This window comes from Artemia franciscana, chromosome 20 (genome assembly GCF_032884065.1).
Source record: "Artemia franciscana chromosome 20, ASM3288406v1, whole genome shotgun sequence".
Taxonomy (NCBI): Eukaryota; Metazoa; Arthropoda; class Branchiopoda; order Anostraca; family Artemiidae; genus Artemia; species Artemia franciscana.
In genome coordinates, this window is record NC_088882.1 from 13,867,682 (window position 1) to 14,009,693 (window position 142,012).

At 35.0% G+C, this 142,012-nt stretch overlaps 5 protein-coding genes across 12 annotated transcripts in view; 3 read left to right on the forward strand and 2 right to left on the reverse strand.

The window, feature by feature from the left end:
* LOC136039776 (exportin-6-like) overlaps window positions 1–42,309 on the reverse strand; it is a 125,726-nt gene extending 83,417 nt beyond the window's left edge. For 2 of the 4 annotated variants that reach the window (XM_065723639.1, XM_065723643.1), the window contains exons 1-8: window positions 42,209–42,292; window positions 36,914–37,111; window positions 30,122–30,310; window positions 26,349–26,508; window positions 22,170–22,354; window positions 17,581–17,777; window positions 9,127–9,363; window positions 4,655–4,856 (exon numbers count right to left, since the gene is read on the reverse strand). In XM_065723639.1, coding sequence (XP_065579711.1) covers window positions 4,655–4,856; window positions 9,127–9,363; window positions 17,581–17,777; window positions 22,170–22,354; window positions 26,349–26,508; window positions 30,122–30,310; window positions 36,914–37,108 — 1,365 coding nt within the window. In that variant the 5' untranslated portion in view covers window positions 37,109–37,111; window positions 42,209–42,292. Of the gene's footprint in view, window positions 1–4,654; window positions 4,857–9,126; window positions 9,364–17,580; window positions 17,778–22,169; window positions 22,355–26,348; window positions 26,509–30,121; window positions 30,311–36,913; window positions 37,112–38,297; window positions 38,525–42,183 lie in introns of all 4 variants that reach the window. The other 2 variants (XM_065723640.1, XM_065723642.1) reach the window with 2 other exon arrangements.
* A 3,828-nt stretch (window positions 42,310–46,137) lies between these two features.
* On the forward strand, window positions 46,138–82,379 carry LOC136039778 (serine/threonine-protein phosphatase 4 catalytic subunit). 3 transcript variants are annotated; one of them, XM_065723647.1, is made up of 7 exons: window positions 46,138–46,234; window positions 59,173–59,329; window positions 61,718–61,870; window positions 66,835–67,008; window positions 69,101–69,227; window positions 71,094–71,286; window positions 81,419–82,379. In XM_065723647.1, the coding sequence occupies exons 2-7, from the start codon at window positions 59,180–59,182 to the stop codon at window positions 81,546–81,548; spliced, it is 927 nt and encodes a 308-aa protein (XP_065579719.1). In that variant the 5' UTR covers window positions 46,138–46,234; window positions 59,173–59,179; the 3' UTR covers window positions 81,549–82,379. The 3 variants fall into 3 exon arrangements, with proteins under 3 accessions (XP_065579719.1, XP_065579721.1, XP_065579720.1); XM_065723649.1 differs by lacking the exon at window positions 81,419–82,379 and adding an exon at window positions 81,036–81,178; XM_065723648.1 differs by lacking the exon at window positions 46,138–46,234 and adding an exon at window positions 46,330–46,348.
* Window positions 82,380–83,419: 1,040 nt separating this feature from the next.
* Window positions 83,420–87,765, reverse strand: LOC136039779 (NAD-dependent protein deacylase Sirt4-like). The gene is made up of 3 exons (XM_065723650.1): window positions 87,549–87,765; window positions 85,869–86,215; window positions 83,420–84,577 (listed from the first exon to the last, which is right to left on the reverse strand). The coding sequence occupies exons 1-3, from the start codon at window positions 87,763–87,765 to the stop codon at window positions 84,263–84,265; spliced, it is 879 nt and encodes a 292-aa protein (XP_065579722.1). The 3' UTR covers window positions 83,420–84,262.
* Window positions 87,766–87,900: 135 nt separating this feature from the next.
* LOC136039777 (cyclin-D-binding Myb-like transcription factor 1) lies at window positions 87,901–114,065 on the forward strand. Of its 3 annotated transcripts, none has more exons than XM_065723644.1 (4): window positions 87,917–88,038; window positions 90,479–90,541; window positions 100,951–101,170; window positions 112,809–114,065. In XM_065723644.1, the coding sequence occupies exons 1-4, from the start codon at window positions 87,974–87,976 to the stop codon at window positions 113,973–113,975; spliced, it is 1,515 nt and encodes a 504-aa protein (XP_065579716.1). In that variant the 5' UTR covers window positions 87,917–87,973; the 3' UTR covers window positions 113,976–114,065. The 3 variants fall into 3 exon arrangements, with proteins under 3 accessions (XP_065579718.1, XP_065579716.1, XP_065579717.1); XM_065723645.1 differs by having other exon boundaries at window positions 87,962–88,038; window positions 90,488–90,541; XM_065723646.1 differs by lacking the exon at window positions 90,479–90,541 and having other exon boundaries at window positions 87,901–88,038.
* A 1,972-nt stretch (window positions 114,066–116,037) lies between these two features.
* On the forward strand, window positions 116,038–116,388 carry LOC136039987 (uncharacterized). Its single transcript, XM_065724052.1, has one exon. The coding sequence runs from the start codon at window positions 116,038–116,040 to the stop codon at window positions 116,386–116,388; it is 351 nt and encodes a 116-aa protein (XP_065580124.1).
* Window positions 116,389–142,012: the final 25,624 nt, after the last annotated feature.

Here is a 142,012-nt window from a genome sequence, read left to right on the forward strand (position 1 = left end):
TGACGACCGGGACACAGGGAATATAAATGACGACCAGGACACAGGGACAAAACTACAACGGGGACGCCGGGGGCACAGGGGGATATATAAATGACGACGGGGACACAGGAAATGTTCGATTAGCAATCACCATCAACAAAGCTCAAGGGCAATCGATACAAAAATGCGGTATAGACCTGAATACGGATTGTTTTCCCATGGACAATTATTATGTTGCATGTTCAAGAGTTGGTAAACCTGACAATCTATTTATATGGACAGACAATGGGACAGCAAAGAATGTTGTATATTTGCATGTTTTACGTAGTATATATATATATATATATATATATATATATATATATATATATATATAAATAAGTTGTCTGTGTGTGTGTGTGTCGAGTGACGTCATGTTTGTGTGTCGACTGACGTCATGTTTGTTGATTGACAAAATTACACACCGGGACATCGGGACACAAATAACGACCGGGACACCGAGGCATCTATACATATAAAAATAAGTTGTCTGTGTGTCGAGTGACGTCATGTTTGTGTGTCGACTGACGTCATGTTTGTTGATTTACGAAATTACACACCGGGACACAAATGACGACCGGAACATAGGAAATATAAATGACGACCGGGACACTCAAAGAGAAAGCGACCGGGACACAAGGAATATTCGATTTGCAATCACCATCAACAAAGCACCGGGACACAAATGACGACCGGGACACAGGGAATATAAATGACGACCAGGACACTCAAAGAGAAATTACAGACCGGGACACGAAGACACAAATGACGACCGGGACAAAAATGACGACCCGGACACGGGGACACAGGGAATATAAATGACAAACGCGAAACTCAAAGAGAAATTACAGACTGGGACACCGGGACACAAATGACAACCGGGACACAGGGAAACAACAACAACGGGGACGCCGGGGGGCACAGGGGGATATATAAATGACGACAGGGACACAGGGAATGTTCGATTAGCAATCACCATCAACAAAGCTCAAGGGCAATCATTAGAATAATGAGGTATAGATCTGAATACAGATTGTTTTCCCATGGACAATTTGCATGTTCAAGAGTCGGTAAACCTGACAATCTGTGTGTATGCACAGACAATGGGACAGCCAAGAATGCTGTACATTCGCGCGAAGCGCCCCCACGGTACAGATCTGAATACAGATTGTTTTTCCAATGGATAATTTGCATATTCAAGAGTCGGTAAACCTGACAATCTATTTATATGCACAGACAATGGGACAGCCAAGAATGTTGTACATTAGCAAGTTTTACGTAGTTAAAAATATATATATACATATATATATATATATATATATATATATATATATATATATATATATATATATATATATATATATATATATATATATATATATATATATATATATATATATATATATATATATATATATATATATATATATATATATATATATATAACTATCTATATCCACAGGTGGGACACAGGGACACAACTACAATGGAGCTTAACTAATATGACGCGTAACGACTTGCACGCGCGGGAGGGCTTGGGGGGGGGGGGGCACGAAGCGCCCCCACCAACTAGGTGTTGGGGTGGCGCGAAGCGCCACCCCAACAGCTAGTATATATATATATATATATATATATATATATATATATATATATATATATATATATATATATATATATATATATATATATATATATATATATATATTCACAGGTGGGACACAGGGACACAACTACAATGGCGCGTAACTAATATGGCGCGTAATGACTTACGCGCGTGGGGGGGATTGGGGGGGCGCGAAGCGCCCCCACCAACTAGGTGTTACCAACAGCTAGTAATAATATATTTGTTTGCTCTACAACTCAAGTCTAAGTCTAAGTGAAGACTTAGTTAAGTCTACTAGTTAACTTTGTTGCGTCGCCCAGCAAGGTTTGGTCTTAGGTGGAGACCGAGCTTCGTTCAGTACCAGACACTCGTTCAGTATACTATTATCCTTTTGTTTTAAGTAATGAGGTGGGAAATTAGTAATTTCCATTGAATTAAGAAGTCCTGGCGTGAACTCCAATCTTCTTTCTTGTTTATCTTTCACATAATTATAACATCTATAGAATTTGTATTCTGCCGCCAGTCTCAGCATTAATTTTGCTTGTCCTGTGGTGGCGCAGTGGATTAGACCTTAGCTTGGTAATACGGGACCCAGAAATCGAATCACTGCAGGAATGCACAGCAGGACCGATGCAGGGACCATAGTAGACAAGAAGCGTCGTTAATTCTTAAATAAATTAATTTTGCTTACTTCTTTTTTGAGCGCCGCTAAAACAACAGTTTCCTCATTCCACTGTAATTTGATTGTTTGGCGAATTGTATGTCTTCTAACCGTAGATTTCGTTGTCTATCATTTCCATTTACGATTCGTTGTGAGTCTAGCTGTCACTTGTTTCCAGCCACACATTTCGCTGTGCATTGTTTTCTTCTGCAATTCGTTGTGATGCTCTTTATCATAAGTTTTCCATGTATATAGTGTCAGTGTACAGTGCTTTCGTAAGCCCTTTGAGTTTCAGATACCAGTTTGTGTAAAACCACTAGCAAGCGACTGAAGTCGTAGAAAAAGCTAAACCAATTAATTTGGAAACTATGGAGGATGCAATACTATCCAACAGTAGGGCGTCGTTAAAAAAAAATAAAAAAAAATCATTAAGATCCGATCACCCGTCCGTAAGTTGAAATACCTCATTTTTTCTAATTTTACTACCAAAGAGAGTGGATCCGGTCCAGTTATGTCAATAACGTATCTAAAAAAGTGCTTATCCTTCCCACAAAGTTTCATCCCGATCTCTCCACTCTAAGCGTTTTCCAATATTTCTAGTTTCGCCTCCAACTCCCCGCAATGTTACCAGATCCAGTCAGAATTTAAAATAAAATTTCTGAGACACGAGGCCCTTCTAAATATCAAATTTCATTAAGATCTGATCACCCGTTCGTAAGTTGAAAATACCTCATTTTTTCTAATTTTTTCGAATTACCCCCCCCCCCCCACAACTCCCCTAAGGAACGTATATCTGGTCTGGTAATGTCAATTACGTATCTAGGACTTGTGCTTATCCTTCCCACTAAGTATCATCATGATCTCTCTGATCTCATCACCAGTCCGTAAGTTAACCCCCCCCCCCCAAACTACCCCAAAGAGAGTAAATCCAGTCTGGTTATGTCAATCACGTATCTAGGACTTGTGCTTATTCTTCCCACCAAGTATCATCATGATCTCTCCACTCTTTGCATTTTCCAAGATTTCCAGTTTCCTCTTCCAGCTCCCCCCAATGTCTCCAGATTTTGTCAGGATTTAATATAAGAGCTCAGAGGCATGCGGCACTTCTAAATATCAAATTTCATTAAGATCCAATTACCCGTTAGCAATTTAAAAATAGCCTACCTCATTTTTTCTATTTTTCCGAATTAACGAATTATGCCTCTCCCCACCCCCACCCCCCAAAGACAGCAGATCCAATCTAGTTATGTCAATCACGTACCTAGGACTTGTGCTTATTATTCCAACCAAGTTTCATCCCAGTCTGTCGACTCTAAGCGTTTTCCAAGATTTCCGGTTCCCTCCTCCGACTCCTCCTAATATCACGAGATCTAGTCAGAATTTAAAATAAGAGGTTGGAGTTAGGAGTTCCTTCAAATTTCATGAAGATCCGATAACCCGTTCGTAAGTTAAAATACCTCATTTTTCAAATTTTTCAAATTAACCGTCCTTTCACTCCCCCCCCCCCCAGATGGTCAAATCAGGGAAACGACTATTTCAAATTTAATCTGGTTGGGTCCCTGATACGCCGGCCAACTTTCAGCGATCCCTAGATTGATCACGTATCTAGGACTTACATTGATCAGAACTCCCCCCAGATGGTCGAATCAGGGAAGACAATTTTTTAATTTATTCTCTTCTGGTCCCTGATACGCCTGCCCAATTCCATCGTCTTATCTCATCTAGAAGTGCCCAAACTAGCAAAACCGGGACAGACAGACAGACAGACCGACAAAAATTGAGATCGCTACATGTCACTTGGAAAATACCAAGTGCCATAAAAATGGGAGTGGTGGACCCAGTAAACTGAGGAGAAAAAGAATAAGGCAAATTTAATGCGCTAAAAAAGTCATCTATGGAAACAAAAGGCTGCGAAACCTGAATTTTCCATTACCGTTCATAATACGAACAGACAGTTCAGACTACAGACTAGTCTAGTACTATTTCAACAGTACAATGACGGAGAACACCCAATCAAATATGCGTCAAAAAATAAAGTTTAGTATAATCTAAAAAGAATGCTTAGTATACGGGGTTACAAAATTAGATTATTATATTTATAAGATACAAATTTAAGATAATCATGGATCATAGCCCTTTGCGTTGCCTAATGATAATGGAACCAGATAACCAGCGATTTGCCAGATGGGCCCTTTGTCTCCAGGAACGTTACTTCGAAATGCAAATTAAACCCAGTAGGGAGAATGGGAATCCCTCCTTTTGTTAATTCGTGGTACATTTTCAAAATCAAGGAGTTCAACTAGACATGGCAAGAGAGAGGAGAGAGGAGAGAGGAGAGAGGAGAGAGGAGAGAGAGAGAGTTTTCTACTTACCACTATAGGGATAACTTTTGAGTAATATAGTACTGCGATATCATAAAGAATTTCGATGATTGTTTTCAAGTAAATCTGCCAAACATTTTCTGAGTCATTGTCAACCGCAACATCAAAAATCGCATCAATCTGTTCACTGTTGTAATCATACTGTATTTTCTTCAGTAGCATGTCAGAAACAGCAAGGAATACTGGCTCAAACCTAAAGAGACAAAGTGTGCAAATCATCATATTTCCGTTTAGAACCTTATGTAACTGGCCTATAATATTTATAAGGGAATCTCATTTTATATTAAACAAGACATTTAGGCCTGTGCGTTTAAGAATTTTGAAAAAAAAATGCATATATAATCAAAATTGAAAAATTCAGTTTGGAATCATGGCGAAAGTGAACTTAAAGGTTTTCTAGAACATTTAAATACTTACGATAGAAACCTGCAATTCACTCTAGAGACCAAAAAAGATGGAAAATACCTTTTTTAGATGTATTGATAATACGCAGTGTGAATAAACTTGAACTTACGGTTTACAGAAAACCTACGCATAATAATAGATACATTCACTTCAAATCTAGCCATCCTCCACAGGTTAAAAGAGGTGTGGTAATATCTCTTGTGGATAGAGTACTTAATATCTGTTCAGAGCCGTATGTTAAAAAAGAATTAAATTTTATTACAGACATACTTTTTGGCAACGGGTACCCAATTTCTCTCATAAATACTGTTATTGCTCAAAGATTAAAGATACATTCTTCTGAAGCCTTAAATCCCACACCAGTAAATGATTCGAATAAACCCACAAGCACGATTTACCTACCTTATATTCCGAAAGTTATTTCAAAACTGAAAAAAGTTTGTTTAAAGAACAATTTACGTGTTGTATTCACAAGCAATTTAAGTATAATGAATTGTCAATTCTGGTAAGGATAAAACCCCAATTACTCGTCTACAAGGGGTGTATCAAATACCATGTAGTTGTGGAAATTATTACATTGGTCGAACCCACCAAAATTTAGGAACAAGATTGCAGCAACACAAAGAAAGTATTGAAAAAGCATTAAAATATAAAAATAACTCCATATCTTTCGATTCAGCTCTAAGTAATCATATTTTTGAAAATCCAGACCATTATGTTCTATTTGACGAAACAATTCTAATTAGCAATGACCTAGGAATTAAACAAACTGTCCGTGAGGCAATCGAAATCAAACGAAACTTAAATAATAACACATACCTAAATAGAGACTTGGGTGAATACACACTCAACCCGATGTACACAAAATTAATTATAGAAAATAATCTAATTCAAAATAAAACAAAAATAGGAACGAACAAAAACAAGCCCAATATCAAAAGAACTATCAGATTAGCTGCAGAGTTAGTGAAGTTAGTGAAATGAATGAACCTTTTTATCTTGCAAAATGTTAGCTTTTATCAGACAGTCTTGGCTGAACTTTTCGTTAAGAAGTAATGATGCCAAGGCTATTTTAAAAAAATGGATTTTTAACTGAGAATTTTTATTGTAAGTGTTTTATTGTTTTTTATTTTTTCTTTGCTGAAGACGGCCCTTAGATATAGGGTCGAAATATTCAAATAGGTTTTGTTGATTCACTGTCTTGGGAAAAAAGTCCTCATTATTCTCGCTTTTGTTGTTATAGTTTCATAATGACCACTCTAGCTGTAATAACGTCCGGCAAAATTAGTTTCGGTTCTCCGGTACCTGGTCTGGCGATTTTGGACTTAAAAATGAAGCAACAGCATTCTAATTTCAGTAACCAATAAATTTTAAGGGATGTGAACAGATGGAAACCGATTATAAATTTCGGTGCATAGGAAAATCATTAGAGCAATATAGATGGCAGTGATGATACTCAATGTTTACAGGGTAAAAAAAAGGAACATTACCTGCTAAACCGTAACGCTAGGACAACAGAGCTCGACAACCTTTATAGAAAGAATGAAGAAATAAATTTCTATTGATGTGTTAACTCCACATCTCGAATACTGACACATGTTACTCCGTACTCCTTTCATTCTGGCTTCTCTAAAAACTCTTAAGAACCAAAGAGTTGATGTAATATAGATTATTTTTATGTTCGTTTCTATAATCCTTTTTTGCTTGTTATACTAAACTTAGCTTCTGCAACGGGCAATAAATTGATTAATACCAATACGAATACGATTTTGAAATAATACTTTTATGACATATTTACAAGGAAAGAGGAAAAGGGACTGAGAAAAAAATCATATGAGAAAATTTAGGCTTGTAAAAAAAACATATAAAAAAAAATCTCAATAAATGTTTGGGAATGGCTTTTATGGTACTTGTGTATTATTCAGAACACACTCAATAAGTAAAGTTAGGCTCTTTCGTGAATTAAATATTTTGTATATAGAGGTGGTTAGGTTAGGTTAAGTTGGGTATTTGATATAATGCACCCCCCCTCCCTAATGTGCAAATATATAGCCCAAACTTTTGATAAAGCTAATGGAGTAAAACAAAACGATGGAAATATAATACTTTATTAGGAAAATGGTACAATTACAACTTACAATAATGTACCCAGAGCACAGAAATGTCGTTAAGAATCCTAACCACGTGTTTACACGTAAATTGACTTTTTTCAAACATGGCCTATTGTTACACTTCCAAAAATGTTCCTACTCGTAAGAGTATAAAGTCATGTTGTGTCAATTGACGCACTGATCCTGGAAAAATATAATAGCCTCTTTTTCAGTCTTTGGCCAATCACAAATCTTCATTTCAAAATCCATGTTCAGACACTATCACTATGCGTAGCAAACTAATTGAGTTTTGTGTTTGTGGCTATGAAACCGAATTTTCTCAGCAAAATTCTTGAATGTGTTCTGAATTGAATCAATTAAATAATGAAAAGTACCAAATATTTGATTAAAATGTACCTCCATCGTAGTTTGTTTTACGAAAGAACCTAACTTACCTTGTTGAGTGTTTTCTGAATAATACACAAGTACCGATTTTTTTATGTATGGACTACGAAAATTTTGATATAAAAAAATAATTAAAATTGCTAAATTTTCAGTACATCAAATATTTTTCGGGAAAATCAGCACGCAAAATTCACGCGTTTTGTCCAGTTGGCAAGCGTATACTTGGCCATTCATGCGTCATTGTTCAACAAGCAGCTGCTGCTTCTATTTTCTAAGAGTAGTACTAAAGAAGAATCCAGTTTGTTTCTACCCCTCCCACAAGAAAACAACCTGATTTGTTTCGGCAACCAAAGGTCAAAAGTGATTGGAGGGCAACAATCCCCTCCCACACCCATCGAATCCCGAACATATCTCATCAAAATTTTGAGACAGCTATTTTGTTCAGTTTAGTTGAAAAGTCTAGAAATTATGTCTTTGACAACCCTCATACCTTCACAAGACCAAAATACAATTTGGACTTTACTGAAAAAAATGGCTGTGGATTGTCAGTTTAGTATAAATGTACTGATATACATTCCTTAAAAATTTTGTAATTTTTATTTTATTAAATTTCAAAAAGTTGAAACATTTTAAACGTATTTTGTTTATTTAAATCACATAATAAATAACCAAGTCAAACTCAAACGAGCAAAAATTAACATGAGTAGGGCTTACTACCCCCATAGCCTCTCAAGACCAGAACATAATTTGCACTTTACTGAAAACAAAATAAATTTAAAATGTTTTCACTTTGTTTTTACTTGTTTAAAATTTTTAACCTGTTTTGTTACGCATGGGGGATCGAGCTAGAACCTTTCGGAAAATGTTTTCTTAGAAAGTGAGAACTTTTAATGTTGTATTCTGGTTAAAAGGGTAGTATTTTTTTTTTCGGGTCTTAGAAAAAAGTATACACTACAGTTTGTATTTTCTTTTTTATTCCTGTGTTCCGACAGGTTCTTATGCTAGTAATACTATAAACTCGTCAGAGCGTATGAGCACTAGAGATCGAAAAAAATATCGAACACCTCTCTTTTATCTCAATTTAATCAACAGTTCTGCATTGACCAACTCTTAAGAATCCCTCAAAGACTTGAAGCCGTAGTTCGTATTGTTGTTCAATAAATATGATGGGTCAAGTCTTTCTTTTCTAACGGGCGATTAAGCAGATATTTTATGGATACGTTCTTAATCCGTTTTTAGGACGTCACTGCACGTCCAATATGCACGTCCGTTACTCTTTACCAATATGCATACTGGTTTGGAATCAAGCCCAATATTTTACAAAAAGTTAAAGTTGGTATTCCATAGCCCAAGTTCAAAACTAAAATTTTCTTAAAAAAACTGTGATGAACATATTCAATCAGTAGGCCTTCTTACCTATCAAGTAGGCCTTCTTACCTATCAAGTAGGCCTTCTTACCTATCAAGTAGGCCTTCTTACCTATCAAGTAGGCCTTCTTACCTATCAAGTAGGCCTTCTTACCTATCAAGTAGGCCTTCTTACCTATCAAGTAGGCCTTCTTACCTATCAAGTAGGCCTTCCTTATTCATTTTGGCTTCTTGAAGCTTTAACGAAAAGATTTCTAAAATAATTTGCCAAATGTCTAAACATGCTATAAAGGCATCAGTAGCAGTTTGTTCATCCGTAAGTCTGAATAGGAGAAAAAAAAAGCTTTCAACATTAAATCCGGGTGAATACAAACATCTTGTAAGATGACTTTGGACGAAGTTCTGTACAAAATCGATGAATCTTGACAAATAGCTGAAAAAGAAACGTATGTTAAAATGGGAAATAACAAAAAACAAAATCTTGAGAAAATAATCTATCTATGGTCAGTAGGAAGATAAAATAAAAAAAAAGACGTCTGCATGACTTGCTTGTATTAAACTAGGCGTCTCCAGTAGTCCAGTGTTGATTAAACTAGCCGTCTACCTAAGTGGTTAACATGCTATGCTCAAAATCCTTCGTCTGTGATGACAGAAGTTCGAGTCCTGATGCCAATGGTTATTTGGCATGGAAAGGTGTCAGTAAAGTGACTCTGTATGTTCAGCCGGAGTGGACCAGCCCTAAATGGGTACTTAGAGATTCCTGAGGAAAATAAACAGGAAGAGTTTTCGAAAACACTAGGCCAGTTCAACAGTAGATCTTCTATATGCTAAAAAGTATAATGGTGAGCCCAGATATGTTGGTAAAATATTAATTTAACATGCCTCCTTTTATACCTCTAGCGTACGCAAAAATCTTGACTGCCACAAAAATTTAGGGATAACCTTTTAAGGAAGAACGTAGAAAACAGTTTTTTGGCACTTTTTTTTGCGGCATTTCGGGGGTACACAATATTTTTTCGGCTTCTGCATTGGGATCATTTAGCCCAAGGTTCTATATAAGTTTTGGGTAAATTCAAAAATTTGGCCCTTTTTTTAGCCCTCTTTGTGAGAGGAGGGACAAATTTCAAATGGACCAATCATTTGAATCCTTTGAATATTTTTTGTGCATTGGTCCCCTTGGCCCACGGACTTCGGCTGTAAGTTTTAAACTGATAAGCAAAAAGGTTCCACAGCTCATTTCCAGGTCATTAGCCCCTCCCCTTCCCTCCATAAAATGTTGATGATCTTTTTGAACCAATAAAATAAACCCTAAAAGTTTCACACCACTGGACTTCCACGATTAAACATGCTCCCCTCCCTTTTCTTTCACCGTAAAATGTATCTGTAAGAAACCGACAATTCATATAATTTACAGCCCTTACCCCAAGGACACTGGGGGCTGTGTCATCTTTTGGTGAATATTTATTGATATTTACACCTATTCCCAACAATATAGCGACCTAATGTTGATCAGATGTCCTCAGACGTTAACAAAGACTGGATATAAAAAAAAAAGTTCTTTGACAATGGTCGGCTGCTCTCCAATCACTTCTGACTTTCAAAAAAGCAACTAGAAGTCTTAACTTCCGATTAAATGAGCATACTCTGGGGGTTAGAAAGGGGTAAACTCCTAAGAAGAACAAATTCTGCTAATTTTAGGGTTTAATGTTGCTCTTTACTTTTATCTGATAATACTTCTTACTGTTTAGCAGAAAAATATTTGGTCTTGGTTGTCTTGTCAGCTAAGAACGTCTAGGGAAGTTCCGCTGGGCAGAGATATCAGAATTTCCCTAAAGGTATTCTCTGGAAACGAAACACGTAGCTGAGTAAATCAAAAGACAACTGAGTAAATCAAAAACGTCTGACGGCCGGGGTTCTTGGAACAGGGGAGACAATGGTGGACACTATCTCAAAACACCATAACTGAAAGGCTGTCAATAATAAAATGCTGTTGGTGTTATATTTTTTTGGGTTTGGAGGCAATAGGCTTTTGTCATTTTATATAACAAAAATTTGGATTTACTATTTCATAAGGACCGTTATTTTCGTCACTGATTTTTTATTTTCAGTGCCATTCAGTTTACAGGATATCTAAATTAAACTATTAAAAGCACCAAATGGCAATTTTTTAATGAGCTTATTTAGTTTCCAAACAAGAAAAAATGCCACTTTAGACAATAGGGAAGTTGCTTTTTTTTAAGGTTATTTTTCGTTCACTTTACTTCACGCTCTTTAATTAATCTTTATGCTAACTTAACTTTACGCACACTCTATTAATTTTTAGTTCCGATTTATAAATTCTTTGCGATATTTTCAGATTGCCTTCTTAAATTAGTAAAATTAAGCACGTAGCTGACACTCCACGTGTTGCTGGGGCGCAAAGTGCCACAGCAACGCGTGGCAAGAGCCTATATATATATATATATATATATATATATATATATATATATATATATATATATATATATATATATATATATATATATATATATATATATATATATCCCCAGAGAAAATTCATCTCCCGAAAAATGTCTGTTTACTTCCCAATAGCAAATGCTCTGTGGCAATAGGCAATGGGCTATTTCTTTTTCGAATTAAATAAAAAACAAAACAAGTTCAAAATAGGGATGAAGTTATCTACCTCTACTTTTTAAAACAATAAAAACTTTAGCGTAAAGAGTGAGGCGTTGAGAAGGGGACAATACGGGATAACTTCTGTTCGTTTGAAGCTTTAACGTTGCTCCTTACTTTCACTTAATTTTTTTTTTTTTTTATTTCGGAAAGTTTTTCAACTAATACTGGTTCGAATTTGGCTCAATACAAATGAAAAATAAAAATTACAGATTAACTTTATAAGATCTATTCCTTATATGGATGGTTGTCCCCTTCTCAGTAACATACTGTTTACGCTAAAGTTGTTTACTTAAACTTGTTTATTAAAGCACTTTAAGAAAAAAACTTCCTATTCTAATTTTGAAAACCCATGTTTCAGTAAAAGCTCTTAAAAAATTGAACAAACAGTCAAACTTTAGCGTAAAGGACAGGGTATTAGGAAGGGGACATCCTTCATAAATGGTGGGGGCAACACTCCCCCTCATGGAAATCTCCCTTAAGTGAAACTTCATCCAACGTAAAGTAAACCTTCCCCCGTCAAATTCCCTCCAGACAGTTCCATCCCCGGTGAGAATCACCCCTCCTAGTCAAATAGCTTGCGGAAGATATTCTCCTTAGTTTTCCTTCATTTGAATAAGACTAATCTCTAATCGATTTCTCGATCACTCCAGAAATGCCCCCTTCCGTGGAAATTATTTCCCAAAAATCAAAACACGCGGAAAATAGTCCCCGGATAATTCCGCCGGAACATCTCCCCGTGAAAAATTGGCAGAAACCGCAATACTTCTGGGCCGGCCATTGAAGTTTTTAATAATTTGGTATTTCTTATCAAAATATTTATAATATTCATTGCTACTACTACTACTACTACTAACAACTCACCGCGGCCCCAAACCGCCAGAGGTCAACACAGCTACCCACGCTCCTCCTCCATCCCAATCTATTCAAAGCCTCCCTCTGTACACCCTCCCAGGAAACTCCAATTTGCTTTAGATCTTTGTTTATGACATCCTCCCACGTCAACCGCGGATGATCTGCTTTCTCTTTATCCCCAGACGGTTTTCAAGCCAGTCTCCCTGCCGGGGATGTTGTGTGAATAGTTTTAAATATGTGTAGTCAAAGAATAAAAAAAAGAACTTGGCCGAAAAGAATAACCTTCTTAATCCGCAGATCGTACCCTAGCCATCTCAACCTTTCTCTCATTATAGCCCAAAAGAGCGGGACTGACCCAAACTTTTCGTACAGCCTACTGTTTGAAATAAGATCAGTCAGCCGGGTGCCCAGAACAATCCGTATGCAATCTCTCAGGAAAACATCTAGTAAATCTTCATCTGGTTTTCGGAGCATCCATGCTCCCGAGCCATATTTGACCACTGTCATCAGTGTAGCTTATTTGACCAATGTCATCACTATAGCTTCCAATATTCTAATGGTTTGCAAACGTACCCTCCTATTCTTACAAATTTTGTTTAATTGAAAAAAAAACACCCTGAGCCTTTGCTATTCTACTTTTAACATCTTCCTGCTCCCACCGTCTTTACTAATAATACTACCAAAGTAAGTGAAGCTTTTCATCTGATCAATCTTTTCGTTACCAAATGTAACCTTTTCCTTGTCAGTCATTCCTAGCCTTAGCCACTTAGTTTGCTTAACATTTATTTTCAAACCAATTCTAGCACCCTGAATTCGCAAAATCTCTAAAAGTTTATTCATTTTGCTCATATTTTGATCTAGGATTCTTCAATCATCAGCATAATCTAAATCCAGGAGATTTGCCCTACCCATTTGATACCATGGTCTACCATTGCCTTTTCTGTGCTTCTTAAGACAAATGCATCAAAATCATCCATATAAAGGGGGATACAACACAACCCTGCTTAACTGATTTAATACAAAACCAGTTGCTAACCCCATTTCCTACATAAGTGCAGTAGTATTAACGCTAGTAACTACATAATCGCAGTAACCGCAGCAGCAGTGTTTTTGTCTGGTATAAAACAAGGATAAAACCTTTACTAAAGCCTTTCTATCAACAGAATCGGACGCTTGCTCATAATCCATAAAACTGAGGACTAAAGTTGAATGATAACTCAGGTACTTCTCAATTATTAACCTAAGAGTGAAAATTTGGCCGACAAATCCTCTACCTTTTCTGAAACCTCTTTTCTACCTTTTCTCTTAAAGCTTTGTCTACAGCATATCCCAGTCTAAAAAGTATCTTATTACTAAGTAATTTGCTACCTACAGAGACAAGACTAATGCCTCGATAATTACCACACTCACTTTTATCACAATTCCTACATAGTGGTTTAATTAAGGTTTTCCCAAAATGGCTAGGTAATTCCCCTTTTTCAAAAATCATATTCATAATCTTCAGTAACTTATTTGTAATCTCAGAGCCGCCATATTAATAACACACATTTACCACACTATCAGCACCTGGAGCCTTATTATTTTTTAATCCTTTTAGTACTGTCGCTAATTCTTCCACAAAAATCATATCTTTCTTCCGATCCAAAAAGAATAGCGAAAATATCGGGGTGTCAAATAATCAGGTGTTTCATCATATTGTTTTTTTCTTTTTGGCTGTCTTTTACGCATATCTTTTGAATATTCTTTCGACACACTTAATTCCATTACTTTTTGTTCAAAACACTCAAAATTTTCTCGCTGAGATACGGAAAACTTGTAAAAATTCGTAAATATTAACAACCGTGATCAAGTCTATTGTAGAAGCTTGAATTTCTTTACTCACTTTGTTAATTCTCTCCAAAACTACATCCCATATTACAGCCATAACCGCTGTCTCAAGTTTTTCTAGATTTCTTTTTTCACTTTCAATTTCTTTACTCACTTGGTTGATCCTCTCCAAAACTCCATTCCACATTACAACCATAACCGCTGTCTCAAGTTTTTCTAGATTTCTTTTTTCACTTTCAATTTCTTTACTCACTTTATTAATTCTCTCCAAAACTCCATTCCACATTACAACCATAACCACTGTCTCAAGTTTTTCTAGATTTCTTTTTTTACTTTCAATTTCTTTACTCACTTTGTTAATCCTCTCCAAAACTCCATTCCAAATTACAACCATGACCGCTGTCTCAAGTTTTTCTAGATTTATTTTTTCACTTTCAATTTCTTTACTCACTTTGTTAATCCTCTCCAAAACTACATTCCACATTACAACCATAACCGCTGTCTTAAGTTTTTCTAGGCCCAGAAGTATTCCAGTTGCTTTGTTTTGCATTACAGGCTTTTCACAAAAGTCATCTTTGATTGATTCTAGTCTTAATGACTTCGGACCAAGAATTTCTTAAACTCTTACAATCGTCTTCTCTAGTTGACCAAAGAGTCAAATTTATTCCTTCTAATGGTATTTCTTTCATAATTTCAGACATTTATTTTTTTCAGCGTTGCGTAGAACTTATGAAAAAAAAATGTAGACGTCTTGAAGCAATATAAAGAAGCGACAAACTTCTGTGGAAGATTCAGCAGCCACAGTTGCAACCAAATTCAATGAGTGGACACGCAAAAGGTGCTTGTTTTTTAATTTTAGCCTTTAAGCCATTGTATATATCAGCCATATTCAGAGCATTATCATGGCTGTCCACGACAATCTTCAATATTCATATCTAGTGTTTTAAATTCGGAAACAATACAAGAAAACATTTCTTCAGCTTTATGTCCTACTGAGGGCAAAAACTTTACAAATCTTTCACACGATTAACCTGTTTTTCAAAACGTATGTAATGACCAGAGTAAGTTGGTCCACATGCTCTATGTCTGGTGTAGTATCTAGGAAAAAAAAAATATCATGACTGTCCACGACAACCTTCAATATTTATGTCGATGTTTTAAATTCGGAAATAATGCAGGAAAATATTTCTTCAGCTTTATGTCCTACTGAGGGCAAAAACTTTACAAATCTTTCACACGATTCACCGGTTTTTCAAAACGTATGTAATGAGCAGAGTAAGTTGGTCCACATGTGCTATGTCTGGTGTAGTATCTACGATAAAAAAAAATTGTCCGCTTTTGTATCTCGTCTTTAATTTTTTTTTTTGTATACTTTATGACTCATCAAAAGAATAAACTCATCGTAAATGGTTTTAGACAAGTAACTGGTACGTCCAGATCCTTGATTTCCAAAACGTTTAATCGTTTAATATGACAATCTAAAAAAGTGTCGAATTCAGCTAACAGTTCCAAAATCATACAATAATTTCCGTTGTGTGGATCACCGAACTTTTTATTTTTTTTTCCCTGAAAGCGGACCTCTTGAACATAATAGTTTCACCACGGCAACAATTTTCTTTAGAACGTTTCGACAATACGTAATTTCTTCATCAATCTGGACATGCAGCAAATGATCAAGATTTGGAGATTTGGAGATCTTTACTTTTGGAATTAATTGATGATTCCACCACCGCTTCTTCTTCAAAGAGAATATCTACTTTTTCAAAAGTGGATGTAGATGGTAAAGCTAAAGCCATTGATGGTTGTTCTTCAACTGCAGCAACATTTCCTTTTTTTTTAAACTTTCGATTTTCATCGTTTTACAGATGATTTCTGTTTGTTCTTCTTTTTTCATTTTGGCCTTCCTTTTATACTCAGCTCCACTAAGTCGCTTTAATCTATCGCTCATTTTAATAATTTTTATCCAAAACTTAAATGGAAAAGATAATAGATTTATTTCTTGTTTACAGTAGTTAAAAATTTAATAATGTCTAAGTAATTATGAGTGATTTATTTCTCAGTAAAATAATACTATTATCATATATACTACTTACCTATTATAAATGAGTGACTGCGTTAATGTAATTTACAAAAAACTTGTAAACAAAATTACAGCAAACATTCAGAACAAATTTTATTATATTCTCAAAAAAACTTAAACTGTTATAATTCAAAAGATAGCACACCCATAGTTAATTTTTATATAGTCAATTCTATATATATATAGACTAATGCTTCATAAACTTATAACTATAAAATTTGTTGTTTTTTTTTTTGTATGAGCCGACAAAATACTACCGACAACGTCAGTAAAATTTGCCAACAAAATACAGTGTACACATCAAATAAATTTGATAGTCTATTCAGGGATTTTAAGAATTTGAAACATAAACAACGCCAATAAAGTGATCGCGCCGAAGAATCAGTGTATTAGAATAACAAAGACATATCTCAATATTTGTTCCTTTAAGTTATATTTATTATTGTTAATTTTTTGGATTACCCCAAATTTAAGCCGCCCCCAAATTTTGTCACCCATGTGCGCTGCTTGCACACCGCCTAGATACAGACCCGGTACATTCAATACGTAGGACGCTAGCGCTATCGTTTCAGCTTCGGTCTATTTGAACATTTTCTTCGGAATTTTTATTAAAATCCACCACCCCCAAAAATTTGCCGCCTTTGGTTTCAGCCTACTGGTAAATCCACCACTGCTTGTTAGTAAAATAGGCTCTGGCCATAACTGAGCTCAGAAATTTTGTTTATCTATCTATAGTGTCTATAAGAAAAAGAGCTACAAAATACTGATATCAGTAAACCCTAGCCTTAAGATTCGTTAAAAAGCAATGTCCGATGGATCTTCCTTTTTTTTTCTTTTCTTTTTTTTAATGTTGACGGTACAAGTGAGCTATTACAATAATGAAAGCGTATGCTCAACTGAGAGTTATTTGGTTCTTGTAGTTCGGCTAAGATTTTTTTTTGTGTGTAAAAAAAAACAACAATATATCTGAGAGGGAACCTGACAGAAAAATCTATTAAGAAAGATACAATGTAATTTTTTTTTTTTAATGTTGACGGGACAAGTGAGCTACTACAAAAATGAGAGCGTATGTTCAAATGAAAGTAATTTGGTTCTTGTAGTTCGACTAAGATTTTTTTTGTGCAAAAAAAAAACAAAAAAAAACAAGAGATTTGAGAGGGAACCTCATAGAAAAATCTATTAAGAAAGATACAACGAAAAAAAGGAAATCCTCACCCTTCGTCAATCTCGCTCAGAGCCAGCTCACCCAATTTATTAGGATGTAGCATTTCTTCAAGTATACTGAAACCAGAAATGATGACATGTGCTACCAACGAGCTAGCGTTATCAGCATATGGTTTTGCAATAATTTCATTTATTACTGACATGGCTTCAAATGCAACCGCATACCTTCCACATGTGGCTTCTAGATCCTGAGTTGAAAAAAGAACTGTTTAGGATGTACCGTTAAACCGTAATAAAAGATGGTGAATTTTGTCCTTTAAAAATGACACCTGAAAGACGGCTGGAATATTAGTCCAATCCCAAATACAAGCAAATCCAAAAGAATAACTATTTTAGATTTCGCAAAAAATCGTCTATTATAATTGAAAGAAAATAGCAGAGACGGGGGAAAAACACTTCCAGGAAACTGCTGAGTCATCAAGTCCTGAGAAACTCTAATAATTTCATTCAAATAGATCAATCTCTAAATAATCTAGTTTGTGCAAAAAGGGATTGTCTATAATATCCGCTCCGCTACGAATATTATTCGATTGAGCAATATGAGAACTAGTGCTAACCTCATCAAAACAAAGCTTAAAAGCCTTTGGATTATTTCAATTTTGATTTGCTTAATTGAAAAAACGAAGAAAATACTCGAAAAACATTGATCTTATTATCTTATTCACTATGCAGTCATCATCTGCTACAATTAAAAAAAATATATAAAGTCTCTTTTTTCCATTGTCGGTCTAACAAGGCTTAAAAGACCATTACATAGCTCCCAAACGTAGCTTCTAAATACTTCAATTTCTCTTTTTCTTCCACCTATACATCTTATTTGAAAAATCCTTATAAACTGACAAGATCTCTGGTTTATTAAAGTAATTACTTTAAGGTGACAAAATACCTGAAAGATCACCCTTTATAAACTTTTTCAGTTTGTTGACAATTAGTAGGGAGGCTTGCCAAAACTTGCCATAGCATTTAACTTCTCGGGTTTTGTGCTGGAGATAGAGATATTTAGTTTCAATGGAACTTAGGTCATCAGTTTAATGGGAGTTAGGATTCTGCTTTTTCGATTAATTGGATTAGAATTTTCTTTTTAACGTTCAGGAAAGTGCAGTCCCTAAAATCTTCTATTATATCTGCTAGGGAAACACTAAAAACCAGCTCTAAGGAATTATCGTTCGAGCAATTCAGCGGCTTTGAAAGATCCCTATGGTGTCAACCAAAGTGATTCACCAGCCAAAGATCACCAACAAAAGGGGCATAAATTTTCACTGTCTTCTTAGTCAAACCACAAATTCTCGACAACCATTTGCTAATTGGCCCCTTTGTCTTTGTAATGGTCAGCAATGATTTTTAAGGTACTGTCTCAACTTGTAAAAAAAACATTTTATTAAAGTTTGAACATTTGCCGAAAGAAAGGCAGGTTTGTGAAATATTCAGCCTAAAATACTGTTATTACAGACCAAGCACAGACAGACCACCTCAGAGTCTTGAAAATGTGATCAAAATTAAATAAGATAAATCTAAAAAGTAAACATGTTTCTGTGAGTTTTAAATAATGAAACAGGTCGTTTTATAGAAAACTAGGTCCTTCATGTAATAAAATAAAAAAAAAGTTTTTTTAACTGAAAGTGAGAAGCGACATTAAAACTTAAAACGAACAGAAATTACTCCGTACATGAAAGGGGCTTCTCCCTCCTCAGTGCCCTGCTCTTTACACTAAAGTTTGACTCTTTCTCTCAACTCTACTTTTAAAAACAGTAAAAACTTTAGCGTGAAGAGCAGGGCGCTGAGGAGGGAGTAGCCCCTTTCATGTACGAAGTAATTTCTGATCGTTTTAAGTTTTCATGTCACTCCTTACTTTTAGTTAAAAAAAAAACTTGTTTTTTCTATTTAATTTCTGAACGTTTTTGAATTAATGCATGTTTTCGTTTTGGCTCTCCGCACAAGAATAATTCAAACGAAATTAGCATATTATTTTTATTTTTTTTGGCTAAAAAGCTTTCTCATAGTTTTGACCGGACGATTTTGAGAAAAAAATGAGCGGGGGAGGAGGCCTAGTTGCCCTCCAATTTTTGGGTTACTAAGGCAACTCGTTCTGTGACTACGTATACTATTTATTTTTTGTAGCAAATACCATTGGTTTAAAGCCTAGTTTTTTGTTTTTGTTTTTAATATGTAAAAATCTTGTTTTTAATGCGGGCAAAGAGGGGAACTTGGCATTTTTCACTCCTTATTTAAGTCCTTTATTGGAGAAGGATCCCAGAAGCAGTTGCGAAAATCTAAATTTCAAATATGTTTTACTTCCCTGTCTTAATAAAGTACTGTCCACTTTCGAATTTATTTTCTATAACTAAATAGATCGCAACGTGTTTCAAAATTGAAGTTTTCAACAATCATTGATTCTTTTTTTATAATTGATCCTGATTTCAACATTCCTTGGTGAGACTGTGGTTAGTCCTGAAAATCATATATCAAACAATTCGTGGTAACGAACTGTAGTAAGGAGCGACCCGGCTCAATAGTAAACGAAACTCTAAAAAACGGAATTTTGATGCTAATAGATACGCCAAAAGAATCAGATTTTTATGCTGATTTTAAATATATAAGTTTCATTAGATTTAGTCTTACTCATCGAATGTTACGAGCCTGAGAAAATTTGCCTTATTTTCAAAAATAGGAGGAAACACCCCTAAAAGTTACAGGATCAGAGAACCCTACTGTAGAAGTTTCAAGCTCCTATCTACAAAAATGGGGAACTTGCCAGAAATATTTTTTGCCAGAAGACCGATCACGGTGCGTGTTTATTTGTGTGTTTGTTTATTTTTTTTTCCCCAGGGGTGATCGTATCGACCAAGTAGTCCTAGAATGTCGCCGAAGGGTTCATTCTAACAGAAATTAAAAGTTCTAGTGCCCTTTTTACGTGAACAAAAAAATTGGAGGACACCTAGGCCCCATCCCACGCTCATTTTTTCCCAAAGTCAATGGATCAAAATTTTGAGATAGCCATTTTGTTCAGCATTATCGAAAAACATAACAAATATGTCTTTGGGGCTGACTTAATCCCCCACAGTCCCCGGGGGAGGGGCTGCAATTTACAAAATTTGACCAGCATTTACAAACAGTAGTGGTTATTTGGAAGTGTACAGACCTTTTCAGGGGGATTTTTTGGTTGGGGAGGGGGGGGGGGTTGAGGGGAGGGGCTATGCAGGAGGATCTTCCCTTGGAGGAATTTGTCATGGGAGAAGAGAAATTCCATGAAGGGGGCGCAGGATTTTCTAGCACTATTTAAAAAAAAACAATGAAAAAATAAACATGAAAAAGTTTTTTCCACTGAAAGTAAGGACCAGCATTGAAAATTAAAACGAGCAGAGATTATTACGCATATGAGGGGTTCATGTCTTCCTAAATACCTCACTCTTTACGCTAAAGTATTATTAGTAATTTCAACTATTTATTCTACAGCCTTTGTGATTCAGGGGTCCAATTAAGGCTTAAGTGTAAATGCGAGGTATTAACGAGGGGGCAAACCCCCTCATATACATAATAAAAATATACGAATATAGAAGTTCGTTACGTAAGGTAATTTGTAAGTTATGTATATTTTTTACTAATAAAAACGTTCGATAAAAATTCTAGTTGCCTTTTTAAGTAACCGAAAAATTGGAGGGCAACTAGGCCTCCTCCCCCACCCCTTTTCTCTAAATCGTCCGATCAAAACTAAGAGAAAGCCATTTAGCAAAAAAAATAATACGCAAAATTCGTTTTAATTAATCATTTGCAGAGCCAAAATCAAACATGCATTAATTCAAAAACGTTCAAAAATTAAATAAAAAAAAAGTTTTTTTAACTGAAAGCAAGGAGCAACATTAAAACTTAAAACGAACAAAAATTACTCCGTGTATAAAAGGGGCTGTTTCTTCTCAACGTCCCACTCTTTACGTTAAAGTTATTTACTGTTTTATAAAGTAGAATTGAGAGAAAGAGTGAAACTTCGGCGTAAAGAGCGGGACGTTGAGAAGGGGACAGCCCCTTTTATACACGGAGTAATTTCTGTTCGTTTTAAGTTTTAATGTCGCTCCTTACTTTCAGTTAAAAAACTTGTTTTTTTTTTTTTTTATTTAATCCAAGACTAGGATTTTAAACCAGATTTTACTCAGAAACACTGCAAGTGATTTTATTTTTTACCCTTTTTTACTGAATACTATAGGACATCACCTATTCTAGTATTAAATAAAAAAGACATAAAAATAGACGATTTGATAAGCAAATTCTTTTTATTCCATTTTCAAAATTCGATCTCTTTTTCTAGAGCACTATAGTCTATTACTTATGATTTTTTCTTATGCCGATAAATAAATTCAACAGTAGCCCGAGAACAAATGAGTATCCTCCAGGTTCTGCTTTAAATCATATCATGAGTGATGATTTATCACCAGGAAGGTGGTAGTAACAATGTTTGAGAGTAGAATGGGAGAGATGGAGGAAAGGAGAGAAAGAAAGAAAAGAACGGAGAAAGACAGAGATACAGAGAGAAAGAAAGACATAACGATAGGGGGAAAGAAAGAGAGAGAACAAAATGGTTATGGTACCTTATTCTCTTTAACACGAACAAAACGAAAAACAAGGTCAACAAGATCTTGATCTATCCACAACAAAGATGAGTTCCAAATGACCAACTGATTGAGACATCGAAAAACAAGTGTCAAAATTTGCTTCGTCAGTGGGTCAAAAATAGGTGGAAAATGGGGATTCTTCGAGCCAGTCTCCAAGATTCCTAAATTCAAAACAAAAGAAATGTTTATACAAAGAAGGTAGACAAATCTTGAGATTGTATGTTACCTCTAAGTAGATCCGTCCCTAGGGTTGGTGATCCCCCAAGAAAAATGATTACAGCGCCCCTCCTGACACAAATATAAGCAAACAAGCCAAATCAAAGTTAAAATTTTGATCAAATAGGTCAATCCCCAAGCGGTAAGGCCCTCCCCTCCAAGCTGCGGCACCCGGGGCAGCTGGCCCAGTTGCCCCTCCGTTTGAACGGCTCTGCCTCTGAGCTACATTACTAGTATAAGATACTAGCTGTTGGGGTGGCACTTCGCGCCACCCCAACACCTAGTTGGTGGGGCGCTTTGCGCCCCCCAAGCGCCCCCGCGTGCGTAAGTCGTTACGCGCCATATTAGTTACGTGCCATTGTAGTTGTGTCCCTGTGTCCCACCTGTGAACCTGTGTCTCGGTGTCCCGGTCGTCATTTGTGTCCCGGTCTGTAATTTCTATTCGAACAATCCCTGTGTCCCGGTCGTCATTTATATATCCCGCCTGTGCCCCCGGCGTCCCCGTTGTAGTTGTGTCCCTATGTCCCGGTCGTCATTTATATTCCCTGTGTCCCGGTCGTGATTTGTGTCCGGGTGTCCCAGTCTGTAATTTCTCTTTGAGGTTCCCGGTCGTCATTTATATTCCCTGTGTCCCGGTCGTCATTTGTGTCCCGGTGTCCCGGTATGTAATTTCATCAGTTGACAAACATGACGTCAGTCGACAAACAACTTCATGACGCATACAGCTCAATCCTTATAATGACGTCAGTCGACAAACATGACGTCAGTCGACACACAAACATGACGTCACTCGACACACACACACACACACACACACAGACAACTTATTTTTATATATATAGATTGATTGCTGGAATAAGGAATTGTTCCAAAAACAATCACTAAACTACATATTATTTCGGGCATATTTGTTTGCCCGAAATTCACGAACTCAAATATCTGCAGGTTAAAACCCGAAAAACAAGAAACTGCATACCCGTTTTATTAAGCCATATTTTCTTCCTAGGACTTATTTAACAAATTTTAATGCCAACAATTGTCACGGGATTTCATAAAAATGTGTATTTCTTTGGAAAGGAATAGGACATGTGAAGAATTGATCAATGTATGGCAAATGCACGTAAATATGACAGACACCGTAAAAGTAATAGGATTTGGGACTTCAGGATTCTTGGCTCCGAATGGCCCCTCCTCTGCAGCGCAAGAGCTTTTTGAATGCAGGACCTGCCAAAAGAAGTAGATCGTCGATATAGACTTTTTTTTAGCATATTTTGCCACGAAAATCAAATCATAGGAAGTCTTACCAAGGCTGAGCTAGTTTTTAGATTTTGCTAATAGGATTTAAAATTTTAAGCCAATTTAAAACTAGGCCCTAATCGGTAAAAGTTACCACGAACTGTTTGACCTAGACGAGTGGGAGCCCTGATCCATAAAGCTAGAGTAAAATCATTTTTTTTCTAAGCCAAGCCTCGAAAGCTTGAATTATTAAGAGAACTTGAAGCATTTTGCAAAATATTGAATTGTGAATCCGATTCAACTGCGTTTTCGGTAACCAGAATACTAAAGAATACCCGGAATTTCCCTTGAACACATTTGTCATCGTCGCCAATGTTACTTGTCATCGTTAAAGGGATAATAACAGTCCAAAATACGTTAAGGCACCTCCTCCCATAGCCCCGGCTATAAGTGCTAGGAAGGACAAGTTTACTTTTTTATAAGTGCATCAAAGGCCATCTTTATAAATTTTGTAGCTCTAGTGAATCAGCTTGAGAAGGCTTTGGGGAGAAGGTGGTGCATTAGTTAAGACAGAGCTGTCACAGAATCAAGGAGTCAAAAAATAGAGACTTTAGGGAATTTTTTTGCCTAAAAAGTGACCTTTAGGGACATTCATGACACCGAAAAAGGAACCAACAGGGACCTTGTCTTGTTGTTCTTCACCGTATAAACGACACAATCAACCTCATACTCGATATTCACATCGATCTCTCAAAAATGGGATGGTCAGCAACAATCACCGGTAATGTTGTCACCTTCTGGAAAGAAGCGGGTAATATCAAGTTGATCCGACCGCTTCCATCTTCTTGATTATTTTTGCATTTTTAATTGTCAACTATGAAGGCAAAAAAAATGGAAAAAAAACAAACAACCACTTCAATTAATGACCAACAAATAATGAAAAGCCTGTGACATCTCAAAATCACTTGTCTATTTTTTTTTTCCTGTAGACTTTTTCAAAAATGCAGTTAACAGCAACAGCTTTTTTTTCTGTTCTGAAAGAACGATTTCAAATTACAATTCTTACAGTTGAGTTACAAGTCAATAACATTTACCATTTCTGGATTTCTTTTATTTGAGTATTTTCTAAAATAGTTTTCTAATTTTTGATCACTATGGGCCCAGGGTCGTTCTTTGCGAGGTTGCAACTACCGCTACAATGATGGTATAAGAATATGTACGGAAGGGCTCCACATCAATGATGACACTGGTGAATTAATAGTCCATTAAGAGCGAGCTAAGAGAAAATGTCGAATCTCTGGTAACACATATATAAACAACGAAAACAAAAAAGCTCGGTAACTTAAATGACTCCAAAGGCAAAGGACGTCAAAACTTTGCATCCATCCTTATCACAAAGACTTTGACACTGTAGCCTTGAAATTATTCTGCAGCCTTCAGGATGCTAAAGGTCACTAACACTTTAGCGTAAAAGACTAGGCGTAAAAATTTTAGGAGCTTTAGGGGCCAATTTAGGATCTTTAGGGTCCAAACACCAGTTCGGACCTTGAGGGTCTAGTACCGTTATACATACATACATACATACGGATCTAATGTGCACTTCAATCGGCTGTTTAAAGAACGTTGGATGGATTGTACTTTAATCTTTTTCATTAAGAATCATCCAGAGAGGAAACCCCGCCAGAACATATCGCAATACAAAGATGCAATAAACCTTTGCTAGGGCAAGACGATTGTTAAACCGTTTACAAAAAGCAGTAGATCGTGCCCTTTGCGGACTCTCACAGGGAAATGCAAGATCATTAATTTACGTGCAGACTCTATATCCGAAACAACAGGCAGGTTAAGATATGTCAGCTACTATACAGAAACTCTGTATCACCAAAACAAGCGGTTATCGAACCAGAAACTTTGGCTTTATAATTTCTGATAGACAAGAGATTTTCACTATTTAAATGGTAAGACTAATGTTCGAAAATATGGTAAGTAAAATCCCTCGTTCATAAAATACAACTGTAAGTTCCCAATTCCATTTGAATGGTGGCCCTTCTTCCAAAACTTTACAATAGTGTAGCTCTAAAACAAATTATGTATTTAGTGCCACTCTACTGAAACTTTTAGAGAATATAACCGTCTTGTTAGAAGGAAGTATATGTTTTTTTTTAGATGCATCAAATTTTTGTGGACTCATACCTTAGGCGCTGGAATCGTTCTTTACCAGTTTACAACACATGCCGCTTCCATGACAATATAGCCTACCGGATCTACGTACCAGACGTCTTAAGCTCAATTCTCTCTGTAAGCAAACCTAGCCATGAAGGCAAAATTCCAGTTTAATGTTTCATATATGTTGCTGTTTTTGAAGTCTTGATTTATTTCCTTTTTTTTATATACTCACTTTCCCCCTTCTTTGTATCACGGGTTAAATAAATACAAACACACACGTTTAATTTAACTTCAGTCTTAAATCTATGCTGTATAGACAAAGACATTTATGCAGAAAGAAAATTGTTCCTGGAATGAGAGGGGGGAGAATTAAAAAACACACAAAAAAGGTGTATTATAAGGAATTACACGCAAATATATGAAACTATAGAAAAACAGAAAACATAAATATTTTGAAGGGAGGGGGATACTAAAGCCTCTCTTTCATATGTCCCTTGCTCTAAGTGTCAATATAATCTTAAATACCCTCCAACTTACCTTTAAAAAGAGTTAGAATACGTGGAAGGTAGCCTGAGAAGTGTTTAATGAGGTCTCTCTTTCGTTCAAAAGTTATATTTTCTCTGTTGCTTGAAAATTCCTCGACTGTTGTTTGTAAGAAAATTAAACCAAGAAGCATAGATTGTGGATCCGATGTCATCTAGAAAAAAAATGTAGAATTACAAGTTTCTGTATATTAACAGTAAATTATCATTTATAAGAAAATAAAGCCAATGAAAATGGACGAGTCTCAGAACAACCCCAGTTGCACTACTGCCTGCAAGTCCTGTGGACATGGTCAGCCATAAATCTTTGAATCATTTTTTGGGGGATCTCCAATTACCTTCAAATGGCTCACAGAACTTGCAGACTATTTGAATTGTCCTTACTCGTTAATCAGACACGACGACTATTTCGTTGCTATTTCTTTTTTGTCAACTTCAACTTTTTTTTTCAAAACCAATAGGAGTTTGAGGTCGTGCTATGTAAAATAATAACAAATCCATTCCCAATCAATCTTTATTCCTGGTTAGTTGTAAAGCTAGTTTCATTTTGTTATAGAGCTAGCTGTGAGGAGTCAATTAGCTCTAAACGTCACCTAATCCAAACATTCATCCCCGGATTAGGGAATGGACACCACCTGCAAAAGAAACACAAAACCATGAATGAACATAAATTAAATCATGAATTTGGTTGAACGAATTGAAGGGATAATTTAAGACAATAAACAGCAAATAAGATTATGGCTCGTAATAAAACTGAAGAGAGAAGCATAGATAGTCCATATGACACAATCAAAAACATAAGAAATTTAAAACAAACGGTAAGTTATTCTAATATAGTTAAATAATAAAAACGATAATATTTTATTATAATCCAGCCTAGTGGCACAAGCTTCACATCACACAACATCCAGAAAATAAATGCATAAATGAAAGAAATAGTGTCAGACTAACCACGATAAAACAAACAAATTGTAAAATCAAACTGAAAAAGATTTCAGACCAGAGGAAGGAAATGAGGAAGGATAATGCGAACGATTTTCTTCGAACAATCAAAAATCTTTTTATTTTCTGTAAGTCAATGATTAAATCCGTTATTGTTTAGTTTGTCTGCCCAAAGTAAGAACTCTTTCAAACAGTTCGTGGTAACAAGCTGTAAACAAGGAGCGACCCTGCGCAATATTAACTGAAACTCTAAAAAACGAAATTTTGATATCAATAGAAACATGACAAGAATCAAATTTTTATGCTAACTTCATAAGTTTCATCAAGTTTAGTCTTACCCATCAAAAGTTACGAACCTGAAAATATTTGCCTTACTTTCGACAAAAGGGGCAAACACCCCCTAAAAGTTATAAAACCTTAATGAAAATCAGAACATCAGATTCAGCGTATCAGAGAACCATACTGTACAGGTTCCAAACTCCTATCTACACAAATGTAGAAATTCGTATTTTTTGACAGAAGAAAAATCACAGATGCACGTTTATTTGTTTTTTATTTGTTTGTTTTTCTTCGCATGGGAGATCATATTGACCCAATGGTCCTAGAATATAGCAAAAGGGCTCTTTCGAAGGAAAATTAAAAGTTCTAGTGCTCTTTTTTAAGTGACCAGAGAAATTGAAGGTCAACTAGGCCCCCTCCCAAGCTCATTTTTTCCCAAAGTCACCCGATCAAAAAAATTTTATAGCCATTTTGTTCAGCATAGTCGAAAAATCTAATAAATATTTGTTTAAGGATGACTTAATCCCCCCACAACCCACGAGGCAAAGGGCTGCAAGTTGTGAACTTTGGTCATTGTTTATATATAGTATTGGTCATTGGGAAGCATACAGACGTTTTCAGAGGGGGGGGGTCAAGAGGAGAAGATTATGTAGGAAGATCTTTCCATGGAGGAATTTTCCATGAAGGGGGCACCAGATTTTTCAGCATTATTTATAAAACGATCAGAAATTAATTAAAAAAGCTTTTAAGTACTTTCAAAAGAGCTATTTATTCTAATTAAACCCTGTGTGATTTAGGGGTCATTCTTAGAGAATTGGAACAAAATTCAAACTTTAGCGAAAAGAGCAAAGTACTGACAAGAGGGCGAACCCACTCACAGACGTAATAATTTCTGTTCGCTTTAAGACCATGCAGAAATGAATAGCCTACATGCGTAATCGAAGCATTTCCACCTTCACCAAACTAATTCTTGGTACGTAAGGAGGGATCGTTTCTAGACAGGGGCAAAATAATGAAAAAACCAAAATCATAGGAAAATTAGATGGATATATAAGAAACTACAACATAAAACCAGACAGCAGTTAGAGGCCCGTCTCCCTTCCCTCCTACGTGCCCATGGCTGTATGAATTTATGTCTCTGCATTGCTGTTTTTACAGTTTTTGTATGTTTTTTTTTCTGATTATTTGAAGTTTCAGACTCTTGTCAATTGTAATTATCTAGAGTTTTGGATAATTGGATTTTAGATAAAAGGTTTTCTCAGATTTCTAGACCTGCAGATATTTTTGAGTTGACCCAAATTTGCAGATCACCTGTTCAAAACCGGGATTGAACAAAAATTATACAATTTGATGAGAGTAATGGGAAATTGGAACTAAGGAAAATACTAAAGCTAAAACCTAGTTTAGGAACAAAATTACATTTGACCATTATGTTTATTGAGATCAGTTCAAACTATCCCAGAACAGTTCATATTCGAAAAACAAAATTATAACTATCAAACAGTTCGTGGTAACGAACTGTAGTAAGGAGCGACCCGGCTCAATAGTAAACGAAACTCTAAAAAACGGAATTTTGATGCTAAAATATGCACCTAAAGAATCAGATTTTCATGCTGATTTTAAATATATAAGTTTCATCAAATTTAGTCTTTGTCATCAAAAGTTACGAGCCTGAAAAAATTTGCCTTATTTTAGAAAATAGGGGAAAACACCCCCTAAAAGTCACATAATCTTAACGAAAATCACACCATCGCATTCGGCGTATCAGAGAACCCTGTAGCAAAATTTGCAAGCTCCTATCTACAAAAATGTGGAATTTCGTATTTTTTGCCAGAAGACAAATCACGGGTGCGTGTTTATTTGTTGTTTTTTTTCCCCCAGGGGTCATCGTATCGACCAAGTGGTCCTAGAATGTCGCAAGAGGGCTCATTCTAACGGAAAAGAAAAGTTCTAGTGCCCTTTTTAAGTGCCCAAAAAAATTGGAGGGCACCTCGGAGGATCTTTCCTTGGAGAAACATGTCATGGGGGAACAGAAATTCAATGAAAAGGGCGCAGGATTTTCTAAAATTTTTATAAAAAAAACAATGAAAAAATAAACACGAAAAGGTTTTTCGATTGAAAGTAAAGAGTAGCATTGAAAAATAAAGTTTGACTCTTTGCCACAATTCTGCTTTTTAAAACAATTAAAAGCTTTAGCGTAAAGAGCGAGGGATTGCGGAGGGGACAACCCATTTCATATACGGAATAATTTCTGTTCGTTTTAAGTTTTAATGTCCCTCCTTACTTTCAGTTAAAAAAAACTAGTTTTCTTTATGTAATTACAGACATGAACGTAGGAACTCATTTCCAAGGGAATTGGTATTTCCCTTTTTTGGACGGGAAGGAGGAGGATAAGCTAAAACAGTACGTACACTGCCCGGAAAATATAAGAAATTAAAGAAATAATTTAAAAAATGGATTTCAAGATTACAGGAATGGGACCACCTCATTTACAAGTGTCAATCGACGTCAATAGGAACATCAATAATAAAATTTAAGAAACCTTACATTTAGAATCGTATCCAGATAGTCTGGATCTTCGGCTGGCCAATCAAACTTAGCGAGGTCGACAATAAGTTTGATTACTTTATTCCGTAGATAAGCTGCAGATGTGGACTTTCTGGAAGCATCAGATAAAGCCCTTCGCACTTCTTCTTTGTCATTTCGATTCAACAACGCCCATCGTTTAATCAAGTCCTAAAAATAGAAGCAGGATTACTTTATAAAATAGAAGCTTGATTACTTTATTCCGTAGATAAGCTGCAGATGTGGACTTTCTGGAAGCATCAGATAAAGCCCTTCGCACTTCTTCTTTGTCAGGTCGATTCAACAACGCCCATCGTTTAATCAAGTCCTAAAAATAGAAGCAGGAAACATGCATCAGTTTTTAATAAAATAAATCCCGATGACCTTTTCAATATCCTAAAAATTAAATGACCTTAGTACATGAATGTTTCAGGAATAGATCTACATTCTAAATTATATCCCTAGAAGTTCCTTTCAAGCCCCATCTATACTTGCTCCTTATGTTTAAATCTCAGATGATAGCAGAGAAAATAGATGCATGCCACGAATTTGGAAAAAAATTTGTCCTCCATTTTCGGTTCAGTCTGTCTTTCTTGAAATAAAAACTTAATTCCTGTGATTGCAATAGAATTTCAAGCAATATTATGATTTTTTTCGAATTTAGTCCACACTTTTACAAAACCACTTAAATTTTGTAAATTAGGGTTTAACAAAGGCATGGGGCTCTTCATACTTCTTCTTCGTTATTGTAAATCAATAATATCCCACCTTTACAAAATCCTAAAAAACGGAAGTTAGAAACATGCATTGACCTTGGAATAAATAATTCATACTATAGATATAGCCTTATTATTAGTTATTGGTTCACGCCAGGTCACTTTGAAGCCCCCCCCCCCACCTGATAAACCATTGCGCATACCTAGAAAATCAATTGAAAAAAAAAATAAACAGGCTTTAATGCCAAATCGTCCAGGAAGAAACATATTAGCTTGTTTGTATTGGAAGAGGAACACTTAGGTTTTGTCAGTTTTACACCTGTGCCTCGATTTTGGTTTAATGGGAAACATAGTAAGGGTCAAACCCTTTTGTTTTTACAAACAGTGTGAAATCAGGGCGGATTGATGAATACGACGTTTTATTTATATGAGTATAACAAATGGCCTTGGAAAAAAAAGGGTATTTGTTGTTTTTCCTTTAGTCAAAGCCTAATCCCGTTTCTGTTTTCGGCTGGAAAGCTCAGTTAAAGAGGGTAAGGATACAAATAACAGTTTCAAACTGAAGTTGAACTAAAATATAACAAGTGACGTTTCCCAGGCTCAACGGCTAAAATATTACGAGAACACATAAATGATAAAAGACAATAGAAAAACAACAGAAAAACAAAAATGTTATGCTATTCTAACGTTTTACAATCTTTTCGAAGGACGAATATTCGCTGCAAGAAAGGTGGGGGGAAGAGATAGAGAAAACGGGAGAAGAGAGAAAAAAATAGAGAACAGTGGGCAGAGTAGAGGCAGAATGGCTCATGTCATTCTCAGCTTCCCTTTGAATTTTTGTAATATCTTAAATAATAAGCTAATAGTTTCATCACTTTGGCGGTTGCTTATGCCAATTGTACTAACGAATTTAAGTCTAAGTGACACTAAAATTTAAAACGTGCAGAAATTAGCCTATATATCAAAGAAGTGAAGTAAAGTGCAAGAGAAAAATGGGAGGCAGCCTACAAATATTCGCGAAATTGCGGAATGTTTTGAGTCTTAACGGTGTTCTTTTGATCAGAGGCAACGATATAACGTTGCCTATAGTAAGGGCCATACGGCTCCAATGTTTTATTATATATTTATCATTTATTATTTTTTCCCAAATGCACTTCATATGGAAGTTGTCGTCATAAATTTCAAAGAGGACTCTTTCGACATGAAATGGAAAGTTCTAGTTCCCTTTTTAAGAGTCAAAAGTGATCTACCTCAAAGATTTTGAGGTAGCCATTTGTTAGAAATAGTTAAAAGAACATACAACAAAAACTCAAGGGTCGACAAAGCCCCCAGCGCCCGAGGGCAGGCGTTATAATTTATGTCCTGAGGGCAAATATGGTTCTTATAGATGGGATGCTTGTATATACTTCAGAAAGGGCTCGTTTAATTGGAAATTAAAAGTTCTATTTTACTTTTTCAGAGTCAAAAGAGATCGGAGCGCAAATAACCCCCCCCCCCCCTCACCTCGCCTTTCTTCCCCCAATACATCAGATACAAATTTGAAATACGCATTTTTTCAAAATAGTTCAGAGATCAGATAACAAAACTCTGATGTCGACATGACCGCCCAGGGCCTGGGGAAGGGTTTGTAAGTGATGCCATGGGGGCATATAAGGTTCTTATGGAAGAGACAATTATATAAGCTTCAGAGAGGGCTCATTTGATTGGGTATTAGAAGTTCTAGTTCACTTTTTCAGAGTCAAAAAAGAGACCGAAGGGCAACTATCCCCTCCCCCCACGCCCTTTTTCCCCCAAATGCATCAGATAAAAATTTTGAGATAGCCATTCTGTTAAAATAGTTCAAAGGTCAAATAACAAAACTCCTATGACGACACAAACCCCCAGGGCCCGAGAAAAGAGGTTATTAAGTTATGCCTTGGGGGCATATAAGGTTCTTATAGAAGAGAAACTCATATAAACTTCAGAGAGGGCTCATTTGATTGAAATCTGAAAATTCTAGTTCCCGTTCAAAGAGTCAAAAGAGATCAAAGAGCAATCAGCCCAACTTCCCCCAAACCCTTCTGACAAAAATTTTGAGATAGCCATATTGTTAAAAATATTTCGAACATCAGATATAACAACTACAAGGTTGACACAAAGCCCCAGAGCCCGGGGGCAAGTGTGTTAAGTTATATCCCGGGGCATACAAGGTTTTTATGTAAGGAGAGGTAGTATAAATTTCAGAAGTGGCTAGTTTGATTGGAGACTGAAAGATCTATTAACCTTTTTATGAGTCAGAAGGTATCGAAGGTCATTTACCACCATCCCCCACCTCCAAACACGACCAGAAATTACTATTAAAGAATAAATGCAATACAAAACGAACAGAAATCAAATAAACATTCATAGCAAAAACCATACAACAAGCAATAATATATTAATAAATGAATCTTAAAGCGAGTAATGCTTAAATAGGGTATGCAAATCAAGCTCAAAACGAACAAAAATTACTACACACAAGAGTTTGGGTATCGCCTCCTACTCTCACTGTAAAAGTCTAAGACCTAATGCGTCGTTGGTGCTTTACTGAAAACCAATTTTATTACAAATATTCTCTTTTGTACTTAATATTGGAAATAAACATTAAAATTAAAGTAAAATTTTGAACTGATGATCTTTCAGCAATTAATATTATTATACATCAAATATTCAGTTTAATTTATTAGTTCTTTCTAGAATTGTTCAAGACAAATATAGTTTCACAACAAACAAGAGTTTAGATACTGCCCCCTTCCTTTAAGGTGAAAACCTAAAGCCTACTGCGTCATTGGCGCCTCACTGAAAACTAATTATATTACAAATATTTTTTTCCAGTTCTTACAGCATGGAAAATAAATATAAGATTACAGTGAAATAAAAATTTGAGCTGATGGTTTTTCAACAATTAATATCATTATATATCAAATATTCAATATGATTTTGTTTATGCTTTCCAAAACTGTTCAAGACACATAGTTTTCAGTAAAGCGCCAATGACGCAGTATGTTTTAGACTTTTACAGAGAGAGAAGGACATCACGCCCAAACTCTTGTTTGTAGTGATTTTTGTTCGTTTCAAGCTTGATTTGCATATTCAATTCAAGTTTCACTCGCTTTAAGATTTATTTACTCATTTATTTTAGTATTTATTGTATGTTTGTTTGCATTGATTGTGTATCTAATTTCTTTTCGTTTTGGGTTTCATTTATACTTTAATAGAAAAATATTGTTTTTCGTTTTAAGCTTGATATGCATATTCAATCTAAGTATTACTCACTTTAAGATTTATTTATTCATTTATATTATTACTTGTTGTACGTTTTTTGCTATAATTTTTATTTAATTTCTGTTCGTCTTGGGTTTCATTTATTCTTTAATAGTAATTTCTGATTGTTTTGAGTTCAAATTTTAACAGATATTTGTATCTGCTGATCTTAAGTTGAAAATGGCCTTTACTTTTCTTTGAAAAAATTCATTTTCGGAAAGTTTGTATTTATTAATTTCATGGGAAAAGCTAGATTTTTTCTAGAAAATATTTTTCTTTCTCCATTTGGGGATCTTCACCCCCCCCCCCCCAAGTCAAGCGGTCACCCCTCAAGATTAGCATAGAGGATCTACAACGCACCTTCGGGAAAAAAATCGAAGCCTCAGACCCTCTCCCACAGAATAACTAGGGCGAGTCTATTGTTCATTGATGTTGGACTATTTGACTTTTTATTCGTCACTCATAAACTTAGTAAATTTTACACCTTTTAAAATTCTATTTTTAGAGTGTCGGTTAATTTGGTAAAGATTGCTTATTATTTACCGACATGAACAGTTTGATTAAAGTACTTAAGAAATAAATGTGTATGGCATTATTTTTCCAGCGTTAAGAAAACACACATGCACAAGATAGGCTGGCTTTTTCACAGAGGGCGTACTATAGTTTGTGCAAATTCTTTTTAACTTGTGAGCCACAGAAATTCAACAAAGTAAAACTGCTTTGCCAAGCCATCAAGTAGCAAATTTGTGAAACCACATGAGCAAAACGAACAGAAACTAGATCTACGTTGCATGGGCGACGTGAGGTGATGAGGCAATCTTTGTTCGGCTTCGCCGAGTAAAGTGTTGCGAGAACAACACTTTGGTTTTGTTTCCTCGCTTCGATTAAATGCTGAAGTTGTTAATCTGTAAGGATCTTAAAATAATTTACTAGGTACACCAACTCGCAAAAGTTGCAAACCCCTCATCGCTAGATAATTGCAGCCTAACAGCTGATTATTACTTAAAAGTCCCCTACATGTCTACATGTACTGGACTCCAATTAATCTTACCATCAAATACACCGGAAACAAATAATAGGTACACCAACAAGCAAAAGTTGCAATCCCCTCATTGCCAAAGATGAACATGAGCTAACAGCCGACTGTTGCTTAAGACTCCCCTATACGTCTCACAATTGGTATCGGCCTATTTTTGTTTCAGTGTGTGTACCTTACTACTGAAGTTGTCAACCCCTTTAAACTTTCAAACTGATATATCTCATGAAGAAATTTTTCTACCAAAAAAAGGATGATATATACTTTGATCAGCCCATCAAGAGCTATCGACTGCCGTCAAAAAAGAAAATCTATCTGTCTTACTTCAAAAGTTGAATTTTTTGCCGTAGGCCAAGTTCCTAACGTCAACATTTAGAAAGGAGCAAAGGATAAACTCGAATTTCTTTAGCAATGAGAGAGCTTTTAAAGTTTAAGAGGTACATCTGATACCATTTCTCTACCGAAATCCCTAGTGTAAGAAACCGAATGATAAACTCAGCTGAAATCACGAACAAAAATGGGTAGAAACAACAGATTTTTGGCCCCAGGCAAGAGTTCTGCAAAGCTTTTCAAAATGCAGAGTCATATTCATCAATCCAGCCTAAGGTCCACACTTTCCGTAAAATCACAGAAGTTAGATCCTTACCAATTTTTAGGAGTAAGCTGAAATTGGGGGGCGGCGGACACCCCATTGTTTCTAAATACTAAAACATAATTTGCACAGAGGGGGTAGTTCCAAAGGGTCACCCCCGCGTTTAAACACCTTGGAAAATTTATCATGGAAATTCAGCTTGTGTGTCCGCATTCGTTGGCATACTAGATGAAATTGTCGACACATTCTTTAAATCTTCCTCCAAACTTAAAACTCTAGCTGCACTCCTGCATCTAGTGTGCCTAGCATTGATTCGTTAATAAGAGACCATATCATACGATGTAAATTTTTCACATTATTATATGAGTGATTAAACTTCATAGTCCTGCTATTGAGATTAAGGTTTTGAATAATTAGATTAGGGTTTTCAATAAATATTTTACTCTTCTTTCAATCAGATTTTTACGGATTTGTGTTTATGTAACTAAATCAGCTTCTTTCATTAAATTTTTAATTTCAATGAGGATAATGAGGGAAAGGAAACTGCTCAGAACGCATTATATTAAATACCCAGCCTAATCACCTTTATATATTAAGTATTTAATCAAAATATGCCAGAATTGCAGTTTTTCTCACTGAGGCTAAGCTCATTTTAACCGAGAGCAGACAGGCAAGCCGGTTTTACTCATATCAAACAGATCAGGAACGTGGTTTTAGGATTTTTAATAAGTACAAAAAAACTGCTTCAAGCTGTTGCACAGAAAATCAAGCACTAGCTTCTGACCAAAGTCAAAACCAAAGGGGGGAGTTTTAAAAACTATTCTGTTAATCAGTACTGTAATTAGCAAAGTTCAACATTAATACAACAAATATTACTTTTAGGTTGTTTACACAAATAAAATGGTGCTAACAGGGACATGTTGTTAAAAAGATTTTATTCAATAGTCATAAATCTGAGCAAAGTGATTGCAATCTGAAAATAAGTAGGGTTAGAGCCTGGCAATGTTTAAACTGATTCTAAAGCACAATGCAGTTTGTGTATAAGCTTTGTAAGGTGTTGAATCTTTATAACGCTTATAAGACAAATTAAAACATGACTTAAAATCCTTCAAAGTACCTGCATGACATACTATAGAAACAACACTTACCTCAACTACTGTCAATGCTTGCATTCCAACAAGTTCACTAGCACCATCAGAAGCTATGTAGCCGAGTGCCCAGCGGATGACATTTGGCTTTGAGCCAAGTTCCTTCAATTTGTACTGAATTTCATACCTTCTTTCATTTGTTATGGCACTTTCATAAAATTCTTGCACTAAGCCTTCTAATTCCTGGATCTCCATTTACTAAAAAAAATATTAGCCGACTAAATTCAGCTTTTAAACATGACAAACTAAATAAAAGCAACAAAGAGCAAAGGTGAGGAAAGTTGGCAATTACCCCCCCCCCCCTCACCCTACGGGAACAAAAAAAAAATCCAACAAGTTCTCAGTATTGATGTATTAAAAGAGGACAAACTGGTAAAACAAGAATGTTCTTCAAGACCTCTGCCCCCACAGAAATTCCTGATGCTTTTGCCAGCTACTGAAAACACTTAGTGCATTCTAAGTGTAATACATGTAAGGTGTGCAATAACCCTTACTTGGGGAAAAAGGGAAAAGCAAAATTAAAGGAGCTGGAAAGCAATTTCCTTGGAAAGATACGTTAATCTGAAAGAAGGGTAAAAATTATGAATTAAATATGTAGGGACACACATTTGCTTTTATAATAGACAACAACACCTAAAATATTTTTTTTTAATAATTGTCATTGATAGAATTAAAGAGCAAAGTTGACATCTAAAATCTAACAAATTATTGCTTATATTTACGAAAATAGCTCAAATAAACTGTTATGTTTCTTGATACTTGTAGGATTGTGCAAAACTGCTTTTTTGTATGGTAAAAAACATACAATTCTTTAGGATGATTTTTTTCTTAAGCAGAAGAAAATACTGAAAATAATACATTATTTCAATCTATTGATAACAAGTTGACTCAATACAATAGTTCATAAAAGAATAAATAATACTTTACACACATTTGTAACAAGGCTTTTATATTCCAGTATATAGAATTTAAGCATTGCATGCATCCTTGAGCTGAAAACCCTTTGACTTGGGCTTTACTGGAAGACCTATTCTCTAAAATCTGCAATAAGGGGGATAGTCAATAAGACCACAAAAATACCTTTAGTTGTTTATTTGGAAGTATATCTACCAGATAGCTTCCTTGACTCAAGAACTTGAGCATAGCAGATCATCCTATTCTTCTGAAACTAGTGGAGTAAATTTCCTGAAAAGAGGCTAGCCTAGTAGCCAGCAGCTTCAGAATTTGCTGCTCCCCCTCCTCATCCAGCTGTCTTGTGGCTTCTTTTTTTCAAGCATTTGAGAGTATGTCCTACAACATATGGGCCTACATCCAAGGGAATATATGGTAAGGAGCTTTTTGTATAGAGTTCCAAGGAAATAGGAAATGCAAAAATCAAACTTACTTGATTTCTCTAGGTTCACCTTTAGTAAAAGCCCATGTGCCAATGCAAAACTGGAATGGTTACTCTCTACTATGAAATGCTTATTTTCTTCATGTTGAAGCCTGTTTGATACAGCCAGATTATAACTACAATTATGACTGCAGCAGATTCCTTCAGACACAAATTCCTATATATCAAACAGTTTGTGGTAACAAACTGTTTGATTGACCTCCATAGTAACCAACACTCTAAAAAACAGAATTTTGATACCACAATATACACCAAAAGCAGATTTTTTTTTTGCTGATTTTTAATTTATAAGTATCATCAAGTTTAGTCTTACCCATCAAAAGTTATGAGCCTGAGAAAATATACTGCATTTTCTGAAAACAGGGGAAACACCCCCTAAAAGTCATAGAATCGTATTGAAAATCACACCATTAAATTCACCATATCAGAGAACCCTACTTTAGAGATTTCAAGCTCCTATCTGCAAAAATGTGGAACTTTGTACTTTTTGAAATTTTGCCAGTAGAAAGATCATGGATACGTTTTAATTTTTTTTTTTTTGTTGGTTAACGCAGGGGTGATCATACCAACCCAGTGGTGATCACACCAACCCAGTGGTCCTAGAATATAGTGAGAGGGCTCATTCCAACAGAAATTATGACTTCTGGTGCCCTTTTTGAGTGACCAACAAAATTGGAGGGCAACTGGGCACCCTCCCATGCTCACTTTTTCCCCAAAGTCACCTGATCAAAATTTTGAGATAACCATTTTGTTCAGCAAAGTCAAAAATCTGTAAACTAGGTCTTTGAGGAGTTAGGGTGTTAAGAAAAAAAAATCAAACTGAATATTAGATATATAAAGATGTTAATTGCTGAAAGCTCACCAGCTCAAGATTTTGTTTCACATTGGCCAGATTTAAAGCTTTGATGCATCTAGGCCATTTTTTTGCTAAATTATTGTGGGAATCCCCAAAACTTTGAGAATAGTGAAAGCCACAGGGACTAGGGGGCCTATTGGTAAATCCTTGACAGGTTTCATTACAATTTTCATTTTAATTTCAATGTTGTAATAACAAAAAAAAAGAAAATCTTTGTAAAATTTAATATAATAGTAATTTTAATTTTGCCCATTTATACAAAACAAGAGTTAAGAGCTCATATGGCACTTGTGACAAGGTCAGAAGAGCCAAGAGCTCATATGGAATGAGCTATAGCAAAATTCTAAAAATCAATAGATTGATTTAAAAGGAAAATCAGAGGCTTAAGGTTGGTCGGGATTAAGAATAAGAGCTCTGAGACACAAGATCCTTCTAAATATCAAAATTCTTCAAGATTTGTTCATCCACTTGTAAGTTAAAAATACATCATTTTTTCTAAATTTTCCTCTCCCTTTAGCTCCCCAGATGGTCAAATTGGAAAAAATGACATTATCAAGTCAATTTGTACAGCTCCTTGACATGCCTACCAACTTTCATTGTCCTAGCACATCCAGAAGCACCAAACTTGCCAAACCACTGGACCACCCTTAACTCCCCAAAAAAGAACATATCCAGTCTGGTTATGTCAATCACGAATCTACAACATTTTCTTATTCTACCCACCAAGTTTCATCCCAATCTCTCCACTCCAAGCATTTTCCAAGATTTCCAGTTTCCCCCTTGAACTCCCCCCAATGTAACCAGATCTGGTCGGTATTTAAAATAAGAGAGCCAATCACAAATCTACAACATTTTCTTATTCTACCCACCAAGTTTCATCCCAATCTCTCCACTCCAAGCATTTTCCAAGATTTCCAGTTTCCCCCTTGAACTCCCCCCAATGTAACCAGATCTGGTCGGTATTTAAAATAAGAGAGCCAATCACAAATCTACAACATTTCTTATTCTACCCACCAAGTTTCATCCTGATCTCTCCACTCTAAGCGTTTTCCAAGATTTCTGGTTTCCCTCTCCAACTCACCCCAATGTAACCAGATCTGGTCAGGATTTAAAATAAGAGCTCTGAGACATGAGTTACTTCTAAAGATCAAATTTCATTTATATCCAGTCAACCATTTGTAAGTTCAAAATATCTCATTTCTTCTATTTTTTACAAATTAACCACCCACCCCACCCCCAAACTCCCCAAAAGAGAGCAGATTCAGTCTGGTTATGTCAATCATGTATCTAGGACTTGTGCTTATTCTTCCTACCAAGTTTCATCCCAATCTCTCTACTCTAAGCATTTTCCAAGATTTCTCATTACCCTCTCCAACTCCCCCAATATCACCGGATATGGTCAGGATTTAAAATAAGAGCTCTTACACACAAGGTCCTTCTAAATATCAAATTTCCTTAAGATCTAATGACCCATTTGTAAATAACTCATTTTTACAATTTTTCCTCTCCTTCCATCCAGCCCCCCCCCCCAGATAGTCAAATCAGAAGAACAACAGTTATCAAGTCAATTTGCATAGATCCCTGACATGCCTACCAATTTTCATCCTATTAGCACATCCAGAAGCACCAAAAAATTTACCTAGGCTAGGATACCATCTATCCCTATTTCTACCAACCTGAGCATTAAAGTCTCCTAGCAAAAACACCATATTTCTACCTGGTACTCTGTCTATTTGCTCCTGTAACTGTAAGTAAAATTCATCTGAGTCACTAGTATCTCCATCAGTTGGTTCAACAGGGGCATATACTCCTATAACTGATACCCTGAACTTTTTAGTCATAAAATGAGCAATTAGTATTCTATTATTAATACCATCCCAGCCTTAGCAGCTTCCTTATTCATCATGAGCCCTACTCCCTGTCTATGTACCCCATCCTTCCTGCCTGAGTAAACAAATTCTATGTCACCTAATTTCATGCTTCCTACCCCTGGGATATGAGTTTCTGAAACTCCTAATAAATCCAGTTCAAACTGTCTGAATTTGTCAGTCAAAATGTTGATGCAATAGTCATTTTTTAATGTTGTAACATTCCAAGTTCCAATTTTTATGTTCTTTAAATCTTTGAAATTATTTTGGCCTCAGGAAAAGCAGTGATCCTGGATACCAGTGCAGGATGGAGACCAACATATCCCCCAGGATGGGGACCAACATATCTTCTATAGTCTACACCAAAGTGCTTAAGCCGGCTTAGAACTGGACAGCAAGAAGTCCCTGGGACCTCTAGTAAGTTGGAGGCTTTGTGAATCCTGGGCCTATCTTGGTCACAACGTGGTTTTCAGCACTTGGTGATGCTCTTCTATCAACAAGAGTTGGAATCCTGCACAGACAGTCCCAAGCCTATTACCTCTGACTCATTATATATTCATGCCTATAACTTTTGGTTATAGGCATGTCACTGAACTTTTGGTTATAAGGTTAGCCTATGCCTATAACCTGCAATGCAAAACTTTCTTAGTCTTGAAGAAAAAAACTGCAGAGCTCAGTCTACAGCACAGGGCCATTTCTTGCCTTATTGGGGGATTAGGGCACACTTACAAGAGGAGTAGCTTAATTAATGTTCATTCAGAAGGGAATACATGCTTAGTTCTGCAGGAGCCACAAGTATTGTACCAAATTACTCACAAATAGACTGTTCTCAACCATTATATTGGCTATGGTACCCTGTCAATGTACTCCCCCCCCCCCTAATGGCACTAGGTAGAGCCTTGGAAAATATATTTCTCTGTTGATGTTTTTTATTTCCTTGGTAACATGTAGTTGTATTCCTGAATAATCAAAAGCATTATCTGATATCAATGGAACCAGGATCAGTTAGATAAATATGTCATTTAGGCCTACAAAAGGTTTCTTTTTAATTTGGATAACAAGAAAAAAACCAGAACGCAATTATCTCTGAGCTCCCAGTTTCAGGTTTATCTCAGTGACATAAAAATACTATAATTCATAAAATGATAATTGCCCTTAAAAGAGCTGCTAATACTTACGCCTTATAAGTGATTTAAGGCTTTTGAAATTTTTTGCCATTTCTGATGTTTCTGCTGTTGTTGCGTTGTTTGGGGTTTGATGCGTTCGACCAATAGGTCATATGCGTTCGTATCACTCAGTTGTTCTGTGCTTTCTATAATCAATAGCTTGCTTGGGTGTCACTTCAGTCAGTATTTACTGAACCAGAACAGTATCACTTAACTTGCTAACGGAGGGGGGCTATTTGCCTGCAGCAACTGCCTGCGCGTTTGATGCTTCTGATGTTTCTTGTTCTTGTTCTGATGTTTCTTCAAAAGAAAATCCGATTCGTTGCTGATGCATTTGCAAGAATTGGATTATTGCTAAATGTAGATAAATGTGAATTTCTTATATTTAATGGGGTTAGCTCGTCTCATCCTTTGGATTGCATTTCTTTTTCCGTACCACAAGTTACTTCTTTTCGATGGCTTGGGATTTCTGTTTGCAATTCTTTAAGTTCTTTTCGTTTTCAGATGATTCGGGATATTCAATTTAAGCTTAAACTGGGGTATTCTAAAATTGTTGGAAATCGTGGACGTTTCAGGCGACAAGCACTTACAAAGCTGTACTTGAGTTTCTGCGACCATTCTATGTTATTTTGTGCTGGTTTTTTTATGCTTTCGAATAAAGGTGACGTAAAGAGGGTCAAGACGGATTACTATCGGTATTTAAAGTTCCTACTTTATTTACCACGATCATGTCGGAACCGAAGGTTAATTAGTAAATATCAGGCAACGGATATTGTTCAATCAGTGGAAAAACTAAGTTCAAATTTAATTGATGAAGCGCCAATCTGTCTTGGTCCTAACACTCATCTTATCCGCCTCTTTTGCTAAATTGTTTTTTTTTTCTTGTATTTGTGTTATTTGTTTTGTGTTTTTCTCCTTGTACTCCACTTTTTCCCTTTTGTAATTGGGTAAGAAATAAATTATTATTATTATATCATGATAACTTATATTGTCATTAAACAATCATTTTACAGAAGCTTTCAAATCAGATGTCTCAAGACTATATTCAAAACAAAATTCTTTGGACCATTATTAAGGCAGGAGTAGCCTTAATTAGTTTTTTTCCTTTTATAGTCAAAACGTATCAAACAGCACATCAAACCCGTGAAAACAAGAAGAATCAATAATACAAAATATACAATGAAATCTAAGCATGTAAATTTAGTTATGAGACTTGCAACGTAGCATTGAATTTGACAACTCCATCCATTTAGATGAAATGGAGCTTGAATGAGTGGCAGGTAAATATATGACCCGCCTTATAAACGGTCTTGAACTCAAAGCTCCTGCAATGTTACCCACGTTCTATTGTGAGACGAATGACCTACAACCGCTATAGTGGAAGGTTAAATCAGCTCTTGTAGCCCCAATTTTTATGTCACCTGATGAAAAATATCTTGATCAAGACAATATAACCTTTATCCATTACCATGCTCCTTTAAAAAAACCGATTTTGCATGTAGCAAAATAGAACTTGAAATAAATAAATGTGTCTACTTCGTACAATGTAAACTTGTCAAAAGACGAGTTTGTTGCATCATCATTCTTATGATAATTAATTAAAGCATTTCATGATTGTAAGATATTTATTCTAATATTTTATTTGCTATGGGCTAAATTCTTTCTTAGTATAGCTTCAAAAAAAAGGTCTCATTGAGTTTACGTATAGAACTGATCACTGGTACATTAATAGATATATTTTATTTGTGCTCTAATTTAAAACAATTACATTGAAAAGTGCCAAAGATTGCCATTAAAATATTTTATTTAAAAGTATATATACAGCTTTGTGGAAAAATCAAATAATTGAATACTTTATCATAGTGCTGTGGATAAAAGTATGTATCTTGATCGGAGGCTTGCGGTACAATCTTGCCTATGGCAAGGGAGTGTCATAAATGAATGTTATAAAATGTTAAATAATAGCAAAGTTCTTCGCCCAACATATTTTTTTGAAAACATTTCTGCAGTAACATGTTTGAATGCTGCATTAATACCAGAAAACTGCTGAGTAAAATTAAGAAGAACCCTAGCCGAAATTGTTGTCGAAGAACAGGAACGGTCCATGCATAATTTAGAATTTGGACCGTTTGTAAACTTTCTCGGAAATCTTGCCAAAGAGTTCTTGATAACAAACTATAAGAAGCAACTCGGCTAAATAGCAACTGAAACTCTTTAAAAACGAAATCAGATTATTATGCTGATTCCAAATACATAAGATTCGTCAAGTTAGTAGTACCCATAAAAATTTATGAGACTGAAAAAATCTGCTTGATTTTTGTGAAAGAGGGAAAAACATCCTTTAAAGTTGGGGAATTTTATTAAAAATCTCACGATCAGATTCAGCGTATCAAAGAAACCATAAATACTGAAAAATTTTCTTTATCAATAAAATAAAAGTTGAGCTATCATGATTTCAAAGGAAAAAGAAACAAATCAAAATTTAATTTAAACAAACTCATAAAGATGGCAAGAAAATGAGCGAAAAAACACAAAAGCTAAATAGAAACAAAATAGAAGCAAACAGAAAAATCACATGTAAATGAAAACCAACTAAGTGTAATGTATAATCAAAAATAGCAAACATCCTACCTTGCCCTATTTTTTCAATATGCATTGTCAGTTGAAGTACTATTTTGGATTTTATTTAGTTATAAGGTTTTTTTCGTTTTTTAATTACCATTTTATTTAGCATCCGTTTTTTTATTCATGTTTTGTCTCGCCTCTTTGTATGCACCTGTTTAAGAAAAGTTTTCAGTTTATTTTTCACTTTAATAAAAACTTCAAGATCTGAAGCCTAATTATTTGAGCTTGTACTGGTATCGGTAATTTTTTTTTCACTTTCACACCAAAATATTTTGCCTGTATTTCTTTTTCTGTTGAAGGATAAATTGCAGGGCTTGCTGGCTGTTCAATTTTTATCAGTAGATACAAATACCATGACAGTTCCTTATATTAAGTCACAATAGAAGCAAACCAGTTTGCGGGGTTCAAACAACGAGTAAGTAGTCATTGTCAAGTAGGCTTCACCAGCAGCTTTATCTATTGAGGCTCTACAGATTTTCAGTCCAGAGTCTATTGTTCGAAGAAAAACTTTTCCACCAAGTCTCTTAAAAAAGGATGTCATAAATGCTTAAACGAGATTACCACAAAATTAGTGACTGTGCACGCCACCAGTGTCACATCTAACAGTGTTTTACATGGTTGATCCGTTAATCAATTATAAATGGAACCGACCATCAGTAGAAACATTGGTATGTTGCTTTCATTCATAGATATATTAGCCTCGATAGTAGTTTTCAATCTCCTGGGCACGAGTGATTTCAAATCTGGGTTTCCTTGATATTCATTTATGTGATAGGATTTTCTATTTACTGTTTTCTTTTATAGTATTTGAAAGAAAATAGTGCAAAATACCCTTTAATCGCAATTTTTGATATTGAAGTTTGGAGAAACCAAGAGTTAATCTGAGTAAAAAACTTGATCCAAAATGTCAATATATCAAAAGAAAAGTATAGACATAGGCAATTGGTTAATCGAATATTGGTAAACCTATATATTAACGGAGGATATACCACCACCAACCTAATGTTGTTGTTCAATACCCCTGAATTTTATTTCCTCCTTAAGAAAATCATAAAAGAGGAATCAAGAAGAGGATAATAAAATCATTCATGAGATCATTTTCCGGCAGAACACTAATTATCTACAATTATCTGTGTTGTATTGTATCAGATTAACGACGCTTCTTGACTACTAAGGTCCCTGCGTCGGCCCTGCAGTGCATTCTTGCAGCATGATTTGATCTTTGGGTCCCGTATTACCAAGCTAAGGTCAAATCCACTGCACCATCACAGGAATTATCTTTTAGCAGCAAAACTCTAATTTAAATTTCTTGCCTCATTTGAGCTATCGATATTTCTTAGATGGCATGGCTTCACTCTTAACGCCTTACTTTTAACATATTTTAAAACCTTAGGGTTTTAATAAATACTCTGGGTAAGAATCAGGCCTATATTACTTTTTTTAAGAATAGACGAAAACCAATTGAAAAGGACGATAATTATTTTTAAGTTATTACCTCTAAAGCTTATATACCCTAACTGGAGGAAAGTGAGTTGACTGGATAGCCCTCAGGCTGACTAGGCCCATTTGTTACTGTGTAAAAATTGACTTTGTCCATGCTAGGCTACTGCTTTAAATTTGAATATGTTCTAGAAAGACTGATACATTTTGGTTGATTTCATTTTGGTAATCTAGGTCAAGTAATAGGCCACACTTAGTCTAGGCCTACATGATAGGCAATTGGTTGGCATAGGATTATAGGAGAATCATTGTTTTGCTTACCAATAGGCTAGATCAGCTCATAAGTAGGCTATATAAATATTGATTTTATATTCTTTCCAAATAGTATGGTTGTTTTTCTAATAATGCACCCTGCCTCAACGGTTAGCAAAGAGTACTTTTCACATTTCTTCCTTTGCTTTCTTTTACAGTTGATTTCCTACTTGACTTCTTTTTGAAAATATTTTTGATTTGAGGACAAGCTGGTTATCTTTGCTTAGCTGTAATTCTTTGCGAAATTACATTGTTTTTCTTGAGGACTAGATATGACATTGTCCAATTTGATGCTTTTGAACTTTATTCTAATCTTTATGCTTCTCTATTATATGGTACACACTCAAGAAGTGAAGTTTGATTAATCATTATGATATATACTGAAATATGATAAAAATATAATATTTTAGTAACAAAATCATGAAAAGTAGCCTACAACAAAAATTATGGCTGGGGAGTGGCACCAAAAATGCATTAGCCTATATTAAATACCTAACCCAATCAAAATACCATCTCTATACATTAAACATATCATAAAAAATATTCTTACAACATTAATTTCAACTAAGCCTAAGCTAATTTTCTTTGGATACTGCCAGCCAAAAATTGGCTATTGTCTTATGTATTGATCCACATTCTTGAGTGTGTTCCATATAATATGGAAGTATGCTAATTTTTTATTGTTAACAAAGGTTTTCTTGATGTTGGACCTTATTTTTTCTGGGTAAAATTCTAGTTAAGTGACTTCTTGCTATCTTGGAAAGGTGTTAGGTTTGGAAAATGAAACTTTTGGGGATGGGTCTACAGGCTAAAGTATATCCCGGGAAGGTATTTTTAAGTACCCACCTCCCCCCTTCTCCCTCTAGAGGCCTGTGAAATTTGCCTACATGACAGGTACCTATTGAGATTTTGACAAAAAAAAACATTTTACCTTAATTTTCAGGTACCAGTTGCCTTTTCTCTGCCTTTAGTTCTGAAAATGCAATTCCTGTTATTTGAGTAGAATTCTGAGCCATATCAATTTTTTCTTCGAAATTTAGGAAATGTATTTGCATATTTTTAAAACCTTATGAATTGGGATTGAGCAAAGTTGTGAAGCTGAAAACAATCTTGTTGTACTTCATTCAAGCAGAAGATCTATTTTGCAGTGTTTCACTTTTATAACACACATATTTTAAAGGTCATCAAAGGTCAGGGCCCTCAAGAGGGAGAAGGAGTGGAGGTAGGTACTTCAAAATACCTTCCTGGGACATACTTTAGCCTGTAGACCCATCCCTGAAAGTTTCATTTTCCTAACCTAACCCCTTAGCAAAAAGTCTCTTAACTAGAATTTTACCTTTCTTCTGGAATGTATTTTGATTTCTATGGTAAATTACCACATTTTGCAATAAGGCAGTTTTATATATGAGAGATAAGAGTTTCTGGGTTTCTGAGAGCTATTGGGTCAAGAAGGCTTGGTTGCTGTCTATCCCTAAAGTATGTTGGCTGATTGTAATTTGGTGAATCATGAACAATATAAATGATTAGGTCTACAAAGCAATTGTGAGATAGAGGAAATGGTCTTTCCAGGTGATGCCAAATAGGATGAAATTGCCTAGGATTTGTAGAATGCCTTGGTATATATACATGTCTGCTAGTTTTCCTTGTATATTCTCAAGTAATGGTGCCAGTGCACTTCTGTATACACAACCAATTCTGACCAATAGATGATTTTTATTCCTTAAAACTGAAACATCCACAAAAATAGTTTTTGTGCTGGGAAATGCTGTAAATTTGGGAATTACTAATTTGTAAATTAGTGCAGGTATTCTATTTTACAATAATTAGATGCCAGATTAGATATTGTATGGTACCTTTGCAGGCTTTATGTGTAAATTTATGAATAGATTTCTTCAGTTTTTTGGGGCAGAGTTTGAGGAGGAGTGTAACATATAAATGTTTGTATAAGATGCACATTTCTGCTTGTTAATCTTGATTATTCATTGTCCCTGTTCTCATTTATGTCTGAATCTTGGACTCTTGAAACAGATGATTACTGCTGCCTTTGAAACAAAATCACTGCAATCTATTGCTGGCTTGTCCTACCACACTATAATCTCCAACCCAAAGCTTCCCCACAAGTTTCAAAGTTAAACATTATTCCTGACATTATAAAACTGCAAGAAATAAAATGACTAGGACCCTAACACCAAATGGAAAGTATTTGTTTCCCTAAGATTGTCTTTCATGAGTTCCTTCCCTGAAGTTGTACCCCTTTCCCCTCTCCTCCTAAAAAAGAAAGCATCTTCTCTGTTTAGCAGAAGTTAAAAGTTTATATAGGAGTTCCATTCCCAGCATTATGAAAGAATTGGCTCCAAACAACCTTTGAGAATATATGAGACTTATTCAAGCTAGTCAAGATTTTGGTCAACATGTATAAGCAAAATAGAAAGATTTTGACTTACTTGTTTCTTTCTTCAGTTAAATATGATATTAAGGACTAGTTTGTTCTGAATGGATAGAGAATTACCTTAATCTGCACTTTGGTGCAAAATAAGGTCCAATGTCAATCTTTTTGGTTCTGTTGTTGAGATATTTATTAAAACACTTCTCACAAAAGGTAAAAAAGAGGGTTGTGACTGTGTTTACAGCCCAGTTACATGCCTTTCAACTAGGAGAGTGCTAAGATAGATGCACTTTAAGCCCACTTGTTAACAGTGATCACATATAGGTATGATAAAGGGGACCATTCTTCCATGCTTTACAGTAGACACTACCACACAGCAGAGTATGTAAGTTCATTGGGTATGACAAGCAGCATTAGCATCCTAACCCAAATCCTTAATATATGTATATATATATATATATATATATATATATATATATATATATATATATATATATATATGTATGTATATATATATATATATATACATATATATATATATGTATATATATATATATATATATATATATATATATATACACACATATATATATATATATATATATATATATATATATATATGCTAGTATAACTGTATATATATATATACTAGCTGTTGGGGTGGCGCTTCGCGCCACCCCAACACCTAGTCGGAGGGGCGCTTCGCCCCCCCCCAAGCCCCCCCCCCGCGCGTAAGTCGTTACATTGGCTTTCCCATTGTCTGTGCATATACAAAGCCGTATGTACTAATAATGACGTCATATGCAAACGCTCTTTTTACAAACAAACAAACATGCATACACACAACTCGTTTTTATATAGATAGATAGATAGATAGATACAATACAAATTAACTGCGTAAAACATGCGAATATACAACATTCTTTTCTGTCCCATTGTTGGTGCATATAAATAGATTGTCAGGTTTACCAACCCTCGAACATGCAATGTACAATTGTCCATGGGAAAAACAATCTGTATTAAGATCTACACCGCATTTTTCTAATGATTGCTCTTGAGCTTTGTTTATGGTGATTGCAAATGCTAATCGAATTGGGAATTGCAATCTTTTAAATTGAAAAGGCAGATCCGTTGGAATCATGGGAATGCAAGGAATAAGAACAGCCTCACCCTCAAAAGGCCCTGTCAAGATTGTGGCCTCTATTAGGTTTTCCATTGTTTTTTTTACGGCAAGTTGCGTGCCATTGCAAAGCTTTGGTGGGTTGATATTTCTTAAAAGTATTATTGGTACGCCTATTTTTAGTTGTAGCACGTGTGGTGGAACCCTGAAAGATCCACGGAATTTAAAAATTCAGATGGATAATTAACCGCTTCATTTGGTTCCAAAACTGTGTCGACTGACTTGTAAAGGACTGCCTGGTCTCGAATCTTGGTCAAAACAATATTGTTGATTTCGTGGAGGTCTATATTTTTGGGTGCAAGAATTGCTCTTTCACTTAGCCATTTATTATTTTTATAATTTTTTAGAATATTCGGAAATACTTTTTCAATCAATTCATTTTTGGACGTCACTAAATTACAGAAATCAGCAGGTAGTTGTATACGTCCTGAAATTGAGTCTACTAGGAGCTTTCCGTTTCCAATTGCCAGCAATTGATCTGAAAATGTTTGACCAGAGTCATTGTTTTGCAATTGGACACGCATATTTGTAGTTAATTTTAATGTTTTTACATGTGCCCATAAATTAGAATTTTTCAGGCAAGCATTCATTTCGTCTGCAGGAGTTGATCTAGGTATTATAGGTAATGTTTGCCTGAAATCTCCCACAAGCAATATTAATGTGCTGCCAAAGGGTTTCGACTTCCCGTGCAAATCTTTCAAGTATTGATCCAGAGCCTCGGGCGATTTTTTGTGTGCCATTGTGCACTCATACCAAATAATAAGTTTGCATTGCTGCAATACTTTACCCATCCCAGATGATTTGGAAATATTGCACGTGGGAGTTTCTGTAGAATGCAAATTCAGAGGCAATTTCAAAGCGGAATGAGCAGTTCTTCCACCAGGCAGCAATGTTGCGGCTATTCCGGACGACGCAATTGCCAATGCTATATCATTTTTTGATCGAATTGATGCCAGAATCAGTTTTATCACAAACGTTTTACCAGTACCTCCTGGCACATCCAAAAAGAAAATTTCTCCAACGTTGTTATCAACACAATGCATTATCGTATCATAAATGTCTTTTTGTTCTGACGTTAACTTGGAAATGTTATTTTGTACATACAACAATAGATCACTCATACTGTAACTTTGTTCATGATCCAATTCTACACATGTCGAAACAGCAGCAATATGGTTAGGTGAAGGCATTCCCAAATCCTGAAGAGGTTTGTTTGCCATACGTATGCACAAATATTCTATAATAACTAAAGTGTAGTTATAAATTTCTGATGTAAAATCAAAAGTCATATCTGATGTTTCTAACTGTTTTCGATGGAGTATATCTTCAGACATTTTTGACTTATATTTTTCCCATAACTCTGTAGGAGCTGATGGAGAGCAAGTTGTTAAAATGATGCCAGCATATGATGGGGACTGCCAGCATATGACGAAGGTAAAATTGTTAATCTTCCAACGTTTGTGGTATTACCGTCATTTATAACTGCATCTCGCAAATGAATGTATTATTCAGAGCGGAGCTTGTTCTGATTCAGGCGGATATATAGCAAATGTTCTGATTCAATTTTAGCATACATATTAACGACAAATTGGTGAAACAATTCACGGCATTTTAAAATATAATTTTCTTCATCCTGCCGAATCATTAGTCTATAGGAATAATAATGCATTGCACTGCATTTCTTATTCATTTCTTTGTTAGTGGCTGGATTCATCAATTTAATATTAAAGTGATAGCCGTCAGCTCCATCCCCAAAAATGATAGGATATTGTAGGGCATCATAGCATCGATGAGTTTCAGCAATTCTTAACAACTGAGCGTTTTGCTTATGAAGAATAATATCTCAAGGTAAAAACTGATCACGACCATAACGAGAGCCACTTTGTCGATAGTTGGAGCATTGTATCGACACACATGTTTGCAAGTAGGCGTTTTGTCAGGGGAAATAACAATTTTATGCGTATCAGTAGGCATCAAATTGATTGCTGTTTTGAACAGGTGCACTGAATCTTTGTTTTCGTGGAAAAGATGTTGGAATCGGGAAACGATTGTCCTTTCAACGTTGGGAGAAATTTCGCAACGTGCATTCAATTCAGAATTTCTATCACTGATGAAGTACAATTGTAAAAATTTATGATTCTCGCCTGAGAATGGTAGAAGGGACCCTGCTCTATGATAAATTTGCCCCTTTACTTTGAAAGTAGACATAAATTGATCTGGATTTTCGATTTGGGCTCCAAACGACGTCATTTGGAAACATGAGTTATATTTTCTGATTTGTTTCAAAAAACGCTTAGATTCTGACGTAGTTCCAGTAAGGAAAGTCTTCAATGGCTCTGGTGGTGCAGCCAATAGAGGAAGTTTAACTTTTCCTGAGGCGCAACACATTCCCATTGTTTCACCATTGAATTTCAAGGCCTTGCAATAGGGACAAATTTTAGACATAGTCCCGATTTGAACACATCTACTCAAGCTATAATCATCGACTGGGCTGTACCTGAATGCCAGGCGATAACTTTCAGGTTGCTCTGATTCCTCGGCACGCTTTCTTTTCTTACTTTCTCTATCAGCAGCAAGCCTGATTTCTTGCTGTTCTTGTGATTCCTTGGCATGCCTTCTTTTTTCACTTTCTCTTTTAGCAGCAAGTCTGGTTTCATGTTGCTCTGGTAGTTCCTTGGCACGCCTTCTTTTTTCACTTTCTCTTTTAGCAGCAAGTCTGCTTTTGCGTTGCTCTGGTAGTTCCTCGGCACGCTTTCTGTTCTTTCTTTCTCTATCAGCCTCAAGCCTGTTTTCTTGCTTTTCTTTTGATTCCTCGGCACGCTTTCTTTTCTGACTTTCTCTATCAGCAGCAAGTTTTTTGGCATAGACTCTTTGAGCATCTTCCTCGGCTGTTGCCATTGTAAGTTCATCAGTCATTTTAAAGTTAAACATTAATAGATTTCTACGTGAACGCATGTCTTAAATATCTTTAATGACGTCACCGTCATAACAAAAATGACGACAACTAACTTCATGACGTCTTTTTATATATATAGATATATATATATATATATATATATATATATATATATATATATATATATATATATATATATATATATATATATATATATATATACACATGTTCATCACTATTCATGTGACACAGATGATGGGCAGCTCCAATCAAGCAATTAAATCATGAAGGTTTGGCTTCCCATTCTTTGTCAAGTCTCATTTTGAAAACTTTGGTTGGTGTCAAAGACACAGTCTCCTCACTTAAAAATTGTAATCATTGATGACCCTTTGACCAAAGAAGGTCTTTTCTGATCCTGCAGTTAACTCTGGGCTGATGAAGTTTTTTTGAGGGACCTTGTGCTTGTGCTTCTTTATCTAACTGAGTAAAATTTTGGAGTTAGTCAACTTATTTTTCTATCATTCTTGTTGTAATAGCAGCTAGGATTAAAATAATTTTAATGAAGTCAATTCTTCTCAGAAAGTAGTTTTAACTCCCATAGTAATCTGTATTTGTACAGTAGTAATTGATAACTATGTTTACAAAAATAATTAGCTACCTATGTTGGCTATTTTTTTCAAAATGTAACAAAACAAAGGAAGATGGTTTTTTTTTTATTTCTGATTGTTTCAAGATTCTGCCTTTTATTGTATTGCTGTTGAGATAAATTTTTCAGATACAATAAATAACATCATCTATTTATGCTGAGAAGGTTTTTGGATTCACAATATTATTACCCCTATTTCAGTTTGTTTAAAAATTGAGGCCTATAGTTTTAAACTGTCTTCTATTGTGTTAAAATGTCTCTCTTTTGTGTTATAACCTGGCTAAAATAATTTGCAATATAAATGTGTTAAGTCAGAGCTAATTTTACATTTGTTGATGCTACTGTAGTGCTCCCCACTGGGTATTTTATATTTCACACTGATGGGGTGGGGTGGGGGATAAAGAGACATTAGGATCATTAACGGAAATCAAAAGAAATTGAAGGATCATTAAGTCAGCAAGCTTGTTAATGTTGTTTCTGCACCTTGCTCTGTACACAGTTTCTTGATGTCTCTCTTATCAAGGCTAGATATTTACTGTCAGGCCTTCTTTAGGTTTTACTTGGCTTCAGCAGCAAATGGAGATTCATAGTTTTTTGTAAGCAAATTCATTGTGAGTTGAAGGAAAAATTGGAAAGATATTTGAATCAATAAAGAGGCTGCATAGTACACACCATTGTGAGGTTTTAGGGTCTCTCTTGCATCTTGTAGTCCTTCCATAGGTTATTTATGCTTTTGTCCTTTTTCAGTATTTTGAATTGCTTGGATTTTCATCAATATACATTTGTTGTTTTAAGTAATGTAAATTTCTTCAATTTTTTCAGATTTATGTTAATCAATTACAGTATTAAGTTAAAGTTATTTTCTTTGTACATGTTGTTGCTTTCATATCCAGAGTTGATATTTGACATTTTCAAACCCCTGAAATAATTGCCAAAAGACCATTTCATGAACTGCAATCAAAAGCAGGATCATCAGGGCAGTGTATGTTCAATCACACTATGATGCTTCTGATCTATGTATCTTGCTGATCTTCCCTTTGAGAACAGTTTAGCTAGCAGTTCTTGGTAATTAACTTCAACATGTGAAAATGTCAGAAATGACCTTTGGATGTAATGGTGATGGTATTTACCCTATTCCCTTTACTTAACAAATACTTAAGATTTTCATTATTGTTTGTTACTTTTTTTTGTTCTGTCCTTTTCTTTTTCCTGGCTTATTGTATTGCTTTCCTTTTCTGTAAATCTTTGGTTTGTTTGATTTTTTGGAATGTTTTTGAAACTTTACTTACAAATCTCTTATGATTTTGTTTTTGAGAAAAAAAAATGTTATTTATAACTTGAAAAGTAATTTATATTTGACCATTCTGGGCAGTGATGTGGGCTGCTAAGAAACATCTATTACTTGAATGATAATTTTGATTAATATATTTAACCATCAACAATGAATGTCTATTCCTCAGTTTCAATGCATTTCCAATAGATTCCTTTGCTTCCAATTAGTATTTTTGACAAACAGATTTTTGATTAAGTTTGGTTCTGCTGTTCTGTAGATAATGTTCTAAATACCATTTCCCAGAACATAAAACAAACGCAACATCATGCCTTAATTAATCATGCCATATTTTTCTGTACACTGAAATTGAAAGTCTCATCAACATTTACTTTTCTTTTTTTTTGCAAAGTAGCCATGATTGTGAATATAGTAAAGAAAAAAATAAAAAACACATAGTAAAGAAAAATAAAAAATACATAGTAAAGAAAAATGGTTGAGAATATAGTAAAGAAAAAATAAACATAACTGTATTCAACAACATACAAGTGAAGTTTAAGTAATTCAGTTTAAGCATTACAAAAGGGAATCATATTGTTTTACTTAAACAATTTGACTGCTAAGACCCGAAAAATAAGCCATAGAACCAAAATAATTTCCTCTCTAAATTTCATCAAGTGTATTTGGACCAACTTTGAAATTAATAAAAATATATTCTCAGTGAAAAGATCACTCAGTCTATCTTTTGCATGACAAACAAATTGACTTTATCAAGGTATGTTCCCAAATGTGTTGCATTTAAGAGGTCACCATGCTGATGACTGGCAAAAAGTATAATATTCTAAAACAAGAATTGGTTAAAAACTAGAAAAAAAATCAAAAGTCTGCATTTGTCTTTTAGATGGCTATGAATATTTTCAGAGACATTTTGCATTCTATTTTATAAAAAAAAATCCCAGATTTTCAGTGGTTCACTCTATTAGTGACATTATGTTTTAAGATATTGAATGCCATAGGTTTGACTTGCAAATACAGTGTGTCTCCTATATATCGTTTTTTTTCTCACTAGCCTCATTGTATAAATGAAGGGCTATAAAAAGTAAGTAGGGGGAAGGTTTATCAAACTGAAAGTTATACAGCCAGTTAAGACCAAAGCCTGTTAGAAGAAAACCAGCCACCCTCTATGCCCCTGCAGTTGCATATGGTGTATGATACAAATTGTAGTATGCCTGCATAAAAAGAACAGTTAAAAGGTAACAAAATAATGCATATGTTGGAGTGGCTCAATTTTTATTTGCATAACCAGATGACCTGAGTTTCAGACGAATAAGATGGAAACAACATTAAAGTTTTTCAGGTGCAATAATGCACAGGTACATTTTTGAAGCTTTAGGTTGGTACAGAAAACAAAAATTGGATGGATATTGTATTTTCAAAATGGTGTATTTCAGGTCCAAAATTATAAGCTTCTCAGCATTTTAAACTCAGGGTGTTTTGTTTTTTATGAGCAGGAAAATAAAGGTGACTTTGCGTTCAATTGTTATTTGAGACTAGCAGAAAGTTGTCAGACTCTTATTCGCAAAAAGCCAAGAGTTTAATAGAGCTTAAGATCCTGACTTTTTTTCAATTTATAAATAATAACTTCAACAACTGAATAATATTTTTAAAAACTGGCAAAATCATGATGGAGACCAATTATTAAGGCTAGTTAGTTAAGGCCTGTCCAGGCTTACGTTTAAAAAATAACAGTCAACTGTACATGTATAACACTCATTCTTTCAAGCCTGTTCATAGTTGGAAAAACTTGTACACCAAATGTTTTCAATTATCACAGCAAGTTTAAAGTTGTTGTTGTTAAACTTGCACTATTGCCATTTTTTTACATTAGCAGAGTCAGTACTCTCTTTTTATTATAATTTCAATAAAAACAACTCCTAAAATTCCAGAATTCTAGGATGGATCATTTTGATGGACTTCGTCTTAAGGAGGACTGGAAAGACAATTGGAGACCATGGGATCAAATGGGGAGAAAAAACGCTCTTGGACTTAGATTATGCTGATGATTTAAGCATATTAGATGAAATTGTGAGCAAAATGAATGAACTTTTAGAGGTTTAGCAAGTTCAGGGTGCTAGAATAGGTTTGAAAATTAATGTTAAGAAGACTAAGTCACTAAGGCTAGGAATAATTGAAGATAAAAATGTGACGTTGGGTAACGAAAAGATTGATCAGGTGGGCAGCTTCACTTACCTTGGTAGTATTATTAGTAAAGATGGTGGGAGCAGTGAAGATGTTAAAAGTAGAATAGCTAAGGCTCAGGGTGTTTTTTCACAGTTAAAAAAAGTTTGGAAGAATAGGAAGATAAGCATGCAAACCAAGATTAGAACATTGGAAACTACAGTGATGCCAGTGATCAAATATGGCTCGGAAGCATGGGTGCTCCAATGAGTGGACGAAAATTTACTAGATGTTTTCCAGAGAAATTGCTTACAGATTGTTCTGGGTACCCAGCTGACTGACCGTATTTCAAACAGCAGGTTGTACGAAGAATGGGGTTCAATCCTGCTTTCTAGGGCTATAATGAAAGAAAGTTTGAGATTGCTAGGTCACATTCTGCAGATGAAGGATGACAGATTGTCCTTTTTGGCCAACCGTCTGGGGCTACACGGAAAGCAGGTCGTCCTCGTCTGGGTTGAAAGGGTGCCATAAGTAAAGATTTAAAGGAAATGGGAACTTCCTGGGAGGGTTTAAAGTGTGAGGCCTTGAATAGTTTGGGTTGGAGGAAGAGCATGTGAAGCTGTGTTGGCCTCAGGTGGCTTGGCGCTGCATTGAGTTATTAGTAGTAGTAGTATTAAAATTCCATTGATTTAAATTTCAGTAACTAGTTTTTGGCAAAATAAAAATAGGAATTTTCTTCTTTCTGCTCTTAAATACACACGTGACACGAAAGTCGAAAGCCTATTGGCTTCGGATAGCCCACGTACAATTTGTAGCACATAAAATAGGAATTGCTTCTGTTAAAGCGTGTACGAGTTTTATTACAGATTTTCGTGTACACGGGGCATAATTTTATGAATTATATGCCTTATTCAGTAGCGTGAATGGTTCCTTAAGAACAGCTGATTGTGACAATGGAAGCATGGTTAATCTTCAAATTCCTTGATTGTTCAGTTGTTGTTTGTGATAATTTTTACCAGGCTGTCTTGTAAGCCAGCTTTGCTTTCCATCGTTCTTTTTTTACAAGTGGCGCTTATTTTATACTAAGGGCCGGCTTTTTGCCATATACCGCCTATAGTTAGTTTAAATTCTGATGGGAGGGGTCCTGGCACGTACACAGGGGGGGGGGGGCCTTTGGGCCCAGTCTCCCCGAAATTTTGTAAAATGTTTAATTTCCCAATGGTAATTTGGGATTTCTGGCAAAAGTAGGACATTTATTAATACATCATGCAATTATCCGGTCAAGTCACTGCCCAATTATTAACCCATTTTCTGTCTAACTTTTTACCCTCTTTAAAGTAATTAGCGATTGTACTGTTATTTTTTTTGTAAAGAGAGTTTGCTTTCCACAGCAAAATATAATTATCCTTGATATTAGGGCGTTTATCCCCCCTTTTCAGGATAAAGTACAGTTTTTAATGGATCAATCTTTGGAAACTATCATTTTTCATTAAAATCGACGTTTTCGCAATAGAAGAACTAACCCCCACAGCACCCATATTGCACTGTTAATTTCCCTTTCAGTGGGATATAGTAGATGAATCACTGGTTCTAAGTCGCTATGAACATAACCTGAGCCTAAAACGTACTTTTGAGGCTTCTTTTTCCCCCCATCTGCTACAATTCTACAGATTAAAGTTAATCTGTATTTTCCGATACACGTGCTTTTTGCATTTATTTAGTTACTAAATAAAAAAAAGTGCTACTTTAATCTGCTGTTGCGAAGGTTTTGGCCCCCTCCCCGAAAAAAAATTCCTGCGTACGTGCCTGGAGGGTCCTTGTTCATTTCTCAAGAGAGGTATTAGCCTGTTTTCAGTTATGATCAGAGGATTTTTCTTGGTTGAGGGTGGAACTATTTTTCCTCGCTCTTCTCCATCTGTGTATCTCTCTATCACTCTTAATGGGGCTTGTTAGTTATTACTATGCAGATCTAAATATCTGGTATAAAAAATGTCTTTATTTATTCTCTACTTAGTAAAGAATATTTTCGTCGTTTTTTTAAAGGTATATAATGCCAGATTATAGTGATTTGGATAGACAGATTGAACAATTAAAGAGATGTGAGATTATAAAGGAATCTGAAGTCAAAGCCCTTTGTGCCAAAGCCAGAGAGATCCTTGTTGAAGAAAGCAATGTACAAAGAGTGGACTCGCCTGTTACAGTAAGCCTGTTAAGTTTTGTTTGATTTGAGCTACTAATTGAAACATAACATAAACTGTAAATGCCTACTGTTGACAAAAGTCATTGAATTTTTTTGACATTCGTATATTTTCACATTTGTAGTTTCTATGTAAGATTAAAAAAAAATTCAGTTGAATTGAAGCGTTTTCGGAAAACTGGGCCTGATTTGTGTGTAGTTTACACAATTTAATTATGTAATGCAGTTGTAAGAAGTAATTCAATATTTCTTTTTTCAAATAATTTACACCCAAGTATATGTACATCAGTGAATCTCTAATTGAAACATAATTGACTCTATTAGTGAATCTACTAGTGAATCTGAAACATAAGTGAATCTACTAATTGAAACATAACATAAACTGTAAATCCTTACTGTTGACAAAAGTCATTGAATTTTTTTTTACATTCGCATATTTTCACATTTGGAGTTTCTATGTAAGATTAAAAAAAAACTCAGTTGAATTGAAGCGTTTTTCGGGAAAATTGGGCCTGATTTGTGTGTAGTTTACACAATTTAATTATGTAATGTAGTTGTAAGAAGTAATTCAATGTTTCTTTTTTCAAATAATTTACACCCAAGTATATGTACATCAGCGAATCTCTAAGTGAAACATAATTTTATGTTTCAAATTAGTATGTTTCTATTAGTGAATCTACTAGTGAATCTGAAATATAAGTGAATCTACTAATTGAAACATAACATAAACTGTAAATGCTTACTGTTGACAAAAGTCATTGAATTTTTTTGACATTCGTATATTTTCACATTTGTAGTTTCTATGTAAGATTAAAAAAAATTCAGTTGAATTGAATTGTTTTTCGGGAAAATTGGGCGTGATGTGTGTGTAGTTTACACAATTTAATAATGTAATTTAGTTGTAAGAAGTAATTCAGTGTTTCTTTTTTCAAATAATTTACACCCAAGTATATGTACATCAGTAAATCTCTAATTGAAACATAGTTGACTCTATTAGTGAATCTACTAGTGAATCTGAAACATAAGTGAATCTACTAATTGAAACATAACATAAACTGTAAATGCTTACTATTGACAAAAGTCATTGAATTTTTTTGACATTCGCATATTTTCACATTTGGAGTTTCTATGTAAGATTAAAAAAAAATTCAGTTGAATTAAAGCGTTTTTAAGGAAAATTGGGCCTGATTTGTGTGTAGTTTACACAATTTAATTATGTAATGTAGTTGTAAGAAGTAATTCAATGTTTCTTTTTTCAAATAATTTACACCCAAGTATATGTACATCAGTGAATCTTTATCCTGAAGTCATCTCTTCAGTTATTTTGTTGCTACTGCATTGGTTACTTTAAATATTTTATTTTTAACATAAGCCTATGTATAAATGTATATATTGTCATTAAGGACAATTCCCAGAAGTTTTTCCCAAAATATCATCTTTGTGTTCTTTTTGTATTCACTGGCTGGCAATTTCTTTCGTTCGGTTTTATCTTCTTTTTTTTATGCTGTATTTTATTTATGAGTTTTCTGTTGTTTTGTTTTAGTTGTGATGTAATCATTTAAAAAATCTGTGAGATATCAAAGACTGTATTGTGCCATTCTATTAGCTTGAGAATTTGTAAGATCAATGAATGTATTTAATTTGTGTCAAATGGATTCAATAAGTCAGTCAACTGTCTAGAATAATTGATGAATATTTATACATCAATTTTATTTTGGCTTCAAAAAGAAGTTTTTCAGTAATAGGCAAATCGTCAGAATGCTTTCTTTAAATTTCTAAAAGTCAGTGTACTAAAAAATGGTGGATTTATAATTGAATTGCCTACATCAAATTTTTCGTTAAAAACTTATAAGAGTAGAAGTTGGCCCTATTGTGGCAAAGATGATGCCATCTGACTTTTGGCAATTTCGTTTGTCCCTAAAAATTTTCGAATTTGTCTTTGCAGGTACTTCAAAGTATAAGGAAGGGTAAAGAAAGGAGAATTATGTCATTGGTCGGCCCATTTGCTGGAAATGCAGTAGCCTACTTAAACTGTCAAAATTTCCTCAAGTCAACCTAGGCCTGCTTTTTGGCAGATTGGATTTTGACTTTTAAAATTTTTGAAAATAATAAAATGCTGATCAATCATCGCTTGCCAAGTAAAGTCAGCTTGTACACTATAACATTGCAAAATACTTTTATCAGTTACCTATTTTTCTTTGAAATTATCTAATTTATTTTTAGTGAAATTGCTAGTCATAGCATTGTTAGTGGCCCTAGTGGCTTTTGGCCCCTATGTTTCTAAGTAAAATCATCAAACATGTGCAGTGCCTAACTAAATTCGTCCAATTGCTAATAAAGCTTGCTTTGTGTTACGTTTGATATCCCCATACTTTCCTGTTCCTCTTGCAGGTATGTGGTGACATCCATGGTCAATTCTATGATCTCAAAGAACTTTTCAAAGTAGGTGGGGATGTACCAGACACAAACTATCTGTTCATGGGTGATTTTGTGGATAGAGGATTTTATAGTGTTGAAACCTTCCTTTTATTGCTTGCCCTCAAGGTAATGTTAAGATCATTGAGTATAAAGTTCGTTGTTGTTGAAAGTGTTTAAATACCTATATTGTTGCCATGGTTTATAAACGACGCGGGTCTTTCCATAATTTTAATGTAATGCTTGTGCTACAAAAGCGGAAAGTTGAAATGGCAAGAAGTGGGTTGAAAAGCTAGCATTAGTGCCAAATTTTTTCCACTTATTGCTTGCTAATACTATATCCTTTTATCTTTTGTCAAGTTTATCTTGTAGATAGTAAAACTATTATCCTTAGCTTCTACCTTTTCTAATTTCAAAACATTATGCCTTAAGTAATTACTTTGATTGGTCAATCATAACTTTTACACCCTGGAAGTTGAACAATGCTAAACTCAAAAATTACAAACACGATACGTAATTGGCATTAAATTTGGGCGCAGTTTTGATTTTGCTTACAATTGCAACTATAATTTGACCTGGGCATTAGGAAACTATTCATTGTTGAAATTGAGTCAGGTCATCAACTTACATGATTAGACTAAGGCTTGAAGCTTGGAGTCGGAGTAAGAGTTTTAGCAAGTTTTGTTAAATGGAGTTGGAGTGGATATATTGAATATATCTAGGGCTGGAGACAATTATAGCTTTTAACCAACTTCACAGCCATGGAAAAAAGGCCAATTGACAAAAACCTTAATTGTTTTAAAACATGCTTCTGGCAATATTGGAAAGTCAGTGAAGGCTACCACTTTAATAGAAAAACAAAGAAAAGTGTCTGAAACGACATTACTATTTAGTAGGTAGGCCTAGTCCTTTCGTTAAGTTTATCATCGTCCCATTTCTTGTTTATTCAGATATTTCCTATACATAGGCATAGTATGCATGCAGTGCAGGAATTTAATGGGCTATTATATTCAAATTAGGCCACCAGAAAGAAATCTGCTGTGCCATTTAATGGCTCTCAATTCAGTGGCGCTCAAAACATGGTAGAAACACTGTAATGTTTTTATCTGAGCACTTTTGGAACTTTGTCTCCTGATTTTAGTGCAACCCAGCACTACTATACTATCAGTTTGTCTATGTTCATTTTGTAAATTGAATAAAATTATTAATTATGATACTTGGACAAGTAGAAAGGGTAATATTTGTAAAAGGAAAAAGGACAGATTATGATATTTGAAGGAGACGGCTGATGCTTATAAAAATGAACTTTCAAGCCAAAATATTAAAAAAAAGCTTAAAATCATTTATGTAATAGAAATTTATTTCCTCATTTTGAAAGAAACTGAAATAAATCATTTTACTTATTTATTTTTTTCACGTGATTTTGTTGCACTTGTTATCTTGAGTTTGTTATTCTTTTTGATTCGATGCGATTTTTTTTTTAATGTATTACTCCTCAATTTCAATATTTCTGAGGGAAATGAAAGGATTATTTCAATAATATTGAAAAAATGTGTAGTTTTTGCTATTTATATTAAACTGTGTCCCTACAGCGAGTTTCCAACCAGGGCTGTAATTTCAGAACAGTCAAGATAAATGTAGTGGTGTTAACATTATTGCAAATTGAGAAAATACTTGCAACGCTTCATTTACAATTATTTTTTATTGTGCATTTATAAAGTGGGTTAAGCATGAGGGTGATGATTTGTTTTAGGTGAATGAAGAGTTTGATTTTAACAATTCATTGGGTTGTTGAGACCATGACTGCGCATTGAAACACGACTATGCATTTAGTCCAACTCTTAACTATGGATTGTCTTGGAGGATTTTTCATTAGGGTAGGGGCAAAAAACTCAAAAAGTGTGTATTGGGATGGTTGTTTCGGTGCTAGGCTTGTCTTTCCTATGCCTGTATTTTTCAAAAATTACTTAAACAAGAATCTGTCTTTGCAAAGTGTAATTGACTGCCCACTCACTTGAATACGCTATAGTGTATGTTGTTTTGCTTGTTATCTTGTGTTTCAATCAAGGGCCTATCTTGAGTTTTTGTTCGAGGGTATGTAGGGGAACTTATAAAACGCTTCAAAATTAGTTTTTATGCATTTTTATTACTTTTTAACGAGTTGGAAAAAAAATTTGGGTGGGAGGGGGTTCAAACTCCTGGCTTTCTGTGCGGTTGTTTTACTATGGTACTCAAGCTGAGCTCGAATTCCTGTTGCAGTCTTCTTTCATTTTTTTTGTAGGATCTTAGTTTACAGTTTGTCATTTTTTGTTTTGTTATTTTCTTCTTTTCATTGCAAAGATGATATTATTGTTTCTGCCTTTAACTCCTGAGTGTTCAACCCATTTTGTGCGTTGAATTTGATTGGTACGAAATATTTTAAATCTTATTTTATGTTACCTATCAAACTGTTCGTGGTAACGAACTGTAGTAAGGAGTGACCCGGCTCAATAGTAAACGAAACTCTAAAAAATCACACCATCGCATTCGGTATATCAGAGAACTCTATAGCAAAAATTTCCAAGCTTCTATCTACAAAAATGTGGAATTTCGTATTTTTTGCCAGAAGACAAATCACGGGTGCGTGTTTATTTTTTTTTTCCCCAGGGGTCATCGTATCGACCAAGTGGTCCTAGAATGTCGCAAGAGGGCTCATTCTAACGGAAATGAAAAGTTCTAGTGCCCTTTCTAAGTGACCAAAAAATTGGAGGGCACCTAGGCCCCCTCCCACGCTCATTTTTCTCCAAAGTCAACGGATCAAAATTTTGAGATAGCCATTTTGTTTTGAATAGTCAAAAACCATAAGAACTATGTCTTTGGGAATGACTTACTCCCCCACAGTCCCTGGGGGAGGGGCTGCAAGTTACAAACTTTGACGAGTGTTTACTATAATCGTTATTGGGAAGTGTAGAGACGTTTCAGGGGGATTTTTTTGGTTTTGGGGGTGGGGCTGAGGGGAGGGGGCTATGTGGGTAAATCTTTCCTTGGAGAAATATGTCATGGGAGAAGAGAAATTCAATGAAAAGGGTGCAGGATTTTCTAAAACTACTATAAAAAAAACAATGAAAAAATAAACATGAAAAAGTTTTTTTCAATTAAGGAGAAAGTAAGGAAAGTAATTAGCATTGAAGCTTAAAACGAACAGAGATTATTACGCATATGAGGGGCTCTAAATATACTTTAGCATAAATAGCGAGGTATATAGGAAGAGATAAAAAACCTCGCTTTTTATGCTAAAGTATTTTTAGTAATTTCAACTATTTACTCTACGGCCTTTCTGATTCAGGGGTCATTCTTAAAGAATTGAGACAAAACTTACTTAGTGTAAAGAGCGAGGCATTAACAAGGGTACAAACCCCCTTAAATACATAATAAAAATATAAGAATATAAAAGTTTGTTACGTAAGTTAATTCTTAAGTTACGTATATTTTTTACTAATAGAAACGTTAGTTAAAAATTAAAAGTTATAGTTGCCTTTTTATGTAACCGAAAAATTGGAGGCCAACTAGGCCTCCTTCCCCACCCCTTATTTCTCAAAATCGTCTGATCAAAACTAAGAGAAAGCCATTTAGCCAAAAAAGGAATTAATATGCAAATTTCATTTTAATAAGCTGTTAATCTGATTCAGTACAAAAAATTCAATAAGATTGGACAAGTCCTATGGTGGAGAGCCAAAATCAAACATGAATTAATTCAAAAACGTTCAGAAATTAAATAAAAAAAAACTAGTTTTTTTAACTGTAAGTAAGGAGCGACATTAAATATTAAACGAACAGAATTACTCCGTATATGAAATGGGTTGTTCCCTCTTCAACGCCTCGCTCTTTACGCTAAAGCTTTTAATTGTTTTAAAAAGTAGAATTGTGGCAAAGAGTCAAACTTTAGCGTAAAGAGCGAGACGTTGAAGAGCGAGCAGCCCATTTCATATACGGAGTAATTTCTGTTCGTTTTAAGTTTTAATGTCGCTCCTTACTTACAGTTAAAAAAACTAGTTTTTTTCATTTAATTATTAATAAAGCTTTAACAGATAGATCGACATAAATGCACCTTGTGGCTTTTGACAAAATTGGTTCGTAAATCTCTGCCCCGATATAAAGCTAGATGGAAAAAGAGATTAATATGACTGATTTGGGGGGGGGGGTACCTTTAGCTTCATAGTTTTACTGGGTAACCCTGAATGGGGGTGTTTTCTTTTTCTCAGAGGCATACTTGTTTTTTCTCTCCTTTCAGTTTCCCATACATTTTGATAAATATTAACAAATGACAAATACAATTTTACAAATGACAAATACTTCTAAAAATAAAATTTTTTTCTTAAAAAAATACTAAAGGACAAAGGAATATGGTACACAAAGATCGTGTCATAGTTTTATTACAATAGATCATACTATTTATTTAACAAGTACTAGGCATGTCATAGGTAGCTACTGAAACACACCCTGAGGGGTGGGGGACCAGGTTTTTTTTCTTGGAGGGGAATGTAAAAAATCAAATTCTTAAGTAAGTTTTCGTCTTCTATTTTTTTAGAAAATTTCGTCCTGCTAAATGCCAGATGCCTGGAATATGTTTATTTAAATTTGAAATACTTAGCTTTAATGGTAGTAAGTGAAAAGCCATTGGAAAGTGCAGTGACATCTGAATGTTCAGTTAGTATTCGCCTTTTTAAAATGCCTCAACCCTAAAGGGAATACGAGAATTTTTGCAATCAGGAAAGGCAAAGAAAAACAGTAAAATTCTTGGATTACGAAGATATAAGTCCAACATAAACAATATTTAAAGGGAACGCGGGTCTCCATAAATTCATGATGAGTGGATGTCATGGAAGGTTAAAGTTTTAAAAGGAAATTTAAGAACTAAAGAAGGAAGCTAAAAGTTAAAAAAATATACTATATAACACATACAAAGGAAGGATAAAAGGTAAAATAAATAGAAGGAAAGATGAGGGGCTGCCTTTTAGGGACCTTGATAAAAGGAAGGAGGGCCAAGAATGTTCAAGAATGAAAAGAAGTAGGTTTGTTGTTGATAAGAAAATAAATTATTTTGTTTTTTACAGGTTCGATATCCAGATAGGATTACACTAATTCGTGGGAATCATGAATCTCGACAAATCACTCAAGTCTATGGGTTCTATGATGAATGCTTTAGGAAATATGGAAGCATTACTGTCTGGCGTTATTGTACAGAAATATTTGATTACTTAAGTCTTTCGGCAATCATAGACGGAAAAGTAAGACTTTATTTTAACTAGTTACTACAAAGGAGATAATTTTGTGCAAAAATTGAAAATTAAGTTAAGTTGATAGTTTTATTGTTGTTCCAATTTGTAAAAGATTTCATCCCTATTATGAACTGTTATATTTTCATTTTGTATCCCAGCCTGGACATAAAGAAAGTGCTTATGACTAATAAGTTAACTTAATTAGCAAGGTAACATCGAGTCCCATATTTTAACTTAATTACCAAATTAACTCTTGAGTCACGTATTTTTCTACCCCACCACATCCCATCATTTAACTTCTCATTATACAACTTGCTATATGAACAATTTATTTGCTTCTAGCTTTCTCGCAATTTTAGTTCTTCTTTCAAATTTTTCATCAAGCAATGTATCTTAGACAGATGTGTGGGAATCTAGGTTTACATTTTACTTTTTTTTTATTTTAAACATTTTGAATTTTTAAACATTTTAAACATTTTATTTTAAACTAGGTTTTACATTTTACATTTTAAATGAAAATTCTGGTAAAGCCAGCGTGTTTCGCCTAAGGAATACGAAAGAGTCAAAATATAATTCAGAATAGGTCATGTAAAATGGTAGTGTTAATATCTGGTTAGGTCTAAATTTAGAATAAGTTTTTTTGATTTCCATCAATAACTAGAATTCATTTATCAATTAGAATCCAATAACTTATGTGTCATTTACTATTTTGAAGGTTTATTTATCTTTTTTCCGTTGTAAATTGCAACTTTTCGCGTCCAGACAATGAAGTCTTTTCTCTGAGTGGTCGTGCAAAGCAGGTCAGTGGTTTAACTGTTAGCACTTAACTATTTTCAGGTTAAAAATTGTGGAATTTGTTTGATCATACAGCTAATATTAGCTATTCTTGATTTGTTTTAAATTATTGACGTGTATAAATTATGTTCAAACTGTCAAGCCACGTTTAAAGGGAGTAGCCTAATACTCATGGGCTAACGGACGTTGCTCACAAGCTGGCTAATGAAGCTACTTTAGTTTTCTGTCTCATTTACTCAAACTGTCAAGGCACGTTTATTTGGAGTAGCCTAATACTCATGGGCTAACGGACATTGCTCGCAAGCTGGCTAATGAAGCTAGTTTGGTTTTCTGTCTCATGTTTGCTCAAACTGTCAAGCCACGTTTAAAGGGAGTAGCCTAATACTCATGGGCTAACGAACGTTGCTCGCAAGCTGGCTAATGAAGCCACTTCAGTTTTCTGTCTCATATTTGCTCAAACTGTTAAGCCACGTTTAAAGGGAGTAGCCTAATACTCATGGGCTAACGGACGTTGCTCGCAAGCTGGTTAATAGAGCTACTTTAGTTTTCTGTCTCATATTTGGGATTAGTGAAAAGCTACTATACTGATATTCGCAAGAAGAGAAGAATTGGCTAGGTTTGAAAAGCAGATCGGAGTCTATAGTGCAAAGTGCTTCTGTCTAGTTGTTTTTAGAGCTTAATTCAAAATAGGAGGCTTGTAACTAAATGTTTTCTCGTTTTTGTGATCAATAACTTCAGTAAATGAACACTTTTATTTTTTATCGTACAGAACCATTGCTGAAACCATATTAATGGCGGTTAATTTTTTGTCCCACCACCTCAAAAATGTGCTTTACGCCTTTATTTTGTATCGGGGAGGGGGAAGGGGGAGCTTTTCTGACCAGTCTTGAAGGGACTCATTCCCGGCCCTGTATATAGGAATTATTGTACATCTAAATGCTCATAAACATGAAATTGGAGTAAAATAAACTTACAATTACAATGAATAACAAATAAAAAGAAATTTGATATTGAGTGAAATAAAAGCATCCACCGTTTAGGGAAAAAATAAAGGTTATGGTGGATGTATTTTAGGGAAACTGTACAAAATCTGAAAAAAATGGGGAATGTCCAAATGATTGGTAGCTGAGGTTGTAAACTTTGCAGCTTTAATTCAGATTTTATAAAAGACTTATTTGAGTAAGTTTTTTCCTACGATGGCTCCTTACCCTCCCTATCTCTCTTACCGCTGTGTAAATTTTGATAACTCAAATCCCATAATATGAGAAACGTTATATGGCTTACAGTAAGGCCTTCATTCTTTTAGATTTTCTGCGTTCATGGTGGCCTATCTCCCTCTATTCAGACGCTTGACCAAATTAGGACTATTGACAGGAAACAGGAAGTGCCTCATGATGGACCTATGTGTGATCTATTATGGTCTGACCCAGAAGGTACGTGTTCTTGAAATTAGGGCATGGATTTTTGGACTGACTTGCTGTATGAAAACCTTCATGCGCAATAGCCTTCAACACAATTTGTCGAAAAATAGCTCTTCAACTTTTTGGTCATTTTAATGCATACATTTCTACTTATTACTTTCTGTTGCTTTTAACTTTTTCTTCTTGTAGTAAAGAATACTAGAATCTGCGTATAAATTAACATATGTCTTAGATTTTTTATTGATTTTAGTGTAAACTTTAAGGTACAAATCTGTAATTTAGGTTAAAAACTGACAAATCTCTTGTGGTGTTTTGACTCACTGATCTGTATCCATACTTTTACTAATTTTTTGTGTTGTTTCTACTTTGCTTAGTAGAGTTTAAGAATGATTTCTCACCTAATTGCAAGGTTTAAATATTTTTGAAAATAATTAAATAAATTACATTGAGCTATTCTGATACAATGAGCTATTCAATGTATTCAACTTTTGATCTGTCAATTTGTATTCAGACAAAACCCTTATTGTGAATTCTATCAGTATCTTGCAACAGAGGAGACCATGGTTGCCAGCTACAGGAATAAAAAGTAGCAAAATTTTGCAAAAACCATATTGCTCGTAATATTGCTAAAAAAAACTATGGAAGAAAAAGAAAAACCAATAGAAAAACTATTGGAGATAAAAGGTATCAAGCCGCTTTAGGCTTTTGAGCAGCATTGAAATAAGATGACTTAAACCTATAGTTATTATTTTTTTTATGTAATCAGAAATATAGACAATTATTAAATTAGGTATTAAAAGTAGAATTGCTAGTTGTAGATGACGATAAAAAAGAGCAGAATAAGTGGTCATAATATCGGTTGTCGAATACAGAAAACTTAAATGCTTGTTCAAGGCATTTTTGCTCGTATCATATTAGGAAGACATTCGAACCCGTAATTATGAAAAGTGGGACTTTGATAAAGATCGATTGTCTTGATTATGTCTGCGATATTTTTATAATACAAAATTAGCATTTTATCGATTTTAAATTCTTATAGAATGGAAATTGCCTGGAAATGAAAAATGTCCAGAAATTAATTCAAAGACCAGGCTTTCAATTTAAAATCTGATAAGATGATATTCAAATTGCCCTTCTAAATTGTTGTCTAAAGCATTTCCGCTCCAGTATTCTAGCAGTAGTGCCTGTGAAAGTTTGTATGATCAATTCTTTAAAAGAAAAAAAAAACTGAGTCTAGAATGTACATGAATCTCTCACTACTTGTCTTTTTACCTTGAAAGTTTGCACTTAATTTCGAAATTTCTCGTAAAATTTTTTCTATACTCCCTTCAAATTATGTTTTTCATAACTTTTAGAGAAAAGAATAAAAAAAAATTAAAGAAAAGAAATGCCTACTGATGAGATATTGTTTTTTTCTGATTCTATTGACCGTAGATTCAACATATCTGTTTGGCCTAAGCAAATGAGAGGTCTGAGCTAAGGAACGAATTTATTTTCTTCAAAATAACATAATGAAAACTCTTAATGGTCGTTTCTGTTTGGGTTGACTAAGCCTGTTTTATTACCAAATATGCAAACAGCACAAAAATTGCTTCTTTCGGATAATCATGACAGTTCTAGTACAAATACTCTTGCGACAGAAAATTTTTGCAAACAAATTCCACCTTCCCTCTCGTCTTTCTGGGAAAATGGCTGCCTTTAATGTATGTTTGCGAATTGAACATAAATTCTATAACCTTGGGTGTTTGCATAAAATAATATTGTTAAAAGATTGTTTGTTGGGTGAGCATAAAATATTTATGTCGTCTTTATTTTTCAATTAATTTTTTAGAAAAGAGAGGGAATTTATCCCTTCTTCTTATTTCTGTTGTCTTGCAGATTCGCAACAGGGCTGGGGTGTATCGCCTCGTGGTGCCGGATTTCTGTTTGGCTCTGATGTTGTGTCCCATTTCAATTTAACCAATGACATATCAATGATTTGTAGAGCACATCAATTAGTTATGGAAGGATACAAGTGGCATTTTAATGAAACAGTTTTGACTGTTTGGTCCGCTCCTAATTACTGCTACAGGTAAGAAGCAGAAATTATTAGACAAATAATCGGGCAGCCTTTTGTATTTCATTCGAGAAGAATGGACTCCTTTTTCTCTGCTTGGATCCCATTAGCTCTGCAAGTCAGCTTTTTCAGTCTTATGCAAGTTGTGATGGTAAAAGTCAAAGTTAGGTTAGATTAGGTTAAATTTGGTTATAAATATCAGAAATGGGTTGAAAACTAAACTTAATCTAACCTAACCTGTCATCGTCAAACCTTGCTTTAAACTGGAAAAGTTGACTGGCAACGCTGACTAAGTCCAAGGAAAAAAAAGTATTTCGGACATTCACGGTAACACACACATGCATATATATATATATATATATATATATATATATATATATATATATATATATATATATATATATATATATATATATATATATATATATATATATATATATATATATATATATTTATATATATATATTTTTTATATATATATATATATATATATATATATATATATTTATATATATATATATATATATATTTATATATATATATATATATATATATATATATTATATTTATATATATATATATATATATATATATATATATATGTATATATATATATATATATATATATATATATATAAATATATATATATAAATAATTTGGCCCCACGTGATTTTAAATGTGTATATTTAGCTTTTTTGAATTGTGCGTTTTTCACTTTTTCTGTTAATTTCTTATTAAAAAGTTCTAAAAGGTACAAGACGCTTTTTAAAAGATACTATACGTCGAAAAGAAAGGGAAAACTCATATGGATCACGTTTTCTTATAAAATGTAGAAAGATAGCATTACCCAAATAAATTTGATAAGGTGAATTATCACGATTATAATATCTGCGAGGTTCTTCTGAAACGGAATTAGCATTTTATCTATTTCGATATCTAGATGTGAAAGTAATCTTTTATTGGACATTCATTCTTTATGCACTTATGATGAATGAAGCTTATAACATTTTTGTACATTTCATTTTTTTTGTCGAAAAACAAAACAAAAAAAACGGTTGTACCTATATTTCTTACTGGTTGAGGTATGAATATAGATTGTCTTGCCAAAATCGAGGGATGTCCCCCATACTTGCAGAACATGGGATATTGCTCTCCTAACTGTAACTTTGATTTTTTTTTTGCACTTTTGTCTGTTGAATACTTTTTCTCAGGACCAAAGCAAAATATTGCACCTTCTTCCCCCAACTACAAATTCCAAGTTTTCTTAACCCCCCCCCCCTTGAAAGAAAAATGAAGAAAAACTTTTCTGGAAGTTTCAACTTTATTCCCTGGTCGTGAGACAAAACAAGGTAGAATTACCAATAATATATAATATGTATAATTATTATATATTAATAATTAATAATTATTAATTATATAATTATTATTATATACATTATATAAATATATATATATCATATATATACTATATTATAATAATAATATATATACATATACTAGCTGTGCCCGCGCGCGTAAGTCGTTACGCGCCATATTAGTTACGCGCCATTGTAGTTGTGTCCCTGTGTCCCACCTGTGAATATAGATAGATTTATATATGTGTTTCAAACTACGTAAAACTTGCAAATATACAACATTCTTAGCTTTTCCATTGTCTGTGCATATACAAAGCCTTATGTACTAATAATGACGTCATATGCAAACGCTGTTTTTACAAACAAACAAACATGCATATACACAACTCGTTTTTATATAGATAGATAGATAGATAGATACAATACAAATTAACTGCGTAAAACTTGCGAATATACAACATTCTTCGCTGTCAAATTGTCGCTGCATATAAATAGATTGTCAGGTTTACCGACCCTCGAACATGCAACGTACAATTGTCCATGGGAAAAACAATCAGTATTAAGATCTATACCACATTTTTCTAATGATTGACCTTGAGCTTTGTTGATGGTGATTGCAAATGCTAATCGAATTGGGAATTGCAATCTTTTAAATTGAAAAGGCAGATCCGCTGGAATTATGTGAATGCGAGGAATAAGAACAGCCTCACCCTCAAAAGGCCCTGTCAAGATTGTGGCCTCTATTAGGTTTTCCATTGTTTTTTTTTACGGCAAGTCGCGTGCCATTGCAAAGCTTTGGTGGGTTGATATTTCTTAAAAGTATTATTGGTACGCCTATTTTTAGTTTTAGCACGTGTGGTGGAAGCCCTGAAAGAACCACGGAATTTAAAAATTCAGATGGATAATTAACCGCTTCATTTGGTTCCAGAACTGTGTCGACTGACTTGTAAAGGACTGCCTGGTCTCGAATCTTGGTCAAAACAATATTGTTGATTTCGTGGACGTCTATGTTTTTGGGTGCAAGAATCGCTCTTTCACTTAGCCATTTATTATTTTTATAATTGTTTAGAATATTCGGAAATACTTTTTCAATCAATTCATTTTTGGACGTCACTAAATTACAGAAATCAGCAGGTAGTTGTATACCTCCTGAAATTGAGTCTACTGGGAGCTTTCCGTTTCCAATTGCCAGCAATTGATCTGAAAATGTTTGACCAGAGTCATCGTTTTGCAATCGGACACGCATATTTGTAGTTAATTTTAATGTTTTTACGTGTGCCCATAAATTAGAATTTTTCTGGCAAGCATTCATTTCGTCTGCAGGGGTTGATCTCGATATTATAGGTAATGTTTGCCTGAAATCTCCCGCAAGCAATATTAATGTGCTGCCAAAGGGGTTTCGACTTCCCTCGCAAATCTTTCAAGCATTGATCCAGAGCCTCGAGCGATTTTTTGTGTGCCATTGTGCACTCATCCCAAATAATAAGTTTGCAGTGCTGCAATACTTTACCCATCCCAGATGATTTGGAAATATTGCACGTGGGAGTTTCTGTAGAATGCAAATTCAGAGGCAATTTCAAAGCGGAATGAACAGTTCTTCCACCAGGCAGCAATGTTGCGGCTATTCTGGATGACGCAATTGCCAACGCTATATCATTTTTTGATCGAATTGATGCCAGAATCAGTTTTATCACGAACGTTTTGCCAGTACCTCCTGGTGCATCCAAAAAGAAAATTTCTCCAACGTTGTTATCGACACAATGCATTATCGTATCATAAATGTCTTTTTGTTCCGACGTTAACTTGGAAATGTTATTTTGTACATACGACAATAGATCACTCGTACTGTAACTTTGTTCACGATCCAATTCTACACATGTCGAAACAGCAGCGATACGGTTAGGTGAAGGCATTCCCAAATCCTGAAGAGGTTTGTTTGCCATACGTACGCACAAATCTTCTATAATAACTAAAGTGTAGTTATAAATTTCTGATGTAAAATCAAAAGTCATATCTGACGTCTCTAACTGTTTTCGATGGAGTATATCTTCGGACATTTTTGACTTATATTTTTCCCATAACTCTGTAGGAGCTGATGGAGAGCAAGTTGTTAGAATGATTCAAAACAATGTGCGAATTTGACTTAGAGTTGACGTTTCGCACGCGTCATTGATGCAGTTATCCCAGTGTTGGTCATTCTCCAATAAATTCAGAGCTTGGCATGCACTACGGTAAGTGTCATGTATAGTACCGTTTACAGTTCTCAAATACTCAAAGGATGTCGGACCGGGTACATTCACCAAAAGCAGGCGTAGAAAGAAGCATTCATGTTGATTGGGGTGAACGGTGTAGTCTTCCTATCGTGGTATCTTTGAAGATGGTAGGTTGGCCGTCGACTGACTTACCCTGTTTTCGACGTTCAAATACTTTATTTTTAGTATTCCACGTGTAATACGAAGGCACTTCAGTATACAGCAGTTTTTTTGCAAAAGAATCATTTTTGCAAAGCGAAAAGAAAGCGGTTAACTTTGTATCCGGTGGATTCAGGGCTCTTTGTTGCACGTTGGTTTCCGATAAATAAACACGTTGACCATTCTGTAAATGTACCGCTAAGTGAACAACAGCTGGACTACGTTCATGTATCTGAAATGAAAGAATTCGCCAAACAGCTTCATTACTGCTTATGTATCTTCCAGCCTGATATTGTACGATTTCGTCGATATCTTTGATTTCGGGCTGCAAGCCAAAAACTGCCATGTCACTGCCTTTGTTGACGTATTTACATATGTATTTGATTGCCTTTACGGAGTTACAGTATTCAACGTTTATGTGTGCATTAAATGTTTTTGATAATAACGGGGAATATGGAACAACCCACTAGTTATCTACTTCGATGGTGGTACCGTTACGCTTCTTTATTATTGCTGTTTTACCGCCATCTTCAGTAGATCTTCTTCTATATTTTGGGCAACCATCATTGCCAGTAATTGTGTTGGATACTAAAAGTCGAGGATATTGCTTTGTGCACCTTCCTTTGGCCATGCATGGTGAATTTTTGTTCAGTGCACCGCAAGGTCCATGTATCATATTTTTTACAATAATATCATGTAACCCCTTATCCCAAGATTGATTACATGTAAATGTAATAAATAAATCTGGACGACCATAGAGACGAACATACGCAATAGCATCTTGAGCATATTCATGCATATGACGGGGACTGCTAGCATATGACGAAGGTAAAATTGTTAATCTTCCCACGTTTGTGGTATTACCGTCATTTACAACTGCATCTCGCAAATGAATGTATTGTTCAGAGCGGAGCTTGGTCTGATTCAGGCGGATATATAGCAAACGTTCTGATTCAATTTTAGCATACATATCAACGACGTATTGGTGAAACAATTCACGGCATTTTAAAATATAATTTTCTTCATCCTGCCGAATCATTAGTCTATAGGAATAATAATGCATTGCACTGCATTTCTTATTCATTTCTTTGTTAGTGGCTGGATTCATCAATTTAATATTAAAGTGATAGCCGTCGGCTCCATCCCAAAAAATGATAGGATATTGTAGGGCATCGTAGCATCGATGAGTTTCAGCAATTCTTAACAACTGAGCGTTTCGCTTATGAAGAATAATATCTCGAGGTAAAAACTGACAACGACCACAACGATTGCCACTTCGTCGATAGTTGGAGCATTGTATCTACGCACATGTTGGCCAGGAGGCGTTTTGTCAGCGGAAATAACAATTTTATGCGTATCAGTAGGCATCAAATCGATGGCTGTTTTGAACAGAAGCACTAAATTATTATTTTCGTGGAAAAGATGTTGCAATTGGGAAACGATTGTCCTTTCAACTTTGGGAGAAATTGCGCAACGTGCATTCAATTCAGAATTTCTATCACTGATGAAGTACAATTGTAAAACTTTATGATTCTCGCCTGAGAATGGTAGAAGGGACCCTGCTCTATGATAAATTTGCCCTTTTACTTTGAAAGTAGACATAAATTGATCTGGATTTTCGATTTGGGCTCCAAACGACGTCATTTGGAAACATGAGTTATATTTTCTGATTTTTGACAAAAAACGCTTAGATTCTGACGTAGTTCCAGTAAGGAAAGTCTTCAATGGCTCTGGCGGTGCAGCCAATAGAGGAAGTTTAATTTTTCCTGAGGCGCAACACATTCCCATTGTTTCACCATTGAATTTTCAAGGCCTTGCAATAGGGACAAATTTTAGACATAGTCCCGATTTGAACACATCTACTCAAGCTATAATCAAAATTCAACAATATCATTAATAAAAAGACCAAAAAGTCGAGGTGACAAGGCGCTTCCCTGCTTTACTCCTTTCTTAACTTTAAAAGGCCTCGAAATACCCGACCCACATACTCTTACTATTGCACTAGTTTCAAAATACATATTTGCAACCAAACAAATGAAATAAGAAGGTAGCCCCACATCATGTAGGCTTTTTTAAGCAGAACTCTATTGACATTATCAAACGCTTTTTTTTAAGTCCAAAAATACAACATATAACTCATTTTTTCCTGATCCACACTTTTCAATCAATCCACTTAAAATAAACACTATCCGTAGTACTATAACCTTTTCTAAAGCCTCCCTGTTCTTCTTTCATTACTCCAATACCCTCAAGCCAATCATTTAACCGGCTATTTAAAAATTTCTCTAGGATTTTGCTAAATTTAATAAGATTTTGCTTATATATATATATATATATATATATATATATATATATATATATATATATATATATATATATATATATATATATATATATATATATATATATATATGCGAGCTAGTCTTCTTAAAATTAATTTTTAAGTCTATTCTTGCACACTGAACTCTCAAAACCTCAAAAAAATTCATTCATTTTGCCAACGGTTTATCTAGGACTTTTTAATCTAGGACTAGGACTTTTAATCATCAGTGTAATCTAAGTCTAGGAGAGTTTTACCTTTCCGTTTGATTTCTTGCTCTCCCAGAGTCTTTGCTGTGTTCCTTAAGACATCAAAATGATCCATGTAAATGAAAATGGAACACAACTCTGCTTAACTCCTGATTCAATAGAAAACCAGCTACGAACCTCATTTCCAATCTTAACCGTAGCAATATTGTTCTCATGCGTAGCACTAATCACTTTAATATACTTATGTGGTATCAAAACGAAATGTAAGTAAGGAGTAACTTGACCAAATAGTAACCGACACTCTAAAAATCGGAATTTCGATTACAATAGGTACATCAAAAGAATTAAATTTTTAGGTTGATTCATTATAAGATTTTATAAGATTCATTAACTTTGATGTTACCCATCATAAGTTACGAACCTGAGAAAGTTTGCCTTATATTCGAAAAAGGGGGAAAATCCCCCGAAAGTCATGGATCTTTATTGAAAATTGCACCATCAGATTCATCGTATTAGACGATCCTATTGTAGAGATTGAGATTTCAAACTCTCATTTGCAAAAATATGGAATTTTGTATTTTTTGCCAGAAGAGAGATCACGGATGAGTGTTTAATTGTTTTTTCTTCTTCTTTTTTGTTCTTCTCAGGGGTGATCGTATCGAACCAATAGTCCTAAAAGATAGGGAGAGGGCTCATTTAAAGTGAACTAAAGTTCTAGTGACCAACAAGATTGGAAGGTAACTAGCCCCCCTCTCACGCCCCTTTTTTCCCAAAGTCGACCGATCAAAATTTTTAGATAACTATTTTGTTCAGCATAGTCGAAAAGTCCAAAAACTCTCTTTGGGGATGTCATGAAACAACTCGAGGGGAAAGGGCTGCAAATTATGGAATTGGCCCATTGTTCACATGTAGTATTTTTTTTTACAAAACTAACATAAAACTTAGTAAGAACAAAATGAAATTTTATTTCATACCTCGTGGGGTAGGAAAATTTAAATAGAAAAAATTAAAAAGCACTTTTTTTTAAATGCACATGGCGATCCTAGTTGGCTCATTCTTGCATTAGTCGAATATTTTAGTAGCACTAATGAACGAAGATTTCTAAACAGACGAAAAATTTCTCACAAAAAATGTTTCGCGATAAAAATCTAGTTATATCCTCTTATAAAAGATACTTGTTTAAGTTTTGTTTCATCTTGTTTTAATTTCCTTTCATTCAGTAGCATGTTTATTGAAAATGGGCAGCTAAATTGACCTTTATTGTGATAATTGGCGATACTAGAAGCAATTTGTCCGGGAAAGTTTTTCAACATAGGGTGATTTCCGCATAAAAATGGCCAAACACTAAATAAAAGCAATTATTTTTCAAATGACAGTATAATAAGGAGAATTTTTAAGGCCGAATCGTCCGCAAGAAATTTTCTGGAAAGTTTTGGAGCGAGGTTTGAATTGTTCGGGGGTAACTTCTCGGGGGGAGCATTTTGAGCGGTAGAGCTTTCCACGGAGGATGTTTTTGTGAGTGGGAGAATTTTCATGGAATGGGAGGGAGAGGTGAGTTTCCGGGCATTATTTGAAAAACGAAATTAGATTTTAAAAAAACAGGTTTTTTCAACTGAAAGTAAGTAGCAACATTAAAACTTACACCGAACAGTAATTATCCGTGTGAAAGGGGGGATGCCTCCTCCTCAATTCCCGACTCTTTGCGCTAAAGTCAGACATTTTGTTCCAATTCTTCAAGCAAGACTCTTGAAACACAAGGCCAGTTTACTTCGAATAGAGATCTTTTGAAAAGTGCTTAAAACTTTAGCATGAAGAGAGGGTTACTGAGGAGGAGACAGTCCTCCTCATCTATGGAATAATTTCTGTTCTTTTGTAAGTTTTAATATTGATTCCTATTTTCAGTTTTTTTTTTTTTTTTTTTTTTTTTTTTTTTTTTTTTTTTTTTTTTTTTTTTTTGATGCCATACTAAGATGGGACCTTCGCTTGTGGCTGAGGAGTCTTGGATAAAACTCTTAGCGAAAGGAATTAACTTTGAGGTTTTGAAACCCCAGGTTGTGAAAATGGATTTGAAAACTAGTGTTAAGAAGACGAAGTTGAACAGATTAGGAGTATTTGTTACGTATTTGTAGGAGGCTTGTTACGCAAAGAGAATACTAGCTAATCCGAGATTATGTTGATTACAGTGGCCAAGTACTGCTCTGAATCACAGATTCTAAATGCTTTTGAGAAAAATCATCGTAGGGTAGTTATAGCTACTTTTATGAATGATTGTACATCAAACAGTAAGCTTTGCTAATTATTAGGTTCGATCCCACTTTCTAGGGCTGTAATGGTTTCATTGTGAACATGGTTAGGCAAGTTTTATCGAAAATTGTACTTACTGCCAATCCTTCTGGGCCAAACGAAAAGTAGGACGTTCTTGAAAAGGGTCCTATTTTCAAATAATAAAAAAAGAAATTTGAACTTCATGGAACAGCGTCACGAAATTTGGTGCTGTGATTAGTTTTCAGTAGTAGATGTAGATTTAAAAGGAAATATGGATTTCTTGGGAGGGAGTAAGGAGTGAAGCTCTGAAGAAATTGAGATGGAGACTGAGTGTGCTTAGTAGTGTTGGGTGAGGGGATTTGGTGTTGTTGTTTGGTGTCGATAGTTGTAGGTTCAGAGGTATAATAAACACTAATTTTTATGGACTGCTTGCATGTTGAGGGAAAAATATACCACCAATCGGCATTTTTGGCTCTCGAATTGCGAAGCTATACAATTAGTTTACCAGTAGTTTTCTAAGCAATTGTTTACAGCAGAAAATGGCAGAAATTAGTACCTTTCTATGGCGTGATCTCTTTGTTAAAAACAAGAAGAAAGAAAGTCGTGTGATCTATTTTGTTAAAACCAAGAAGAAAAAAAGCGGACACATCAGTGCTACCCATGCAAAAAAAGTGGTTTTCCTTGTTATTCAAGATGGGGGGTTGTAATTTTTCTTGTATGGCCTTTTCGATAATGGCGCTTCCAGTTGTGTGATTTTGATTTTGAGCCAACACTAGTTTCGAGGGTTTTCATCTTTTCATGATATGTTTTAAAATTCCCGTAAGTTTTTTTTCGCCTTTGCCCTTTAGGAATTGACATTCCGTCTTAATGGGTCCTGAACGAACGTTCAAGTACAATACTGACTTAAAAAGAAAATCAAGAAGATAAAGAAAAAACAACGAAAAACTAAAACGAAAGGAACTTCACAAAAAAGCAGAGCGAAAATCTAAACAAAAAACAACAAAAACAACGAAACACTAGAACTGAAGAAACTTCATAATAAAGCAGAGTAATGACAAAAAAAAAAATCCGAAAATGCAGTTGAGTTGATCGTATCAAATGTAATCATTCTTCATAACTCCAAAGTCCTGTTTTAAGCTGTTTTTTTATGATTGATCATTTCACCTATAGATTTTCCGTACCTTGATTTGTGTTTCTTTTTAGATGTGGTAATGTTGCAGCGATACTAGAACTGGACGAAAATTTACATCGGGGTCCTGAACGAACGCTCAAGTACAATACTGACTTAAAAAGAAAATCAAGAAGATAAAGAAAAAACAACGAAAAACTAAAACGAAAGGAACTTCACAAAAAAGCAGAGCGAAAATCTAAACAAAAAACAACAAAAACAACGAAACACTAGAACTGAATAAACTTCATAATAAAGCAGAGTAATGACAAAAAAAATATCCGAAAATGCAGTTGAGTTGATCGTATCAAATGTAATCATTCTTCATAACTCCAAAGTCCTGTTTTAAGCTGTTTTTTTTTATGATTGATCATTTCACCTATAGATTTTCCGTACCTTGATTTGTGTTTCTTTTTAGATGTGGTAATGTTGCAGCGATACTAGAACTGGACGAAAATTTACATCGGGAGTTTACTATATTCGAAGCTGCGCCTCAAGAAACAAGAGGATTGCCTGCCAAGAAACCTCAGGCTGATTATTTTCTTTAAATTAGCCATTAGACAAATAGTGTTACTGCAGCTCTAAGGATAGGCTAAATTGATTGTTTCCCGTTAATAATTCATTTTGCTATGGCTTCACTAATCCCATTCACGACGCTTTAAGCCGTGAATGACAGATACCAGGTCAATTGTAGAAAATTTTTAGCCTGAGGAAGTTCTGGCTTAGGATTTTTCTATGACGAATAGCATTGAGATTTTAATTACAGAACGGAAATTACCTTGAGGTTCTTTTAATTTATTTCCTGGGGGGTTAAGCCATTCCATAATTCTCTGTGGTACCAAGTCAATCAAGTCGAATTAGAAAACACTGCTCTAGCGCCAAGACAGTTGACTAACCCCTAACTTGGCTCAATCTTAAGGACGTTCTCTTAAGACAGTGATTGGTATTAAAAAGGATAATTTTTTTGGGTTGGGATTTTGAGAACTTTTAAGTCTCTTTGAATAAGTTCACAGTAAAATTTAGTTAACCATATTCTCCAACCTCAAGCGCTTAAGCAGGTACCAAATATCCTAGATACCAAATCTTAGGTCTTTTCGAACTTTCTCCATGGATTTTTCTATGAACTTGATTAACTTGTCTACTGCTCGTATTCTTACTGTGCTATGGGTTGCATGTAAGTAACCTTGAATTAGAGCTGCCGTGACGTGTGAGTAAACGTGCGTTAGTGTTCTTTAGTCTCATTAAGACATGTAATTGTCTTATATGAAGGGAATATAGGATCTTCTGCGTTTAAAAGTTATTTTTTTTTTTTTAGGAAATTTTCTACATATTTTACTGTTTTTTAGATAAGTCATAATATACAACTGCATTTTTCCATATTTTCTTCTTTTGCGCTATTTCGTCGAATGTGGGCTTAAAACCGTCAACCGGTTTGACTTTAACACTTAGTTTTTTTTGTCACCTATTGAGCTATCAACGCCATCTTTGGAAACAAATATCGCATATCAATCAAACTGGTAAGGTCAACGACATCCTTAACCCTATTTTCTTTGAAAAGATGGTCATCTAGTACTCCTACACAGCTAGGTACATAAATAATCCATTTCCTGCTAATCGGCCATAGTCGCTTCTGAATAAACGATACAAAGTTAAGACCACAGCAACAAAGTTACAAAGTAAGACCACCAATTTAAGATTTTCTTTATTCTTTTTTTTAACTTTCTTCTTGAATGTTAGTTGCCTGTGTTAAATAACCGATCAATCTTGGGGCTACCTAGCAATGCACGCTTGCCGGCGACAGACTTCGTTTCGTGATGATTATTATCTTTTATCTGTCTAAGCTTCCCTTTTATTGTCTTATGCCAGAATTCCATCAATATATATATATATATATATATATATATATATATATATATATATATATATATATATATATATATATATATATATATATATATATATATATATATATAAATTGCAATAATAACCCAATAGCTGTTTTAAAGCTTTGGCAATTTTAGTACAAAAGCCACCCACCAGGTTGGTACTAAAGTAAGAACTGTAGTAAACTAGTGCACCCGAGCCCAAACTCTTTGTGCTGGGTGCAGAGGATTTTCCCTCAGGATCCGGGGGTTAAAAAATACCGAAAGTTACATTTTTATTGTCGCGATTCTTCTGAGGGAGTGGGGGGAGTGGGAGGTTTTGACACAAGCATGGGCTGATGATTATCCGCTTGTAGATTTGATTTTTGTTCAAATTAGATAATTCTGAAAATAAAGAATCTATGAAAAGTCTATTTGAATAATTTCGTATTGTTTTTTCATACTGTTTTTATATTTTTGCAATTTCGACGAATTTTTCCTCTCCTTCCAAAATAAGCTCCTATGTATCAAAAAAAGAAGCAAACAACAAAACAATATTTGGATCAAAAAATATTTATTTCCTCATGGCTAAGCACTGCAGAACTAGAAGCTTTTTATATGAGCCGCTTTCCTTTTGCAATTTAATTTGGAACTTTCATATTGAACAGGTAAGTCGGTCGGACGCAGCTGCAATGCTTTGTTCAGTAATAGACGATTTAAGCGGTAGATAACATTCATGGGAACATACATTTTTGAAGAACAAATTCTTTTTGAATTGCATAAAAAAGAGAGAAATTGCATGTTCCATAAAGCCAAGTTTTTCGATGTTCCTGAGACCAGTATTTGAATTTGAATTATCAAATTAAAAATAAAAAGAATGTATTCGGGTAATCAACGGAATAATGGAACAAAAATTATTCGCCAAAAGTTCGTACAAGTCAGAGGTTTTACAATCTATAGAAGATAAGAGTAACCGCGTCGCGCTATTTAAAACTATAACTGATGATCAAAACGTGACTAATTGCCATAAGGAATTTCTGTATCCTTCATATTTATAAACAACGGTACTTAGCATCAGGAAAAGGATAAAAAACTTCAAGGAAAGTCTTCTAAGCGATTCTTCTAAAAACATGAATGAGAATCCTCTGAATTAGTGATTTGGCTTATAAAATGCGATTTTGAAGCCTAATTGAATAAAAGTTAAAAACTAATAGTTTTATTTAATAGTTAAAGTGTAGCTACATTTGACATACTTTTTATTAATATTCAAATGAATTGTTTTTTGCAGGGGTTTCTCAGGACATTCTAGCCTTTTTAATAATCTAAAATCCTTGGTACGCTCAATAATAAAACAGCTTACTAAATAAATAGGGTCGGAAAAGTTGGTGTGGGATATATAATTAACATTTCACACTTTTCAGAATATCGCTAAGCTTAGCATTAATTTTTAAATCGGCCAAATGATCAGCTCGTGTTTTACCTATATTAATTATTGCTATTGACTTATTCAATTCTTTAGCCCGCAATGTAAATCTATATCCACTGTATACGTATAACGAAGATCCTAATACTAAAAGCGCATCACTTTCTTCTAAATGGTTAAACACTTTGTCAACTCGGCTCTTCGGGACGTTGTCACCAAAAAATACTATGTCCGGTTTGAGCACTCCAAAACAATTCGGGCATGGAGGTACAAAAAATCCCTCAATTTGCATCTGAAAAATAAATATTGGTTTGTAAACATAGAAGTCAAACACAAGTTCAAAGGTTGGGATAATGAATGGACGATATTTCTGTTTCCAATTTTTTTTTTTTTTTTTTTTTTTGCAAAGCAATATTTTGATCTATATTTTCGCTAGGCATCATGCATCTACTGAACTATAATAAATGAATATAATGGCTAAAAAAATGATAATCAGGAAAGTGACAAGTTTATGGGAATGATAATTTTTTCAAGATTGGGGGTAGGGAGTTTCGATCCTTAAAAATCCTTGTTCTTAAGCGAAGCTATTGTGATTTTACTGTATTTTTCTCAAAATTCTCCTGTAGATCAGTGAAAGTTTCAGGAGAATCCAGCTTCTCCTTCCCTGCCACGGAGCTCTGCTTATAGATTACTCTATATAATATGATCTAGGAACGTTTTAAGAACCAAAATAACGCTTATAACCATTGGGAAGACAGTGTGTCAAAAATTACTACATCATACCAAACTCAGAGAACAGGTTTCAGTGAGTTTTGTGGTCTCTTGTAGATAATTATAGTTATTCTGATTTATAGACATAAATTTTGAAAGAACGCTGCGGCAAATATACAATAAACTATTTCTGAAATTATGAAGATTTTGTCTTGTGAACTGAGCAAAAGATACTAGACAAATTATGCCATATATTGTCGATGTTTGACTTTTGGGGCATCTTTATTTGGAATTATATATTTGTCAGGTAACATCCACAAATCTAAAATAATTATAGATTTTTATCATCAAAATTTTCTCGGCGAATCCCCGTCTCCATCTGTAATTGTCTTGAAATACCGCTTGTTATTTTACAGGATCATTGGGTGCTTAAATAAACTCAACTATTGAACAAACTTTACAAAAAATAACTAAATACTCAATTGAGGTAATTCTAAAGATTTAAAAGTAAATTGAAATTTATAATCTAACCCGCTTGAACTCTACATGCTGGATTGATTTATTTCACATTGTCTCCAAGTATTTTATTTGGCTTCCCAGATATAAAAGGGTTTTAGGTATTGCAAGAAGGTACTATCTCCTTGTCTAGAAATCAAAACAAAAGATTTTCTTTCTTTTTAATACAATTTTCTTTTACTGTGCAATGTGAACGTTTATCATCACTTTCAATTTAACAAAAAAGCTAAATAACCTTAAGATATTGTCCACAATTTTTGCTCTTAAAAGTTTTTGCTCTGCCTTAATAGTCTCTAGATGTAGCCAAGTTGTTTTCATGCCGCTATTGATTGGGATAAATTATCATTAGTACATACCTGTGTCAACTCAACGTCGGAATCTGGTCTGACTTCTATTGGCTTAACAATATGTTCCTCATTATAACCCTTTAAGGTTTCTTGGAATTCATATCTAGAAATCCTGTAATTACATTGCATGCAGATGACTTCGTGTGCAGTCCCATGAAGTTCAATGACATTCGTACAACCAGCCTTTGTATGGAGTCTGTCGACGTTCTGTGTCACGACTGCTGATAAAAGACAGTTTTGTTCCATTTCAGCTACACGGCGGTGTGAATCATTTGGCTGGACCGACGAGAAATGAGGCCATCCATGGAAGTTCCTTGCCCAGTAACGCTGGCGTATTTTTGGGTTCGATATGAAATCTAAACAAGAATAGTTATTTTTTTTAAGGGCGAAAAAAAGCTGCAAAAGAACTAAAAAAAAACGCAAAATGCCACGGTAAGACTATAGTTAGATTATAAATAATTAATTAGAAGCTAATCAAATGAAAGCAAATGTGCATCACATTCACACATACACGGTTTTACACGGGAAACAGCGATTTAGGTTCTTTTTGACGATTATTTTAGTTTCATTAAATTTCGTGGTTAGTCTTGACGATATTCCAAAAATACAGCCAAGTTGAATAAATTTGATTTGAACGATAATAGTAGAATCAAGCTAGAAAATAAACTTTAAAAGAATATATTTTTTAAAGATGAACATAGGCATATTGGTTGAAAACGTCAGAAAATATCAATTAATTTATCCCAAAAATCGAAAGCAGTGTAAAAACAGATGCATAGCCATGAAAGTTTGGGAGAAAGCACCTGAAAACTAAAGTAGAAGTAGGCTAGCATCTCAGCTAGCTGGTATTGAATAGAAATCATTTTAAACCCAGTTTGTTCTCTTCTTCTTTTTTTTTAAATTGCTTATTTGAAAATCGATTCCTTTAAAAACTCATTTCTCGTAATATGAAGCCCTAGTTAGGTTAAGTAAGCCAGAAAAAGACACTCATTTTTAAAATTTTTAATTGTTGCTATGGCTGGAAGAGCACAGAAATATTTTGGAACGAACTTGAAAATACATTCTTACAGATATCGGGATTTTTTGCTAGAAGTCAAATTTAACGATCACCCTTTCTGTTTAGTTTCCTCATATTCCTCCACATAACAATTTTTTTTTCATTGAGTGTTTCTATAACATCTTCTGCCATATATTGATTATAGGTTGAATCTTGTGGTGGTGTTCATGCGAAAAACACCTCCTGTGTTCTGTCTGTGAAACAGTTCTTGTTATTCTGAAGATTCATAAAAATGTTATACATTTTAATTTTCAATAATCCAAATCCTTCATAAAAGTTTTCATTTGCTATAGGGAAGCACTAAACCATAAAATAAGTTGAATATTGCAAAACTGAAAAAACATAGACATTTAATTTTATAAAAAGGACTATTTTACTTTATCAGAGCTATGGTGTAGGAATCCGTACTAATCCACATCTGAAAAATCAGAAGCTGTTAAAATTCAGGTATGTAGTCAGAGCATTGGAGTAAGAGTATGATTTAGCCTGTTTATGAGGTGATGGAGAGCCAGGTTAAAATAAAGATATTCTGACAGATGAAAGAAATCATTAATTGATATTCAGAACATTTAAGATTGACAGTTTTTACGAACAAATTTTTGCCCATATTCTTGTAAAATCAGAACACTTGCCTTGAAATTGGACAGGTCTTGACTTGCTTGTAGCATACAAGCCAACCCCTTCACTTCTATAGTCGGGAATTCCACTTTCAGTAGAGATGCCAGCTCCTGTAAGACATAGAATTCGGGGATTGGAGAATAGAAACTCTTGGAACTTCCAGACGTCATCTAGCATAACAGGATAGTGATGCGGAATAAATCTCGATAGGTGGCATTTAATAAGCTTCATGGAAGATTAGAAAAACGAAAGCTAATAAGATAATTGATATTAATATTAGCCAAAAAGCTCTTAAATATTAAGTGGTGACACTTTTCTTGGCTACTGAAACACAGAAAACTATATTGCCACACACAATTTAGTTTGATTGGCGTATTCACTAATAGCAATAACAAAACGCTTGTCGTTCTATAGAAGAAGCAGACGAAGAACTTGAAAAATGGATCTGCTTGATGAGTCATCAACAGCATTAAGAAAAAACCCAAAAGATAGTCCACATGCTAAGTAATTTCAATAAGTTTATGAGGCTTTGAGTTTTTTAATAAAGTTTCAATTGAAGGGTGCCTTACTATCTTTGGAAGTAGATGGGTTTTTTGAACACCCAAGGAAGGTATTGCCAAGCTACACTACCATCTCAATACTTTCCCTATTTGCAGGAATTAAAAGATTAGATAGCCTACGTGGCAAGTCTAGTCATCAGTTTATTACTTCTATAAAGAAACCTATATAGTTCTGGAAACTACATTGAAACATTTAAAAATACTTAGGCTAGGCTACATCTTTCCTAAATGTGATATGGTTTACTTAATACAAGCCCCCTCACCCCTTTCATCTAGTGTTCAACTATGAATTGAAATTCATAGTTGAACACTATGAATTGAAAATCATAGTTGAATACTATGAATTGAAATTCATAGTTGAACACTAGATGGAAGGGGTGAGGGGGCTTGTATTAAGTAAACCATATCACATTTAGGAAAGATGTAGCCTAGCCTAAGTATTTTAAAATGTTTCAATGTAGTTTCCAGAACTAGATAGGTTTTTTATGGAAGTAATAAACTGATGACTGGACTTGCCACATAGACTATCTAATCTTTTAACTCCTACAAATAGGGAAAGTATTGAGATGGTAGTCTAGCTTGGCATATATATATATATATATATACATATATATATATATATATATATATATATATATATATATATATATATATATATATATATATATATATATATATATATATATATATAAATATATATATAAATTTCAACCACTTGTTTACTGTTTGTCTTTTAAGGGGTCCAGATTATTCCCCCCTTACAGAAAATTCCTTTGACAATTCTACCCTGTAAAATATCCACAAAAATTCCATGTTGAAAAATTCTCCCCAAATGTGAAATTGAGCATTAGGAATTGAAATAAAAAGTGCATTATTGTGCATCACCTATTGTAAAGAAAAGGCAGTGGGTCATATTGTAGGTAGGGCAGAGGTGCCAGATGTTAAAAAGACCACATTTCAAGGCCTAAATATGAAAACATGAATTTGAGCATCAGGGAATTAAGATACATAAAAAGAACAAAGAAATGCATAATTACAAATCAGCTATTATGAAGGATGGGCAGTGGGTTATTGTTTAGGCAGGGCAGGGTGCCATAAGTCTGAAAGACCACATTTCAAGGCCCAAATCAACTAAATCTCCATGGGCCTTCAGATAAATATAGGAAGGGGAGTAGGAATTAGTATATCATGTCCTTTAATTTAGACTAACCCAAATTAATGGTGCTATGTATGAGACTAACACTTCTGCAGTTAAGATAAGAAATGAGTTTAGCTGCTGGTTTTGTATTAAATAAGGAGTTAAGTAGGGTTGTGTTCTATCCTTCTTTATATGGATTATTTTGATGGATTTTGTCTTAAGGATCACAGAAAGGGCAATGGGAGACCACAGAATCAAATGGAGAGGAAAAACTGTCCTGGTGTTAGATTATGCTGATGATTTATAAGAATATTAGATGGAAGTATAAGCAAAATGAATTAACTTTTAGAAGTTTTAGAGATTTAGCAAGTTCAGGATGGTAGAACAGGTTATCAAATTAATGTTATGAAGACTAAGTCATTAAGGCTAGGAATAAGTGAAGATGTAAAGATGACATTTGGTAATAAAAAGATTGATCAGGTGGGCAGCTTCACTTGCCTTTGCTGTATTATTAGTAAAGATGGAGGGAGCTGTGAAGATGTTAAAAATAGAATAGCCAAGGCTCAGGGTGGCTCTTCACAGTTAAATTTTTTTTTGACAGAATAGTAAGATAAGTCTGCAAGCCAAGATTATAATATTGGAAGGTGCAATGATGACAGTGGTCAAATATGGCTCTGAAGCATGGGTGCTCCAAAAAGCAGATGAAGATTTGCTAGATGCTTTCCAGAGAAATTGCCTACAGATTGTTTTGGGTACCTGACTGACTGACTGTATTTCAAACAGTAGGCTGTACAAAAATGTGGTTCAATTCCACTTTCTAGTGCTATAATAAAAGAAAGGTTGAGATGGCTAGGGCACATTGTGCAGGTGGAGGATGACAGATTGTCCTTTTTGGCCCACCATCTAGGGCTAAATGGAAAGCAGGTTGTCCTTTTCTTAGGTGGGAGGACATCATAAAGAAAGATTAAAAGGAAATTGGAAGTTCTTCAGAGGGTGTAAAAAGGGGGGCCTTTAATAGAATGGGATATAGGAGGAGCATGTGTAGTTTTTGTTGGTCTCTGGCAGCTTGGTGTTGGAATGAGTTGTTAGTAGTATGGGGTGGTTCCTCCCTTCTTTTTACAGAAAAAGTGTTTCTTATCCAGGGGTGTCATTTACTATGGAACAGAGGGGACAATTGCCCCTCCCAGATCTCACTTTGAACCCCTCCCCAAGATCCAGTTTGCTCCCCCCCCCAGCTAAAATTTAGTTTCTTCAGAAATTGCTTCAAAACTAAGATCAACCTGCATGATTCAAGTATCCACAGAAACAGGTCAGTTTTCTTTTCTATATCTTTACCTTTTTGGTACTATATGGCTCATTTTTCAGTTTTTAATGTCATTTTCACTTGATTTAGGAAAGTTGACTATTACTTGCCCCCCCCCCACCTTGAACTTCACAAAACTACACTACTGTTCTGATGTTTATTTTAAAGCATCATTTAACTAAACTAATTTGGTTCATATTTCATACAATTGTATGCAATGATGTGTGAGTGTGCATCATCTATTTGGAAGGAGAGGGGGTGATACATTGTGTAGGCAGGGGGCAGATGCCTCAAAGGGAGAATTTTGTCCTAGTGTAAGAAGGTGGCTGTGTTTGATCTTGTAAGTCCAGTGGTATAAAACTTTCAGGGAATATTTTCTTGGTAAAAATATTTTGATGTAGGAAGGGGCTAGAGGCCTGACAATGAGCTATAAAAATTTCTTCATGTCAATCTGAAACTTACAGCTGTAATTCGTTGGGCCAAGGGAACTAAAATACAAAACAAAGAATTAAAAGGATTTGCTCCTCCTCTGACAAAAGAGGCTAGAAGAATGCTGACTTTTTCTGATTGGCCTGAAACTTATTTTAAACTTTAGTCAAAGGGGACCCCAAGGCAGAAAAGATGAAATATTGCTTTCCTTCGAAATGCAGTCCAAAAAAGGAACCAAAAGTACCAAAAACTTTTTCCATTTGCTTTGAATAAAAGGAGCTATTTTAGAAACTTGGGAGGGGAATCGTTTGATTGAAATTTCATGTGTCCTCCTTAAAGGCCAAAAGCTGCCAGATGGCCATCAGCCTTCCTCTTGGTTCCTTTTCTGATTTCTGGTCCTCCTCTAACCACTAAGATGTCAAATCAAATTTTGAGATATCTGTTTTATTCAAAAACTTTGAAATGTCTAATATGTTTGCCTTTTGGGTTGACATCACCCCCACCACCATTATTAGATTTTATCTTACCATCTCATGATAATTCAACCCCTAGAAACACACACACACACAAATAAATAAAATATAAATGACATAATAAATGCTACAAGACATTCTACACCACATATTCTCCCTATCTTGAAATAAAGTTTCAAATTTTATTTAAAAATAATAATTTTCTTCAATATATTTTGCAGCCATCCCCCTCTGAAATGTGGATATTGCCCTGAGCTACAAACAAAGTATTTGTTGTGAGTTCAAGGTGCTAGAATAGGTTGTCATAGAAACTTCAAAAAAGGCTCATTTGGTTTGAAATTGAAAGGGCTATTGCTCTTTTTTAAAGTCAAAAGGGATTGGAGGGCAACTAACTGCCCTCTCACATCCACAATTTTCCCAAACATATCCAATCAAAAGATAGCCATCTCGTTTGATGTAAATGAAAGGTCCGGAAATTATGTCTTTGAGGATAACAAACACCCCCCAGAGCCCTTAGGGCAAGGGTTATAAGATATACCCTTGGAGCATATAAGGTATATAGCCTATGGAAAGGGTGATTGTATAAACTTTGGAGGGGGCTCATTGGATTGGTAATCAGAAGTTCTAGTGCCCCTTGTAAGATTCAGAGTGATCAGAGAGTGGATACCTCCCCCCCACACCTTGTGCTTTCCCAAGATACATCTGATCGAAATTTTAAGATGGCCATTTGTTGTTGTAGAAACTTTGAAATGAGCTCATTTTGAAGTTTAAGAAACAGAGCCCCCAGAGCAAGGGTTCTAAGTCATGCCCTGGGGCCATATAAGGTACATATAGAAAGGGAGATTGTATAAACTTTAGAGGAGGCTAATTGGATTGCTATTCAGAAGTTTTGGTGCCCTTTTTGAGATTCAGAGTGATTGGAGGTTGGATACTCCCCCTCCTCACACTCACCTCATATTTTCCCAACATGCATCTGATATAAATTTTGAGATGGTCATTTGTTGTCTTAGAAACTTCAAAAAGATCTCATTTGATTGGAAGTGATTGGAGGGCAACTAACCCCTCTTCCATGTCTACCACTTTAAAATTGGTTCCCTTGATTGTAAATCAGATGTTCTAGAGTCCTTTTTAAGATTGAGAGTGATCTAGATGCTGAATAACCCCCCCCGCCCCCCTACACCTTGTATTTTCCTGAAATGCATCTGATAGAAATTTTTGAGATGGCCAGATTTTTGAGATTGTTGTTGTAAAAAATTCAAAAAAAGTTCATTTGATAGGACATTGAAATGGCCAGTCCTCTTTTTAATAGTCAAAAGTAATTGGTAAGCAAATAACCCCCCTCCCATTCCCACCGTTTTTCCAAACACATCCAATAGAAATTTTGAGATAGCCATTTTGTTCAACCTAATTGGAAGGTCCGGATATTAGGTCTTTGAGGATGACCCCCCCTCTTCCCCACACATCTCTCAGGGCAAGGGTTGTAAGTTATGCCCTGGGGACATATAATGTATATATAGAAAGATGATAATGTAAACTTTGAAGGAGGCTCATGGGATTGGTAATAATAACTTCTAGTGCCCTTTTTAAGATTCAGAGTGATCAGAGGGTGGATACCCCCTCCCTCCCTCGTATTTCCTTGAAATGCATCTGATAAAATTTTCAGATGGTCATTTACTGTCATAGAAACTCCAAAAATAGCTCATTTTATTGTAAATTGAAAGGTCCAGTGCTCTTCTTAATAGTCAAAAGTGATTGGAGGGCAAGAAACCCACCTACAAAATTTTGAAATAGCCATTTTGTTCAACGTAATTGAAAGGTCAAAAAATTATGTCACTTAAAAATAGTCAAAAGTGATGGGAGGGCAATTAACCCCCCTCCCACGCCCACTGTTTCCCCAGACACATCCAATAGAAATTTTGAGATAGCCATTTTATTCAACGTAATGGAAAGGCCAGGAAATTGTGTCTTTGAGGATGCCCCCCCCCAAAGCCCTCACTGCAAGGGTTTTAAGTTGTGCACTGTGGGGATATAAGGTACATTTTGAAAGGGTGATTGTATAAACTTCAGAGGGGGCTCATTGGATTGGCATTAGTTATAGTGCCCTTTTTAAGATTCAGAGTGATTGGAGGGTGGATACCCTCCCCCACACCCTGGGTTTTCCCTAAATGCATCTGATAGAAATTTTGAGATGGCTGTTTGTTGTCATAGAAATTTCAAAAACAACTCATTCGATTGGAAATCGAAAGGGCCATTGCCGTTCACTTCGAAAAAGGCTCATCTGATTGGAAATTGAAAGGACTAGTGCCTTTTTTATTATCCAAAAGTGATTGCAGGGCAACAAGCTCCCCCCCCCCCCGCATTGAGCCCATCAATTCTCAAAACACATCTAAGCAAAGTTTTGAGATAGTCATTTTGTTCAGCATAGTAGAAAGTTTAAAAATTTTGTCTTTCACAACCCCCATACCTTTTCAAGGCCAGAACATAGTTTGCACTTTACTGAAAAAAATACATTTAAAATATTTTCACTTTGTTTTTACTTGTTTAAAATGTTTTTACTTGATAAATAAATGGAGAAGTCCTCCCCCTTGCATTTGGAGATTGGAGGGCAAGAAGTCCTTCTCTCAAGCCCATTCATTTTCCAAACACATCCAGTCAAAATCTTGAGACAGCCACTTTGTTCAGAATAGTAGAACTGTCAGGCAACTATGTCTTTAGGAATATTAATTATGTCAACCCCCCACAATTATGTAACTGGCCAATTATGCTTTAAAACTAAATGTTGCTTTAAAATAACTCAAAAGGCATTACGTTTATGGTTGCCAATAAGACACCTCAGCAATATATCGAGAACAACTAGGGGTTTTAAGTTGAAACTATTGGACATACTACTATTACTACTTCTGCTCTTACAATTTAAATAAATAAACAGAGTGTAAGTGTATACAGGTTGTCAAATAGCATATATAGAATCTTTTAGGAATGACATTAGGTTTTATTTTTCAGGTCAACTTCAGAGGGTATAAAATTAAATTAAAAATTATACTGTCTATGTCAGGATTAAAAATTATTGAAAAAGTTTCTCCAACATACAAATAACAACCCATACTGTGGATTCTTATAGAATAAAACTGAAAAGCTATACAAATTTTTTTTCCATGAAAAAGACTATATCAATAAGAAACAAACAGAAATTAGTTTAAAAAACTTTTTCCACAAGACAAGTTTTTCAAAGAAAAGAAAAGAGCTCCATTAAGCCAAGAATGAGCAAAAATTAAATCAAATAATCTTCCAAGTGTAAAACTACCACAGGTCATTATCAATAAATAAATGAAACTCGAAACGAACAGAAATTACAATAAAGAGCCAAGTCAGACTCAAAACAGGCCAAAATTAATATGAGTAGGGCTGAAAACCCCCATGCCTTATCAAGGCCACAGCACAATTTGCACTTTACTGAAAGCAAAATAGGTTCGAAATATTTTCACCTTCCTTACTTCCATAAATAAAAAATAATCAAAAGCTTAAGAAACAAATTGTTTGTTGTGTTTTTCTCATTATAAGTTATGCCCTTCTATATATAACGTATATTTAGAAAGGGTGATCGTAAAAACTCTGGAATGGATCATTGGATTAGGAATCAGATGTTCTAGTGCCTTTTTTTAAGATTATGAGTGATCAGAGAGTGGATACCCCCCCCACACCTCATATTTTCCCAAAATGCATCTGGTGGAAATTTCGGATTTCCCCAAACCCATCCAATCACAATTTTTAAATAGCCATTTTCGTTTAACATAATTGATAGATCCAGAAATTATGTGTTTGAGGATAACAACCTCCCCAGAGCTATCATGACAAGGGTTTTAAGTTGTGCCCTTGGGGCATATAAGGTATATATAGGAAGGGTGATTATATAATCTTCAGAGGAGGCTCATCGTATTGGTAATCAGGAGTTCTAGTTCCCTTTTTAAGATTCAAAGTGATCAGAGGGTGGACACCCCCCCACACCTTGTATTTTCGCGAAATGCATCTGATAGGAATTTTGAGATTGCCATTTGGTGTCAAAGAAACTTCGAAAACAGCTCATTCGATTGGAAATTGAAATAGGCAGTGCCCGTTTCAACAGTAGAAAGTGATTGGAGGGTAACCAACTCCCCTCCCACGCCCACCATTTCCTCAAACACATACAACAAAAATTGTGAGACAGCCATTTTGTTCAACGTAATTGAAAGGTCTGGAAATTATGTCTTTGAGGATGGCAACCCCCTATAGTCCTCAGGGCAAGGGTTGTAAATTATGCCCTGGGGGCATATAAGGTATATATAGAAAGGGTGATCGTATAACTTTGGAGGGGGTGAATTAGATTGGTAATCAGAAGCTCTAACGCTTCTTCTAAGGTTCAGAGTCATCCGAGGATGGATACCCCCCCCTCCCCATACTTCGTATTTTCCTGAAATGTATCTGATTTTCATTTTGAGATGGCCATTTGTTGTCGCAGAAACTTCGAAAACAGTTCATTCGATTTGAATCTTAAAGGCCCATTGTTTTTTTAATAATAAAAAGTGATTGGAGGGCAATTAACCCGCCTCCCACGCCCACTGTTTCCGCAGACACATCTAATAAAAATATTAAGATAGTCATTTTATTCAACATAATGGAAAGGTCAGGAAATTATGTCTTTGAGGATGACTCCCCCAGCCCTCAGGGCAAGAGTTATAAGTTATAACCTGGGTGCATATAAGGTATATATATAGGAAGGGTGATCGTATGATCTTTGGTGGGGCTCATTGGATTAGTAATCAGAACTTTTAGTGCCCTTTTTAAGACTTGGAGCGATCAGAGGGTGGATATCCCCTCCAGACCTCGCATTTTCCCGAAATGCGTCTGATAGAAATTTTGAGATGACTATTTGTTGTCATAGATACTTCAAAAGCAATTCATTCGATTTTAAATTGAAAGAGTCAGTGTCCTATCTAATAGTCGAAAGTCATTGGAGGGCAACTACCCCCCCCCCCCCCCTCCGACGCCCACCATTTCCTCAGACACATCCAATCAAAATTTTGAGACAACCATTTTGTTCAACGTAATTGATAGGTCTGGAAACTTTGTCTTTGAGGATGCCCCCCCCACAGTCCTCAGGGCAAGAGTTGTAAGTCAAGCCCTTGGAACACATAAGGTATGTACAGGAAGAGTGATCAAATGAGTTTCGGAGGGGGCTCATTGGATTTGTAATCAGAACTTCTAGTGCCCTTTTTAAGACTTGGAGTGATTGGAGGGTGGATACACCCTCCAAACCTCATATTTACCCAAAATGTGTCTAATAGAAATTTTGATATAGCCATTTGTTGTCATCGAAACTTCAAAAATAGCTCATTCGATTTAAAATAAAGCGCCAGTACCCTTTTTAATAGTCAAAAGTGATTGGAGGGCGGAGGGCAACTAACCCCCTCCCACGCCCATCATATCCCTAAACACATCCATTAAAATTTTTGAGATAGCCATTTTGTTCAACGTAATTAAAGGACCGGAAATTAAGTCTTTGAGGATGAACCCTTACCTTTTTTTGAAATAGAAACTTCAAAAACAGATCGTTCGATTTGAAATCGGAAAGACCAGTGTCCTTTTTAATAGTAAAAATTTGATTGGTGAGCAACTAAACCCCCTCCCACCCCACCATATCCCCAAACACAATCAATAAAAATTTTGAGATAGCCAGTTTGTGCAACGTTATTGAAAGTACCGGAAATTATGTCTTTGAGGATGAACCCCCCCCCCCCACAGCCCTCAGAACAAGGTAAGTTATGCCCTGGGGCATATAAGGTATATAGGCTATAGAAATGATGATCGTTTGTATTGGTAATCAGAAATTTGAGTGTCCTTCTTAAGATTCATAGTAATCTGAAGGTGGATAACCCCCCCTCCCCTCCACCACTCATACCTCGTTATTTCAAGTAATACATTTGATAGAAGTTTTGAGATGGCCATTGTGTTCATAGGAACTTCGAAAAAGGCTCATTTTATTGGAAATCAAAAGGACTAGTGCCCTTTTCAAAGTGATTGGAGGGCAACAAGCCTCTTCCCCCCTCGCCGATCAAATCCCAAAATATATCTAATCAAAATTTTTAGATAGTCATTTTGTTCAGTATGGGTGAAAGGTTTGGAAATTTTTTTTTGACAACCCCCATACCTTCTCAGGACAAGAAAATATTTGCACTTCACTGAAAAAAAATGGCTGGGGATTGTCACTTTTGTCTACTTATACTGATATATATATTCCTTAAGTTTTAATAATTTAAAAAAAAGTTAAAACATTTTAAACGTATTTTGTTTGTTTAAATTATACAATAAATAACCCAGTCAAACTCCAAACGAGCAAAAATTAAAATGAGTAGGGCTGACAACCCCCATGCCTTCTCAAGACCAGAATATAATTTGTACTTACTGTAAACAAAATACATCTAAAATGTTTTTACTTTGTTTTTACTTGTGTAAAATGTTTTTGCTAGATATATGAAGGGGGAAGTTCTCCCCCTTGCACTCCAATTACATCGCAAGTGTCTGATGCCCTTTTTAAGAGTAACAAGGGATTGGAGGGAAAACAGCCCTTCTCTCAAGCCCATTCGTTTTCTAAACGCATCCATCGAAAATTTTGAGACAGCCATTTTGCTCAGCATAATAGAACAGTCCAAGAACTATGCCTTTGGGATATTAGGCATGTCACCCCCCCCACGATTATTCAATTGGCTCATTGTACTTTAAAACTAAATGTTGCTTTACAATAAATCAAAAGGCATTGTGTTAAATGGTTGCCAATAGGACACCCCAGTGTTATATCGAGACCGACTGGGGGTGTTAAGTTGAAACTTTTGGGAATACTACTATTACTACTTCTGCTCTTACAATTTAAATAAATAAAAGAGTGTAAGCGTATCCAGGTTGTCAAAGAGCATAGATAGAATCTTTTGGGAATGATGTTAGGTTTTTCTCTTTCAGGACTACTTCAGAAGCCATAAAGTTAAATTTAAATTACACTGTTTGTGTTAGGATTAAAAATTGCTGAAAAAGTTTCTCCAACATGCAAATAGCAACCCAAACTATGGATTCTTTTAGAATGAAACTGAAAAGATATGGAATAATTTTTTCCATGAAAAAGACTATGTCAATAAAAAACGAACATGAATTAATTCAAAAAGCTTTCTATACAAGACAAGTTTTTCACACAAGAAAAGTAAAAATCTCCATTAAGCCAAGAATGAGCAAAAATAAAGTCCAATAACCTTCCAAGCGTGAAACTACCACAAATCACTATCAATAAATAAATGAAACTCAAAACGAACAGAGATTACAATAAATAGCCAAGTCAAACTCAAAACGACAAAAAATTAACATGAGTAGATAACCCCTATCTACTCAAGGCAGATAACCCCTATGCCTTCTCAAGACCAGAACACAATTTGCGCTTTACTGAAAACGAAATATGTTTGAAATGTTTTCACCTTTCTTGCTTTCATAAATGAAAAATTATCAAAACCTTAACGAAGAAATATCAACTTAACTGATAATCTACGGTCATTTATTGTTTTTATTGTTTTTTTTTTCTTTCAGTAAAGCGCAAGTTGTAATCTGATCTTGAGAAGGGTATAGGGGTTATCAGCCCTACTCATGTTAATTTTTGCTCGTTTTGAGTTTGACTTGGCTATTTATTGTCATCTCTGTTCGTTTTGAGTTTCATTTGTTTATTGATAGTGAAGACTGACTGACTTTTTTTCTCTTTTTATCGGCAAGACAACACTGATATAGTGTTGTGGAATTTTTGTTTTGTTTCACCTATGAAGTTAAACAAAGAGGGTTAGCTTTTTCTCAGTTTTTTTTTGTCTTTTTCTATAATATGGTCCACAGGCTCAATGGGATGGTCACTATAGAATGATGTATCTTGCATAATGTCATGACTGAACAAAGAAAATTTTAAAATTTTGTCAATTTAAAGGAATGATCAAGCCTTTTTTCATGGAAGGAGAGCACTTGTACTTACTTTGTACTTGTGGCGGGAATCTGGCGTTTCCATCTCGCCCGGCATCGATGATCTTGGAGACCTTCTTGGACCATGTTGTCCGATCTTCTGCCAGCTGGTCTGCAAAAGCGAGCCACTGAGTTGACCATCTGTGACCGAACTTTCTGAAACCCCCAATAGGTTCAAGGTCTGACTTGGCCAGATTCCTCCAGTTCTTCCTCTGTCCTCCTTGGCATCTCTTCCAGGAGCTAATAGGCTCAACTAGAAGTATTTGGCGAGGCAAGTACTCTGGCGGTTTCTGTAATACATGGCCCAACCATTTCAAATGGCGTTCTTTAATATTGAGTGCAACATCTCTCTGAATATTGCACATTCGACGTATATCCGCGTTGGAGATACGTTCACGTAGCTATACTCTGAGAATTCTTCGCAGACAAGTATGCTCAAATACCTTCAGTGTATTCTCATGCTTTAGTTTTACCAACCATGTTTCGCATCCGTAAAGGAGAACGGTGCGGACTCGTGCCATGTAGATTCGAACTTTTGTTCTGACACTGACTTCGCGGCGATTCCGTAAGGGTCTCCAAAGGGAGGCAAAGACTGTCTGCGCTATCTGTATTACCTGTTGGATATCAGCATCGGAATATCCGTCATTACAAAGCTGGGAGCCTAGGTATGTGAAACAGTTGACTTATTCCAGCTGAACTTGGTTGACAGTTAGTGAGAACGGTCCTGTGTCGTGGTTAATAGCCATGAATTTTGTTTTCTCTGTGCTGACTTTCAAGCCGATCAGGTTTGCCCAGGCCACCACGTTGTCAAGCATGTTTTGGGCTTCTATGCGGTCTCACAGAAGGCCAACATCATCCGCATAATCGAAGTCAGTCAGTGAGAGATTTTGTCTGATCTGTGCTCCTGGATAAGACGACAGAGTATTTTCAAGCACCCAATCGATGCAATAATTGAACAGAGTTGGAGAGAGGACACACCCTTGTTTTACTCCGAATTCAACCAGGAATTCTTCTGTTTCTTCGCCATAGACTCTAACTCGGCTCACTGACGCGTCATAGTATGCCTTCATCAGCTCAACAAACTTCAGCGGCATTCCGTCATTCTCTAGGATCTTCCAAAGTTTCTGGCGAGTGACAGAGTCACTGGAAAGAAGGAGAGTGATTTGAGGAGAAGTGTAGACAGAAGTCATACTTAGTTGGGGTCTTATGTACGTAAAATTCAGGATTGTAAATCATTCTTGGATCTAGGGGATCCAAGAAAGGAGTACTTTTGAACTTCTACCTCCAATTTAAACTATAAATTGATATCCTGGTTGTTGTTTGTCTTATTATTTGTTATTTTTTCTACTTTGCTTTCTTATTCTTCATTTATTGCTAGTATTGGCTTAGATCCTACTGTTTTATTTTGTACTAAAATTAACGTAACTGATTTTCTTTTTACGTTTTTCTTTGTCGGAAGCTGAATGTCGTTAAACTATATAAGTATTTACCCTATAGAAAGAAAAAAGAAGCATATCCATCAATGTCAGGATGGAACCCAACTCGAAACAAGACTGCCGTTAAAGCTGCCGGGTACAAACTAGGTATATGGACCGTGGAAGAGATAGACCTTTTGATCAAGAATGTTGATATGTTTTGCCAAGAAAACAATATTGCCGATCCAGCTGAAGTTATTTTCAAATACAAAAAAGACGAGAGGAAGAACTTTTATAAAAAGGTAGCCATTTTCTTTTACATCTTTATTTTCAAATCAGCTGTTCAAAAGCTAAAGTATACATAAGTGCTTTTCATTATTTTTCTAAAATTCAGTTCTCAAAGCTACAATCATGTATGATTTACATCATAGTTAATGCCGAAGAAATAAATACAGAAAAAAATTTAAAGTTTTCAGAATATGCCGATAAAAATTTATGAAGTTAATGTAATGTCAGCATTAAGGCAAAAACTTGGACTAATAAACATTATTCAATACTTATGTATGTTATATATTCCCCTGTGCCTGAATATCCCCAAATTAAAATTGGGTTCGCTGGAATCTACAAACGTAGCATTCGCAAATACACGAACGTCAACACATTTACAAATCATAAATTTCCTTTAACGGTAATTTGTCAGAGACATTCTGGAAAGCCATATTTTCGTATGAAAAATTTTGGAGATGGTGGAAGAACTAAAAATGTGCTTTAGATTAGCTTTGCTGAAAGGAAAGCAAAAAACATTCTACATCGGTTGAAAAATAAGACAAGTTGAAGCTTAAATAATTTGACTTTACTAACAATTTAAAAACTAAACTTGTTCCTGATTCCCAGTCCTAAGTTTTAGCTACTAAGAAAAAGCAATAAAGCAAGTTCTCAAAATTAAATTATATTTAAAGGAAACCAACATAATTTAAAAAGAGCAATATTTGGAACTAGTTTTGACCACATCAATTCATGGCCCCCGAAAATGATCCTAAAATTTGCTTCAGCTCTGATAGGCTCGAAACTTAAACGGCATGTAGACAGGGCCAGAAAAATCTCAATGAAGACAAAGTATTTGAAGCAATACCTTTTGGGCAGAACATATTTATTTTCTCTTATTTATTTTAACTTACAGGGTATGCAGACAGGGACAAGGGTAACTCAATGATGACGAAAACTATTGAAAAAAATATTGATGTTCTGATTGGGGATGCCCAGGATAAGCTTCTGTTTGTTTTGTATCCGATCAGATTGTAACTTTTTGTGGGGATATACACTAGGCAAAACAAAACTAAGGAAGAAAATAACAAAACTAAGGAAGAAAAACAAAACTAAGAAATAAAAACAAAACTAAGGAATAAAAACAAAACTAGGGAAGAAATAAGAACGAAAAAAAAATGGGCTGTAGCAATTAATGACACTGCAAAGTAGGGGAAAAGTTATTGTTCTCCAATTAGCATGACATTTTCATTGTAAGTTGACTATGGATAATTTAATACTGTTTCAAATATACTAATTGCTACTGCTGTAAAATTCCGTTTTTGGAAAATTCCATTTTTACGGAGTCATAAAACCAAAAAAAAGATAATCATAAAAAAGCAAACAACTAAAAAACTGGCAAAAGAATACCAAAAACAACAATATCAGAATGGCAAAACCATTCATTAGTCAAAAATATTAAGCGACAAAATGTCAGTAACCTAAAAAGGTAAAAACTAGAAAAAAACTAAAAATGATTGAAATAATATGTACGTTAAAAAAGTTTAAAAGAGAACATATTAAAAGTGTAACTTAAAATCTGTAAGGAGCATAAAGAGGTAATGATAAGAGATACGGAAACAAATCCCCGCTGCATTGATTTGTGATGTCTAATTTTTTAATGCAAAGTTTTTTTAAGACATCAGCACAAAACTCTTTGTTATAAGTAACCTTGGTATACGTTTGTTACAACAAAACAGGCCACAAATAGAGTCTTTAAATTATAATGGTATGTGAAGATACGTGTGTATTTAAGGGCGAGTATATGGTGGGGGTAAGAATCGTCTCAGCCTTATAGAAGATCGATATTAGGCAGATTTTCCAATTGTACGAAAAAAAATTCACTTCCCCATCTATGTGTGATTCCGCAGCAATACTGTTTTTAACTACCGCTAATAGTAATAATTATAATAGTAATAATTATAAACTATTACTGATCCAACATTTTGGTCGAGTATTCAAATTTTGTCTAAATGTACATTACAATCCAAATATTTTAATTCTCAAGCTGAATAACTGAAAACAAAATTAGAAATATTTCTTCAGTTATGCAGTAATAAAACTATGTGCTTCAAAAGCAAACAGGTGTTAGTTTTAGAAAATGATTTCCAGAAAAGTCTAGTAATATGAGATCTTTGTCCATTATTCCCCCTGTTTAGCATAAATCCTGTTTGAATTTTGAGCCATGTCACCTGAATTTTCAGCATTTTTAGAGATTATTCCTCAATTTTCTTTTTTTATTGCCTGTTTTGTGCTATTTTGACAAGCCTGACAAATCTCATTAGAATTTGGTATCCTGAATGTAGCCTGAATGTTGAATTTGAAATTCCTACAAACTTGCCTTCCTCAGAAGCATCGAATTATTCTACCAAAGTAGCATTTAAAGTTTAAAGAAAGCTGGTGTTTCATCTACAAATCTTTTTCTTTTGTGCATATTACTGTTTTTCTCGCCAATTGATTGGATACTTAAAAGGAAATATATCCTCCAATTTTGGTGCAGATGTAGCAGATGTAGCAGGGTTATAAAGCAGATGTGGCAGGGTTGCCACAAAGTCCCTAAAATTGAGTGTAAAATTGAAGTTTAGTTTTACCCATCAAAAGTGAGGAGCCTGAGAATATTTGCCTTATTTTAAGAAAACAGGGGGAAACACCCCCTAAGAAGTCATAGAATCTTAACAAAAATCACAGCATCAGATTCAGCGTATCAGAGAATCCGACTGTAGAGGTTTTTCCTATCTAGAAAAATGTGGAATTAGGTATTTTTTGTCAGAAGACGGATGTGTGTTTATTTGTTTGTTTGTTTTTTTACCCAGGGGTGATCGTATCGACCCAGTGGTCCTAGAATGTCACGAGAGGACTCATTCTAACGGAAATCAAAAATTCTAGTGCCCTCTTTAAGTGACCAAAAAAGTTTGAGGGCATATAGTCCCCCTCCAACGCATATTATTTCCAAAGTTACTGAATCAAAATTTTGAGGTAGCCATTCTGTCCAGCTTAGTCAATAAACCTAATAACTATGTCCTGGAGGAGGGGCTACAAGCTAAAAACTTTGACCATTGCTTACATATAGTATTGGCTATTTTGAGGTGTACAGACGTGTTCAGGGGGACTTTTTCACGTTGGGGTGGGGTGGATCGAAGATAGAGGAGTTACGAGGGAGGATATTTCCATGGAGGGATTTATCATGAGTGAAGAGAATGTCCATGAAGGGGGTGCATGCTTTTCTAGCATTATTTAAAAACAAACAATAAGAATTTGAAAAAAAATTCAACTGGAAGTAATGAACAACTTTAAAACTTAAAACAAACAGAAAATTTTATGTATATAAGGGGGTTTGTTCCTCAAAACTACCTTGCTCTTTACGCTGAAGTATTTTTAGTAATTTCAACTATTTATTCTACGGCCTTTGTGATTCAGGGGTCATTCTTAAAGAATTGGGACAAAATTCAAGCTTTAGTGTAAAGAGCGAGGTATTGACAAGAGACGACCCCCTTCATATAAGTAATAAAAACATACATATATTGAAGTTCGGTACGTGAGTTAGGCATATTTATTACTAACAAAAACGTTCGTAAAAAAATCTAGTTACATTTAAAATAATAAAAAATCGGAGGGCAACTAGGCGTCTTCCCCCACCCCTTTTCTTATCAAAACCATCCAATCAAAGCTATGAGAAAGCCATTCAGCCAAAAAAATTAATATGTAAATTTTGTTTTAATTATGCTTGTACAGTGAGTCAAAATCAAAACATGCATTAATTCAAAACCGTTTAGAAATTAAACAAAAAAACAAGTTTTTTTAACTGCAAGTAAGGTGCAACATTAAAACTTAAAACGAACAGAAATTATTCCGTATATGGACTGGGTTTTCCCCCTCCTCAGTGCCTTGCTCTTTATGCTAAAGTTTATTTATTGTTTTATAAAGTAGAGCTGTCACAAAGGGTTAAACTTTAGCTCAAAGAATAAGGCGTTGAGGAGGGGACGACCCCTTTCATATGCGTAAATTTCTGTTCGTTTTAACTTAAAATGTTGCTCCTTACTAGCAGCTAAAAAACTTTTTCTTTTATTTTATACGTTTGTTACAACAAAACAGGCCACAAATAGAGTCTTTAAATTATAATGGTATGTGAAGATACGTGTGTATTTAAGGGCGAGTATATGGTGGGGGTAAGAATCGTCTCAGCCTTATAGAAGATCGATATTAGGCAGATTTTCCAATTGTACGAAAAAAAATTCACTTCCCCATCTATGTGTGATTCCGCAGCAATACTGTTTTTAACTACCGCTAATAGTAATAATTATAATAGTAATAATTATAAACTATTACTGATCCAACATTTTGGTCGAGTATTCAAATTTTGTCTAAATGTAGATTACAATCCAAATATTTTAATTCTCAAGCTGAATAACTGAAAACAAAATTAGAAATATTTCTTCAGTTATGCAGTAATAAAACTATATGCTTCAAAAGCAAACAGGTGTTAGTTTTAGAAAATGATTTCCGGAAAAGTCTAGTAATATGAGATCTTTGTCCATTATTCCCCCTGTTTAGCATAAATCCTGTTTGAATTTTGAGCAATGTCACCTGAATTTTCAGCATTTTTAGAGATTATTCCTCAATTTTCTTTTTTTTTATTGCCTGTTTTGTGCTATTTTGACAAGCCTGACAAATCTCATTAGAATTTGGTATCCTGAATGTAGCCTGAATGTTGAATTTGAAATTCCTACAAACTTGCCTTCCTCAGAAGCATCGAATTATTCTACCAAAGTAGCATTTAAAGTTTAAAGAAAGCTGGTGTTTCATATACAAATCTTTTTCTTTTGTGCATATTACTGTTTTTCTCGCCAATTGATTGGATACTTAAAAGGAAATATATCCTCCAATTTTGGTACAGATGTAGCAGGGTTATAAAGCAGATGTGGCAGGGTTGCCACAAAGTCCCTAAAATTGAGTGAAGGTTTTTCTTAGTCCCTGAAATTGATAAAGGTCCCCCAAGTCCCTTTTCTTGCTTTGGTTTCAAGCTCCATATCCTGAAGGCTACCAATGCCTGTCAATATATGGTTTTCAGTTTTTTTTTATTTCAATTGGGATTCTTGGAACCTGTTTTTGCTTTTCTAAGAAAGACAAAACTCTCTGTTACATAGGCTACAGCGTTACTGTCTGGACAGAGCAGACAGACTAGTAAAGAAAAGGAGTCACCCTCTTTGCCTCTGGAGTCAATAGGCTAGGAGAAGGCAGGGTTCGGCTAGCTTTGTTGATTACTTAAGAAACTCTTTTCCGGGTGTCACTTTGTTACATACAAAGGAGAAAAAAAAATTTAGAGAATTGCTTGAAGTACAAAATGCGAAGGAGGCTGCATTAAAGCCAGGCTTCTTGCACGATTTTTAACTTATACATTTATAAGACTATTAGACTACATCCTAGCACCTTTTCTTATTTGAATGCATTTCTGGTTATAGCTTACATATTTTTCTATTAACTCTACTGTTTTTTAAAGTTTGGGGTTTGAAGTTTAAGTTTGAATAAGAATGGGAAAGAGCAAATTCAAGGAGGCTTTGTTGGAAGAGAAAGATGCAACGAGACACCAAGTGAAAAAGTGGTGTAGACCCGTTCCGGGAGATATGTTCTCCTTCTACTGTTCTATTTGCAATACATCGCTTGTTTGCCATAAGGGCTCCTACGTTTTGCTGCAGCACGTCAGAACTGCTGACCATAAGTAGAATGTTACCATAAAGCTAACGCCGAATCTACAATTTTTTTTTCTGTTCTCCAGCCACCTCTTCGGCTAATAATAATATAATTTCCAAAGACGTTATTTTATTTGGCACGAAATGCTTTTCAAAACACATTCAAAACTGATAGGGAATCCAAAACTGAAACTTGGAACTACTTCTTCTAATAAGTTTACATATTTACAAGGAAGCAATGTATTGGTCGAAGCTCTAACCTGAATATATGAGCATCACAAGTCTTACAGTAGTGGACCATAGAATTAAAAGTCTTAGAAAATAAATTTGCTGGATAAAGTAGTCAATTTAAAAAGTGTATTTAGTTTTCAGTGAAGCAAAAATGACATGTTAACCTTTAAGGTTTGGAAGGGTAGCGTGATGTTGTCTTATTGGTGCCAGCTTGTGTTCATTTAGGTATGTCTTCATCGGTTAGTGAAGTTCTGTTCGTTTTAGTTATGATTTCCTTACCCATAGTATTTTTCTTTGTTTCAGTCTCATTTTTATATGAGTAAATTCCTATGCGTTTTAAGTTTAAAAATTACTACTTAATTTCTATTGAAAATTTAGTTTTTTCCAATCCAGTACAGGTCAGATTTTGAACTGTTTAAGTGATAAATATTCATGGTGAAAGCATGTCAAAAGAACGGCCAGGAGGGGGGGGGCGAAAGTTATTCACATAACAATGAATTGTGCAACGATGTCATTGTAAACACAGCAACGTATTGTCAGAACAAGAAAAGGGTATAACAAAAAAGTTTAGAGCTTATACTAAATCTCTAAACCAATCTTTGCATATCAGTGTTTAGAGTATCTCCTAAATCAGTGTCTCTAAATACACACTTGTGCTACAATCAATATATTAGCGGACATAATTTTTTAGTAGGTTAAGAAAAGAGCTTGTTACCAGGCTCTTAGAAAAGTAAGCCGTTCCAAGAACTTGGAAACTCCTCTCTGGAATCAAATATACATGGATGCCCCAAAACAAAACATCTAGAGATCCAAACGAAATTTCATTAGTGTGATTTACGCTTGCCTCCTATTTATGGTCCTATGTCTTTCAGCTTCTGTATATGCAATATTATAAAATCAAACGAATAGTTTTTTGTTCTTTTTTTTACTAGAGTTTTGTTTATTATTCGTTGCAATGAGATCCACAAAGCTTCCTACCCACAAAATAGCAAAAATGAGGTAGAATTTTTTTTTTTATTTCGGGCAATGCGTTTACATTCCTCTTAATATCAAGAAAAAAATCGCCATAATAACAAAAATTAATGAAAAGAACAAATGAATGTGGATTGATAATTTAATATATATTGGTATTCATTCCTGAAGGTCTAATAATTTTGGATTTATTAGCGCTATAAAAGAGACAACTTTTTTTTTCAGTAGAGTGAACATTACGTTCTGATTTTAAGAAGATTCAGGAGGTTAGACTTTTCCAGGGTAGGGAGCTGATTGCCTCTAAGAGTTATTTTTTCAGCCTAAGTCTATTATCAGGAGAAGTAGTTCATCTTGATCGTGAAGGAAATCCCCCCTTTCCATTTTCTACGTGTATGTGTGTTTATTCAGTAAATTTCTCTGAAATGGTTTTAAGCTTGTGTGTTTAGTTATTTAAGATGACGATAAGAGGATCAAATGATTATTATAGAAAATAATTTGAAGTCCTTGCTCTAAATCTATGTTAAAATACCCCCCTGACCACTCTAGATATTTGCATTTCATTACATATAATTTTACGCTCAAATTGATAATTGCCAAAGACATAAATCAATATACCTAAATTTAAAAAGACTGCATATACAATGGATATATTTAAAATTTGGAGCTATTCCTCCTCTTGGAAAATTTAAGGTGTATTGTGCACTTCTAGTTTTTTCTTCCTTTGTTTTGAGTCGTTTAATGGGCTGTAGTTGTAACATAAACTTATAAAAATTGAAATAGAGATAAAAACTCGCCTAATTGCTTTTTGTTTTGCTCTGGAACATCAGGTAAAGAAAAGATCTAGTAAATTCATGGCGCTATTGAGTAAAATAGGGAAGAGGAAATTTAAGGTAGGCAGAAGGAGATTAGAGGGAGAAAAGTTTTTCTAAGTTTGTAATTTGGTGCCACCATGGAAGGGGTGCCCTGTGACGGAAGAGCACCCTTCAAAACTGGTTGGACAATGCTGCATTTGGGTAACTGATTGTAGAATGCTCCAAAATCAAATCTTTCAAATGCTCAACTGCTCAAATTTAAAGATTTCTTTTCCTTTTGTAAAGTTGTTAAAGTTACCTGTTTGTAAGTGTAGGTATATAAATGTTGTTATTAGTAGTCGTGGAAAGTAAAAAAGTTTTGAGGAGAGGTTGGAATAATTAAAATCTGGATTTATAAGTGGAGAGGGACACAAGAAATTTTAAAAACTTATGCTGCCTTACCCGCAGATCTGAAGTTCAAAAAGGATTTTTATATATTGTTTCCTGTCTTTGCCAACGCGGAAACCCGTACGTTGACCAATCACAACGCGTCAACATGCTAACTATGCTCCTCTCGTTTAATCCTGTTTTCATTCCTTGTGGCTTGTTGCACGATTTTGGACCACCTTTTAGAATATAATAAAAGATCTTTGTTGACTGCAAGGTTTTATATTCATCCATTTTCATCTATTTTCGTTTTGTAGTTATCTATTTTCAAGGCGATAATGTTCAGTTGACTTATTTCTAATAAGAGGAGCAAGCAATGATTCACCGTCAAAACTCTTGGTGCCACTAAGTGTTATTAAATAAAAAAAACGAGTTTTTTTAACTGAAAGTAAGGAGCGACATTAAAACTTAAAACGCACAGAAATTACTTCGTATATGAAAGAGGCTGCTTCCTCATCAGCGCCCCTTTCTTTACGCTAAAGTTTGACTCTTTCTCTCAATTCTTCTTTTTAAAACAGTAAAAAACTTTAGCGTAAAGAGCGGGGCGTTGATGAGGAAGCAGCCTCTTTCATATACGAAGTAATTTCTGTGCGTTTTAAGTTTTAATGTCGCTCCTTACTTTCAGTTAAAAAAACTCGTTTTTTTTATTTAATTTCTGAACGTTTTTGAATCAATGCATGTTTTGATTTTGGCTCTCCGCAGAGGAATAATCAAAACGAAATTTGCATATTTTTTTTTTTTGGGCTAAATGGCTTTCTCATAATTTTGATCGAATGATTTTGAGAAAAAAGAGCGGGGGCGAAGCCTAGTTGCCCTCCGATTGTTTGGTTAATTAAAAAGGCAACTAGAACTTTTAATTTTTTACGAATCTTTTTATTGGTAAAAGATTTACGTAACTTATAAATTAGCTTACGTAAAGAACTTTTGTATTCTCATGTTTTTATTACATATATGAGGGGATTCGCCCCATCGTCAGTACCTCGCTCTTTACACTAAAGCTTAAATTTTATCCCAATTCATTAAGAATGACCCCTGAATCACAAAAGCCGTAGAATAAATAGTTGAAATTACTAAAAATAATTTAGCGTAAAGAGCTAGGTATTATAAGGAGGTGAGCCCCTCATATGGGTAATAATTTCTGTTTGTTTGAAGTTTTATTGCTGTTCCTTACTTCCAGCAGAAAAAGCTTTTTCACATTTATTTTTTAATTTTTTTTTTTAAATAATGCTAGTAAATCCTGCTCTCCCTTCATGGAAGTTTTCTTCTCCCATGACAAATTCTCGATGGGAGTTCCCCCTGCATATCCCCCTCTTCTCAACCCCTCCCCCAACCAAAAAAATCCTCCTGAAAACGCCTGTATGCTTCCCAATAACCATTACTATATGTAAGCACAGGTCAAAGTTTGTAACTTGTTGCCCCTCCCACGGGGACTGTGGGGGAGTAAGTCGTCCCCAAAGACATAGTTATAAGGTTTTTCGACTACGCTGAATAAAATGGCTATCTCAGAATTTTGATCCGTTGACTTTGGGAAAATAATTAGCGTGGGAGGGGGCCTAGGTGCCCTCCAATTTTTTTGGTCACTTAAAAAGGGCACTAGAACTTTTCATTTCCGTTAGAATGAGCCCTCTTGCAACATTCTAGGACAACTGGGTCGATACGATCACCCCTGGGGAAAAAAAAAACAAAAAAAACAAATAAACACGCATCCGTGATCTGCCTTCTGGCAAAAAATGCAAAATTCCACATTTTTGTAGATAGGAGCTCGAAACTTCTACAATAGGGTTCTCTGATACGCTGAATCTGATGGTGTGATTTTCGTTAAGATTCTATGACTTTTAGGGGGTGTTTCCCCCTATTTTCTAAAATAACGCAAATTTTCTCAGGCTCGTAACTTTTGATGGGTAAGACTAAACTTGATGAAACTTATATATTTGAAACCAGCATTAAAATCCGATTCTTTTGATATAGCTATTGGTATCAAAATTCCATTTTTTAGAGTTTTGGTTACTATTGAGCCGGGTCGCTCCTTACTAAAGTTCGTTACCACGAACTGTTTGATATGAAAAAAACTTCCACTTTGTGAACAAACTCATGCACTTTCTTCACTAGATGAGTGTCGGTTACACTCAGTAAAAACCGTAAAAAAAAGATTAAAAAAATGATGTTGCTTTTTGGTGTTACTTGATTTTTATATGGTAAAATACAAATTGTGTGAGGATTTTCATACTTTTTGTTTGACATACGCAAAGATACATCACCTTCAAAGCTGCAAAAATGCCAGTTTTAATCAGAACCTAATTTGCTATGGGCCAGGAGGACAACTGCCCCCCAGACTTTGGTTCCTTCCAGCCCTTTGTTTCCTCCCCCAGATGAACTTTAGTTTCTTCAAAAATTTCGTCAAAACTAAGATTAGGCTGCGTAATTCAAGGATCCACAGTAACGGGTCTGTTTTCTGTAGTATATTTCTACCTTTATGGCACTATATGGCTCACTTTTAATTTTTCACTGTCGTTTCATCTTTACCTTTATGAAACTATATGGCTCATTTTTTATTTTTCACTGTCGTTTTATCTTTACCTTTATGAAACTATATGGCTCACTTTTCAGTTTCCACTGTCGTTTATGGCACTATATGGCTCATTTTTAATTTTTCACTGTCGTTTTATCTTTACCTTTATGAAGCTATATAGCTCATTTTTCATTTTTCACTGTCGTTTTATCTTTACCTTTATGAAACTATATGGCTCATTTTTCAGTTTTCACTGTCGTTTAATCATGCCTTTATGGCTCATTTTTCAGTTTTCACTGTCGTTTTATCTTTGCCTTTATGGCATTTTAAAACGACAGTGAAAAATTCACCAGTTTTCACTGTCGTTTTCACTTAATTTTGAAAATTGGCTCCCCCCTCCCCAGAGTTTTGACGAAATTGTATGATTGGTTTTAGTGCTAGCTTCAACAATAAGCAAAATTGACAAGGCTTTAAAATCAGCTTAAGGGTTTAATAAGGAGTTTTCGAGCGAAAATCAGATTTACTTATTTACTCTTGTTTAAAGAGAATTAAGATGTTAAAAAACATGTTAACCTATTACAACACCTCAATGTTTTGACTGTTAACCTTGTATTCCTCAGTTCTGTGCTCCGAATGTGTTTGAGCACAATTTAGTATCTCACAAATTTTAAACTAGGTTATGGTTTCTCTGTGTCAATATAATGAAATTTTATTGTTGAAATACTGTTTTACATATATACTATATCAGGCAACTGAACAGGAATATTTTTTTTTAATCACGCTCTCCGAGAAATCCTTTTTCGTATCCTCAGCGGATACATGCACCCATAGTTGGGAAGCTCGTGGCCTTCATATAAGTTTTGTACATATGTTCAATGCTTTTTTAAAGTTTCTCCTGTGAGGTTCGCACGAACATAGTAGATTTTTAATGTTTATACAATAAGGCATAAAATACTTTATTTATTGTATGTTTTTTTTTTACAAATAGTACATTTTTCAGGTATCACAGGGTATTAATAGACCTGTGCAAGCTGTATATAAGAGACTACTTCGTATGTACGACGAAACAAACAACCTTGGGAAATATTCTGATGTTGAAATTGAGAAGCTCAAATCGTTAAGAAAAATCCACGGAAGAAACTGGCAAGAAATTGGTAAACAACTAGGCCGTTCTCCTGCGTCTATCAAAGATAAATGTCGGAATCTCGAGACTCTTTGCTCTGGTAAGTGGACTGAAGATGAAGAAAATCGGCTGGCTTCTGCTGTGCACGCAGTCACTGGAACAGAGCTGGGGAGTAATGTTTGTGTTGGTATTGATTGGCAGTCAGTAGCTCGGGAGGTTCAGACGCGGAGTGAATTTCAGTGTCGAGCTAAGTGGTGTATGCAATTGAACTGGCGGAATTTCGGTGGGAGACAGTGGACTCATTTGGATGATAAGAATCTGGTGAGAAAGATTGCTGAGCTGAATCCGGCTAATGAAATTGAGATTGATTGGGTTATGTTGGCCAAAGACTGGGATGCAGCGAGATCTGCACAGTGGCTTAGGACTAAATGGCGTATGATTAAACACGAGTATAAAAATAATGGTAATCTAAAAATTGGTGAATTTTGTAAATATTTGCTTGAAACAAAGGAGTTTATGCAAAAGCAGACAACTCGGCTCCCCAGTGGTTCGAATGTAGACGCTGTTGAAACAATTTGGATCTCGTCCAACAAAGAGCTCGAAAATTTTGAAACAAACTCGAACGAAAATTCTATTAAATTAGCATTCCTTCCTAATTATTTTTCACCAGGTAGTGTTACAACATCTGGTGATGAGTGTGATGGCAGTTTAAATTCTGATTTTGTAATCCTTGCCGATCCTGCATTAGAAATAGTTATCGGTGATGATAATGATGGAAATGAGGCTGGTGCATTTTGTTCAGAGGAATATACTCGCGAAATCTATGTTGAGGCCAAATACACTCCAAGTGATGAAAAATATAATCAAATGGTCAAAAATGACGTACCTTTAAATGAGATCACTGTCTTGGATGATGACAGGGACGCGGTTGGGTTTAATTCGCCACTTCACTGCCTCGCAAATGTGGCAGTGGATCATGAAATTCTGTTGGACGATGAAAGCATCTTTAGTCAGTGTTTAATGAATAATGATGAACATGTTTAAATCTTTAAAATCATTTTATTTTTTCTAATTTTTTCTTCTTAAGATGGCCTATTTTGATCCACCAAATAAAATCAGATTTACTGTAAATAAGCATTCACAGTTATTCTTTTTTTTATCACGGATTTTTAGGGTTATAAGGATATGGGCTGATGAGTACGGGCCTAGGTTACCTACGATCGATAAACCTGGCAGAAATGGGATTAACCGAGATAACTCATGTACTGTTGTTTTTGATTAGATATTACACTAAGCATTAGGCGATGATGAGGAATTTTCTGAAGATAGGGAATAAAACTTAATATACAACTTAGGCAAAAATTTAGGCTAAATCACCGATATTTGTCATCAACGAAATGTAGTGTAAAACAAAGAAAAGAAACTAAGTTACTGAAAAACTCATAGCTGAAAAAATCTTCAATGTAAAACCAGATATATAATATATATATATATATATATATATATATATACATATATATATATATATATATATATATATATATATATATATATATATATATATATATATATATATATATATATATATATATATATATATATATATATATATATATATATATATATATATATATATATATATATATATATATATATATATATAGATAACTTCGAAGACCACACTGCCTTTCCATGACGAAAGTAAAACAGTTCAAAGTAGGGATGAAACTTTTTTATTGATAGTCAACAGATATAAAATTTAACTGGATATTTCGAAGACATATACAGTGTTCATCATCAGCAGTAAAACTAAACGACATGAATAAAACCAAACAAAATTTACACCTAAAAAACTAATTACATATAGATTATTGCTCTTATTTTTTTCAATGCAACAGAGTAAGCAAATCTCTTTGACCTTTTCGGTTCCTGTTCATTAGATTTATCTGACATATTACGTGGACAGAGGTCATAGCTTTTAGGTGAGGTGATATTTACTTTATTTGACCTCAGCAAATCATCATAAATTGAATTCAATCCAAATTAACCTGTATCTTTGTTTATGGAATTATTCTTGAATAAAATTCTTTTAATTTCGATTGTTTCCCTGAAAATTTGCTTTAAACCTTGGTCTCTAGAAATCAAAGAAACATTTTCAAATAAAATACAATGATTTGGATAATTATAGATATGTTCCGAGAGGGCCGACATGAAATCTTCAGGTTTGGTATTTTCCTTTAAAGACAAATATCACCTCACCTAAAAGCTATGACCTCTGTCCACGTAATATGTCAGATTAATCTAATGAACCGGAACCGAAAAGGTCAAAGAGATTGGCTTCCGCTGTTGCATTGAAAAAAATAAGAGCAAAAACTGTATGTAATTAGTTTATTAGCTATAAATTTTGTTTGGTTTTATTCATGTCTTTTAGTTTTACTGCTGATGATGAACACTGTGTGTGTGTTCGAAATATCCAGTTAAATTTTATATCTTTTCACTGTCAATAAAAAGGTTTCATCCCTATTTTGAACTGTTTTATTTTCGTCAGGGAAAGGCAGTGTGGTCTTCGAAGCTATATACGTCGAGTATATGGGGATAATGTGACCAAGGAGGTGTCTAAATATATTAACACCTATAAGAGACACGCAAACGTTATATATCAACAAGATTTTCTTCATCAATGTAAGAAGAAAAGGATTTTGCCACCTTCAATAAAATTCGATCTACATTTAGGCACTTTTAAAGGAAGAAAGTTTGAACGAGGTCTACAATTCAAGACTTTAAATCATCTGATTAAAGATAAAAGGAGAGTTACCGACGCAGGGACCATAGTAGTCAAGAAGCGTCGTTAATTCTTAAATAAAAAAAAAGATAAAAGGAGAAAAAGAGCTTTATTAGTGAAAGATAAACTTTTCCTGGAAAATATTTTATAAAAAAAGGTGAGTGCAAGTGATTTTTGTTTTATTCAACAAACAGCAAGAAATCATTTCAATCATGACTTTCACCTTTCCAGAGAAAGATTACTTGAAAAGTTTTCAAAATTGTCTGAAAATAAGCCCTAATACCTTCGTCAACTCTTGGACCAGGTGTAATTAATTTTTCATCAATGACCTTAACGTTACAAGAAAAGTCCGTATTAGAAAAAGGTCCAAAATTTTGCTTTAGAACTAATAAAGTCCCAGTAGAAGAAATTATCTCTTCAATAGCAACATCTTTACATAGAAACCTCATCGTAATCAAAGATGTTAGCCTAGTAAGAGCTTCTACAGTTAAAACCCTGTCAGAGTTTTCTTTAAAAGCAGAAATCCCTAACAATTGTATCAAAGACATAAAGATTCTTAATAATCTAAGAAGGGATGAATCTATTATTCTTACAAAAGCAGACAAGGGTAGTACTTTAGTGGTAATGGACACCAATGACTACGATTCAAAATTAAACGCTTTACTGAAAGATTGAAAAAACGTACAAAAAACTTTCTTTTGACCCGACGGACTCATATACAAAGAAGTTGAAGAACGTGTTAAAGAGTTTGAAGGAAGAAGGGAAGATTACACCTCAACTTTTCTACAAATTCTTACCAAGAAGTTCTTTATGCCCTAAATTATATGGACTTCCAAAGATATATAAACCAAATCTGCCATTACGACCAAGCTGCAAGCATAAAGTCACCAACAAGTGCTCTGAGTAAGTGGTTAGTGTCATCATGTAAACCACTCATGTCTACACAACTTTCTTATATTAAGAATTCGTCAGAACTTCGAAAAAAACTAAAAGAAGTGGAGATTTCTTCAAATTCTATAAATTCAAGTTTCGACAAAGTGTCAATGTATACGAGTATTGATGTAAAAGCCGCAGAAATTCTTCTTGAAAGAAAGATACTAAGAAATTTGGACTTAATTAGTGATGAAACAGTTTTGGAAGTAGGTATAATAATGAATTTAGTTAGGCTGTGCAACACGTTCTCTTTTTTTTTCAATTCAGACGGTTTTTTTTTCGAACAAGTTAATGGTTTACCCATGGGGGTATTGATCCCCAACAATTTGGATTTAGATCTGGGCATAGTACGGTTCATTATTTGGTTGCATTGTTGGACACTATCCTTAAGCACTTAGAAAATAATGAGGCCTATGTTGATGCATTATTTGCAGACATAGTTAAGGCTTTTGATAGTCTTGATCATAATGTAGTTGTGGAAGAAGCAAAGGCTATGGGTGCCCGTCCATTTGTTGTACGAATGCTCGCTAGTTTTCTTTTTGAAAGATCTCAGTGTGTCCAAATCCCTGATCATGAGCCATCTGAATTTGTAAATATTTTTGTGGTTCGCCACAAGGGACTAAATTAGGCCCGCTTTCTTTTCTTATTGTTTTTAACCATATTTTAACAACAATTGGTGAGCGTTTTAAATTTGCTGATGATTTAACTGTTTTATCACTGCGACTAAGCCCTCCGACTACTGAACAGTCTGACTTGATTGAAATCTATCATGATATAAAAGCTGAATTAGGAAAGGTAAAACTGACGGTCAGTGAAACTAGGAGCTCTTATATGACGTTTTCCTTCCTAAAGGGTATCAACCACTCTTCTCATAATTCCATACTGCCAACAAAGAAAACTGTTAAAATACTTGGGATACTTTTGGATGATGATTTAAGATGAAATTCACACGTTGACTATCTGACTAAAAAAGGTGCCTCGCTTTTACATTCATTTTCCAACCTAAAAAAGATTTGGTACACCAACTGAGGTTTAAAAGTCTGTATACTGCAGCTATGTTAGACCTTCTCTTGAGTATGCGTGCCCTGCTTGGCATCCGGGATTGACATAAGATCAAAGAGATAGACTTGAGACGATGCAAAAAGAGCTGTAAAAATTATACTATTCAACTTACGAAGATGCACTGAAACAACTCAATTTGGACTCACTTAATAGTCGTAGACATGGCTTAACATATAGATTTGGACTAAATTGTTTGAATTTCCCAACTCATTTTCGTCTACCACCCAGCCTTGAGAGCCCCCCAACTGAAGGACCAGTTACTAGACTCCGACAAATAAAAAAGAATTGTCCACAGATACTGACTTGCTCAGCCTATAGTACTGAGAGATATCGCAAATCATTTGTTCCATATTTTACCCGTCATTTTAATAATATTGACGCGATTAATATTTAATGGTTGATTAATATGTGTTTGATTAACATAATGTTTGTTTAAATTTTCCTGTGAGTGTTTTTGAAGGTATAAATTATTTTTGTCATGACATACTAATGCTAGCTCCGGCTATTGTAGTGATTAAATATATTCTATTCTATGGGGACCCCTTTAAGTCCTTTATTAGCAAATGTTTTGTTGAAAATATTGAAACAATAGCTTTAGATTCATACTTTTTAAACCATAAATTTTGGGGGAGATATATGGATGACATAATTTCAGTATGGAATTATGGGGATGAGGAATTAAAAGGTTTTTTAGAACATCTTAATTTTTTGGGAGGTGGTTTAAAATTTACAATAGAATTAGAAGAGGATAATAAACTTCCTTTTCTGGATGTTCTTCTTTTAAAAAATGAAAATAGTCTGGATTTTAAGATTTACAGAAAACCTACTAACAATAACAGATTTTTGTCGTTTTTCTCCGGTCATGCTCGCCAAGTAAAAATTGGTTTAATCATATCCTTAACTGACCGCATTTTTAGAATTTACTCTCTAAAATTCATTGAGCCGGAATTATGGATGTTAAAAGAGATTTTAATAAGTAACCATTATCCGGGTTGGTTAATTGGCCAGTCTTTTTTGAAAAGAAGGAAAAAATTTCTAGAATTTTCTGATGATATTCTGGAAACAACAGAGAAGATAGATATTTTTTGTTCTCTACCATATATTCCAGGATTAAGTGAAAAACTTAAAAGAATTCTACAAAATAGTGGCTTAAAGGTAACTTTAAGAGGTAGTAATACTTTGGCTGTTTTTTAAATTCTGGAAAGGATCGAACTTCCGTAGAACAACAAAGTGGGGTTTATAAAATCCCATGTACTTGTTCTTATGAGCTCTTATGTGGGACGTACTAACCAGAATTTAAAAATGAGATTGCTACAACATCATAATTCTATTTCATCGTCTTTAAAGCAAAATACCAATCAGAAGATTTCACGTCGGCCCTCTCGGAACATATGTATAATTATCCAAATCATTTTATTTTGTTTAAAAATGTTTCTTTGATTTCTAGGGACCAAGGTTTAAAACAAATTTTCAGGGAAACAATCGAAATTAAAAAAAAATTATCCAAGAATAATTCCATAAACAGAGATACAGGTGAATTTGGATTGAATTGAATTTATGATAATTTACTGAGGTCAAATAAAGTAAATATCACCTCACCTAAAAGCTATGACTTCTGTCCACGTAATATGTCCATATGATATATCTATATATATAAAAATAAGTTGTCTGTGGATGTGTGGGTCTGTCTGTCGGGTGACGTCATGTTTGTGTGTTGACTGACGTCATGAAGTTAGTTGTCGTCATTTTTGTTATGACGGTGACGTCATTAAAGATATTTAAGACATGTGTTCACGTAGAAATCTATTAATGTTTAACTGTAAAATGACTGATGAACTTACAATGGCAACAGCCGAGGAAGATGCTCAAAGAGTCTATGCCAAAAAACTTGCTGCTGATAGAGAAAGTAAGAAAAGAAAGCGTGCCGAGGAATCAAAAGAACAGCAAGGAAACAGGCTTGAGGCTGATAGAGAAAGTAAGAAAAGAAAGCGTGCCAAGGAATCAAAAGAACAGCAAGGAAACAGGCTTGAGGCTGATAGAGAAAGAAAGAACAGAAAGCGTGCCGAGGAACTACCAGAACAACGCGAAACCAGACTTGCTGCTAAAAGAGAAAGTGAAAAAAGAAGGCGTGCCGAGGAACTACCAGAGAAACATGAAACCAGACTTGCTGCTAAAAGAGAAAGTGAAAAAAGAAGGCGTGCCGAGGAATCACAAGAGCAGCAAGAAATCAGGCTTGCTGCTGATAGAGAAAGTAAGAAAAGAAAGTGTGCCGAGGAATCAGAGCAACCTGAAAGTTATCGCCTGGTATTCAGGTACAGCCCAGTCGATGATTATAGCTTGAGTAGATGTGTTCAAATCGGGACTATGTCTAAAATTTGTCCCTATTACAAGGCCTTGAAATTCAATGGTGAAACAATGGGAATGTGTTGCGCCTCAGGAAAAGTTAAACTTCCTCTATTGGCTGCACCACCAGAGCCATTGAAGACTTTCCTTACTGGAACTACGTCAGAATCTAAGCGTTTTTTGTTACAAATCAGAAAATATAACTCATGTTTCCAAATGACGTCGTTTGGAGCCCAAATCGAAAATCCAGATCAATTTATGTCTACTTTCAAAGTAAAAGGGCAAATTTATCATAGAGCAGGGTCCCTTCTACCATTCTCTGGCGAGAATCATAAATTTTTACAATTGTACTTCATCAGTGAAAGAAATTCTGAATTGAATGCACGTTGCGAAATTTCTCCCAACGTTGAAAGGACAATCGTTTCCCAATTGCAACATCTTTTCCACGAAAATAATAATTTAGTGCGTCTGTTCAAAACAGCCATCGATTTGATGCCTACTGATACGCATAAAATTGTTATTTCCGCTGACAAAACGCCTCCTGGCCAACATGTGCGTAGATACAATGCTCAAACTATCGACGAAGTGGCAATCGTTATGGTCGGTGATCAGTTTTTACCTCGAGATATTATTCTTCATAAGCGAAACGCTCAGTTGTTAAGAATTGCTGCAACTCATCGATGCTACGATGCCCTACAATATCCTATCATTTTTTGGGATGGAGCCGACGGCTATCACTTTAATATTAAATTGAGGAATCCAGCCACTAACAAAGAAATGAATAAGAAATGCAGTGCAATGCATTATTATTCCTATCGACTAATGATTCAGCAGGATGAAGAAAATTATATTTTAAAATGCCGTCAATTGTTTCACCAATTCGTCGTTGATATGTATGCTAAAATTGAATCAGAACGTTTGCTATATATCCGCCTGAATCAGACCAAGCACATTCATTTGCGAGATGCAGTTATAAATGATGGTAATACCACAAACGTTGGAAGATTAACGATTTTACCTTCGTCATATGCTTGCAGTCCCCGTCATATGCATGAATATGCTCAAGATGCTATTGCGTATGTTCGTCTCTATGGTCGTCCAGATTTATTTCTTACATTTACATGTAATCAATCTTGGGATGAGATACTGCAGCTTTTACTTCAAGGACAATCGGTGGCTCATAAACATGACATTAAGGCCCGTGTCTTCCGGCAAAAATTGAAATCACTGATAAACTACATAGTAAATTTTGAAGTGTTTGGGTCAGTGCGACGCTGGATGTACTCAGTGGAATGGCAAAAACGAGGTTTGCCACACGCACATATACTAATCTGGCTACATAAAAAAATTACTTCGAACGAAATTGATGATGTGATTTCCGCTGAAATACCTGATGAAAATGTCGATAAGGGGTTACATGATATTATTGTAAAAAATACGATACATGGACCTTGCGGTGCACTGAACGAAAATTCACCATGCATGGCCAAAGGAAGGTGCACAAAGAAATATCCTCGACTTTTAGTATCCAACACAATTACTGGATGGCAAAAACAAGGTTTGCCACACGCACATATACTAATATGGCTACATAAAAAAATTACTTCGAACGAAATTGATGATGTGATTTCCGCTGAAATACCTGATAAAAATGTCGATAAGGGGTTACATGATATTATTGTTAAAAATATGATACAAGGACCTTGCGGTGCACTGAACGAAAATTCACCATGCATGGCCAAAGGAAGGTGCACAAAGCAATATCCTCGACTTTTAGTATCCAACACAATTACTGGCAATGATGGTTACCCACAATATAGAAGAAGATCTACTGAAGATGGCGGTAAAACGGCAATAATAAAGAAGCGTAACGGTACCACCATCGAAGTAGATAACCAGTGGGTTGTTCCATTTTCCCCATTATTATCAAAAACATTTAATGCACACATAAACGTTGAATACTGTAACTCTGTAAAGACAATCAAATACATATGTAAATAAGTCAACAAAGGCAGTGACATGACAGTTTTTGGCTTGCAGCCCGAAATCAAAGATATCGACGAAATCGTACAATATCAGGCTGGAAGATACATAAGCAGTAATGAAGCTTTTTGGCGAATTCTTTCATTTCTGTTGCATGAACGTAGTCCAGCTGTTGTTCACTTAGCGGTACATTTACAGAATGGTCAACGTGTTTATTTCTCGGAAACCAACGTGCAACAAACGTTGGTGCACGCTGAATCCACCGGATACAAAGTTAACCGGTTTCTTTTCGCTTTGCAAAAATGATTCTTTTGCAAAAAAAACTGCTGTATACTGAAGTGCCTTCGTATTACACGTGGAATACTAAAAATAAAGTATTTGAACGTCGAAAACAGGGTAAGTCAGTCGACGGCCAACCTACCATCTTCAAAGATACCACGATAGGAAGACTCTACACCGTTCACCCCAATCAACATGAATGCTTCTTTCTACGCCTGCTTTTGGTGAATGTACCCGGTCCGACATCCTTTGAGTATTTGAGAACTGTAAACGGTACTATACATGACACTTACCGTAGTGCATGGCAAGCTCTGAATTTATTGGAGAATGACCAACACTGGGATAACTGCATCAATGACGCTTGCGAAACGTCAACTCCAAGTCAAATTCGTGCATTGTTTGGCATCATTTTAACAACTTGCTCTCCATCAGCTCCTACAGAGTTATGGAAAAAAATATAAGTAAAAAATGTCCGAAGATATACTCCATCGAAAACAGTTAGAGACGTCAGATATGACTTTTGATTTTACATCAGAAATTTATAACTACACTTTAGTTATTATAGAAGATTTGTGCGTACGTATGGCAATCAAACCTCTTCAGGATTTGGGAATGCCTTCACCTAACCGTATCGCTGCTGTTTCGACATGTGTAGAATTGGATCGTGAACAAAGTAACAGTACGAGTGATCTATTGTCGTATGTACAAAATAACATTTCCAAGTTAACGTCGGAACAAAAAGACATTTATGATACGATAATGCATTGTGTCGATAACAACGTTGGAGAAATTTTCTTTTTGGGTGCGCCAGGAGGTACTGGTAAAACGTTTGTGATAAAACTGATTCTGGCATCAATTCGATCAAAAAATGATATAGCGTTGGCAATTGCGTCGTCCGGAATAGCCGCAACATTGCTGCCTGATGGAAGAACTGCTCATTCCGCTTTGAAATTGCCTCTGAATTTGCATTCTACAGAAACTCCCACGTGCAATATTTCCAAATGATCTGGGATGGGTAAAGTATTGCAGCAATGCAAACTTGTTATTTGGGATGAGTGCACAATGGCACACAAAAAATCGCTCGAGGCTCTGGATCAATGCTTGAAAGATTTGCGAGGGAAGTCGAAACCCTTTGGCAGCACATTAATATTGCTTGCGGGAGATTTCAGGCAAACATTACCTATAATACCTAGATCAACTCCTGCAGACGAAATGAATGCTTGCCTGAAAAATTCCAATTTATGGGCACACGTAAAAACATTAAAATTAACTACAAATATGCGTGTCCGATTGCAAAACGATTGTTCTGGTCAAACATTTTCAGATCAATTGCTGGCAATTGGAAACGGAAAGCTCCCAGTAGACTCAATTTCAGGACGTATACAACTACCTGCTGATTTCTGTAATTTAGTGACGTCCAAAAATGAATTGATTGAAAAAGTATTTCCGAATATTCTAAACAATTATAAAAATAATAAATGGCTAAGTGAAAGAGCGATTCTTGCACCCAAAAATATAGACGTCCACGAAATCAACAATATTGTTTTGACCAAGATTCGAGACCAGGCAGTCCTTTACAAGTCAGTCGACACAGTTTTGGAACCAAATGAAGCGGTTAGTTATCCATCTGAATTTTTAAATTCCGTGGATCTTTCAGGGTTTCCACCACAATTGCTACAACTAAAAATAGGCGTACCAATAATACTTTTAAGAAATATCAACCCACCAAAGCTTTGTAATGGCACGTGACTTGCCGTAAGAAAACAATGGAAAACCTAATAGACGCCACAATCTTGACAGGGCCTTTTGAGGGTGAGGCTGTTCTTATTCCTCGCATTCCCATGATTCCAACGGATCTGCCTTTTCAATTTAAAAGATTGCAATTCCCAATTCGATTAGCATTTGCAATCACCATTAGCAAAGCTCAAGGTCAATCATTAGAAAAATGTGGTATAGATCTTAATACTGATTGTTTTTCCCATGGACAATTGTACGTTGCATGTTCGAGGGTCGGTAAACCTGACAATCTATTTATATGCAGCGACAATTGGACAGCGAAGAATGTTGTATATTCGCAAGTTTTACGCAGTTAATTTGTATTGTATCTATCTATCTATCTATTTATTTAAAAACGAGTTGTGTGTATGCATGTTTGTAAAAAGAGCGTTTGCATATGACGTCATTATTAGTACATAAGGCTTTGTATATGCACAGACAATGGGAAAGCCAAGAATGTTGTATATTCGCAAGTTTTACGTAGTTTGAAACACATATATAAATGTATCTATATTCACAGGTGGGACACAGGGACACAACTACAATGGCGCGTAACTAATATGGCGCGTAACGACTTACGCACGCGGGGGGGCTTGGGGGGGCGCGAAGCGCCCCACCAACTAGGTGTTGGGTAACCTAACCCAACAGCTAGTATATATATATATATACTAGCTGTTGGGGTGGCCTGTGAATATAGATAGATAGATATATATATATATATATATATATATATATATATATATATATATATATATATATATATATATAGATATATATTTATGTTTTTAACTACGTAAAACTTGCGAATATACAACATTCTTTGCTGTCCCATTGTCTGTGCATATAAATAGATTGTCAGGTTTACCGACTCTTGAACATGCAACATATAATGGTCCATGGGAAAACAATCCGTATTCAGATCTATACCTCATGATTCTAATGATTTCCTTGAGCTTTGTTGATGGTGATTAATAATCGACGATTCCCTGTGTCGCCGTCGTCATTTATATATCCCCGTGTGCCCCCCGGTGTCCCGGTCGTCATTTATATTCCATGTGTTCCGGTCGTCATTTATGTCCCGGTGTCCCAGTCTGTGAATTCTCTTTGAGGGTCCCGGGCGTCATTGATATTCCTTGTGTCCCGGTGTCCCGGTCGTCATTCGTGTCCCGGTGTCCCAGTCTGTATATACATTCGTTTTTGAATTGGTATTTTTTTTAGGTTTTAGTTTTCTGCCTTTTTTTTAGTTTTTTTTAGTTATACCTCATGATTCTAATGATTGCCCTTGAGCTTTGTTGATGGTGATTGCTAATCGAGCATTCTCTGTGTCCCCATCGTCATTTATATATCCCCCTGTGCCCCCCGGCGCCCCCGTTGTAGTTGTGTCCCTGTGTCCCGGTCGTCATTTATATTCCCTGTGTCCCGGTCGTCATTTGTATTCCGGTGTCCCAGTCTGTATATACATTCGTTTTTGAAATGGTAAATGATGAAACAAATTTTTGTATTTTTCCCCTTTTTTTCTTTTTAGTTTTTTTGGTTTTTACATTTTTTTAGTTTTTTTAGTTTTTTTTTCTTTTTTCTTGTTAGTTTTTTTTATTTTTATTTTTTTAGTTTTTTTTTCTCCTTTATTTTTCTTTTTGTTTCCTTTTTTTAGTTTTTTTTTATTTTTTAGTTTTTTTAGTTTTTTAGCTTTTTTAGTTTTTTTATTAGTTTTTAGTTTGTTTTTTTCTTTTTAGTTTTTTTGTAGTTTTTACCTTTTTTTTTAGTTTTTTTTTACTTATGTCCTGGTCGTCATTTATACTCCCTGTGTCCCGGTCGTCATTTGTGATGGTTTGTTGACGGTGTTTTGTTGATGGTGATTGCTAATTGAACATTCCTTGTGTCCCGGTCGCTTTCTCTTTGAGTGTCCCGGTCGTCATTTATATTCCCTATGTGCCGGTGTCCTGGTCGTCATTTGTGTCCCAATGTAATTTCGTAATTTCGTCAGTCGAAAACATGACGTCAGTCGACACAGAAACATGACGTCACCTGATCCACAGATCCACAGACAGACAGACAACTTATTTTTATATATATAGATATATATATATATATATATATATATATATATATATATATATATATATATATATATATATATATATATATATATATATATATATATATATATATATATATATATATATATATATATATATATATATATATATATATATATATATATATATATATTATATATATATATATATATATATATATATATATATATATATATATATATATATATATATATATATATATATATATATATATATATATATATATATATATATATATATATATGTATATCTATATATATAAAAATAAGTTGTCTGTGTGTGTGTGTGTGTGTCTGTCGAGTGACGTCATGTTTGTGTGTCGACCGACGTCATTTAAGGATTGAGCTGTATGCGTCATGAAGTTGTTTGTCGACTGACGTCATGTAATTTCATCAACTGATGAAATTACATACCGGGACACCGGGACACAAATGACGACCGGGACACAGAGAATATAAACGACGACCGGGAACCTCAAAGAGAAATTACAGACTGGGAAACCCGGACATAAATCACGACCGGGACACAGGGAATATAAATGACGACCGGGGCACAGGGACACAGCTACAACGGGGACGCCGGGAGCACAGGTGGGATATATAAATGACGACCTGGACACAGGGATTGTTCGAATAGAAATTATAGACCGGGACACCGGGACACAAATGACGACCGGGACACCAGGACACAGGGAATATAAATGACGACCGGGACACTCAAAGAGAAATTACAAACTGGGACACCGGGACACAAATGACGACCGGGACACAGGGAATATAAATGACGACCGGGACACAGGGACACATCATTAGAATAATGAGGTACAATTATATGTTGCATGTTCAAGAGTCAGTAAACCTGACAATCTATTTATATGCATAGACAATGGGAAAGCGAAGAATGTTGTATATTCGCATGTTTTACGTAGTTAAAAACATATATATATATATATATATATATATATATATATATATATATATATATATATATATATATATATATATATATATATATATATATATATATATATATATATATATATATATATATATATATATATCTATATATATATATAAATAAGTTGTCTGTCTGTCTGTGGATCAGGTGACGTCATGTTTCTGTGTTGACTGACGTCATGTTTTCAACTGACGAAATTACAGACCGGGACATCGAGACACAAATGACGACCGGGACACCGGCACATAGGGAATATAAATGACGACAATCAAAGAGAAAGCGACCGGGACAAAAGGATTGTTCGATTAGCAATCACCATCAACAAAGCACCGGGACACAAATGACGACCGGGACGCAGGGAGTATAAATGACGACCAGGACATAAGTAAAAAAAAACTAAAAAAAAGGTAAAAACTACAAAAAAACTAAAAGGAAAAAAAAAAACAAAAAACTAATAAAAAAACTAAAAACTAATAAAAAAACTAAAAAAGCTAAAAAACTAAAAAAACTAAAAAAGAAAAAAAATAAAAAAGGAAAAAATGAAAAATAAAGGAGAAAAACAAAACTAAAAAACGAATGTATATACAGACCGGGACACCGGGATACAAATGACGACCGGGACACAGGGAATATAAATGACGACCGGGACACAGGGACACAACTGGAACGGGGACGCCGGGGGGCACAGGGGGATATAAATGACGACCGGGACACAAGGAATATAAATGACGCCCGGGACACTCAAAGAGAAATCACAGACTGGGACACCGGGACACAAATGACGACCGGGACACAGGGAATATAAATGACGACCGGGACACAGGGACAAAACTACAAAGGGAACGCCGGGGGGCACAGGGGGATACATAAATGACGATGGCGACACAGGGAATGGTCGATTAGCAATCAACATCAACAAAGCTCAAGGGCAATCATTAGAATCATGAGGTATAGATCTGAATACGGATTGTTTTCCCATGGACCATTATATGTTGCATGTTCAAGAGTCGGCAAACCTGACAATCTATTTATATGCACAGACAATGGGACAGCAAAGAATGTTGTATATTCGCAAGTTTTACGTAGTTAAAAACATATATACATATATATATATATATATATATATATATATATATATATATATATATATATATATATATATATATATATATATATATATATATATAATATATATATATATATATTCACAGGTGGGACATAGGGACACAACTATAATGGCGCATAACTGATATGGTGCGTAACGACTTACGCGCGCGGGGGGGCTTGGGGGGGGCGCGAGGCGCCCCCACGAACTATGATATATATATATATGATATATATATATATATGATATATATATATATATATGATATATATATATGATATATATATATATATATATATGATATATATATATGATATATATATATATATATATATACTAGCTGTTGGGGTGGCGCTTCGCGCCACCCCAACACCTAGTTGGTGGGGCGCTTCGCGCCCCCCCAAGCCCCCCCGCGCGCGTAAGTCGTTACGTGCCATATTAGTTACGCGCCATTGTAGCTGTGTCCCTGTGTCCCACCTGTGAATAGAGATAGATATAAATATATATTTTTAACTACGTAAAACATGCGAATATACAACATTCTTCGCTGTCCCATTGTCTGTGCACATAAATAGCATTTATATTCCCTGTGTCCCGGTCGTCATTTGTGTCCTGGTGTCCCAGTTTGTATTTTCTCTTTGAGTGTCCCGGTCGCCATTTATATTCCCTGTGTCCCAGTGTCCCGGTCGTCATTTGTGTCCCGGTTTCCCGGTCTGTAATTTCTATTCAAACAATCCCTATGTCTCAGTCGTCAATTATATATCCCGCCTGTGCCCCCGGCGTCCCCGTTGTAGTTGTGTCCCTGCGTCCCGGTTGTCATTTATATTCCCGGTCGTGACTTGTGTCCGGGTGTCCCAGTCTGTAATTTTTCTTTGAGGATCCTGGTCGTCATTTATATTCCCTCTGTGTCGGTCGTCATTTGTATCCCGGTCTGTAATTTATCTTTGAGTGTTTTTTCTTTTTAGTTTTTTTTAGTTTTTTACATTTTTTCAGTTTTTTTTCTTCTTTATTTTTCAGCGTCACTATGAAGTACATATCGCCGAACCTTTGTTTTTTAACTTAAATCTGGTAGGCATTGATGACCTTATCCAAGTCAAAATCCCAAACCCAATCATCATCGCTATCATTTTCAGTTTTGATATGTTTTGACTCTCGCTTTCCAGGTGGATTTTCATCTAACTGCGCGGTTTTGCGTTCTTTAGCCGCAAGCCTGTTTTCTTGCTGTTCTTGTGATTCCCCGGCACGCTTTCTTTTCTTACTTTCTCTATCAGCTGCAAGCATGTTTTCTTGCTGTTCTTGTGATTCCTCGGAACGCTTTCTTTTCTTACTTTCTCTATCAGCAGCAAGTTTTTTGGCATAAACTCTTTGAGCAGCTTCCTCGGCTGTTGCCATTGTAGGTTCTTCAGTCATTTGACAATTAAACATTTTTCCGTGAACAAATGTCTTAAATACCGTTAATGACGTCACCGTCATAGCAAAAATGACGACAACTAACTTCATGACGTCAGTCGACACAGAAACATGACGTCACCTGACAGACAGACACACAGACAGACAACTTATTTTTATATATATACTAGCTGTTGGGGTGGCGCTTCGCGCCACCCCAACACCTAGTTGGTGGGGGCGCTTCGCGCCCCCCCCCCCCCAAGCCCCCCCGCGCGCGTAAGTCGTTACGCGCCATATTAGTTACGCGCCATTGTAGTTGTGTCCCTATGTCCCACCTGTGAATCGACCATTCCCTGAGTCGCCATCGTCATTTATATATCCCCCTGTGCACCCCGGCGTCCCCTTTGTAGTTATGTCCCTGTGTCCCGGTCGTCGTCATTTATACTCCCCTTGTCCCGGTGCTTTGTTGATTGCTAATCGAACATTCCTTTTGTCCCGGTCGCTTTCTCTTTGAGTGTCGTCATTTATTTAGATTGTTTCTCCTTTATTTTTCAGTTTTTTTCCTTTTTTTAGTTTTTTTTCTTTTTTAGTTCTTTTAGTTTTTACCTTTTTTAGTTTTTTTTAGTTTTTCAGATGAAAATTTTTTTTAGTTTTTTTCCTTTTTTTCTTTTTAGTTTTTTATTGGTTTTTACCTTTTTTTTAGCTTTTTTAGTTTTTTTCGTTTTTTCTTTTTACTTTTTTTTTAGTTTTTATCTTTTTTATTTTTTTTTAGTTTTATTCTTAATTTTATTAGTTTTCTTTTTCTCTTCTATTTTTCAGTTTTTTCCTTTTTTTTAAGTTTTCTTTTTCTCTTCTATTTTTCAGTTTTTTCCTTTTTTTTAAGGTTTTTTTTTAGTTTTTAGTTTTTTTAGTTTTTTTTTCCTTTTTTTCTTTTTAGTTTTTTATTGGTTTTTACCTTTTTTTTTAGCTTTTTTAGTTTTTTTCGTTTTTTCTTTTTACTTTTTTTTTTAGTTTTTATCTTTTTTATTTTTTTTATTTTATTCTTAATTTTATTCATTTATATATCCCCCTGTGCACCCCGGCGTCCAATTTGTAGTTATGTCCCTGTGTCCCGGTCGTCGTCATTTATACTCCCTGTGTCCCGGTGCTTTGTTGATTGCTAATCGAACATTCCTTTTGTCCCGGTCGCTTTCTCTTTGAGTGTCGTCATTTACTTAGATTGTTTCTCCTTTATTTTTCAGTTTTTTTCCTTTTTTTAGTTTTTTTTCTTTTTTAGTTCTTTTAGTTTTTACCTTTTTTAGTTTTTTTTAGTTTTTTAGATGAAAATTTTTTTTAGTTTTTTTTCCTTTTTTTCTGTTTAGTTTTTTATTGGTTTTTACCTTTTTTTTTAGCTTTTTTAGTTTTTTTCGTTTTTTCTTTTTACTTTTTTTTTAGTTTTTATCTCTTTTATTTTTTTTTATTTTTATTCTTAATTTTATTAGTTTTCTTTTTCTCTTCTATTTTTCAGTTTTTTCCTTTTTTTTAAGTTTTTTTTTTAGTTTTTAGTTTTTTTAGTTTTTTTTTCCTTTTTTTCTTTTTAGTTTTTTATTGGTTTTTACCTTTTTTTTAGCTTTTTTAGTTTTTTTCGTTTTTTCTTTTTTATTTTTTTTTATTTTATTCTTAATTTTATTAGTTTTCTTTTTCTCTTCTATTTTTCAGTTTTTTCCTTTTTTTAAGTTTTTTTTTTAGTTTTTAGTTTTTTTTAGTTTTTTAGTTTTTTTTAGTTTTTTAGCTTTTTTATTTTTTTTATTAGTTTTTAGTTTTTTTTGTAGTTTTTGCCTTTTTTTAGTTTTTTCAGTTTTTTTTTTTTTAGTTTTTAGTTTTTTACCTTTTTTGTGGATCGTCAATATATTCCCTGTGTCCCGTTGTCCCGGTCGTCATTTGTGTCCCAGTGTCCCTGTCTGTAATTTCTCTTTGAGTGTCCCGGTCGTCATTTATATTCCCTGTGTCCCGGTTTTTAGTTTTCTTTTTCTCCTTTATTTTTCAGTTTTTTTCCTTTTTTTCTCTCAGTTTTGAGTTTTTTTTAGTTTTTTTTATTAGTATTTGTTTTTTTTTCTTTTTAGTTTTTTTTTATTTTTTACCTTTTTTTTAGTTTTTTTTTATTTTTCAGTTTTTTACCTTTTTTTCTTTTTTTTATTTTTTTTTCTTAATTAGTTTTTAGTTTTTTTCCTGTTTTTAGTTTTTTTTTAGTTTTTTAGCTTTTTTAGTTTTTTTGTATTTTCTTTTTAGTTTTTTTTTTGTAGTTTTTACCTTTTTTAGTTTTTTTTTCTTTTGTATTAATGCTAAAGCCAAGGTTCGAACCTGGAACCTCTCGAACCTGGAACCTGGAACATAACGCTTTACCAACTCAGCTACTTCGGCTAGAATACATTCGTTTTTGAATTGCTATATGATGAAATAATTCAGACATCATATAATGACGTCACCCGACATCTTTTATATTCCCAGTATCCCGGTCGTCATTTGTGTCACAGTCTGTAATTTATCTTTGAGCGTCCCAGTCGTCATTTATATTCCCTGTGTCCCGGTGTCCCGGTCGTCATTTGTGTCCCGGTGTCTCAGTCTGTAATTTCTCTTTGAGTGTCCCGGTCGTCATTTATATTCCCTGTGTCCCGGTTTTTAGTTTTCTTTTTCTCCTTTATTTTTCAGTTTTTTCCTTTTTTTAGGTTCTTTCCTTTTCAGTTTTTAGTTTTTTTTAGTTTGTTTTTTAGTTTTTGTTTTTTTTCTTTTTAGTTTTATTTTGTAGTTTTTACTTTTTTTTAGTTTTTTTATTTTTTTATTTTTTAGTCTAGTTTTTTACCTTTTTTTTTATTTTTTTTAGTTTTTTAGCTTTTTTTTGGTTTTTTTTTCAGTATTTTCTTTCTAGTTTTTTTGTAGTTTTTACCTTTTTAGTTTTTTTCTTTTGTATTAATGCACCAAACGATGTTTTTACCTATTTTTTAGTTTTTTTAAGTTTTTTTTTCTTTTTGAGTTTTTTGTTTTTTACCTTTTTTTAGTTTTTTTTTAGTTTTTTAGCTTTTTTAGTTTTTTTAGTTTTTTTAGTATTTTCTTTTTAGTTTTTTTTTGTAGTTTTTATCTTTTTTAGTTTTTTTTCTTTCTGTGTGTCTGTCTGTCAGGTAACGTCATGTTTCTGTGTCGACTGACGTCATGAAGTTAGTTGTCGTCATTTTTGCTATGACGGTGACGTCATTAAAGATATTTAAGACATGCGTTCACGGAAAAATTTTTAATTGTAAAATGACTGAAGAACCTACAATGGCAACAGCCGAGGAAGCTGCTCAAAGAGTCTATGCCAAAAAACTTGCTGCTGATAGAGAAAGTAAGAAAAGAAAGCGTGCCGAGGAAACACAAGAACAGCAAGAAAACAGGCTTGCGGCTAAAGAACGCAAAACCGCGCAGTTAGATGAAAATCCACCTGGAAAGCGAGAGTCAAAACATATCAAAACTGAAAATGATGGAGATGATGATTGGGTTTGGGATTTTGACTTGGATAAGGTCATCAATGCCTACCAGATTTAAGTTGGAAAACAAAGGTTCGGCGATATGTACTTCATAGTGACGCTGAAAAATAAAGAAGAAAAAAAACTGAAAAAATGTAAAAAACTAAAAAAAACTAAAAAGAAAAAACACTCAAAGATAAATTACAGACCGGGACACAAATGACGACCGACACAGAGGGAATATTAAATAAAAAAAACAAGTTTTTTTAACTGAAAGTAAGGAGCGACAGTAAAACTTAAAACGAACAGAAATTACTTCGTATATAAAAAGAGGCTGCTTCCTCATCAACGCCTCGCTCTTTACGCTAAAGTTTGACTCTTTCTCTCAATTCTTCTTTTTAAAACAGTAAAAAACTTTAGCGTAAAGAGCGGGGTGTTGATGAGGAAGCAGCCTCTTTTTATATACGAAGTAATTTCTGTTCGTTTTAAGTTTTACTGTCGCTCCTTACTTTCAGTTAAAAAAAACTTGTTTTTTTTTATTTAATTTCTGAACGTTTTTGAATCTATGCATGTTTTGATTTTGGCTCTCCGCAGAGGAATAATCAAAACGAAATTTGCATATTTTTTTTTTTTTTGGCTCAATGGCTTTCTCATAATTTTGATCGAATGATTTTGAGAAAAAAAGAGCGGGGGACGAAGCCTAGTTGCCCCCCGATTTTTTGGTTAATTAAAAAGGCAACTAGAACTTTTAATTTTTTACGAATCTTTTTATTGGTAAAAGATTTACGTAACTTATAAATTAGCTTACGTAAAGAACTTTTGTATTCTCATGTTTTTATTACATATATGAGGGGATTCACCCCATCGTCAGTACCTCGTTCTTTACACTAAAGCTTAAATTTTATCCCAATTCATTAAGAATGACCCCCTGAATCACAAAAGCAGTAGAATAAGTAGTTGAAATTACTGAAAATACTTTAGCGTAAAGAGCGAGGTATTAGAAGGAGGTGAGTCCCCCATATGGGTAATAATTTCTGTTTGTTTTAAGTTTTATTGCTGTTCCTTACTTCCAGCTGAAAAAGCTTTTTCCCTTTTATTTTTTAATTGTTTTTTTTTTAAATAATGCCAGTAAATCCTGCTCTCCCTTCATGGAAATTTTGTTCTCCCATTACAAATTCTCGAAGGAAAGTTCCCTCAGCATATCCCCCTCTTCTCAACCCCTCCCACAAACCAAGAAAATCCTCCTGAAAACGCCTGTATACTTCCCAATAACCATTACTATATGTAAGCACAGGTCAAAGTTTGTAACTTGCTGCCCCTCCCACGGGGACTGTGGGGGAGTAAGTCGTCCCCAAAGACATAGTTATAAGGTTTTTCGACTACGCTGAATAAAATGGCTATCTCAGAATTTTGATCCGTTGACTGGGGGAAAATAATTAGCGTGGGAGGGGGCCTAGGTGCCCTCCAATTTTTTTGGTCACTTAAAAAGGGCACTAGAACTTTTCATTTCCGTTAGAATGAGCCCTCTTGCAACATTCTAGGACAACTGGGTCGATACGATCACCCCTGGGAAAAAGAAAAAAACAACAAAAAAACAAAAAAACAAATAAACACGCATCCGTGATCTGGCAAAAAATGCAAAATTCCACATTTTTGTCGATAGGAGCTTGAAACTTCTACAAAAGGGTTCTCTGATACGCTGAATCTGATGGTGTGATTTTCGTTAAGATTCTATGATTCTATGGGGGCGTTTCCCCCTATTTTCTAAAATAACGCAAATTTTCTCAGGCTCGTAACTTTTGATGGGTAAGACTAAACTTGATGAAACTTATATATTTAAAACCAGCATTAAAATGCGATTCTTTTGATGTACCTATTGGTATCACAATTCCATTTTTTAGAGTTTTGGTTACTATTGAGCCGGGTCGCTCCTTACTACAGTTCGTTACCACGAACTGTTTGATAAATGACGACCGGGAACCTCAAAGAAAAATTACAGACTGGGACACCCGGACACAAATCACGACCGGGAATATAAATGACGACCAGGACACAGGGACACAACTACAACGGGGACGCCGGGGGCACAGGCGGGATATATAATTGACGACTGAGACACTGGGATTGTTTGAATAGAAATTACAGAATGGGACACCGGGACACAAATGACGACCGGGACACTGGACACAGGGAATATAAATGACGACCGGGACACTCAAAGAGAAATTACAAACTGGGACACCAGGACACAAATGACGACCGGGACACAGGGAATATAAATGCTATTTATATGCACAGACAATGGGACAGCGAAGAATGTTGTATATTCGCATGTTTTACGTAGTTAAAAATATATATTTATATCTATCTCTATTCACAGGTGGGACACAGGGACACAGCTACAATAGCGCGTAACTAATATGGCGCGTAACGATTTACGCGCGCGGGGGGGCTTGGGGGGCGCGAAGCGCCACCCCAACAGCTAGTGATGAAATAATTCAGACTTCATATAATGATGTCAACCGACAGACCCACAGACAACTTATTTTTATATATAGTTTTTTTTTATCTTTTAGTTTTTAGTTTTTTACCTTTTTTTTTATTTTTTTTAGTTTTTTTGCTTTTTTAGTTTTTCTAGTATTTCCTTTTTAGTTTTTTATAGTTTTTACCTTTTTTAGTTTTTTTTCTTTTGTATTAATGCACCAAACGACGTTTTTACCTTTTTTTAGTTTTTTTTTTAGTTTTTTTCTTGTTTAGTTTCTAGTTTTTACCTTTTTTTAGTTTTGTTTTAGTTTTTTAGCTTTTTTAGTTTTTTAGCTTTTTTAGTTTTTTAGCTTTTTTAGTTTTTTAGTATTTTCTTTTTAGTTTTTTTTTTGTAGTTTTTACCTTTTTTAGTTTTTTTTTTCTTTTGTATTAATGCTAAAGCCAAGGTTCGAACCTGGAACCTCTCGGACCTGGAACCTGGAACATAACGCTTTACCAACTCAGCTACTTCGGCTTGAATACATTCCTTTTTGAATTGGTATATGATGAAATAATTCAGACGTCATATAATGACGTCACCTGACAGACCCACAGACAACTTATTTTTATCTTGAAAAAAAATTATTTTTTTACAGTTATGAAGTATAAAGGTGTCAAATATGGCTTTTAGTATTCAAAATTAAATTAAAAATATTGAGCTATGCATTTTTAATTGATTTTCTTAAGCTTAGTTTTAATATTTTACTGTGAACGAATTACTTTGATAATGTGTTGCTTCTTATAAACGCTGAATCAAAAGACATTAAATATTTTGGTGCTGGATAACCAAATTCAAAACTGTCGATATTATTAAATAATATCCATTCAACGCTTTGGCATTGGTTAACAGAACTGAACACTGGGAGTTTATATCTTAGTTTTGTAAGTAGTCTATTGTTTTACGTATTTTTGTAGTTACTTACTTTTTCATTATGGCACTTGGTATTAACCAACTGACATAGCGATCGCAAATTCTGTCTGTCTGTCCCGGTTTTGCTACTTCAGGCACTTCCAGGTAAGCTAGGACAATGAAACTAGGCAGGCATATCAGGGACCGGACCAGATTAATTTAGAAATAATCTATTTCTCGATTTGACCATCTGGGGGGGGGGGCGGCTAATTTGGAAAAATAGAAAAAAGGAATTTTTAACTTACGAACGGGTGATGGAATCTTTACAAAATTTGATGTTTGGAAGGATATCGTGTCTCAGAGCTCTCATTTTAAATCCCGACCAGATCCGGTGACATTGGGGGGAGTTGGAGGGGGGATACCTAAAATCTTGAAAAACGATTAGAATGGAGGGGTTTGGATGAAACTTGGTGGGGAAAATAAGCAGAAGTCCTAGATACGTTATTGACATAACCGAAATGGATCTGCTCTGTTTGGTGGAGTTGGGGGGGGGGTTAATTCTGAAAAATTAGAAAAAATGAGGTATTTTTTACTTACGAAGGAGTGATCAGATCTTAATGAAATTAGAAGTTTAGAAGAATATCGTGTCTCAGAGCTCTTATTTTAAATCCCGACTGGATCTGGTGACATTGGGGGAATTGAGGGGGAACTTAAAATCTTGGAAAACGCTTAGAGTGAGGGATCGGTATGAAAATTGGTGGGAAAAATAAGCACAAGTCCTAGATACGTGACTGACATAACCGGGACGGATCTGCTCTCTTTGGGGGAGTGGGGGGGTTAATTCTAGATAATTATCATGTCTTAGAGCTCTTATATTAAATCTCGACCTTATCCGATGAAGGGGAAGTTGGGGGGGGGGCGGAACCTAAAATCTTGGAAAATGCTTAGACTGGGGGGATCGGGATGAAACTTGGTGGGAAAACAAGCACAAGTCCTAGATACGGGATTTATATAACCGAAACAGATCTTCTCTCTTTAGGGGAGTTGGGGGGGGGGGGTTAATTCAAAAAAATTAGAAAAAATGAGGCATTTTTAACTTGCAAAAAAGTGATCATATCTTAATGAAATTTCATATTTAGAAGGACCTCGAAACTCAGATCTTTTATTTTTTATCCTGACCGGGTCCAGTGTCATTAGGGGGGGGGTGTGAAAATCTTTGAAAATGCTTTAAGAGGAGAGATTAGGATGAAACTTGGTGGAAAGAATAAGCACAAGTCCAAGATAGGTGACTGATATAACCGGACCGTGTCCACTCTCTTTGTTGGAGTTCGGGAGGTGGGGGGGGGGTAATTCGGAAAAAATTAAAAAATGAGGTTTTATATAACTTATGAACGGATCTTAATGAAATTTGATATCTAGAAGGATCTTGTGCTTTTAAAATTTCTTCTAAATACCGACCAGATCCGGTGACATTAAAGGGAGTTGGAGGGGGAGGTCGGAATTTTTTTTAAACGTGAAATCGAGGTATCTTACGAATGGGTGAACGAATCTCAATGAAACTTGATATATAGATGAATCTTATGTCTCAGATGCTCCATTTTCAATACAAATCAGATCTGGGGATATAGAGGATTGAAGGGGGCAAACAGAAATCTTGGAAACTGGAAATCTTGGAAAACGCTTAGAGTGGAGATATTGGGATGAAACTTGATAAGAAGAATAAGCACAAGTTATAGATAAGAGATTGACATAATTGGTACGGATCCGTTCTCTTTGGGGGAGCTGGGGGTTGTTAATTTGGAAAAATTAGAAAAATTGAGGTATTTTTAACTTAAGAACGGGTGACCGGATCTTAATGAAATTTGATATTTAGAAGGAACTAATGTCTCAGAGCTCTTATTTCAAATCCCGACCAGATCTGTTGACATTGGGGGGAGCTGGTGGGGGAAACCAGAAATCTTGGAAAATGCTTATAAATGTCGTAGATACGTGACTGACGTAACCAGACTGGATCCGCTCTCTTTGATGGAGTTAGGTGGTGGGGTTCAGTGCTTTGGCGAGTTTGGTGCTTCTGGACGTGCTAGGACGATGAAAATTGGTAGGCGTGCCAGGGAGCTGTACAAATTGACTTGATAAAGCGTTTTCCCAGATTCGAACATCTGGGGGGCTGAAGGGAGAGGAAAAATTAGAAAATTTGAGGTATTTTTAACTTGCGAGTGGGTGATCGGATCTTAATGAATTCTGATATTTAGAAGGACCTCGTGACTCAGCGCTCTTATTTCAAATCCCGACCGGCACTAAACCTCTGATTTTCCTTTTAAAGCAATCTATTGATTCTTAGAATTTTGCCAGAGCTCTTGGCTCTTCCGACCTCGCCACAAGTTCCATATGAGCTCTTAGCTCTCGTTTTTTATATACTTTTACTTTAATTGGGATACTTTTTCCATTGCCCTTAGAAAAATGTTTGTCTCTAAATTACATTAAATAAAGAAAAAAAAACAAGTTTTTTCAACTGAAAGTAAGGAGCAACATTAAAACTTAAAACAAATATAATTTATTACATATGGCAGTTCAAAAAAAGTTACTTATTGTTTTAATTAAACGACCCTTGTGTTTCAGGAGTCACCTTGAAAGGATTTTGACAAAATTTAAACTATAGCGTAAAAAGTGAGGTCCTGCGTCAATACGATCACCCCTGAACGAAAAAAAAGCAACAAATAAACACACATCCGTGTTTTTTCTTCCAGCAAAAATTCCGAAATTCCACACTTTTACCGATATGAGATGAGATATAAGAATTTCCAAGAAGAGCCGCTGGATTTTCCAGCGTTATTTAAAAAGAAAACTGAGATATTAAATTAAAAAAAACTGTTTTTTCACCTGAAAGTAAGGAGCAACATTAAAACTTAAACCAAACAGAATTTATTGCGTATATGAGGGGTTTCTTCCCCTCCTCTATGCTTCGCTCTTTATGCTAAAGTATTTTTAGTAATTTTAAAGGAGCTATTTATCCTTATTAAACGGCTTTTGTGATTCAGGGGTCATTCTTAAAGAATTGGAAAAAAATTCAAACTATAATGTAAAGAGCGGGGTGTTGACGAGGGGGCTAACCCCTCTATTTACGCAATAATAATATACAAAAATAGTAGTCCGTTACGTAAGTTAATTTACAAGTTGCGTATATTTATTTCTAATAATACTATTCGTAAATAAAATAAAAAGTTTTAGTGGCCTTCTTAAGTAACCAAAAATTTGGAGGACAACTACGCCTCCTCCCACGCTCTTTTTTCTCAAAATAATCCGATCAAAACTTTGAGAAAGCCATTTAGTCAAAAAAATGTAATTAATATGTAAATTTTGTTTTAGTTATTCATGTATGGTGAGCCAAAATCAAAACCTGCATTAATTAAAAAACGTTCTGAAATTAATAAAAAAACAAGTTTTTTCAACTGAAAGTAAGGAGAGGAGCAACGTTAAAAGATAAAGCAAGCATAAATTATTACTTATATGAGGGGGTTCGTCCCCTCCTCAATACCTTGCTCTCTACGCTAAAGTATTTTTAGTTTCAAAAGAGCTATTTATTTTAATTAAACGGCCTTTGTGATTCAAGGGGCTATTCTTAAAGAATTGGAACAGAATTCGAACTTTAGTGTAAAGAGCAAGGTATTGACGAGTGAGCGAACCCCCTTATATACGCAATAAAATTTACGAATATAGAAGTTCCTTACGTAAGTTAATTTGTAAGTTACGTATATTTATTCCTAATAAAAACGTTTGTAAATAAAATTAAAAGGTCTAGTGGCCTTTTTATGGCACTTGGTATTAACCAAGTGACATATAGCAGTCGCCAATTCTGTCGGTCTGTCTGTCGGTCTGTCTGTCGGTCTGTCGGTCTGTCGGTCCCGGTTTTGCTACTTTAGGCACTTCCAGGTAAGCTAGGACGATGAAATTTGGCAAGCATATCAGGGACCGGACCAGATTAAATTAGAAATAGTCGTTTTCCCGATTTGACCATCTGGGGGGGAGTGGGGGCCCGGTTAATTCGCAAAAAATAGAAAAAATGAAGTATTTTTAACTTATCAGCGGGTATTTGGATCTTAATGAAATTTGATGTTTGGAATGATATTGTGTCTTAGAGCTCTTATTTTTAATCCCGACCGGATCTGATGACATTGGGGGGAGTTGGAGGGGGAAAACCTAAAGTCCCGGTTTTGCTACTTTAGGCACTTTCAGGTAAGCTAGGACGATGAAATTTGGCAAGCGTATCAGGGACCGGACCAGATTAAATTAGAAATAGTCGTTTTCCCGATTTGACCATCTGGGGGGGGGGAGAAGGGGCCGGTTAATTCGGAAAAATAGAAAAAATGAAGTATTTTTAACTTATGAGCGGGTGATTGGATTTTAATGAAATTTGATGTTTGGAATGATATTGTGTCTCAGAGCTCTTATTTTAAATCCCGACTGGGTCTGATGACATTGGGGGGAGTTGGAGGGGGGAAACCTAAAATCTTGGAAAACACTTAGAGTAGAGGGATCGGGATGAAACTTGATGGGAAAAATAAGCGCAAGTCCCAGATACATGATTGACATAATCGGAACTTATTTGCTCTCTTTGGGGTAGTTGGGAGGGGGGGAGTAAGTCTTAAAAATTAGAAAAATGAGGTATTTTCAACTTACGAACGGGTGATCGGATCTCAATGAAATTTGATGTTTAGAAGGATATCGTGTCTTAGAGCTCTTATTTTAAATCCCGACCGGATCTGGTGATGGGGGCGGGGAGTTGGGAGGGGGAAACCTAAAACTTGGAAAACACTTAGAGTGGAGGGATCGGGATGAAACATGGTGGGAAAAATAAACACAAGTCCTAGATAGATGATTGACATAAACGGAACGGATCCGCTCTCTTTTGGGTAGTTGGGGGGGGGGGGTTCATTCTGAAAAATTAGAAAAAATGAGGTATTTTTAACTTACGAATGGGTGATTGGATCTCCATGAAATTTGATTTTTAGAAGGATATCGTGGCTCAAAGCTCTTATTTTAAATCCTGACCGGATCTGGTGACATTGGGGGAAGTTTGGGGTGGGGAGACCTAAAATGATGGGAAACCCTTAGATTGGAAGGATTGGGATGAAACTTGGTTGGAAAAATAAGCAAAAGTCTTGCATACGTAATTTACATAATTGGAACGGATCCGCTCAATTGCGGGGGGGGGGGTAATTCTGAAAAATAAGAAAAATAACGTATTTTTAACTTACGAAGGAGTGATCGGATCTTCATGAAACTTCATATTTAGAAGGACCTCGTAACTCTGATATCTTATTTTAAATCTCAACCGGATCAAACGTAATTGGGGGGGGGCAGTTGGGGGGACCGGAAATCTTAGAAAATACTTAAAGCGGTGAGATCAGGATGAAACTGGATGGGAAGAATAGAAACCTGTCTAAGATACGTGACTGACATAACTGGACCGGATCTGCTCTCTTTGGTGGAATTGGGAGGGGGGAGGTAATTTTGAAAATTGAGG

Coding starts and splice junctions, on each gene's coding strand:
- LOC136039778 (XM_065723647.1), top strand. CDS start 59,180: ATGCCAGATTATAGTGATTTGGATAGACAGATTGAACAATTAAAGAGA. Junction 61,871..66,834: donor TTTTATTGCTTGCCCTCAAG/GTAATGTTAAGA, acceptor TGTTTTTTACAG/GTTCGATATCCAGATAGGAT. Junction 71,287..81,418: donor GCTCCTAATTACTGCTACAG/GTAAGAAGCAGA, acceptor GTTTCTTTTTAG/ATGTGGTAATGTTGCAGCGA.
- LOC136039779 (XM_065723650.1), bottom strand. CDS start 87,765: ATGAAGCTTATTAAATGCCACCTATCGAGATTTATTCCGCATCACTAT. Junction 86,216..87,548: donor AAGACCTGTCCAATTTCAAG/GCAAGTGTTCTG, acceptor ATTCTTGTTTAG/ATTTCATATCGAACCCAAAA. Junction 84,578..85,868: donor CCGACGTTGAGTTGACACAG/GTATGTACTAAT, acceptor TTTATTTTTCAG/ATGCAAATTGAGGGATTTTT.
- LOC136039777 (XM_065723644.1), top strand. CDS start 87,974: ATGGATCTGCTTGATGAGTCATCAACAGCATTAAGAAAAAACCCAAAA. Junction 90,542..100,950: donor TCAAGTATCCACAGAAACAG/GTCAGTTTTCTT, acceptor TTTACCCTATAG/AAAGAAAAAAGAAGCATATC. Junction 101,171..112,808: donor GGAAGAACTTTTATAAAAAG/GTAGCCATTTTC, acceptor TACATTTTTCAG/GTATCACAGGGTATTAATAG.
- LOC136039987 (XM_065724052.1), top strand. CDS start 116,038: ATGACCTTAACGTTACAAGAAAAGTCCGTATTAGAAAAAGGTCCAAAA.